The sequence below is a fragment of the Mytilus trossulus genome, unplaced genomic scaffold, assembly GCF_036588685.1.
Source record: "Mytilus trossulus isolate FHL-02 unplaced genomic scaffold, PNRI_Mtr1.1.1.hap1 h1tg000024l__unscaffolded, whole genome shotgun sequence".
Classification (NCBI taxonomy): domain Eukaryota; kingdom Metazoa; phylum Mollusca; class Bivalvia; order Mytilida; family Mytilidae; genus Mytilus; species Mytilus trossulus.
The window spans coordinates 4,047,034-4,164,897 of record NW_026963290.1 but is presented as its reverse complement, the minus strand read 5'-3'; the positions used below and the strand labels follow the sequence as shown (position 1 = coordinate 4,164,897).

Here is a 117,864-nt window from a genome sequence, read left to right as displayed (position 1 = left end):
TAAGAAATGATAAAATCGGATTATATAAAAAATTCTGTAATAGTTGGCCATCTTGAAAAAATACTGTTTATTTATCTGCTATTCAGAGGACTTCTTATTAATACTACTTAAATTATTCTAAGAAAGGCTATTGGTCCAAGGACAAAGTTATCATCCTTTGATTTTTTGTTGTCTATTAATATAGTCCCTAGTGTAAACAGTGTATAACTTGCATGTTTTATTTGATACAATTTCCCAATTTATTTCTTGATATCAACAGCATGAAATATATAGTAGGTGGATGTTATTGCATGTCAAAAAAATTTGGGTGTTGAATCTTTATGTTTAGTGGTGAATTGGTCCAGTTCTAAAAGGTCAAATTTTATCACGTCTGAAGCTGTCAAACTGACTTGTACACCCCCTTAACACAGAATTGTCAATATTTTGAGTTAGAGCTGGTAGAAGTTTCTATAATTTTGATATTATTTGTCTCACTGGTAGTACACTACACTGTAAAAATCTTTTTGAGAAAGAGCAGGTGCGATATTTTTAATTTGAATTTATTGTTTTAAGGAAATGCACTACGAAATAACTGTGTTCTCGGGCCTATTGATGTTCTATTTGAAGGCATGTTAGTCAAGTGCTAATCTTTATGTCAACTTTCCAATCATAAAAATAATATAAAAAGACTTCCCATTCATTGATGATCCACGCTCATTTCGATTTTAGAATATATCAATGTATGTTATCTCTCAGCCAAATCTTAGGAATTTTAATGAAGTTTTGTTATTACTTTCATCATCAAATTTTTTCCCCTGAATTGTCAATTTCTGAAAAGCAATTATACCTTATATGGTCTATAAATATGAAATATAAGATTTAACAACAACAGAAAACTCAAATATCTAAACACTGTCTACTGGATCCACTATTTTGATTTATCAATTATCTTTTTTAATAATTCAAGGCATACAAAATGTTCAAGTCACAACCAATCATTAAAGATGAATGAATTTAAATAGTAATACTCAAAACTTTACATACAAAATGAACATGTCTATAAAATATAGTAAAAGTACACAGTACATCAAATTTTTAACATTTTGAAAAAAAATTCAGTGGCAACTTTTTCAATGATAAACATAAATACTCTTCATGAAAATACGATAAATTCAATAAATACTACAATGACTGAACAAATACAAGTTTCATTTGAGCAATTTACTGCTGATCAGTTATTAGTCACTTCATTGTCAATGAGGCTAGTCTCCACTTCATCTTCAGATTCTGAGTCAGACATTGTAGGAGCTACTTTCTTCACATCTTTAAACCACTGATTTGTCAGATAGTTCATCTGTGTTTGTCCTTCTCTTACTTCCTGTGACAATAGAAAAAAAAGATTCATAAACATTCTAAAATAATTATAACTTTTTGTCAAGGTTTTTAATTTTCATTCCAAATGCTTTTTATTAACACAGAACATCCCCTTTGGAGGCACACTTATTACTGTTTAATATTCTTTAATTCTGGTAAATTCTTTGAAATATCCATGACCATGTTGAAATTTAACACTATGTCAACTTTTCAATGTCTTCATTCTGTATGCTTGAATAGTTTTATAAAATCTCTTTGGAACACACTTCTACTTTTTCTAAATTCTCTGCAATTACTAGTTCGTTTCTACATTTTATTGAATGAATTAAATAAAACAAGAAAAGTCCTTAAAATGTATATATATAACACCTTTAGTTCTTAAATTTTAACCCAATGTTAGATGGACAGACAGATGCCCCTGTATTTTAAAAAGAAGAGAAACTACAAAATCCAAATACATTCCCTAATGTTAATCCTATTACCTTGAAGGAATTTTGTGGAACAATTAAGTGTTTTTGAGCAATGACATAAAAAATTGTAAGGGTTCTGTGGAACCCAGTGTCTCGCCTGCTTTTGCTGAAAATCGCAGACTCAATAAAAATATTCCTCTTGATACTATCTTTTGATTGTAAGAAGCTTCTGACCAAGTTTGGTAAAAAAAAAATAACCACAGAGGAAATGTAATGTTTCCCTGCAGAAAAAAAAGGAAATGTAATGTTTCCCTGCAGAAACCCCCTTTATAAGTAAAATAGGGAAAAAATGGAATTTTATATTTACAAAACTTACTTCTAGATACTATCTTATGATCATAAACAAGCTTCTGTCCATGTTTGGTAGTATATTATCCAGTATAGTTTAAGAAAGTTATTAAAATTCAAAAACTTTAACCACAGAGTTTATATTTGTGGACGCCGTGGCCGACAACGACGGAATGTAGGATTGCTTAGTCCCGCCATTTTGACAAAAGTTGAAGGCTTGACAAAAATGATCTTGAAAATTTTATACAATAAAGCTGTTTAAACCATTCCAAATTGTATCCATACTTTTTACCATTCCAGTCTTAAGATATTTTTTTAAACCTCTTAGACCATTTAAATTGTACCTTTATTACTCTGAACATTGTAAAATTAATCACTTTACCGGTCTGACTAAAAGGAGGTATGTATTTTATGAAATTATCTAATTAGAATTACAATGCCTGAATAACGTTTAAAAATATAGTGTTAACAAACCTGTTTAGTAAATCTCCTTGTAAAAAATGGCACAAGATATTTAGCATCAAACTTTAGAAAGCCTTTCTGGTTTGGTTTTAAATAATGGATTTCATATTCCTCTTCTGTTAACTCTGATAAATGGTCAGTATCTACTGTTTCTCCCTGTCAAATATAATAAAAAGTAAAATCACAAAAATACTGAACTTGGAGGAAAATCAATTCGGAAAGTCAATAATCACATGGCAAAATCAAATAAAAAAACACATAAAAAACGAATGGACAAGAACTGTCATATTCCTGACTTGGTACAGGCATTTTCAAATGTAGAAAATGGTGGAATAAACCTGGTTCTTTAACGCTAACCCTCAATTATCAACAGGTAAAAACCCCACCAAAATTTGCCTACATGTCCTTATTGAGGAGACTTCAATTCAGTGCTTGAAGGTTGTTGTTGTAAATCATATTTGTAAATTTTCTCATTCATTGTTTAATACTAGTACATAAAACAGGCTGTTAATTTCTTGTTTGAATTGTTTTACATTTATCATATTAGGACCTTTTATTGCTTGATATGCTGTTTGGGTTTTGCTCTTTATTGAAGGTTGTGCTGTGACCTATATTTGCCAACTGGTATATCATTTGGTAAATGGTGGAGAGTTGTCTCATTGGCAGTCAAAGCAAATCCCATCTTCATACCTTGCTTTTACATGAAAATACACATAGGTTTTACTTCTTATTAAAAGTTTAAAGTGAACAAAAATGAAACATATCTTTTGACAGTTTAAATGAAAAAAATTTGATGCAGCTGAATCAAATGAATGTGAAGAAAGAGCTAAACAAAAGTTTCCTGCATGCTGTATACACATTATTAGCTTTATTAGGAAATTTGGTAAATAAAAGAAACAAGGAAATATTAGAACTTTCACAAAATAACATGTAACAAAATTTCTATATACATAATTCAATAAAGCCCAGGGGGTCGTGTGGTCTAGTGGGACGGCTACAGTGCAGGCGAATTAGTGTCACAATATCTAAGTAGAATAGGTTTAAATCCTGGCGAGGGAAGAACAAACACAATGTGGAAGCAAATTTACAGATCTAACATTGTTGGGTTGATGTTTAGACAAGTTGCTTAATTTAAATATGACATATGAGCATATTCATAATATCGTAAACAATTATATCTCCTCACCATTTCCTTAGTTTTACTGAGAGAAACCTCTTTGCCAGATTTCTTCTTCTTCTTTGTTTTTGCTGTGGCATCTAAAAGCTACAAAATAAACAATATTTTAATATCTTCTTTTGTTTCAGATATTTCATCATAATACACATTCTTCTGAAATTATAAAAAGACACATTATAATACATGTACAATGTATAACTAATTCTGTAAAAACTGAACACCACTACAAAATGCAACATTGACGGTAAATTTCCTCATAGTTTTAGCTAGAGGCTTAAATAGATTTTTGCATCTTAATAGTCTTTAAGATAATATTATAGGTAAAACAAAAACAAATCAAAGTGCATGTAAGCACTGAGGGTAAAGATTGCTTTAATTTATCAGTGGGAAGTAAAATTATTATTGCAATGGTTGTAGTTGATTTTACAGCAATTCTAGACAAATGAAGATAACTCCAAATTTTAATCACACATGACTTTAATAATGACATCATTTATATTTTTAGAACAGATATTAGATTCCTGCACCTTGCAAAAATTATGCAATTTTCTTAGAAATGTTCTGTGATAGGATGTATAAAATGTTATGATCAATGCAATACATTTTGTGTATCAAAAAGGTAGTGATAAGACTTGGACGATTTAGATATCAAGTCAGTCCGATAAGGTTTTGATTGTATTTCATGCAATCATTACCTAAAAATTGGTAAAAATTTATTAAAAAAATGTTATTCTAATTTCATATTTCAAAATATTTTGGTTTCAGTCTACTTTTATTTTCATTTTTTTCTGAGAAGTTATATAATAAACTTACCTTCATTAAAGGCATTGTAGCTCCACCAAGAAACATAGTGGTAAATAAAACTATGATTAAAGTGGTTGTCACTAAAATGTATCTTTTCTCTTTATCTTCCTTAGAAAATTCTAAATGTAAACATAAGGCAAATGCAACAGCACCTCGTAAACCTGGAAAAAGAGATGTTCATTTCAGTATTATAATATCTAAATCAACTATTCCAATTCCCTCATGAGCCTGAATAGCTCACCTTCTTAAAATATGCCATTTTGATATTCCTTTTTACCTTTTGGTAATTGCTTTATCTGTAAATCTGATTTAGTGGCAATTTTTGCTGAACCATTAAAAGATACAAATGCATTATATTTCTGGTCACTCTTAGCTGTTCCAAAGTTGCTACAAGGCTTTGACAACAAGAATGCACACATTGTATGACTAGGCATACCCACCATTGCATTTTAAAGTATTAGAAAAGTGCACACATGCTACATCTCATTAGCTGCTGATCAAATATGAAGTCATTCTGTTTCCATAGTAATTTCTGAGTGTGACAGAGATTTTTGTTGAATGAAAAGATTGAAGTGAACAAATAATGGAAAGTACAAACAGACAGACTGATAAGGTGTCTTCCTCCTATTCCCACTTTTTAAAAATACTATTCCTTCTATTCCCACTTGCAAATAACAATAGATGTTTTGATAAATAATTTGTTTTTATAACAATCAGGGTTAATTAGAATTTCACCTAAGATTTACCTGTCTTATTTTAAAGCATAACATTTTTGGTACACTGTTTAGGTATAATACCTTGTTTATTTGAAATATGTTTCTTTTTTCATCAAAGAAATACTTGATAATAAGGGAAAATTATGATAAATAGATTGGAGTTAGACTTATTTAAAATTTTGAATTTGTACTTGAAAATAAAGAAAAATTTGAACTTGAAAGTAATGAAAAATTGTGAATAGATTGGAGTTAGACTTATTTAAACATTTTTGAATCTGTACTTACCAATAAAGGAAAATTTGAACTTAAAAGTAATGAAAAATTATGATAAATAGATTGGAATTTGATTTATTTTAAAAATTTTGAATTTGAACTTAGAAATAGAGAAAAATTTGAACTTAAAAAAATAAAAAAAAAATATAATAAATAGATTGGAGTCAGGCCCCAAGAAGTATGTAGAAATCAACAATGGATTCGACGAACTTCAAATCATTAAAAATTCCCTACTGCAAAACTTTTGTCCACACTAGGTACAAATGATAGGCAATCACAGACGGGATTTTTTTTTACAGGACGTATTATGGTATACCACTGACCATCTGTCTGTCCATTGTCCACATGTCGGACATTAACTCAAAACACCGTACCAATATGCATGAAACTTTGGTGAATTGTTTATAATATCACCTTGATTAAACAATGTATTAGAGATTTTTTTACAAGTATATTAAAAATGTTTCTACTTTTGTAGCGTTTAGAAAAACAACAACATTGGCCTGCTTCTTCAAGTAAATCTCCCCAGGGATGGAGCACACTCAGATGCTGTGCTTCATTAACGGATCAGGTTTTAAAATGATGATTATATTCAAAAACAGGTTATTCCAAAGTTAAAATGTTGAAAGGAAACCCCAATGGAACAAAATTAAATTACAGGAACATACATTTTTGTACTTATCCATATATTCAAGAAGCACTCAAAGCCTGTTATTTAAGTTTTTGGTACAGTATATTGTGGTCACGGTACACCACAGTTTGACACAGAAGGCTGTAGGAGTTTATGTCAGAAAACACTATCAAACACTATGAACGGTGGGCACCGATCTGAATTAGTGTCTCCTCCATGGCAGTCTTGAACATGAAATAAAAGACACTGCTATTCAAGTGTTTGGTACAGTTTTAATGTCACTGTGCACCACATGTATAGTTCAACATAGAACCCTATAGGAGATAACCAAAGACTTCTTTATGTCAGAAAAAACTATCAAACATCCAAACATATTATCCACTTGGATTTGTGTCCACACTTGTAAAAGTAATAAAGTAATTTACTTGTATTTGTTCTAATTTCTTTCATATTCATTTTGTTTAAAAAAAAAACAGAAGTTTTCCTCCTATTCCCACATGGAATTTAACCTTTTCTTACCAGATTTATAAAAAGTGGGAATAGAGGGAATGAACCACTGATAAGATGTTTGCAATATAAATATCTCTCATAGAGCAGAGGTGAAATAATCTAAAGAGCTTTACCTTACAAGGAATCAAAGCGCGAAAGCGCTGTAAAGGCAGTTAATTACAGGTTGTGTGTATTTCTAGTCCAGTTATATCATTATCTTCCATAGAACAGAGGTGGTATGTAGAATTTAAGATTTAGAGTTCTTTTGTACCTTAGTTCACCTATATCTATAGTCTACTGTTTACAGTATATTTTCTGTGCCTCGCCATGAAATGCATTTTTAGCCATGGCCTTGTCAGTTTGCTTTAAATTTATGAGTTTGACTGTCCCTTTGGTGACTTTCGTCCCTCTTCTTTAGACATATAAGAACTTTTCCTTTTCAATATAAATAGACTATTTTTAATTATTGATTGTATAGGCATATTCTATGACTCCCATAAAAAATAGTTCACAAAGATTGACTAGTCTCTGTACTGTGTGTATAGCAAGAACATCAAGTAACATAATGGTAAATGTACATAGTAACATGTCAACTTTTTTGATGACCATACCTGCCAACTGTCAGTATTTGCAGAGTATTTCCCCCATCGAGCTTGAGGCTCCCAAATGGAAATTTTGTAAGAGCAATTTTGTCGACTATTTAAAGAAAACAATTTATTCAACAATGGCTATAAGCTTGTTAATGCAAGAAGAAGCCAAAAACCACATTAGAATATATTTGAAGGGAATCCATGACAATCGCCCCATTAATAAATAGCCCCACTTTTTCACTAACTCGCCCCACTTTAAAAAAAACCCTGCCCCAACCTGGATTACCAAATCGCCCCACTTGTGAACTGTGTTAAATCCCTTAAATATTACTCCTGCCAACTCGCCCCACCTAATAGAAAACGATACTATCTAGATAAATATATTATTAACCAGGAAGAATTTAGTAATGCCAACTCGCCCCACTTATGTAAAAAGTTGTTCTCCCGTTGTATCATGTGTATATAAGTTAAATTCTGTTAATATTACTCCTGCCAACTGGTCCCACCTAATGGAAATCGGTGAAATCTAGATAAATATATTATTAACCAGGATGAATTTAGTAATGCCAACTCGCCCCACGTATGGAAAAAGATGTTATCCCATTGAATATAAGTTCAATTCCTTATATTGCATTATGATACAATTAACAGGTTTCTTTTCAATTGTTATGCAAATAAACTAAGCTTCAAAACTTACATTTATTCTTCAGTATATATCAATAATAGTAATTAAATTAATTTTCGGTTTGTTTGTATTCTGTCAGTCTGTGTAGATTAGTTTTCATTAAAGTGGTGCGAGTTTTTATTTTTAATTATATATATATATATATTAATCTAAAAATTACCGTTTTTTTATAAGTAGGGCGAGTTGGCAGGAGTAATATTAAACAGGGTTCTCGCTAAGGCGAGTCCATGAGTCCTGGACTCAACAAAATCTGTCTGGACTCACCATTTTCAAATATTTTCTATAAAAACTGAACACAGTTACCATGACTCACCGTGGCCAAAAATGACGAGTCCCTGGACTCGCCTTCAAAAATCCTTAGCGAGAACCCTGATTTAAAATGATTTAACCAATTTCACATGTGGGGCGAGTTGGCAGGAGTAATATTAAACATGATTTAACCAATTTCACATGTGGGGTGATTTGATAAATCAGTTTGTGGTGTTTTTTTAAAAAGTGGGCCGATTAGCCAGTGGGGCGACTTGTCCTGCTTCGATTTGAAGCCCCCCTTGGAGGTTTTGTATGACTATATGAACCATCTTTCACATAAAACCCCCATGTGCATTTTGAAAAGTTGGCAGATATGTTTCTAACTCCAGGCAAAATCTACCGGTATGAATGAAAAAGAAGTTTTCAATTAAGGCTCTGTGGCCATAACAGCTGTCTCATTAGCATTTTAACCACTTCCCATATTTGCAATTAAAACAATAGAAGAAAATTATTCAACGCAAAAACAAAACTTACTTGTAAATATGAAATTCTCTTTACGGTATGAGTTTTTCTCCTTGTTTTAGATTGTACAGTAGTACCTGTAACTGCTTATACCTATTTCGTATTCACTTTTGCTTGATAAACTCACTAAATATCATATACATTGTACCACATCTCCTTATTTTTATATGCATTCCAATAACATGAACAATTGTAATTCAATTCTATATACCAAAGCAAAATGAACTGCACCACTTTCATTCACTAGTATGCATCTTTTGGCAAAATACAAGACTTTGTTCTTAGATGACACAATTAATATAATATATCTTTATTGATAAAAAAATAAAATTTAGTATACAACTCTTTAACAGTATAAAAAAAAGCACAGCTGTGTCATAAATTGTGAAATCTGTGCTGAAAACATAGACATTGATGGTATTTGAGTAATTCCATATGTGAAGCTCAACATTAGCTCATCAGTTGGTGGTGGACAGTTATAGTTCCTTTCTGCAGGCTAGGATGAATGACTTTTCAGGAAAACCAATTTCACAAATCAAAACTTTCCTCTAGCATGTCTAGATTTCTCCTACAATATTCATCCAGTTTAGTTCTTTTGTTTTAATTGGACACCGTCCTGATTTTTAATTTTGCAAACCATTCAGTCTCTCGCTTGCAAATGGTGCATGAAAATAGGATGGGTATGGCAGTAGACAAGTCTCTTTAAAGTGGGTTTGTGCCCTGAAAAAAAGTTTTATAACTTAAGTTTAATTGAAACTTGTGCAACACATATACCTAAATAACTATATAACACTAGAACACACCCGTGATATTGCGGGTCCGTGACTGAATCAAAGTATATAACTATGCGTATGCCTTATTTTAGTATTGGTATTGTCATCTGATCAAGTCATGCCGATTATAAGATGCACAGTTTTCTCTGTTTTCAAAACTTTCTGTTTGAACATGTTGAACCCGTCGACCTGGAACCTATCAATTATTGGTAATATTATTAATTTGCAAAACAAAAGGGCCGTGGAGTACTTTTTAACAGTATACAGCAAAATTCTAAATACACCGTTTGGTGGTGCGCCTGTCAAATGCGGAACATACAGATCATGTAGGAATAGGTAACAGTTGAATATACTATTGGTATCGGTGTCGGACTCGACTCGGAACTTCTTATTTATTGGCAGTATTAATTACGTGGAAAACAAATGGGCCTGGAGTGGTGTAATTTTTAATCAACACTATTGTACTATATTAGTTAAATATAAGGTTGAATTCTTTGATTCATCGTTTTTACGTGATGACGGCTGACAAATTGGACCTCGTAATTTTAGTATTATAGATAGAAGAGAGCATCATTCGTGTCAATGTTTTGTTCCTGTTTACATTGTCATTGATATTTTTTCAGAAAGCCTGAGGCATAGCTCATGAATTCCTGTCATTAGACATTACATCCTAAACTAACATAATTACTGCTAGAATGATTATCAGTATGATATACGTATACTATCATTGTACAGCCCAAGTCTTCAGTATATATAATTGTTGCATTCATTCACTCCTGTGTTCAGTCGTTCAAAAATTTCTAAACATCAACAAATGAACTTTAATAACACGAAAACACTAGAAAAGATACGTACATACAACCCGTGTTTAAGTGTATTTGAAAGAGAAATAAATCCGGTTAAACGATGTAAAAAGGAGAAATATATCTGGTTAAACGATGTATAAAGGAGGAAAAATTGTAGATATTGCATTACGATGCGTTCTACCTAATAGCACGTGGATATGTTTACATATTTAGACTTGACCCAGTATGTCACCGCCGTCGTTTAAACACTTGACTACAGTCGTGTATAAGCTAGACAATAAAAAGCTTAAGCCTGTACTATTTGTGTGAAGTAAATGTGTTTGTTCTGTACATTTAAATTGTTTTACCTGATAGCAAGAACGTATATCTATCCGTTTCCTTCTCAATTCACTTTGTCAAATTCGTCGAGCTTCTTCAAAACATACGTATTACTGCGCCCCGAAGTGAAAAAAATATGAGAAATCCTCGTAAAATAATGCTATTTTCAATTTTGTGGAATCCATTTTGTTATATTAATTATACAAAGATAAAAAAAAGTTACGATTAATTATGAATTTGCATATCATTATACGGAACGTTTATGGACTATTTTTTAAGTCGGTCATTTTGGCGGTAAATCATGTACACATACACACGTAGATTGGCTGGTACCCGATTGTAATGTTACACATCAAATATATCAAATAGCTAATACCCGGAACGTAGTACCGGGAACCAGGATAATACGTAGATAACATACATAACTAATACCGAAATATACGGTTTCTCGTTCATAAACCGAATTCCGCTTTGAATTATAGAAGATGCAATATTAATCATGTTCAGTCGACTTTTCATTGTTATATCAACGTCTGAACTAATTAAAGAATCTTTAGATGTCAGATAACACTTGGAAATTGACCCGACCTCTTTCCACACGGAATATACAAATAATGATAGTTTGTAGTCAGGTTGACTGCTTATAATGCAAAATACACACTTTTAACAAGTTCTATAAAACGAACAATACACACTGATCGTTTCTTTAGTCCCCAATGTAAATGAAAGAAACAAAAACCATATCATACCATAAAAAGAAGAGGAGAAATTCGAACATTTCCGGATCTATATCTGGCCAAAAGACCCCCAGCATGGATTGCGTATGAAAAGATGAACCTCATGACTTAAAAGTCAGGCCTTAAAGCACTGCCTTTAAAAACAAGGACAGAATGTTGAACATGAGTTCAATAATATGCCAATGCCACCTAGGGGCAAAATAAAGGCAACAGTGGTATACCGCTGTTCGAAATTCATAAATCGATAGAGAAAAAAAAGAATACGAGTTACAAACTTAAACTGAGGGAAATGCATCAAATATAAGAAAACTACGACACAATAGAAACACAACATTTAAATGTAACACACACAGGAATCAACTATAATATCAAAGCGAAATGATGCGTGTAATAAATCAATGAGCTCAGAACTAAAGATTTGTTAGAAACTGAGTTTTGAACTTTGAAGATTGTTTTTTTAAAATTTTAATCTCAATCAATGTCTTATAATTGTTTGCCTAATGTCCATGTCATATATGTCATACATTTTCAAAACAATCTAAAACCAAAAGAAATAATGGTCTTTAAAAATGTCCAAAAGTTTAAGAAAAAGATTGATAATTTTGAACACCAAAATAAAATATTACAAAGTGGCAAATATATATACCTGTACTGAAGATACACAAACATGACATTTAATCTTGATTAACTTACCACTAAACCACATTATAAATTGATTTTTACGAGTAATCTTATGTTCTCTGAAGAAGTTAGCTAGAAATGTTAATGGAAATATGTTGAAAGCTCTTCCTATTAGTACAAGTGCCTGAAAAGAAAAAAAAGGAAAATATAAAAACTTCCATTTTAAAGTTGAAATTCATATATCTTCAAATCAACACTTATCAAGCTTATATGGAATACACCATTATAACTGTATACCTGTAGCCAGGGGGTGGGGTGGGGGTAGAGGGGTTCGGACACCCCCTCCCCCCTTGAAAACAAATAAGCATTGTTAAAGTCAATGTTCTGTTCGAATTGTGACTGTTAAAGTCGCGTTTGTGAGTCCAGCGAACCCCCCTTGGAAATTCCTGGCTATGGGCCTGAACTAACAAAGACTTATTTCAGATAATCACCCTTATATAGTAAATGGTGGATCAAATTAACAATCTAATATGAAGAAGATGCCCTTGATCTTATGGTATGCGGTCGAGTTCTAAGAAACTCATCAATTACCATTGTCCGATTATCTCCCTTCAATATTTTTATACACATATATTATATCAAAGGGCAGAAGTTCATCAACTCTTCTTTTATAATCAATCAAATTAAAGAATTCATTTCTTTTCAATAAATATCAAAACACTGTTTATCAAATGGCAAAGTTTAATTGATTTTCAAAGCCTTTTAAGTTTCTGCATACAATAAGCATTACCATAGTTATATATCAACTCCTTCTGATAGAAATTCCCTTATCAAGATGAATATCAAAACATTTGTTAACTAATTTATGGGTTGAAAAAATTTATATGAAAGTCTGTTACTTTTTACGTATTTTTAAAGAATTAAGATGGCATCAGAACCCCATAGCTATACAAAACAGACAAAAAATTATCATTTATTTTGTTTTTTAATGTTCCAAAATCAACCAGTTTCATACATATACATGTACATGTTTTTTGGTGTTTCATATTGCTGGGTAGCTGTCTAATAAATGTAAATTTGAAATCTGCTTTCATTAATGTCAATACTACTTACAATACCCCATATGACTAGAGCTGGTTTGACTATTAAACCATTAAAACTAAATATGGCTAATCCAAGATAGGCAAATACACAGGTTTCTGAAAGAAAAAAAAACAATATTCAAATTGTAATGATAGGTTATTTTATGTATTACGAAAAAAAATCCCAAAACACTTTGGAAAATTTATATTATGTTTAATCATGTTTACCTCTGTCTAAATTTTTATTAAATATCATATGGTATAAAATACAACAACTTTGGCCTCATATTCATATAATAATGTGTATTAGATATCAACAAGTTATTTCATACAACAAATTTGACTTCATGCTCATATAAAACAGTAACTCTTTCTGTAATTTTTTCTTTCATGAATACTTTTAAAATCAATAAATATTGCTTATAATTATTACAAACAAATTTATAAATTCATTCTTAAAGGTTACCAGTTTAACATTAATCGATTGTTTAATTGATAAGGTTAGCCACCACTTCAGCACTTTTGTGCTAATTTGTGGTGGAAATTTTTTACTGGCCATGAAAGCAGGAGTGCCAAGTAGAAACCACAGACATTGTCTAGGAAAACTGACAATCCTAGTCAAATAAGATTGGAGTTAGGCACAACTTTCATGTGTAACTCACAACCCCAGTGTTGGCAGGATAGTGATACATCTCATTGTTTTATATGAGGTGTATGTAGGTTTGTCTAAATGCATTGTTTACATACCTTATATCAGAGAAATAGCTCTAAATGTCATCTGTGTAGCCATTTCTATGATATCATGTTTGTGTATGTAAATGTGTATGTGTGTTCTTTTACATACCTGCTATAAATGAAATAGTTAGAAATGTCATATGTCTAGTGATCTGTGTGACTGGTGATGTATGTGTATTTAAGTGTGTCTGTGTGTATTGTTCACTTAGCTGCTATACATAAAATAGTTCTAAATGTCATCTGTGTAGTGATCTGTGTGACTGGTGATGTATGTGTATTTAAATGTGTTTGTGTGTATTGTTCACTTAGCTGCTATAAATAAAATAGTTCTAAATGTCATCTGTGTAGTGATCTGTGTGACTGGTGGTGTATGTGTATTTAAATGTGTCTGTGTGTATTGTTCACTTACCTGCTATAAATGAAATAGTTCTAAATGTCATCTGTGTAGTAATCTGTGTGACTGGTGATGTATGTGTATTTAAGTGTGTCTGTGTGTATTGTTCACTTAGCTGCTATAAATAAAATAGTTCTAAATGTCATCTGTGTAGTGATCTGTGTGACTGGTGATGTATGTGTATTTAAATGTGTCTGTGTGTATTGTTCACTTACCTGCTATAAATGAAATAGTTCTAAATGTCATCTGTGTAGTGATCTGTGTGACTGGTGACAGATTTGAATGAGTATAATGAGACATCACAATACCACAAAATAAAATGGCCATGATACCTGTAAATAAAACAATAGAATATAAATAATAAAATAAAGGAAAATTCAAATATGCCATATAACACTAATTCTGGAAATACATGTAGCAATCTGTTCAGGAACAATCATATGCTTTATAGCTTTCTTTTCAGTGTGAGTCAAGGCTCTGTGTATGGGATATAATGGTTTACTTTTACATATTGTAACTGGGATGGAGAGTTGTCACATGAACACTCATACCACATCTTCTTATCTCTAAAAACTATAATCATTGTCTGTGAAAAATATATTCTACCTTTATACATCTTTAAAATCACAAATTCAATTTTGAAAGAGAATAAAGTTAATGCCATTTTAAGTGATCATGCATCATGTGCATGTGTACTAAAATATTTTTTTTCACAAGGGCCAAAATTAGTCCAACATTCAGTAGTAAGAAAACTTTATACATCATGTATTGAACTGTCATACTGCAAATAAAAGGGAACCTATAACTCACTCTTCAATTATTTCAAGGAAAAACAGAATTTGAGTGGTTTTTGCTTTTGTTAGTGTAATTTTTTTAATTTTTGTTTGTGTATTTTGACTGATGTTATATCCTTTTTTTCGACTTGTCAAAGGCAAATATTTAATGAACATTTAGGACAGTTTCAAGAGCTGAACAATAAACATGTATAAAATACATTTAAAGATCCTATAAATGTTATATTTTACCTGATAAATGTAATCCCTCTGCTAACCCATATGGGAGATATGAAAATGTGAGCATTAAACCAAACTCTAATGAAGGTGTTTTTCTCAGATCAAAATGTTTCAATAACTGAAAAAGAACAAAATATACTTTGCTAAGTAAGTATAACCTATAGGCACTGCTACATGTAGCAAGTTAACCTTCCCGTTAAGTAAAGTCCATGATTTGCTGTGGGAAACTCCCAAATAATCAATTTAAAGGACAACAAAAACATTCACAGTAGCATATTGCATAGTAAAGTTTCTGAGAAAGTTTCTCTCAAATGAAATTAAAGAAGTAGATTCAAAAGGTTGTGTACCGATATGATAAGGTCAATGCCATGTGACAGTAAACACAAGGTCAATGCCATGGGACAGGCAACACCAATATCATTTAGACAACAAATGACAGTGGAGGAGGAAAAGAAATTTATGTATATGTTTGGTTCTTTCTTAAATGACTGCTAGGTATGTTACCTTTATCATTTAGTGTCAAATAAAAAAAGATTGTAAGTATAAATCATGGTCCAGTAAATTTTGCAATTTATATATAGGGGGAGGGGGAGATCTCCTAAACATGTTTAACCCCGCCACATTTTTGCGCCTGTCCCAAGTCAGGAGCCTCTGGCCTTTGTTAGTCTTGTTTTATTTTAATTTTAGTTTCTTGTGTACAATTTGGAAATTAGTATGGCGTTCATTATCACTAAACTAGTATATATTTTTGTTTAGGGGCCAGCTGAAGGACACCTTTGTGTGCCAAAATATTCGCTACATTGAAGACCTGTTGGTGACCTTCTGCTGTTTTTTCTATGGTCGGGTTGTTGTCTCTTTGACACATTCCCCATTTCCATACTCAATTTTATTATGGACTGTAAAATTTACTAGAAGTTTGTATATCCATGACTTATATCTAATTAACTGTTATTCTATTGATTAACTGTATCAGAATCAGTATCCGGTAAAACAAAGTGTTTAATGATAACAAAAGACATTTGTTTGTCAATTTGTACACCTAATTAAATGCAATTTCAGTATCCACCATAATAAAAACCACCAACATTTTTAGTATACTTTGTTGCCCCTAAATCATAAAACTTTCTTAATGAATATTTTTTTTTCATTTCATAACCTTTTGTCTATGTTTTATAACATTTTTTTTATGTTATTGGTGTCTAAATATTTTAATTCCAGACTGTTTCTAAATATTAAGTACCAAAAAAATGTCCAATAAAACAGTTAATCACGTAAATAAGAACAAATTGTTTTCAAAATTAATAATGACATTTTTTATTCCTCATAAAAAAGCTTATATCAAAGTCTATACAATGTCATAAAGTTTTTGACAAAGTTGTTTTTAAAAAAAAAACTTTTACCATAGAATGAACCTTAACAATAAATTCTACAACATAAACAAAGAAATGTAGGATTTTTTTGTATAGAGTCTGCAACAAGAGGTTGCACACACGGCAATCAAAATAAGTTGCAGAACTATATCATGTCGCTTATATCTAAATATTGTTAGACTAAAACTAATTTAGGTAGATTTAATGTTGATTTTTTACTTATAATAAAATGTCAAACAAACTTGCTAATATAATGATTTCTTAAACTTCTAATACAAAAAATATTGATCTGAACTAACTATACTTGTTGAAAAAGAAGAATTCAATTTCAGTGTTCTCAATTTATGTGTGTTTTAACAGACTTAAAAAAGAATTCTGTGTGTAGAGGATATATGTGTTCTTTCAAAGTAAGGAGCCTGTAATTCAGTGGTAGTTGGTTTTTTGCTGTATATAATATTTTTTTTTCTTCAGTTTGTTGTACTTTAATCTGGACATTTGTCTTTTGTATTTGAACTGTCTTACATTTTGTTATATTGGGGGCCTTTTAAGCTTGCTTTGCAGTAAGGTATTTTCTCATTGTGGAAAGTTGTAAAGTAATAGTTTTTTTTAGGTCTTTGTATTTTTATCCCATTCATATCTCCATAATTTTTAATATGTTTAATCACAATTTATTTTGGGGACATCAAAATATTCGCATATTCTTAAATCATCAAATGATACATCTGGTGAATTAAGCATATGCAAATATTTTGATGTCCTCAAAATAAATTGTGATTAAACATATGCTAGTGATTGTCACTTTATTAACTTGATTACCTACCAGGGCACTTATTAAACCAAGTAAAACTCCTATGGCAGATGATGCAAAAAACATAACACAAAACCTTCCAACTGCTCCAAAAAATGCTGAAGCTCCACTGGTGATGACAACATCTGGTTTATTATACTCCAAAATCGTCCTGAAATAAACATAAGTATTAGATACACCCCAGATGTTATTAGGCTTGATGTTTTTTTCTACTTAACACATACTATCATGGTCTATCATGGTTAACTGATAATAGTTTTCCATAATTCAGTATGTATGTGGAAATTTTAATGCTTTTAGCAATGTGACCTTATTTCATGCTTAAGCAGGATATACAATTGGGTTTAATTGCATCACTGTGTAAATATAGAATCTTACATTTATACCAGTGGATTATCGGATTTATCCAATCCCAATACTGTGGATTCGTTAATATTCGTTGGATACCAATTTTCGTAGATTTCGTGGGTACAGTGGAACCACAAATTTAAATATTCAACGAATTGCCAATTTTCTGAAGGAATGTAAGCAGACTTTGCCAAAACCACGAAATTAAATATCCACGAATATGCAAGTTTTACTCATTCCATGAAAATTTGTACCCACGAAAATAAATGAATCCACAGTAGTTAAATTGACAATTTTAAAGTCTGCACCTATTTCAGAGCTTTGACAAATGAATGAAAATACAACAAGGTATTTGTTATTTGCCGTTCATCTATCTCTATACATTAACTATTACTAACGTGGTCAATACAATGGCTACAGCATCATTCAGGACACTCTCTCCAAATACCAACATGTATAATATCTGGTCAACATTTAAAGCTTTGAAGATGGCTAAAGTGGCAACAGGGTCAACCGCTGAGATCAGAGATCCAAAGGCAAAACTTTCTACTATATCAAACTCATACACAAGACCAGCCTACAATGAAAAAACATTTCTGGTGTTACAAATTATTCATTTTTGAAAACAGATTAGAAAAAGTATTCTTAAAAGAACTTGCATATCTCCAAATACTTGAATGTGAATGGTTCATTTAAATTTTTTCCTTGGATTATATTTTGAAAGACAATGTTGCAAAAACTACTTTTGTAACTTAATTTACACTATATCAATGAAAAAAACATGTTTTGAATCCTATAAAATTGAGAATTGAAACGTTGTATCAAACTAGCCATTACACTTGTAATATTTGAGGCCCTTTATAGCTAGCTGTTTGGTGTGAGTCAAGTCACAATGTTGAAGGCTATACTTTGACCTATAATGGTTTACTTTTACAAATTGTGACTTTGCTATAGAGTGTGTCATTGTCACTGATACCACATATTCTAATATCAATATAGTTTCAACTTGTAGAATTATGAACCTGTACCTAAAAGTAATTTTAGATTAATGCTCCACAAGGGTTTTGAAATATAATGTTTCTAGTATGAACTGTGTACATATAGTGCAGAACTTTTATAATAATATACTGAAATGTAAATTACCTTCCCTAGTAAGTATAGTCCACCTCCAACAATCAAGGCTGAGATAACAGTACCAAATATAGCAAACAATAATATAGATCCTATATTCTGGAAAAAGTTACCCTGCAAAAAAAATCATTTGTGTAAAGGAGAGACAATTCATTATTAGAAAAATTCTGTATATATTTGCATAAAAATAATTAACTAATGAAGAATTGATTTAAATGATTTGTTTATATGATTGAGTAATACTTTACAATGATGTGTCCCTGTGGCTATCTTACTTTAAGTTTCAATATGTCCTGTAAAAAGACTTGCACTTGCTAAAACAGTTTGATATAAATGGAAATAGAATTTAATATAAGATTGACTGTTTGTAAATACATAAATAATTGTAATGAAATATTTTGATTTTTGCTCTTAAGCTGCAATTGTTACAATTTTGACAATTAAAGAACCTTTGTGAGCACGCTCACATACCCCATGTCTTCATATTGTCACTGGAGAAACAAAATCTCACTTTGCAAGTAAAATGAACACAATCAAAGGTTTAACTACTGTTCAGTATTTTTGGGGAATTTAAATTCCAAGCGAGAGGAGTCAACAGTATAGTGAGGCAAATAAGTTCAAAGGGGCGTAACTCCTAGAAAAAAATTGAATCGCAATTTCCCGTCGATATGCACAACTACATAGTATGTCCTTATTATCAGAAAAGGTTTCTTGAAATTCTGTTGTGTGGTTTTAGGAGTTGCGATGACAAACTGTTGCAGTAGTACATTAAAGTAAATAAGTTCAAAGAGGCGTAACTCCTAGAAAAAAAATTGAATCGCAATTTCCCTTCGATATGCACAACTACATAGTATGTCCTTATTATCTAAAAAGGTTTCGTGAAATTCTGTTGTTTGGTTTGAGAGGAGTTGCGATGACAAACTGTTGCAGTAGTACATTAAAGTAAATAAGTTCAAAGGGGCATAACTCCTGATATAAAATTGAATCGCAATTTCCCGTCGATATGCACAACTACATAGTATGTCCTTATTATCTGAAAAGGTTTTGTGAAATTCTGTTATGTGGTTTGAGAGGAGTTGCGATGATAAGAAACAGGACTGACAGACGGACTGACGGACGGGTCAAAAACATTATACCAATTGTGTGGGGTATAATTAAGGGGGCTCTCGTATCTAAATCAATTTTTTTGTATGACAGATTTTGCTGTATTTTTCTATAAATGAACTTTATCTTATACTAAATAGAAAAATAAAATTAAAATAATTGGGTCACCGTTCATTTAAGCTCACAATCTGCCTCCGAAAGAAGCATACATTCTTGTAAAGGTACTTTTTTCTGTTGAACTAACAGGAGAAATAGAGGTAATATCAAAATAAAAAAAGAACTAAACTACAGAAATCTCTCAAATTTTACATTAGTTTAGTTTAAGTACAGCTTATTTGAAAATAATAATAAATAAGAATGTGTTCACAGTACACGGATGCCCCACTCAAACTATCATTTTTTCTATGTTCAGTGGACCATGAAATTGGGGTGAAAAATCTAATTTGGCATTAAAATTAGACAGATCATATCATAAGGAACATGTGTACTAAGTTTGAAGTTGATGTTCATCAAAAACTACCTTGACCAAAAATTTTAACCTAAAACGGGATGAATGAACAGATGAAAGAACTAAGGGACGAACATACGAACGAACGAATGGATGCACAGACCAGAAAACATAATGCCCCTCTACTATTGTAGGTGGAGCATAAAAATATATGTCACCAATGAGTTAAAAAAGATATTTCAATTTGAATGCCAAAAAAAGCCAAGACAATTTTTTTTTTTTTTTTGAATTATTTTTTGTACTACATGATAAAGTAACAACTAATACAGTTATGAATAAAATATAATTTATAATCAATAATATTTTTCTTTTTTGAAATTTGTATACCCTCTTGTATCAAACATTTTCAAATATCAAATGTTCAATAATTTCTTATTAGAATTCATTTTGGTAAACCCAAAAACTTTGCTCTTAGGTTTAGAAGACAAAGCCAAATAACAACATTAAAATGTATTTGCAGGCCCCCTTGAAGGTTTTTTAGGACTATGACAGCCATCTTGCACGCAAAACCCCCATGGGTGTTTTGAAAAGTTGGCAGGTATGCTCAGTGAAGAGTTTTATCGAACAAGTGTTCTCTTATTCTGTTATCAATTGAAACTAAGAAGTCAGGATTAATCACAATTTTGGTCAACTGTTTGGAATAGCAAGAAAATAAATGGTTTACAGGATACCAGTATAAAAGCTGTTGCACAATAATGTGTTGCCCATGATCTGGGATAAACAATGATAAAATAGAACCAGAAAAATACATCTACATGTATCTATATAGCCTTTTTCTTAAAGTCCGCTTGGTGGGTTCATATTTTTTTTAATATTCTTGGCGTATCAATATAAAAAGAAGTCTCAAGTTTAACATGTTGACTTTATTTTCTATTCATATGAACCAAGAAAATAGGTTGCTTGGGACAATTAGTTGGTTTACAGTATATCAGAGCGTATATCTTCAGTTACCTTATGTAAATTATAACCAGACTCAAATATGATTGGTGGGAGTAAAACAATGAAGAATACTGTAGGAGGAAAGGCTTCTTCATTCTGAAATAAAAATAGAAAATTAAGTATACATTAACTTGTTCTGAAATATCAATGTGTTCTACTAGCTCTGCGATGCTTTCACTGTATAATCTGTTGATACTATACTCTGCAAAGAGTATGGTACATATTGACCACCTTTCTATTTCTAGCCCATTAATTAATCTTGCATTAAATTTTTTTTTTTTATAATCCTTATATTTCCTCTATTTCGTTATATTTTTTTGATATTGTTTTTTTGTTTTTTTTATTATTGACATGATTTACTTGGATTGTCAGTGTTTCCCTCTGAAGATTATTGTTCTCTGACTAGGTGCTCTGACATCCTCTATCAATAAACAAAAATGATTGGCTGCCTTTAGTAGAAAGTGCTTCTATAAACAATGATAAATAAGTCAAATCTTTAAAAAAAAAACAAAAAAAAAAACCACCTTTTTTTCAATTGAACCAATACCTGAACAGCATCTTGATGTCCCATGTTCAGCAACATTTGCAGCATGAGAGAGAATGAAAAAAAACTGTTGACCTAAAGCTTGTACCTCTGCATCGAATGTGATACGATAATTATCCACTTGAGACAATTAAATTTTCAAATTTAGATGTGAGGTTTGCTGAGTGTTTTAAATATTTAATATTTAATTGAAGAGATTGGAAAATATCTTATTGCACAAGATTTGGTGGTGGAACCTGTTTCTTTGATGTTTTTAGAAAATATGAATACAATCATTATCTTTCTTTTCGAACAATTGGCAAAAAGGTGTGTTCTTTCTATGTGAGGTATTGCTCCACTTTTCATTATGTCACCATAGAAAAGCAAGAAGATTTTACCATTGACAAACTGTTATCAAACCAACCACATCTTAACTAAATATAAATTCTACCAATGCATTGAGTGTGATACAATATTTATCCACTCAAGACAGTTACCTTTTCAAATTAAGATGTGAGGCTCGCTGAGTGTTTTAAATACTTAAAATTTAACTGTCCAGAGTGGATAAATATCTTATTGCACAAGATTTGGTGGTGGAATCTGTTTCTCTTATGATTTTTAGTTGATTTACAGACAATCTTAATTAGCTATTCAAAAGACCTGCAAAATGATGTGTTCTTTCAACTTTTTATCACTTTATGGATATGAGATAATAAACTGTTATCACAGAGATATGTCTCCCCTTTTTGTAATTTTTATTATCAAATGTTAAAATTAAAATAAACAATACTTTAACATCTTCCACAAGTTTTGAAAATATTCAAAGTCAAATAATAACATGACTGAGTTACATGACTTAACAATCTCCATGTAAATGAGATGTGCCAATGCTTATACAACTGCATACAAAATACCATCATGACCATTGACTTATTATAAGTCGTTCCCAGACCTAAATACAAACATTAACTAGTAAACTATAGAAAAGTTTCAAAGTCAAAAAGAGGGGTGGGACTAAATAATGCTTTCAAGAGCCAATAAGTTTGCATATCAAATATCATTGACTTAACATTAGCATTTCATCTCAAACTGATCTAATCACAAAATAATACATGTAAACTAAGATAAGTTTCAAAGTCATTAGACTGTCACTGAGGGGTGAGGCCAAGTATTCTCCATGGAAATGAGATGTGCCAAATTGCGTATACCATTGAATACCAATCAACAGTGGCCTACCACAAATGGTTCCCTAATGGAACTAATCACAAACTAATGCATGATAACTCAGAAAAAATTTCAAAGTCAATAGACCCTGACTAAGGGTGGGAGCCAAAATATCTCCACGGAAATGAGGTATGCCAATTCTTACACAAATACATACCAAATATCATAGACCTACCACTTGTGGTTCCCCATAAACTGACCTAATCACAAATTAATACATGTAAAATAAGCAAAACTTTCAAAGTCAATAGACCATGACTAAGGAGGCAGAGCTAAATTATCTCCATGGAAATGAAATGTGCAGGTGCTTACACAACTGCATACCCAATATCATTGACCTACTACTTGTGGTTTCCCATAAACTGACCTAATCACAAACTAACACATGTATTTAAGCAAAAGTTTTGAAGTCAGTAGACCATGACTGAGGGGGCAGGGCCAAATAATCTCCATGGAAATGAGATGTGCCAATGCTTATACAACTGCAAACCAAATATGATTGACCTACCACTTGTGGTTCACCATAAACTAGACCTAATCACAAACTAGTACATTGCTGATACCGCCGCCGCTACCGATGTTGGAAACAGCATACCTATGTCTTACATTTTGACTCTGTCAAGGCGAGATAAAAACTAACCTGCCAATTTCCAATCTTCAATATTTTTATACCAACACCAATTAATGCACCTGAAAAATGAATAAAAATTCAAATTATATATCTGCTATAAATGATTTTAAAGGGCCACTTCCTGTCAAAATCATGTTGTCACTGATTTGGGTCATATTTTCATATTTGATTTATAACATACTAAAACACATATCAGAATTACAATAAGTCTGAAATAAACAGTTATCAATGCATATTTATTATTCTAGTTAATATACATTAGAATTTGGTGTGTGTTTTTGTCTAGACGCCATTAAATTAACTATCGAGATGACCTCTGTAACTACTGATGTTCACATAACACCATACATAAAACATAAACATAAATATAAGTATATAGTGATATCCTGCAATCAGATTTTACTAAGTCTGTTTGACTTTGACTGTATAAGAATGTTTGTTTGTGGATCAATTTAGTCAATGAATGTTTTACTCTTGTTTCAGTTTCAATGTTGACATTCTTGACTTATACATGCATAAACAATATTCTGTAGATAATGGGTTAAATTGTCAGTCACATGAATACTGATTCAATGAGGTTGAATTTTCACTTGCATGTACATGTAAATAGCTCATCAGTGATGTTTCTTTGCTGATTTTGACAAGGTAAAACCACACTGACTTCTAAAACCAAATTATTATTTCACTATTTTACTTTCATCAACATGATCAAAGATTGAACAAATAAATTATATTTTAAATTTTTATCTTGAACATATATATATTATGTCTGTTAGTAGTTTCTAGATCTCAGAACCCTTATTTTTTAAGAGAAAATGTAAAAAAATAATAATAAATAATAAAAGAAATCTTGCAAAGTCACATATCATTGCTTGAATTTATCATTGCAATATTTGATAACATTTAAATACATTGAAATGAGTAGGGGGTTCGACATCAACCAGATAAAACAATTACAAAAAAAACCACATCTAGTATTCAGCTATTTGATGAAATGAGACTGCTCTTAGTTCACATGGCACCAAATGACACAGTAATTAACAACTGTAAGTCACAGAATGACCTTCAACAAAGATCTCCAATCATTCATAAAAATGTAAAACAGCAATAAAAGTTCTGTTCCTTTGAACATTTTGTATTTTTTTTTTAATGTTATGTGAATTTTATGTTAATCCATATCCTGTCTATCTAATAACAATATCGTGCATGTCTAAACTAATGAAGTAGGAGTCGAATCTTCTAAGAATTATGTATATTGTTTTTTTCAGTGTTTTCACTCCAATAACATCAATATATGAACAACCAACTTGCAAAAACATACATTATAAAAATAATATTTTTTAGCAATGCTTTTATGTTTGAAAATAAATTGTTCAGTCTAGAATATTTTTTAAACAACGAAATTCATTAGTAATGAGTTATTAGAAAATCTACTTCTATTGTTGTACTTTTTACTGTAAACATGGTAAATGATTCATGCTCAGTTTGATTTTTAGAATACAGAATAAAAAGCAAAACAGATCAAAAAAAGAAAAATGGACAAAATGAAGAAGATTGTGTCCATTGGACACAGATGTCCCATAAATCTGAAGACTTTTAATACAAACATGATGAAACAACCAACTAGAACTCCTATGAAAACAACACTACTACACCCCAATAATGACACCACCAACGGCACCCAAATGATGACACCACCAACTGCACCCAAATGATGACACCACCAATGGCACCCAAATGATGACACCACCAACTGCACCCCAATGATGACACCACCAACTACATTCCAATAATGACACAATCAACAACATCCAAATGCTGACACAACCAACAACAATTAAAGATCACAAACACCAACTACTCAATGATGATGACACTAGCAACTCCATCCCAATAATGACACCACCAGCTACGCCTCTAATAATGACACCATCAACTTCATCCCAAATGATGACACCACAAACTACATTCCAATGATGACACTAAAACCTACAATTCAAATGATGACATCACCAGTTTAACCTCCGATGATGTCGCCATCAACATCACCGACAATATAGACACAACCAATTTCAACCCCAATAATGATATGACTTACTTTACCCCAATGGTGACACCATCAACTACATTCTAAAGATGACACCATCAACTACGCCTCTAATGATAGATATAGGAAGATGTGGTGTGAGTACAAATGAGACAACTCTCCATCCAAATAACAATTTAAAAATTAGACCATTATAGGTTAAAGTACGGTCTTCAACACGGAGCCTTGGCTCACACCGAACAACAAGCTATAAAGGGCCCCAAAATAACTAGTGTAAAACCATTCAAACGGGAACATCACAAACTACACCCCAATGATGACACATGCAACTTCACCTCAAATGATGATCCCAACTACACCCACAATGTTGAAACCACAATTTGTACTCCAATGATGACATCACTAACTACACCACCAAAGATGCCACCACTAACTTCACCTCTTAAGTTGACACCACCAACTACGCCTCAAATTAAGACACCACCAACTACCACCTAGGTAATGATACCACCAATTACATCTTAAATGATGACACCACTTTTAACATCATAATGATGACATCACCTAGATAATAAGACTACCAACTACGCCTCCAATTAAGATACCACCAACTAAAACTTAAATGATGACACCATTAACTACATCTTAATAATGACAACTCGTAGTTGATGAAACTACCAACTACAACCTAAATAATGACTCCACCAACTTCACTAACTACACGTTCAAAGATGACTACGCATCCAATTGAGACATCGCTAACCACACCCTAGACGATGACACCAGCAACTTCACCTAATGATGACCCCAGCAACTTCACCTTATGATGACCCCAGCAACTTCACCTTATGATGACACCACCAACTCCACCCTAATGATGACTCTACAAACTATACCACATTAATGATACCACCAACTAAACCTCAAAGTATGACAACACCACATACATCCTAAATATGAAACCACATACTACACCAATGTGGTTAGGAAAAGTTTTTTATCTGTATACAAATAATGAGATGTGGTATGATTGTCAATGAAACAACTTTCCACCAAAGTTAAAATGAAGTTGATAAAACAATTATTGAGATAGATACAATGATTTACCATTATAACACCATTCATGGTGAATGTAATATCTCTGTGTTGATAAATCATTGTATCGAATAAAATTAAAAGTTAACAATAATTTTATTGTATTACTCAAAAAAGATACTTTTAAAATTGCCCAGTTTTAATACTAAATATAGTATGTGTTTGCAGTTGCTAACTTACACAAGTTAAATTATACAATAAATTTTAATTTCCTAAAATAAATACACTAATATAAAGAAGAAAAGGGGAAAGGAACACTTTGCATGACGTCATAAACCTAGTCATTAACATTGCCTTGGGATATCTATATTTAGATACATTGACACTGTTCTAAATCTTATATTAACCTCTTGTGACCTTTTTACGAGGCACATATCATGTTTCATCAAAGAGAATTCCCTCTGCATTTATTCAATGTGAAAACACAAAAATTATAGTCATATAATGATATGATATGAAATATTTACTGTCAATTCAGAAATTATTGCGATGATTCATTATGGCAACACATACGACAGGGTTATAATCGCAATAATTCAAATTCGCATTTAGATTTTTTTTATATATGAATTAAAACAATCTTTTTCTCATCATCGCAAAAAAATAAAATTGCGTTTTGGTCTAGGATCTTCAGTAACAAAATCGCAAGAATAAATCCAAATAATACTTTCTGAATTTGCAATATACAGTCTTCAACTTTGTATTAGTAAATCTGTTACCTTTGGTGGTAAAAAAGGTTTAAACAAAAAACGAAGTTTTACTGCTGACAATGCAATGAGGTTAGGATTATTTTAATGTTGTGTTGTATTTTTTCATCTAGAACACCACTTGAAATAAAGTACACCTGAAAATGAAGTTTGTAACCCTATAATTATTGTGATGTCATATCGTTTGTTTGTCTCCGAAAAAAAGAAGCCCCCTTAAGAATTAGCTTTAGTTTATAGACAATAATTATATAATTGTAATGATTTTGGTAAAAACAGTCTGGCCTACATGAATAGTTCATATCCACAATTGTTAAATTTTGAAAAGGTTATTGTCCCTGTCCTATTGGGATCATAGGGAAAATAACCATTCCTCTATTCAATCATTTGAATATTAACTTTTCCTGAGGGCCATATAATTGTATACATATTCCTTTTTTCAAATAATGAAATTCGTTTACTAGTTGTTAATGCACATCAATTGCCTGAGAACTGAACGATGATTACAAGTTTGCAACAATTAAAACATTTTCAATAGATTTTGACATTCATTCTTTTGAATTCATTTTAAGTACCACAAGAAATAAAGCCATTACAAACGAACTGGATAAGAAATTAATTAACGTTTATGTGAACCTATCAAATTGCACCGGTATATAAATCATATATCATCCTGTTCATGTTAAATTGCGTTTTCATTTGTTTGAAAATTATCGATCACATGCCTATATATAATGGCTCAAAGTTATACAACATAGATCTTCTAGCTTGAACTCGATCACAACAGCTCGTCAATCATGACATATTACATTGTAATACTGGTTTTACTGTACTATTTCTTCCAACACTGTTTTGTTCTCGGATTGGACATTGGAATAAGATCAACGGAACCCAATCTTACTGAATTAAACCATTTGAAAACAAGTTATGTGACTGACCAAACAAGAATTTCGGACAATCAACAGTATATCTACTCGACAAGTATATCACCATATGAATCTTTAGTCTTATCAGATCCATGCTATGAGTACGGGACGTGTGAGTTTACACAAACTTTAATGGAAGAACAATATTGTAATTGTGACGTACAATGTCATCAATTCAAAGACTGTTGCCATGACATTAAATATAATGAAAAGTTAAATTCAGTATACACACCATATTATCAATGCTACCAATCATCCAATAATATATTCAAAGGCCTGTTTGCAGTGGCTGAATGTCCACCCATGGAGGATAATACAACTATACTACGTCTTTGCCAAAGTGATGATTTTCTGCAGGTGGGACCATGCGTTGTTAGTAATGACATTATATTCAAAAACAAGTACTGTGCATTTTGTCATAATATTACTTTATATAAAACATTTGATTTAACTTTACTACTTACTGCAGTAGACACAACAAATATCCATGAAAACATGTCAAACTCAGACAAAATGAATCATATTTTCCGCATGAGCAACGGCTATCAACTTATACCTCCAAAAGGTACAGCAGTTCGTCCATGTATGTTACAACTAGCTACCAACAATGATACACTTTGTCAAATGTTCATCAATCCAGTATATCTATTTGCGAAGAGAATGATACATTTATACAGAAACTATTATTGTGCTCCTGCCTCTACTCGTCACTTATTTAAATGCACGAGTACAGCATATGACAAAATAAGTCGGGACATAATTTACCCAATGACTATCCTATTTTCTTTCACGGAAAGGGAAACAAAGAAAGAAGATTGCAGCAAGATGACTTATCAGGTAAAAACATTTACTTTGGATTCATTTATTTTCAGGGGTACCAATTTTCACAGATTGAGGAAAATTCTACCGTTATCCCAAAGTCTTCATATATGCTAGTAGCGAATTGTAATACGTTGAATATTTGAATTAATTGTTTACCTGTATCCCAAAAATACACGAAAATTTGCATCCCAGAAGTATTAAAAAAAATGTTATCACAGAGATATGTCTCGCTTTTTGGTAGTTTATATAATGCATTAGTTGAAATCAAAATAGCAACAATGTATCTCGTAAGTTTTATAAATATTCAAAGTCAATGAACCATGACTAAAGGTACAGAGCTAAACTATCTCCATAGAAAATGAGATGTGCCAATGCTTATACAACTGCATACCAATTACCATTGACTTATCAGGAGTAGTTCCCTTTAAAAAAACCTAAACACAATTTTATACATGTAAACTAAGCAAATTTTCAAAGTCAATAAACCATAACTGAGGGCGCGGGGCCAATTAACCTCGATGGAAATGAGATATATCAATGTTTATACAACTGCATACAGTCATGGCCATTTGTGATATACTCGTATGTTCTGACCATGCAAGAATGTTAGGGTAATTGACACGATGAACGATGAAAATGTGTCACTATAATTAAGAGGTTCTAAATATGAAACTTTGACTTTTTCAATCATATGGTAGACATGTTTAAATGATTAACGAGAGACGATTGATGTCATAAAGTGAATATTACTCACAATTAAGAATTATTACCAGGCTAATTTGTCGATTTGAAATAATTTTTAATAATGGAATTTGCTTAATTTCTTGTGTTTGAAATTTTAATAAATTCCATGTTTGTTCGGTATTTTAATGTTCTGTGGCCCGCACAACACTTTTATTACAAAGAAGATATCAACTTTTCAAAAGAATGCCCTATGAGGCGCACAACACTATCTACAAAAAATACATTGTATGATAAGTGTTATACACCTCTGAAAACATTATGATACAGAATAGGCATGGAATTTCTCAAAAATTTTTAATCACAAGAAACTATGCAAATTCGATAATTAAAATTAATTCCAAGTTAAAATAATAGCCTGTTCATTTTAAAATATGTTTACATGGTCATGCTATCTATGTGTCCGTACCTTGAATCCCAAATGTCGAGTTTGAATAATTACTTCAGTGAAGAAAAATCCTAATGAACTGTTCAACAATTACCAGATAACTAAATTGCCTACATCACAGACACTTAGGTCATTGAATCTTTTTTCTTTTACTTTTAAATATGATTTGGTGTTTACATTTTATTTTGTTAACACAATTTCTTATTGTGTTTAGTAAATTTGTTCATCTGTTCATTTTCCTATTTATATGATTTTACATTCGAAGTGCATATAAAAAAGAAGATGTGGTATGATTGCCAATGAAACAACTGTCCACAAGAGACCACACTGACACAAACATTACCAACTATAGGTCACAGTACGGCCTTCAACAATAAGCATAGCCCATACCGCAAAGTCTATATAGGCTATAAAAGGTCCCGATATGTCAATGTAAAACAAATCAAACGAGAAAACAACGGCATTATTTGTATAAAAAATTAACGAAGAACATATGCATGAATACGAACATTTTAGTACACATCAATCTAATGAAAATAAGTAGAAACTAAAAGAAATTTGCTTCTAAAATTAAAGTTGAAACACTGAGAAAACAAATGCATGCCCCAAACGCATGTGGTTTCACTTATCGGCAGTATAAAGGCAATTTGAATTGACTCTTAGTGAATGCAAGATAACAGATACATTAAGACTTAGACACTATGTAAAAGATAAAAGAATACAGAAAGTTACTTGTGTGCTTTTGTTTTTGTTTGTTCAGAGAACGAACTGTGTGTTCCTACAAGGAATATATAATTATTATCCAAAAATATATATATATATATAGTCTAAATACTCCTATGGTCAGGCCCGTTAATTCCCAAGCAAGTATAATACTCATTCCTGAGAAATGTAACGGTTAATATATACCTATGAAATGTTTAGACACATTAGAACTTATAATCAAGTTCAAAAAAATAAGTGATCAAATAAGATTCGCTTGTAAATATATTCAAGGTACTCAATGTTTTACTTTCAGGTGAATGCGAGTAACCAATGTGATTTAGAAGTTTACACAAACTATATCAGCCATCCAGATCCTTTCTATCTTGTATCCAATATGTCACTGACAAGACAACAGATAATCACAGTTGCTGCTGCCTACTGCTGGACTTTGACCAAGGTCATTGAAACAGAAAAAGTATCCTTAAAGGATTTTTTTCTCCCCAACGAAGAAAAATATGTAGCTGCAAAAATACACTTAAAGATTATTTTCACCAAACCATCGTTCCTCCATGAAATAGAACAAAACGAGCATCAACTAAACAACTTAATGTGGAATATGTTTTGGTCTGGTGAAAACAACACTATTAAAATTAGCAAAGAACAAAATTTACCGCTTACACTGCAAAATACATCCCTCTATATCACAAAAAATGCTATTGCACTTGATATGGTTAAGTATCTTGACAGAAATAACGCAAATATTTCGAGAACTGAACACCTTGGCTGTAAGAAGATGTCAGTGTTTGCTGATGAGAATGGAATGTTCCAGATACAAGTAACAGATGTAATCTGCCACGAATATTATGTAAACCTAGATTTGAAGGATAACCAAGAACTAACCTACTCTATCAAAGCTATCTTGACATACATATGCTTTTCAGTGTCTGTTGTGGCTTTAGTTTTCTCCATAACAATGAACAGAAAGTTTAACCTATCTTCAAGTATTGCAGGTTCAAACATGGAAAACATATCTATTTCATTGATTGCTTCCAATATTTTGTTCATGATTGGTAGTTATGCCTCTAAAATAGCATTCCTCTGTTACATTATTGGGGTCTTTCTTCATTATTTGTGGCTGACTGTGTTTTCTTTCGTGATGATATCGGTTCTTTATATAGCTAAGAATCTTACTTCAATGAAATCAGGTAACAAAACAATAGGACGAACAGGAAATTTCACTAAGCATGTTTTTACCATAACTGGCTTGTTGATTCCAGTTATTTTTGTTGGCCCAGCTGTCATACTAGATCAATTTGACGTTGCTTATTTATCAGCAGGATATGGAAATTCAGTTTGCTTTCCAAACAGGTATCCAGCAAATATAATTTTCTTTAGTGGACCAGTAGTCTTTTCTACGTTGATCAATTTTGTTGTCCTGTTGCGAGTTATAGTACAGATTTGCATATTGCGCGTGGAAATGAGACTTCTTATTAAATCTTCATACTTTCAAGATGCAAAATTGTTTTTACGCCTTCTTCTTTTATCGGGTATCTTTTGGGTCACAGGCTTTTTATCTGGTATTTTACAATCAGAATGGCTGGAATACATATTCATATTACTGTGTGGTCTACAAGGTTTAACTGTTTGCGTTTCTAACATGACAACAAGACATATGTATGGTAATGTAAAAGGCACATTCAGCAAAAAATCTTTCAGCACTACTGCAATCTCTGTGACCTAATTTATTTTCCTCTAATATTATCAGTGTTTATTGAAATATTTATTTACTAGTAAATATCAAATATGGTCTCACTGTAATGATATTCTAATTGTGTCATAAACAACACTTGGCTAAAATAGATTTCAGGGAACTCTTTTAGATTCGGAATTTGATAGTCTAAATTGTATCTAGTCCATGTGTGGTTGAAAATTGCCTGTTTGTTAAAAATCTAGAAATATTATTCAATGAACGAATAAACTGACCAGATAGGTAAATGTTAGGATGTCCTTTCATGTTAGTAAAGATAAAATTAAAAACTGAGTGATTGAATTGGTGTTGACAATATTCCAATAAGTATCTGATCTGCACTGTTAAATTGGTGTCAATGGTGTTAGTTTAATTCAATGGGTAGATTTGTTAGTGGTTTTTTTTTGTAATTGTATTGTTATCTGCATAGTTGGGTTTGTGTCAGTTGTCAGATCTCTGCATTGTTGAATTGTCGTTTACAAAATTCTATTAGGTATCTGATCTGCATTGTTAAATCGTTGTTTATATTATTACAGTAGGTATCTATATTGTTAAATTGGTGTTTACATTATTCCAATAGGCATCTGCATGTTCAATTGGTGTTTTAAATACAGTATTCCAAAAGATATCTGCATGGTTTAATTGTTGTATCTGATCTGCATTGTTAAATTGGTGTTTACATTATTCCAAAGGATACTTCCATTGTCAAATTAGTGTATACAATATTCCAACATATAATTGTTGTTTTAACAGTATTCGAAAGATATCTGTATTATTAAATGGTTGTTTACAGTTTTCCAGTATATATCTGCATTGTTGAATTGGTGTTTTCTGTATTCATACATGTATCTATATTGTATTAACTGTTATCTGCTTAAAGTCCATTAGTGTCTACATTACTGAATATTTATGTTTTAAAATGATGTTTTAAATGTTATGGAATATTTTGTAAATTATTAAGGAATATTTTGTTTTTATCTGTTTATATTACCAGTAACCTTTCAATACAAGACCATGTTGATTAGTGCTGTAGAAGTATAAACAACTGTTATTATTTATATCAAAAAAGGGGAAAATACACAAAGATAATATTTGTTATTCATTGCAGATTTTATTTTACTCAAGACATTATAAAAAAATTCTCTGTAATGACAAAAACAAAATCTACAATTTCAAAACAAAAGAAGTATTCTAGAATAATATGTGTGTATTTAATGAAATAACATGACTTATTAGATATAAGAAGAGGTTGTAGTATTAGTGCCAATGAGACACCTCTCCTTCCAAGTCGTCATAAATGATAAAAGTTAACTATCATAATCTGGGTTTTAGTCTGTCATACGAGTTAAAGATCAAATAAAAATACATGTTTGCTCTGATGTTCAGCTTTTAGGTTCTGATATATGTGTCACCGAGGGCCAGTGTGGCATGCTTGACCCAAGGGACAGGGGGTCAGTCCATAAATAGACTTACGACAGACAAGTGGCAAAGTTAATACTCTAAAACGTTTAACAATTTAATAAATAACAATATATGCCAAAGATAATTCCAAATAATTAAAACAAATGCACTAAAGAATTTAAATGTCACTGTTCGTAAGAATTGTCTAATCACTGTTGTATAATCACTAGCTGGAATTGTTCGAAATGCACTTGTAAGATGAAATTGTCCAAATAGTTATATTCCTAAGTTAGAACTTGCTCCAGGGTTGAAGGTCTTGATCCGATGAGTTGTTGGTCTTTCCTTTGTTGTCGGGTTGATGGCATTCCAATGTTTCAGATGATCGCTAGGCAATCTGTTGTTACTGATAGTTGAATAACCGAGAATGGAACAAGACGGTACTCTGCAGGATCACTCCAACTCCTTCGCGCTTCTAACTGTTTTAACGGTGACTGTGACTTAGTTGTTGTATAGTTAAGTTTGAGTCTTTTCTAGTTGTTGGGTTTGAAACCACATCCTTGATAGCTAATGAATATCCTGAGTTGCCGCGCCGGTTGGATACTGAAGAGCGAACTGTTTGGTTACAGTTGTGAAGCTGACTTCTTTTCTCCTACTTGACTTTTAGGTACTCTGTTCCTGGAACTCACTTACTGTCGTTACTGGATGGTCACCTAAGTGACTATGGTGTTACGGTCTCTACATGATGTTTCCCTACTGTGACTGTGACTAATAGTAAAGTATCAAAATTTCTATGAACTATTTATACCAAAACTGAAAAGAACTCAAGCTGAGACATAAATTTCAAATTAATCCAAGTACTAATGATTTTGTATACAAAATGTCAAATGTAAAAATATGAATAGTGAAATTATGATCAAATGCAATTAAAGGATTAAACTCTAATTATCAAATGACATGTGTCTGCCTAATTAACAAGATTTACAATTACTATGAAAAAGATACTCAAAGACATTTGTGACATATACAAATGTTTCTAATAAGCCGTATGTGATTTAATTAAATTACAATTTAATTAGAAAACTGAAAAATAAACTTAATTCCTCAATAAAGCCAACTTTTGACAATAAACATATAATTCTAACATTATCTAACATATAGAAAAATAGATATGAAACACTGAAAAATACTAAAAATTATGTTAAATACACGGGGATGGAAAATGCACCTATGACATATTTCCCCCCGCTGAAAAATGTTTGTCCTCAAACATGACATAAATAAATATTTTATAAATGACCTAAAAAGATATGGAGACAAAATAAAAAATATATACAGTCATAAAATGTAAAACCAAAGTCTTTAATTATGTGAAACGCAATTTTGAAAGGAGGTTTATGAAACCTAATTTGTAAGTACATTGTACTAAAGTAAGTTCATCAGGCTTACTTAATACATGACATAGACATTTTTGAAGTACTGAAATAAGTTCATCACACTTACTTAGTACAGGATCATTTACAAAGTCTGGGTGATGAGACCCTACTTTATATCTGATCAACCCAAAAGTCAAACAACAAATTGACCAATACAAAATATAGACTTGGTGATACATGTATATTATAATGATTATCAATCTAAGTACTATTTACATGGACGTCTATTAATAAATTTATTGTATACCTGAAATGCATATATATATGACATTTGACAAAATACAAAACATAATAATATATTCTCTAAGATAAAAAGAACAAAGAGGAGAGGTCATCTCCACAAATAAGACAATGAGGAGCTGATCTCCGGTACTAATAAAACAATGAGGAGCTGATCTCCGGTACTAATAACACAATGAGGAGCTGAACTCCGGTACTAATAAAACAATGAGGAGCTGATCTCCGGTACTAATAAAACAATGAGGAGCTGATCTCCGGTACTAATAACACAATGAGGAGCTGAACTCCGGTACTAATAAAACAATGAGGAGCTGATCTCAGGTACTAATAAAACAATGAGGAGCTGATCTCCGGTACTAATAAAACAATGAGGAGCTGATCTCCGGTACTAATAACACAATGATGGTCTTTGAATGTTAGCATTATGATTAACTTGCTTGAGCACATGTTTGCTGATGCAGCCGAAAGCAGTGCCACTGTCTTTTAAACACTTTTCTGATTGATAAGATTTCTTTCCAATGAGGCTCTTGATCTGTGATAGGCGATAAGGCAGCACATCTTGGTTTTCAACAGCACCATCCTTTCTTTAATTTTCAATGGAGCCATTGTTTCACCATGTACATTACAGATCTGAAACTAAATGAATATTTGATAAGCCTTATGCTTCAATAATACACTTGATAGCCATTCTTTACAAATAAGAAATAAAAATTATGATTCAAAATGAGCTCTGAAAGCTGACTCTAATAAATAGCAGTTCTTGAATGTCTGCTTTTAAACTAACAAAAATCTGACTAAGAAAATAAGACAAATGTACTTATCTTATGACAATTCTGTTGTAGAATTTGATCTTTTCCATTAGACTGGTCCGTATGTTGAAGCTGGTTCACACAATTTGTTGAATTTTGGTTAGATTAAAAAATTTTGAATTTTGTTTTAAAACATAACTATGCCACTGTCATAAAAGTCAATAGAACGTGCCCGAGTCACCGAGGGCCAGTGTGGCATGCGTTTTTGTTAGGGGGGGGACTAACTATGCATGCTTGACCCAAGGGACAGGGGGTCAGTCCATAAATAGACTTACGACAGACAAGTGGCAAAGTTAATACTCTAAAACGTTTAACAATTTAATAAATAACAATATATGCCAAAGATAATTCCAAATAATTAAAACAAATGCACTAAAGAATTTAAATGTCACTGTTCGTAAGAATTGTCTAATCACTGTTGTATAATCACTAGCTGGAATTGTTCGAAATGCACTTGTAAGATGAAATTGTCCAAATAGTTATATTCCTAAGTTAGAACTTGCTCCAGGGTTGAAGGTCTTGATCCGATGAGTTGTTGGTCTTTCCTTTGTTGTCGGGTTGATGGCATTCCAATGTTTCAGATGATCGCTAGGCAATCTGTTGTTACTGATAGTTGAATAACCGAGAATGAAACAAGACGGTACTCTGCAGGATCACTCCAACTCCTTCGCGCTTCTAACTGTTTTAACGGTGACTGTGACTTAGTTGTTGTATAGTTAAGTTTGAGTCTTTTCTAGTTGTTGGGTTTGAAACCACATCCTTGATAGCTAATGAATATCCTGAGTTGCCGCGCCGGTTGGATACTGAAGAGCGAACTGTTTGGTTACAGTTGTGAAGCTGACTTCTTTTCTCCTACTTGACTTTTAGGTACTCTGTTCCTGGAACTCACTTACTGTCGTTACTGGATGGTCACCTAAGTGACTATGGTGTTACGGTCTCTACATGATGTTTCCCTACTGTGACTGTGACTAATAGTAAAGTATCAAAATTTCTATGAACTATTTATACCAAAACTGAAAAGAACTCAAGCTGAGACATAAATTTCAAATTAATCCAAGTACTAATGATTTTGTATACAAAATGTCAAATGTAAAAATATGAATAGTGAAATTATGATCAAATGCAATTAAAGGATTAAACTCTAATTATCAAATGACATGTGTCTGCCTAATTAACAAGATTTACAATTACTATGAAAAAGATACTCAAAGACATTTGTGACATATACAAATGTTTCTAATTAGCCGTATGTGATTTAATTAAATTACAATTTAATTAGAAAACTGAAAAATAAACTTAATTCCTCAATAAAGCCAACTTTTGACAATAAACATATAATTCTAACATTATCTAACATATAGAAAAATAGATATGAAACACTGAAAAATACTAAAAATTATGTTAAATACACGGGGATGGAAAATGCACCTATGACATATGTAATAAATTATCAAAATATTGTAAACAAAGGAATGTGGACTATTAGTTCATGAATTAAAATTCCTCCATGCTTGACAAAATTCAAAGAAATGGAAACACAGTTTATAACTGTTTGTCATCTCAAAGTCATAGAGCAGCATACCTCAAGAACCAGAAGCTTATACTTTACTTTTTAAGTTTAACAATGGCTCCTAGCCCTCGGTTGAGGTGCATTTATATTTGCTTAGAGGTCAATAATATAACAATCGTCCATCGAATAATAGCCATGATAACTTTCAATTCAAAAATTGTTGCGAGTTTTTTTTTATTTCTGTTAATAATGTGACTGGCCGGGTATCGCAAATATAAAAACTCGGATATTTAATACATATTACTCTATTCTCATCTTCCAGTATAAATCATATATAAACTAGTTGTTTCTGTGAACTTAGATGGGCATACAATTATAACATGGAAAACAACCATGCATTTACGCATGTGCTGTCATTAGACCACCCCACTTGCACGTGAAAGTATTTGAAAATAGAAAGTGGGTGTCCAACAAAATAACTAGAGACTCTAAAGAGCCTGTGTCGCTCACCTTGGTCTATGTTTATATTAAATAAAGGATACAGATGGATTCAATTTAAGTTAACATTCAATAATCAGTTTTGCAGTCGAGTGGATTATCCTGCTAGAAATATTTTATACTACCAGTATAAATCATATATAAACTAGTTGTTTCTTTGAACTTAGATGGGCATACAATTATAACATGGAAAACAACCATGCATTTACGCATGTGTTGTCAGTAGACCACTGACCACCCCACCTGCGTGTGAAAGTATTTGAAAATAGAAAGTGGGTGTCCAACAGAATAACTAGAGGCTCTAAAGAGCCTGTGTCGCTCACCTTGGTCTATGTTTATATTAAATAAAGGATACAGATGGATTCATGACAAGATTGTGTTTTTGACAGCCAAGGTTCCTAAAGATGACGTTCAACAAAACTACGGGGAGGCCGAGCTAGGTTTGCTGTTAATGTAAATCTCAAGTTGAGCAAAATGTCATTTATTCAAAATTTATAATTATTTGAGAATGACATATTAACAATATCAATAGTAGCAAATAAATGACAAAGAAATTAAATGGCAAAGGTGGGGTTAAGAAAATGTTCAAACCAGTATATATATACATTACAGTAACAAATAGTAAAATACTACTATAAATACAATAAAAACATCTTGTGAAGCATTACACATCCGTATCTTAAGATGATAAAATAATAACATTAAAAAATAATGATTATAACTGTCATTAAAAATGGGTTGAAGATTGTTTTTTGGTTTTGGTGATGTGTTTGTGGATCTTACTTTACTGAAAATCTTGCTGCTTGCAATCATCTCTATCCATAATGAAATTGGCCAAAAAGTGACAGTGGGAAATATTTTGTAAAAATTTAAAAAATATATTAAAATTGTTTAAAAAATTTACTATAAAGGGCTGTAACTTCTTAAGGGATCAAAAATTTACCACTTTGGGCATGTTGACTTATTTGTAGATCTTACTTTGCTGAACATTATTGCCGTTTACCGTTTATCTCTTTTTATAATAACATATAAGATAAAAACCAAAAGCTGCAAAATTTTCTTCAAATTACCAATTCAAGAGCAGCAACCCAAAAACAAGTTGCCCTATTGGTCTGAAAATTTCAGGGCAGATAGATCTTGACCTGATGAACAATTTTATCCACAGCTGATTTCTCTAAATGCTTTGAATTCAGATATATAAGCCAAAAACTGCATTTTAGCCTATATACTATGTTTATCACGTCGGCAATCTTGATTCACGGGCAGGGTCATCGGACAAGTTTTTTTAAACTAGATACCCTAATGTTAATGGTGGAAAAGTTTGGTTTAATGTATCTTAGTAGTTTCAGAGAAGAAGATTTTTGTATTAAAATTGACTATAAAGGGCAATACTCCTTAAGGGATCAATTGACCATTTTGGTCATGTTGACTTATTTGTAGGTCTTACTTTGCTGAACATAATTGCTGTTTACAATTTACCTCTTTCTATAATACTATTCAAGATAATAACAAAAAATGGCAAAATGTCCTTAAAATTACCAATTTAGAGGAAGCAACCCCACAACGGGTTATCCAATTCATCTGAATATTTCAGGGCAGATAGATCTTGACCTGGTAAACAATTTCACCCATTCCACATTTACTCTCAATGCTTTGATTTCAGAGATATTAGCCAAAATCTACATTTTCCAATGTTCTGTTTTTAGCCACGGCTACCAACTTGGCCCGTTGGCCGGGTCACCGGACACATTTTTAAACTAGATACCCCAACGATGGTCTTGGCCAAGTTTGGTTTAATTTGGCCAGTAGTATCAGAGGAGAAGATTTATGTAAAAGTTAACGACGACGACGGATGCCAAGTCATGAGAAAAGCTCGCTTGGTCCTTCGGGCCAGGTGAGCTAAAATGGAACTCCCTCATTACAGTTCATCAATGTTAGGCTGCTGATCAAATTAAAAATCATTCTATTCTGTATTAGTAGAACAAATTTAAAGTTCATACATCTTACTGAAAAAAATGAAATACCATAAAAAAGAATTTGCTGTCAATCAAATCTTAAGAGTGTTCATTTACTACAACTCACAACTATTGATGAGCTGACCGGCAACAAGGTCACTCTACTCATTTGAACATAAAGATTTCAGGTGTTTCCAAATAATGAAAAATTCAAATAGGTACTTGCTGTCCAACAAATACTGATATAATCACACTCAACAATATACAAATCACACTACAAGCTACTGAGAAAATATAAAGCCTGCTGTGCAAATATAAAGCCATACTGTTTAGTAGCACCTGAGAAAAGAGTCAAGAAAATATTTTATCGGCAAAATGCCAGACAAACAGACCGATGCTTCACATGGTACATCGTGGATGCAATCTAGCCCCCACTTTTAGAATGGTGGTATACTATACAATCTTTCATACTTCTTTCTGTTATTTAAGGTTGATCGGGACTATTCGACTGTGCATAATCTCACGCATGAATTACAATGCACATGAAAAGTATTTGTCGTAAATTCGATTTTTTCTAAAAAATATTTTGATTGATTAGAAGTGTTTAATCATTGTAGGTATGTCACTAAAAGAATATTTCCGTCCGTTCTGTGAATATGTGACAGGCTTAAAATGACATTTCGCTCATTTTAATCATTTTCTCGTAAAATATTTGGGTTTTAAGGCAAAATAATTTTGTTTCCTTATCGGTGACCAATGTTTTTTATTTGCTCATTCTTTGAAGGTATATTTCAGCATTTTACAGAGTCAAGGAACAAATATACCGACGTGGATATTACTGCCATGCTCGACTTTTTAAGTGACTACATATTTGTTGAATTTGGTGGTTTGGACTTCCAACAGACTATTGGAATCACAATGGGTACCAATTGCGCTCCTCTACTTTCAGATTTGTTTTTATATTGCTATGAAGCAGAATTTATCCAAGGGCTTGTACAGAAAGGAGAAAAGAAATGAGCCCAGTCTTTTTATTTCACCTTTCGGTATATTGATGATATATTGTCTATTAATAATAATAGATTCAGTGATCACTTACATTTAATATATCCAAGCGAACTTGAAATTAAAGATACTATCGACACAGATAAATCTGCTTCATATTTAGACATTTTTTCTCGAAATGACTACTGATGGTATGTTGAATATTAAAATTTATGACAATCGCGATACTTTTAACTTTTCTATAGTCAACGTTCCATTTCTGTGTAGCAACATCCCAGTGGCACCAGCATATGGAGTATATGTGTCTCAATTGAAACGTTACTCAAAGTACGTAGCTAAAAGAACGTTGATTTTGTTGAACGAGGAATACTGCTTTCTCAAAGTTGCAAAGAGTTAACATCAAATGTACCAGGATTATTATGTAAGACGCCAGACGCGCGTTTCGTCTCCATAAGACTCATTAGTGACGCTCAGATCAAAATAAATATAAAGCCAAACAAGTACAAAGTTGAAGAGCAAAGACAGGGCTATGAATCAATCAAATTAAGGTCATCATTTAAGAAATTTTACCTTGGCCATCATGAGCTGATTGGCCATTATGACAAAAGTGTGTCAGAAATCATTTCTGATATTCTTCCTCAGTCATAATAACCTTCCATCATTTCCGAACTGAACAAAGAAATAACACGACGGGTGCCGTATACGGTACATGAAATGCTTACCCTTCCGGACCACTAAATTTCACTCCAGATTTTGAGTGGAGTTCGTGTTGTTTCTTAATTATTTTGTATAACTGGTGATGTAAACGTCCTTTGGTTTTGTGAGTCTTTGTTTACTTCTTGGTTCTGATTATATTGTCTTTATATTACAGTTTTGGACCAAGTGTAATATTTAACGATTTTTTGGTTTATCGATAAAAATATATCAACACCAGTATTTTCCCTATCATTTCATTGAAAAAGGTCCCTTTTACATACCTGTTTAAAAGTAAAATTCTGAGCTTTTAAAAATAGTCCGTAACCCCTATTTTTTTCGACCAATAACAAAAAAAGCGGCACTTCTGATAGAAACTTCGAATAGGCCTGAGCCACCTTCAGAACTTTAAACTTTGAAAAAATAATTTTAAATGTTTCATTCATGTACCAAGTCAGGACTATGACAGTTGTTATCCATTCATTTGATGTGTTTGAGCTTTTGATTTTGCCATTTGATTAAAGAATTTTCGTAAGCAAAAGACAGGAATAGAATGAGTACAAATTCATGAATTATTTCTTTTATTACAGGACAAAGATAATAATCCTTTTAGATTGAAATACTTTAGGTTAAAGCATATAGACCTGTTTTTTCGTTACTAAAATTTAAACACACATATATTAACTAGTATTGACCTACAGGTGGTTTGCATGCTGTTTAAAGATTATGACATTGAAGAGGCTGTTAGATTGACATCAAACTGTATTTTTCCTGCATGGATTGAAATTCGCAAATCTCAAACCCAATGAATTTATGCAAAGACCCTGTTTGGCAGCGCCCGACCTTCCGACCTCTCGCCCACAGCACATCATCAAATGCATAACAGATATATATTTTCCTCAGAAAAAGTGGTTAAACATGATATTTTTATTAAAAAAGAGGAAGATGTGGTATGATTGCAAATGAGACAACTCTGCAAAAGAGACCAACATGACAAAGCATTTACAACTAAAGGTTACAGTAAGGCCTGTAACAATGAGATAAGCCCATACCGCAAATGCAGCTATAAAAGGCCCTGAAATGACAAGTGTAAAACAATACAAACGAGAAAACTAACGGCCTTGTTTAAGTACAAAAAAGAACGACAAGAGTGCATACACTGAAATGTCTCGCCTTCTTTACTAATCATTGATATTATGTTGATAGTCCTAAGTATAAAGCTTTATTAAAACTGTCACATAAACTTAAAAATAACCAAGATAGCTAAACAAAGATCAATGAACCATGAAAATGAAGTCAAGGTCAGATGAACCATGCCAGGCTAACAATGCTTCCATACAACAAATTAAGTTTACCTATTACTTATAGTTTAAGAAAAATATACCAAAAACACAAAAACTTAACACTGTGCAATGAACCGTGAAATTGAGGTCATGGTCAAATAAAATCTGCAGGACTGACATATAGATCATTATATATTTCCTGACACCAAATATAGTTGACCTTTGGCATATAATATTAGATAAAAAGACCAAAACTTAAAAACTTAACTTTGACCACTGAACCATGAAAATGAGGTCAAGGTCAGATGATATCTGCCAGCTAGACATGAACACCTTACAATCATTCCATACAACAAATATAGTAGACCTATTGCATAAAGAATGAGAAAAACAGACCAAAACACAAAAACTTTACTATAACCACTGAACCATGAAAATGAGATCAAGGTCAGATGACACCTGCCAGTTGGACATGTACACCTTACAGTCTTTCCATACACCAAATATACTAGCCCTATTGCTTATAGTATCTAAGATATGGACTTGACCACCAAAACTTCACCTTGTTCACAGATCCATGAAACGAGGTCGAGGTTAAGTGAAAACTGTCTGACGGGCATGAGGACCTAGAAAGGTACGCACATACCAAATATATTTATCCTTTTACTAATAATAAGAGAGAATTTAACATAACAAAAAATCTTAACTTTTTTTTAAGTAGTCACCACCATGAAAATGAGGTCAAGGACATTGGACATGTGACTGACAGAAACTTCGTAACATGAGGCATCTATATACAAAGTATTGAGCATCCAGGTCTTTCACCTTCTAAAATATAAACTTTTAAGAAGTTAGCTAACGCCGCCGCCGCCGTAGACGCCGCCGGATGACTATCCCTATGTCGAGCTTTCTGTAACAAACGTTGCAGGCTCGACAAAAAACAAAAAGGTAACATAAAGAAACGACAACCACTGAATTACAGACTCCTGACTTGGGACAGGCACATACATACATAATGTGGCGGGGTAATACATGTAAGCGAGATCCCAACCCTCACCCTAACCTGGGAGTGGTATAACAGTACACCATGAGAACGAACTATAAAAATCAGTTGAAAAAGGCTTAACTCATCAGATGGACATAAAATACAAGTGGACATGGTCGGGTACTTGACATCCCAACAACAAAAAGACACTCGGTAGAGGTCTGAGAGTTCTCGCAGTTAACTGACAGATAGTTCAAAGCCACTAACAACTAATAAAAAAGACATGCAGCTAGGACTAAATTGTCAATCCGTACACATCCAACATCCAATAGGTTTATTTAACAGTCAAGAGAGAAAACATGCCCTTGTACTATGTATGTACCTGTCCTCAATAAAGAAACACATTCTTCCTTGTTTGATCCAGTAATCAATTTTCAAAATGGCAACACGAAGACTTTCTCTATTGTCTATTTTCATTTCATAAAGCCTCTAAATTTACAAATAATATACTATTATGTTACCATGGTATCATATTTAAAACTTGTATCATTTTCATTTGTACATACTTTTTACAATTGAATAGATGTAATAAATCTGACTTTTATTTAAGATCATTTGATTTAAAAAAAATACTCATTGCTGTTTTATGTTCCTGTGTTTATCAATATCTGCCTAAAAAGTGGCAGTAAATCGGAACAGAACAAACAAACCACGAAGTTGCTGATCAGCTTAAATAAAATATATACATGTATACTCACAGCGCGTGAAGAGCATCACACTCAAAGTTTATCAGAAATATTGAGTGTCAAATAAGCAAGAGCAATTCCTTGCTCTTAGTCATTCGTCTGAAGTCTACAAAGACGATGGTCATGATATGTATATGCATGATTATTACAGAATGAATATTTGAGATCGTTACCTCTTGATATATGATACTATTAATTCAAATGTAATAAGTATAGATTATAACATGCCTTTTTCCATATTGGCCCTGGTAACATCCCGAGACTCCCATATCGGCATCGAGACCCGGGCCAATATGGAAAAGACATGTTATAATCTTTTTATCACATATTTAAGTTCTGCAGAAAAGAGAAAAAAGGTCAATTATAACAATTTAATGATACATAAAAGGTAAAATCTTAAATAATTTATTACAAACGTGTCGTTCAGGATGCAATGACGTCACGTCATTAGGTACAGGGCACAATATGGATATCTCTTTTTTGCCCCGGGCAATTTTGAGGTTATTGCATATGCAAAACCTAAGATATTCATAACAAATATGTCATAAAGAACAGTATCGTGCATGTTAGTATTATCTAATATGGATATTATCATGATTGTAAAGCAATAAAAGACAAGGTTAATTGGTGCCTGTTCTTAAAAACTTGTACAACTTGTAGTAGGTCAAGTATGAATTTTACAGTACAAGATAAGTGTGTTCGCTTGTAGGATACCACAATGTTCTATTAGGACAAGTTGTAGCCTGAAATGTATCACAATGTACCATTAGGACAAATCGTTGCTTGAAAGGCACCACAATGTACCTTTAGGACATGTCTTAGATTGTAGGGGTACCACTATGTACCAGTGTGACAAGTCGTAGCTTGCACGGTAGCACAATGTACCAATAGAACAAGTCGTAGATTGAAGAGTACCAATATGTACCATTAGATTAGAATAAGTATGTCAACTTGTAGGGTGCATAATTGTACCAAGATTTCAAGTTTGTTCCTTACCGAGGTCAAAGTACCAGTGGTATACATTTAAATAGTATAGCTAGTTCAATTAATAACGCAAAGAGCAGTTGTATATATTTAAGTTTCATTGATGTCATTTTATGAATACAGTTTACCTGTTCGATATTTTGTAAATATATCATTATGGATCCAGAATTAAACTGGTAACACACCTATTCTAAAATAGATATAGACACGCTTATCAAGTGTACACATTTTACAATAAATTAAAAATCTCAAAATCTCCCAAAAAAAAAAAAAGGAAAAGGAAAAAAAGTTCATGACCTCATTAACCCACGTCATTGAAATTGCTTTGGGATATCTGTATTTAGACACTGTGATTTTTTTCTGAGCGAGCATCACTGAAGAGACATGTATTGTCGAAATGCGCATCTGGTGCAACAAATTTGGAACCGTTGATTTTATTACTACCACTGGGTCGATGCCTCTGCTAGTGGACTCTTAGTCCACGAGAGTATCACCAGCCCAGTAGCCAGTACTTCGGTACTGGCATGAAAATACGGATTTTTTTGTGTTATGAAAATTTGCTGTTGCAAAATATTAGAAATTATTATAAATTAAGGAATGTATCTCCCTCATGCAAAGCTCCGATTCCTTACACGAATTTGGCTATACTTTTTGGACCTTTTGGATAATAGCTCTTCATCTTTTATATAAGCTTTGGATTTCAAATATTTTGGCCACGAGCATCACTGAAGAGACATGTATTGTCGAAATGCGCATCTGGTGCAACAAATTTGGAACCGTTGATTTTATTATGTTACATCAAAGAGAATTCCCTTTGCCTTAAGCCAATGACAAAATAGGAAAAGTATGGTCATACAATATTACGAAACAATAATATGGTCTCCGACATCGTATTTTGCTACATCACTTTGGAATAAGTTAACATTTGCGGAACCCAGCAGTATCTCGCCTACTTTAGCTGTTAATTGCAAGCTCAACAAAAACGAAAGTGAGGAAAAAAAATCAATAAAAATATTCCTCTTCATAATATATTTTGATTGTAAGAAGTTTCTTTCCAAGTTTGGTAAAAATCCAAGAAAGTTTATGAATCTAATAAATATTTTAAATGTTAAATGGAAAACAAAATAAGTCCATATAAAAGTAAAATACAGATTCACAGGTACAAATTGTAAAACATTTCCTTCTAGATACATGTACTTGCTTTAACCATAACAAGCTTTTGTACAAATCTAAAATAGTAGTAGAAAGTTTTTAAAATCTTAAAAACTTTAACCACAGAGTGAATGTGTTGTCTCCTGGCAAAAAATCTAAGTCCATTTGAAAGTACAATACAGAAAAATGGTTTTATTTTTTTACAAAATTTACTTCAGTCTGGATACTATTTTATGATCATAAACAAGCTTCTGTACAAGTTTGTTACAAACCCAGGATAGTTAAGAAAAGTTATAAACATTTCAAAAACTTTAACCACAGAGTGAATATTTGTGGACGCCATCGACGCCGCCGCCGCCGACGACGACACCGACGGATTGTAGGATCGCTATGTCTCGCTTTTTCGACTAAAGTCGAACCTGCAACCCTTTTACCATTGTGATGTGATATCGTTTGTTTTCGTCCGTAAAATATGACAGCCCCTTTAAGATTTGGCTCTAGATAAAAGACCATTATTATATCGTTATATTAAGTAATGTATAATAATAGTATGGCCTGAGACAGTAACAATCAAAACCAAGGAGTAAACGAAGACTCACAAAAACCAAAGGACATTTACATCAACAGTTAAAAATAATAATTAGGAAACAACACGAATTGCACTAAAAATCGGGAGTGAAATCATGTGCTCCGGAAGGGTTATTATGACTGAGGAAGAATATCAGATATGATTTTTGACACATTTTTGTCATAATGGTCAATCAGCTCATGATGGCGACAGTAAAATTTCTTGAGTGATGACCTTAAGTTGATTAGTTCATAGCCCTGTCTTAGCAACTTTTGAGAAAGCAGTATTCCTCGTTAAACAAAATCAACGTACTTTGAGGTAGCTCTAGAATAACGTATCAATATATTACTTTCGAGTTCATCTGTAACCGGAAAAAAATCGTAAATTATACGCGCCTTTATGACGTCATTTACCAGATAGAAGGGACCGCCTGTATCCCTTCACCCATAACGTTTATTAAGCGTTTTAGTGATCGTCATTATGCAGGATAAACTAGAAATAATGGTTGTTCTGTAGGTACTTAATCACATTTCCCCAATGACAGCTGTGCTGATTGTCAATTTTGATAATTCAATTTGCCGAATAATTCGTACAATATAGGAATTATAGTTGTCCAACATCTCGTTTAACATTGGAATGGAAGTGACAACGCCACTAAACGCACAAATGACGTTCACTAAAACAAGATTTTTGGACGGAAATGCATCGAACTCAAAAGTTGTCGATTGGGATACATATACTCCATATGCTGAAGCCGCTGGGATGTTGCTACACAGAAATGGAAAGTTGACTATAGGAAAATTAAAATCATCGCGATTGTCATTACTTTTGGTATTCACCCTACCATCAGTAGTCATTTCGAGAAAAAGGTCTTGGAGATATTAAATGTAAGTGATCACTGAATCTATTATTATTAAGAGACAGTACATCATCAATATACCGAAAGGTGAAATTAAAAGACTGGGCTTATTTTTTTCCTCTTTTCTGTACAAGCCCTTGGATAAATTCTGCTTCTTAGGAATATAAAAACAAATCTGCAAGTAGAGGAGCGCAATTGGTACCCATTGTGATTCCAATAGTCTGTTGGAAGACCAAACCTCCAAATTCAACAAATATGTTTGCAATTAAAAAGTCCAGCATGGCAGTGATATCCACGTCGGTATATTTGTTCCTTGACTCTGTATGATTTTTAACAAAGTAAGCTGTATTCTAGCCCAAAACTAGATATTTAAAACGTCTAGTGCTCTTTTTGTTAAAAAAAAACATAAGCTGGCGAGTTCTTCCAGTCGAACTTTAAGTTAAGTATTTGGAATAGTGGTTCATATCCATTTTTTTCAATTTTAAAAGGTTATTTTCTTTTTGTCCTATGGACCACGTACCGCGGGAAAAATAACCTCTCCTCGATTTGATCATTTAGAAAATATAAAATCTTGATGGAGGCCATATAATTGTATAACATATTTGTCTTTTTTTTTAATAATGAAATTCTTTCTATTTATGCACTAAAAAACTAAACGATGATTACTAATTAAAATGTTTTCAACAGATTTTGACATTCATTCTTTGGAATTCATACTTTATTACCATCGGATATAAAGAACTGGAAAAGAACTTAATTAATGTTTATTTCAACCTATCAAATTGCACCAGAAAATAATTAATGTGTCATCCGGTTTTCGTGGTTATGTTAAAATTTCATCTGCTTTTTTACCAATCACAAATGCCTATATATATGATGGCTGATAAAAAATACACGAGAAATCTTTTAGCTTAAAATCAAAGCTCATCCATAATGACTTATTACACTGTAATAATATTTTTACTATACTACTTCTTCCAACACTGGTTTGTTGTCGGAATGGACATTGTATCAAGTACGGAACCCAATCTTGTGAGCCTTGGAAATAATGCAAGTCAGTCTTTCAATTGTACTGAACTACCAAACGTAGAAGAAAGTTATGTGACTGACCAAACAAGGATTTCGGACAATCAGCAATTTAGCAACTCAACCAGTGTTTCACCATATGAATCTATGGTCTTATCAGATCCATGCTATCAGGATGGGACTTGCGAGTTTACACAAACTATAATGAAAGAACAGTATTGTCATTGTGATACACAATGTCATCAATTCAAAGACTGTTGCTTAGAAATCAAGTACAACGAAGAGTTAAATTCAGTATACACGCCATATTATCAATGCTTCAAATCATCCACGAACCAATACAAAGGCCTGTTTGCAGTAGCTGAATGCCCACCCATGGAGGACAATTCAACTGTTTTAAGTCTTTGCCAAAGTGATGATTTTCTGCAGGCGGGACCATGCGTTGTTAGTAATGACATTATATTCAAAAATAAGTACTGTGCATTATGTCATAATATTACTTGGTATAAAACATTTGATCTGAATTTACAACTTACTGGAGTAAGCACATCAAATATCCCTGAAAACATGTCTAGCTCAGACAGAATGTATCATTTATTTCGCATGAGCAAAGGCTATCAACTTCTACCTCCAAAAGGTACAGTCGTTCGCCCATGTATGCTACAACTCGATAGCAATAATAACACATTATGTCAAATGTTCATCAATCCAGTATATCGACTGGTGGGAAGATTAACTATACATTTCTACAGAAACCATTTCTGTGTTCCTGTCTCTAATCGTCACTTATATGATTGTACGGGTGGATATTATGACAGATTTGGTCGAGATAAAATTTACCCATTGACTATCCTTTTTATCACAGAAAAGGAAACAAAGGCAGAAGATTGCACGAAGATGATTTATCAGGTAAAATAATTACGTATACTTTTGATATATTTATTTTCATGGTTATCAATTTCCATGGCTCGAGGAAAACACGTATTTTCGTTGATATTGAATTTTATGGTAATGTCAAAGTTTGCATACATGCCTGTACCAAGTTTTACTCAGTTGAATATTTATATAAATTCATGGTACACCTTTACCAACAAAATCCATGCAAATTGGTCTCCCACACATAATAATAAATGAATTCATTGTACATGTATGGAGAATTTATATTTTAGTAGTATTGCCTCTATAAAAAAATAAGACAGGAACTTTAATACCTTACGATACAGTATCGGTTTTGCTTATTGTTAAAGGTTTTACGGTGACCTATAGAAGTTTGCTAATTTTGTCTATGAATAACTCTAAAACTCTTAAACAAGTTTTACAGGTGATCCCTGATGTTAATCTGTATTGAAATATAACAACTCAAAGTTCATTGTTTAAGAGTGCACACACCTATAACTAATGTCTTCCCTGCTCTTCTAATCACGATTGAATTTATGTTAGGAGTCTTCAAGATCTGCTCTTTTAATCATGATTGAATTTATGTTAGGAGTCTTCAAGATCTGCTCTCTTAATCATGATTGAATTTATGTTAGTAGTCTTCAAGATCTGCTCTTGTAATCATGATTGAATTTATGTTAGGAGTCTTCAAGATCTGCTCTTATAATCATGATTGAATATATGTTAGGAGTCTTCAAGATCTGCTCTCTTAATCATGATTGAATTTATGTTAGTAGTCTTCAAGATCTGCTCTTGTAATCATGATTGAATTTATGTTAGGAGTCTTCAAGATCTGCTCTTATAATCATGATTGAATATATGTTAGGAGTCTTCAAGATCTGCTCTCTTAATCATGATTGAATTTATGTTAGTAGTCTTCAAGATCTGCTCTTGTAATCATGATTGAATTTATGTTAGGAGTCTTCAAGATCTGCTCTTATAATCATGATTGAATATATGTTAGGAGTCTTCAAGATAAAGGTTTTACTACTGACTATCACTTACATTAGTTTTACCCATAAAAACAAAGACCGCATGTATAATGAAATGAACACTCCCAAACAGACATTAAAGATCATTAAACCAATAACACTCTTCAATACACAACATATAGATGACCTATTGCTTATAGTATCTGCAAAACTGTTTTACCAAGGAACAAAATTAATATTGACAAATGACCCATGAAAATGCGGTGGATTATGCACCTCACGGAGGTTTTTTTAGGTGCTGAAACCAAATGCATTGTTTAATTAAAAAAAGCAGATGTGGTATTGCGACAACTCTCCACAAAAGTCCAAATGACACAAAAATTAACAACTATAAGTCAACGTACGGCTTTCAACAATGCGCAAAGCGCCTTTCGCATAGTCAGCTAAGTTATTTTTACATAAAGGGACAAATATTGTCTGTTAATCATCCTCCACTTCGCTTTTATCACCCAGCTCAGTCACGAGGTCATTTTCTGATCGCTATATCGAGATATAAGCAGAACTTATCAGAATAAACAAATAATTTACCTGAAAAATGTTACTGTTAACACATAACAATCAAATGTTTAGACAGCTAAGGTAAAATTCCATTTGTCCTGAACAAGTACAAGAAAATAAGTGATCAAATGGGATTGGTTAGTAATAAAATTGTAAAAATGGAAATGGGAATATGTCAGAACCAACAACCCGACCAAAGAGCAGACAGCAGCCGAAGGTCACCAATGGGTCTTCAACGCAGCGATAAAATACCACACCCGGAATTGTCCCTAAAAAAACTTGGGACAGACGTAAAAATGCAGCGGGGTTAAATATTTTTGTTAGACTTGTAAATATATTAGTTAAAGGTGCTCAATGTTTTACTTTCAGGTGAATGGGAGTAACCCATGTAATTTAGAAATTTACAAAAATTTCGCTTTCCAACCAGAACCTTTCTACCTTGTAGCCAATGTATCTCTAACAATACAACAGATGTTCAGAGTTGCTTCTGCCTATAGCTGGACATTGACCAAGGTTACAGATACAGCAGTAGTAACCGTTAAGAAAATGTATCTCAAAAACAGTGAAAAAAATGAAGCTGCCAAAATAAACTTGAATGTTATTATCACCAAACCATCCTTCCTTCATGAAATAAAACAAAACCAACATCAACTAAACAACTTTATGTGGAATTTGTTTTGGACTCATGAAAACAACACTATAGAAATAAGAAAAGAACAAAGTTTACCCCAGACACTGCAAAATGAAACTCTCCACAATATAGTAAATCAAATGACACGTTATATAGTTGAGGATCTTGAAAGGAATGGTGCAAATATATCTAAATCTGAGACCATTGGCTGTAAGAAGATGACAGTGTTTGCTGATCAGAATGGAATGTTCCAGATACAACCAACAGATGCAGTCTGCCACAAATATTATATAAACCAAGATTTCAAGGATAGCCAAGAACTGTCCTACTCTATCAAAGCTACCCTGACATACGTATGCTTTTCAGTGTCTGTTGTGGCTTTAGTTTTCTCCATTTCAATGAATAGAAAATTTAACCTTTCTTCAAGTATAGCAGGTTCAAACATGGAAAACATATCCATTTCATTGATTGCTTCAAATATTTTGTTCATGATTGGTAGTTATGCCTCTAAAATAGCATTCCTCTGTTACGTTATTGGGGTCTGTCTTCATTACTTGTGGCTGACTGTGTTTTCTTTCGTGATGATATCAGTTCTTTATATAGCGAAGAATCTTACGTCAATGAAATCAGGTAACAAAACAATAAGACGAACAGGAAATTTCACTAAGCATGTTTTTACCATAACTGGCTTGTTGATTCCAGTTTTATTTGTTGGCCCAGCTGTCATACTAGATCAATTTGACGTTGCTTATTTATCAGCAGGATATGGAAATTCATTTTGCTTTCCAACCAGGTATCCAGCAAATATCATTTTCTTTAGTGGACCAGTAGTCTTTTCTACGTTGATCAATTTTGTTGTTCTGTTGCGAGTTATAGTAAAGATTTGCATATTGCGAGTGGAAATGAGAAATCTTATTAAATCTTCATACTTCCAAGATGCAAAACTGTTTTTTCGCCTTCTCCTTTTATCTGGTATCTTTTGGGTTACAGGCTTTTTATCTGGTATTTTACAATCAGAATGGCTGGAATACATATTCATATTACTGTGTGGTCTACAAGGTTTAACTGTTTGCGTTGCTAACATGACAACAAAACATATGTATAATAATGTAAAAGGCACATTCAGCAAAAAATCTTTCAGTACTAAGGCAGCATCTGTGACATAATGATTTTGGTCTAAAATTATCAGTGTTAATCTATACATTTATTTACCGGTAAATATCCAATATGGTCTAACTTTTATGATATTCTAATTAGGTCATCAACACTTGGCCATAATAAACTTTAGGAAAATCTCTAAACCTGGGGGTTTGATATTTTAAATTCAATTTAAAGTCTATGTTTATGGCTATACTTTTTGGACCTTTTAAATTATGGCTCTTCATCTTTTATATAAGCTTTGGATTTCAAATATTTTGGCAACGAGCATCACTGAAGAGACATGTATTGTCGAAATGCACATCTGGTGCAAGAAAATTGGTACTGTTAATTTTATTGGTAGAAATAGCCTGTTTGTTAATTTTTTTTAAATATTTTCCAATGAACAGATAAACAAGCAACTGCAAAAAGGGAAATATTAGGATGTACTTTCAGGTTAGTTGATCAAAAATAAGAAACTTCAGCCCACTACTGTGGATTCATTATTATTCGTTGGATACCATTTTCGTGGGTTTCGTGGAAACAGGTGACTCACAAATATAAATGGTCAACTAATTACAAATTTATTATCGGATAAGTTTGCACAGATTAGCAAAACCACATAATCAAATATCCACGAAAATGCAAATGTTAATCAATCCACGAAAACTGATACAGACGAAAAATAAATATCCTCAGTATTTATCATATTATATTATCTATAAAAGTTTAGTGAATTATTGCTTGCTGATGAACATTGTGACTCAAATATCTTTCTTTCATATGACATTATCACATTAAGTATGAAAATGAGGAGGTGGAATGACAAAAGATATGTTAATGGTATAAGTTTACTCTTTAGGGTAATTGCATTGTTAATATGGTGTTTGTTGTAAGTGAATAGGTATCTGCATTGTTGCATTGTTGTTTGTTGTAAGTAAATAGGTATCTGCATTGTTGCATTGGTGTTTGTTGTAAGTAAATAGGTATCTGCATTGTTGCATTGGTGTTTGTTGTAAGTAAATATGTATCTGCATTGTTGCATTGGTGTTTGTTGTAAGTAAACAGGTATCTGCATTGTTGCATTGGTGTTTGTTGTAAGTAAATAGATATCTGCATTGTTGCATTGGTGTTTGTTGTAAGTAAATAGGTATCTGCATTGTTGAATTTGTCTGTGCTGTTAACCATAAGGTCTCTGCATGGTTGAACTGGTGTTTGCTGTATTCAAATAGAACTCTGAATGGTTGAATTAGGTGTTTGCTGTAAACCAGTTGCTCTCTGCATAATTGAATTGGTGATTGTTGTATTCCAATAGGCATGATAGGTATCTGCTTTGTTGAATTGTTGTTGACAGTACTCAAATAGGTACATGCATTGATAAATTGTTGTTTACATAATTTCAATAGGTGTCTACATTGTTAAATTATTGTTGACAGTATTCCAAAAGGTATCTGCATTGTTAAATAATTGCTTACAGTACTAATATTTCAAAAGGTATCTGCATTGTTAAATTTTGTAAACAGTATTCCAAAAGGTTTCTGCATTGTTAAATTATTGCATACAGTTTTCAAATGGGTGTCTGCATTGTTAAATTGGTGTTTTCATTATAACAAAAGGTATCTGCATTGCAGAATTGTTTAACAGTATTTCAATAGGTTTCTGGATTGTTAAATTATTGCTTATTGGTACCAAATGGGTGTCTGCATTGTTAAATTGTTGTTTACAGTATTCCTTTAGCTACCTGCATTGATTAAATTATTGTTTTCATTATAACAAAAGGTATCTGCATTGATGTATAGGTGTTTGTTGTAAACATTAGGTATCTATATTGTATTAATTGTTGTCTGCATAATGTTTATAATAGATGTCATCATGTTTCATTGTTATGGATTTTTTCATAAAAGAATAAAATAGATTTTGTCTTCATCATATTCTCTTTTTGTATTTACCAGTAGCCTAAACATGAAAGACCATGTTGATCAATGCCATAGAAGTATAAACAACTTTTATCATTTATATTAGAAAATTCTGTAAATTCATATAGATAATATGTTGTATTAATTGCAGATTTTTTTAAGTCAAGAGTTTATAAAGAGTTCTCTGTAATGACAATCAAAATTTCAAAATTACAACACAAATTGAAGTATTCTGGAATCATTAAGATATAATTAGAATATGTAAGAAGAGGTGGTATGAGTGCCAAAGAAACCATTATAGTTCAAAGTATACCCTTCAACATGCAGCCTTGTCTCACATTCAACTATTTAACTATTCAATCTATAAAAATAGTCTGCTAGTATATATAATTAAAGGAGAAACACGAAACACTCATGAACCACATCAACAAACGACAACCACTGAACAACAGGTTCCTGATGTAAGACAAGTGCAAACAAATGACAACATATTATAAGATCTGTATATCATTTTTATTTGTACATTTACATACCTCATTTTCAATTGATCAAAGGAGAATGTTCACGCAGAGTTAAAAATTGGCCCTAAATTTTTTTTATGTTTTTTAAATTACAAATGGGGCAATATGCGCAATTGTTTCTCCATAGACAGTAATGGTAACATTTTCTTCTATAACTCAGTCCTATTGTAAACTTGGATATGTGTGATAGCTTGTTTTGAAGCTGAAAATTTTTCACATATCTGGTTATATTTTCGGGGTGCAAGGCTAGATTACTCTTTCTGTAAATTAACATACAATGAATATCCTTTCCTGATATAGCTCTTCATCATGTTCATGGTAAAAAATCCTGTTTTTCACACAATAAGTTCTTTGAAAATATAATACTTTGAATACATTTAATAACTATTGTTTTTACAAATTTATTCTATGCATGGTCCTCTCCTTTCCCAATCAACAGAAATGACAAAAAAGCTCAGTTACTTGTAAAACATAGAAACATATCAAATATATATCTACACTGAGATGTTTTGCTTACAGTTACTTTACACACAACTTTTGTGTTCATTCTTCAATTGAAGGTACATATTGATCCAAATTCCACAAAGATATAATTGCAACATATATAACTGTAAATCACATTAAAAATCATAAAGTATGGACCATTTCAATTAAAACATCAGTTTTGGTCAAATTTTCAATAATTGTAAACAGTTTTTTGCATTATTAACTTTGGCTGCCACCCACTATTCAGAAAGTGTTTGTGTCTAGGGATTCAATTATCATCATTGGCAAATTCAGAATATTTTAGATCCTGGGTTACAGCCAAGGGTTACCTCAAGGTGTCATAGCTTTTAAGTACAAAAAACACACAAAATCATCACATTTCAACAATTTACCAAACATGTCATGTATGTGCTGATTCTGAAGCTAAGAATATCAATTATAAATGGATCTTTTCTAAAAACTAAGTTTTTTTAAAAAGATCCATTTAAGGACCAAATTATAGCAATTTTTAATTTCAAAGCCATATTTGATCCTGAGTGACAAATCTGACTTTTATTTAAGATAATGATGATTTAACAAATTTATACCATTGCATGTTTATGTTTTCAAGTTCGTTGATATCAGCCTGTAGGAACAGACTTAACAAACCATGACATTGCTGATTAGCTAACATATAATTTATGCATGTTTACTCCAGGCATGGGGCGAATTGCATTTAAATGTAATGCATTATATTAAAATTATTAAATAAACCATGACATTGCTGACCAGCAAACATACAATTTATACATGTATACTGCAGGCATGGGACAAATTGCATTGAAACGTAATGCATTATATTACAATTACTAAATAAACCATGACATTGCTGATCAGCTAATACACAATTTGTGCATGTATACTCCAGACATGGAGCAAATTACATTGAAATGAAATGCATTATATTACAATTACAAAACAAATCATGACATTGCTGATCAGCTAACACACAATTTATGTATGTATACTACCAGTGTTTAAAGGACATCACATTGTCAAACCTGATTAAGGGACCACCTGCATTAAGCAAAACCCTACATGTTATAGGCACCCTCTGTAGAACATGTCATAAAAATCCAACCTTTATCAAAAGACCACATGTCCTAAACATGCAAGACATAAGACAATGTTTTTGCTTAAGTGGTTTGTTAAAATAAGTTTCACTGTATTTCAATGGAGTCTATTACATGTACCTACCTATGAAAAGAGTCTATTACATGTACCTACCTATGAGAACTACAGCTATACTTTCTGGTAGATAGTGGAACTTTGTCTGAATCAGTCCATGTGTAACCATAATACAAATTGCTGAAAAATGTAGGAACACTTGTTCATTTTATGAATTAAAGGAAACACATGTCAAAAGAAAACACAATTGGCATATTTTATTTGTAGTACTGTGAATTAATTTATTTTTGTTGGTACCAATTTTTGTGGATGAAGGTTAACTTATCTTAGATATTTAATTTTGTAGTTTTGCTGAACTCTTCATACAAACCTATAGAAAATGTGTCATTTGTTGAACATTTGATTTCGTGGTTCACTGGTACTAATGAAATCCACGAAAAAGTGGTTTCCAACAAATAATATTGAATCCACAGTATATTGTACATGTCATTATTCTTTTGCCAAAATAGATAATTAATGGATGTCAAAAGAAACACAGGGAAAGTACTGGTTACCCTGGCTTTTTTTATTTTCTATGTTTGCCAACACTATATCATGAACTTCACAATGTCTGTACATGTCTTATTAGTAAAAGAGTGAGAGAAAATCATAATCACACTGTTAAAGCTAAACCAAATCATTCAATACAATATATTTTTAAGGTCATCAACAAAACAAGCAAATTATAATAATATAAGTAAATTATTCTGAATTAGAAAATTTTACTGTTATGAACTATAAAAAGTGTTGTATGTTTGTATTGATAATTTATAATAATTTATAATTGATAAATATGGAAAATTTTGTGTCATTTGCTTATAAAAGGTCAATATGAACATGATGAACAACTGGTCTCAAACTAATATGTGACAATGACACAGATGGTTTACATATACAGTAAATTCAGAATTTAATCATATAAAATGCAAGTTATATAAAACAAAAACAATGCAATTAACTGCAAATAATTATATGGTCATGGAAAATTACTGAACAATTCAGATTTAAATAAAATAACATGAATAACACTGCATTTTTTTTTCAGAAATAAAAATCTAAAACTTATTATTGAATTTATAGCAGTATATAGATTAGAATTTCACATAAACTGACTTGAATTCAGATAATGTGTACATGTACAAATGTATTGTTATAAAATGACCTTCATTTCATTTCAATTATCAATCCCAAATGAAAATAAACTGTTATCACCGTGATAGATATGTCGATCTCGCTTATATTCAAAGTCAATGAACAATGACTGAGGTACATGGCTAAACAATCTCCTTGTAGATGAGATGTGCCATTGCTAATACAACTGCATACCAAATATCATAGACTTGTTAATACAGGTATAGGAGAAGGATTGAGAGTCAGAAAGAAATTTGTTTGGTGGGTTTGAGATTTTGATATTGCTGTTTGTTAAGTGACTGTTTAATTTGAATTTTCCTTAACGTTCAGTATTTTTTGTTATTTTACTTTTATATGTAGAAGTCAGAAAATTTCTTGTCTTTAAAAACTATTTCACTGATTTGAAAATTACCAGTAGAACCTACCTACAACCAAAAGGATGAAAAATATGGTCATACTACTATGGTGCTCTTGTTCAGCAGCCCCTTTTTCTGGTAGTTCTGGTCCCACTGGTTTGGTGGGAGCCTTGGTTGGTGTAAGAGTTGTAGAGGTGCTGGTGGTGTTGGTCTCGGTGTCATTTGGAAAGGTACTACAAAAAATATATATAGTATAATAACATTATATCAATGAAATTGGACAACGACTAGGGTATTTTTTTCATTTTTCAAAGCTTTCAAAGTTTTCATGGAATGTTCTGTAAATTTTTATAAGTATTGAAAAATAAAGAAATGAAACCTTGATAGCAAATGCAATGCAGTGCAATTTTAAAGGGGCATTAATCTTTTTAAAATATTTTTCAGCTCTGATTTTTCAAAAGGGATATAACTCCTTTAGAAATTGTTAATCTGAGCACTGATTTTCAAACTTGTAAGAGACCATGCTAATATAAACCTATAATGTACAGTATTGTTGAATGTTTATGTAATATATACATGTTTCTCATTTTTCGTTTTTTATATAGATTACACCGTTGGTTTTCCTGTTTGAATGGTTTTACACTAGTAATTTTGGAGCCCTTTATAGCTTGTTGTTGGGTGTGAGCCAAGGCTCTTTGTTGAAGGCCGTACATTGAACTATAATGGTTTACTTTTATAAATTGTTATTTGGATGGAGAGTTGTCTCATTGACACTCATGCCACATCTTCCTATATCTATGATGTAAGTTTATTTTAATCTGGCAAGAATTGGACTACAAGTTAGAGACTTCACAAGCCTGGGCTTTTCTTATGTCCCCAGCAATGTGTTGCACAGGGACAAAAATTAAAAAGAGATGTTCAGAATGTATGTTGATTAGAATAACAACCAGAAATCCGTAATATGAATATTTAGGGTAATGATTTGGTCCAGTTTTAAATTATAGTATATTAGTATTTCTGAAGCTGTCAAACTGAATTATAGACCCCCTTAACCATTGTTAATATAAAGTTGTCTATATTTTGAAAGCCAGGAGACTTTTCTATATCATTTGTCCCAAAAGAAGTACACTACACTGTAAAAATATCTTTTTGAATAGGGCAGGTGCAATTGTTTGAATTTGTATTTTTTGTCTAAAAGAAATGCCCTATGAAACTACTGACTTGAAAATTTCAACCAATAAATAAACATTATAAATTTCCAGGTTTATTAAAGTGAGTGGAGTCATAAGAAATTGATGATCCATACTTTTGTTTCAATTATTACCAATGTTATTTCAACTGATCGGGCGGAGCTTACGTTTTAATTTGCATAAGGACAGTCTATTCGAAGATGTGTGTGATAAGGATGATTGCCGTTACACCTATAACTGATTTCTAATCACCTATCAGTGTCATCAAAGAATTTACAAAAGAATGACTGGACACTTCATTGATGAGTTTATTCTAAAATACCTATCTATAGATGGACTGGTTTATTATGAGCGAACTGGTTAAACTCTGCCCAGTCAAGTGAAATAAATTGAGTAATATGTATGTATCAAAAATATTAATACAAAAAGTCTTTAAACATTAATCCTCACATTAAAGTTTATGTTGAAGTAATAACATATGTTACAAGCAAATAAATGTGCCTGTTTTTTGTGCCCTTAACTATTAAATTTTTGTTTATGTATCAGTAAGTTTTTAAAAATTGAACACTTGTTTAAACTCCTGTACATTTTTATCATGTTTATGTAAGAATAATTATCAAATATCTTAACATATCTTAGCATATATTAACATCATCATTTATACGCATCCCAAAACAGGGGGAGATAATTTATAAAATAGAGGACATTATTATAAACTTTTGAACTTTTGAACTTTTTCCATAGTAAGAAAAGCATTAAAACATTTTAAATTCAAAATTTACCAAAAAATCTAGTTCTTACCATAGAAGTAACATACCAATCCAAAAATATTTGATAAATCCTGAATTTAACATTTTGCAGGACATCTTATAACATCAAAATACATGTAAAGCTGGTTTTTATTACCTGATTATTATGGATATTACAAATAGATAATAATCATTGTTACTGGTACAATTTTCCTTAACATTTCATGAACATCATTTGTCAAGAAGTTAAAAATTGTTCAAGTGTCTTGCAGTGTGACAATTTGTTTGAAGTATATGTAACTTTATTCATTCTCTAAAGATTTAATCAGAAGAATCTTAAAGTACCTTAATGTAACATCAAACATGTTTTATGTATTACAGTTGTCTTCATGAATAATTATAATTATCATCATTTCCTATGCAAAGTGACTTATTTATTAGGTAAAATTGGTTTTGATCTTAAGCTTTCAGTAACTGTGAGTTCTCATAGATCAGTACTTTCAATGTGTCGTTAGTCTTTTTGATACTTGTTTTTTATCAAGGCTGCTGAGGCCCATCTCAAGGTGTGGGAAAATCTCTCTGCATTGACCCCTTTGCAGGTTATCCAGTCAAACTAAGTTTGAACATCAAACTAATTGCAACAGAAGATGTGTTAGTTCTTATCTATAACTTTTAGCCCCAAATACTTACTTTACTTACTTACTTAGTCCTTGTTATGCCTTTTGGCACATAGGGCAAGGACAAGTTGCCGCCACTCCTCTCTGTTTTCTGCTTTTTTCTCAATAGTTCCCCAGGTGTAACCTCTCTCTTTTTTTTTTTTTTAGCCCCAAATATACACAGAAAAAAATTTCTTATTTCATATTGAAATTAGCTTGGGAAGGGAGATAACTCCGCAAAAATTAGTCTTTTTTTGTCATTTTTTTATAGATTTTCTTAAAATTCATGTAGTATGATACATGTACGTATTTGACTCAGTATAATCTTCTACTCAAAGTCATGACATGTACAAAACTGAAGTGTAATGGGTATTTTTGTTTATTTGTTTATTAGGTCTTTCAACTTTTTGTGGAAAGACCTTTTATTTTTCTTCTGATTATTTTTTTTTTTTTGCCCTCTGAGATGCTTTTTTGTTTTACAACATATCGAATGGATGTTTGGCCAATGATGTTGTACAGTAATGGGGATTTCAAAACTCACCCTGTGTGACCGAACACTTATTCTTATAGGAGTAATCTCCCTGCGTCCCCTTTTTCTTGTTATTGCTATATCTCTAAAACCGTAAAAGATTTTTACAAACTGTTTTTCACCAAATTGTTCGTCTACTCTTAAGAATAATTTGTTTTATTTTGACTGAAGTGATCGGAAGACATCTTATGGGAGTTGTTTCCCTTTGAAAATTTAAGATAGACAATATGTTGGATAAATTCATACGGTATAAGTGGGACCTAAATTAATATATTGTTTGTTTCCCCAATCCCTACCCTGCCAAGCAAGGTGTGGGAAGGTAGGTAGGGAAATCATTTAATTTTTTTCAAAAAGCCTGAATAGTATCATAGTATTGAACGATGCTGCAAGCCAAAAAAGTCTGAAATGAATAAAATAATTTTCGACTTAGTTTTGACAATAAAATTTTATGAGTAGCACTGTTTTTGCAGGGTCGGTCGGGATTGGGGAAACAAACAATATTTTATTTTAGGCCTGATAGAGGCCTACAGTCTTTTGATATAAAGTCCTTGGCCCTATTTAAGGAAATTGAGGTCAAGGTCAAAGGCCAAGGTCATGTTATAAATTTTGAATTTTGCTTGTTATCGTTATTCAAAAGAAACTGTTACAGTTAATGGTATGATATAATTGCAAAATTACTGTTTACAATTAAGGCGCAATTTCAACCTATTCAGTCGAAGTGTTTTGGTTAAACCTTATAGTAGTTTTCTCCCCTTATGTATTTGAAATAATTATTTCTCCACAACCATACAAGTGATTGACCTTGGACCTTCTATTTTGAGTTCACTGACCCATGACCTTAAAATGTAGGTCAAAGGTCAAGGTCAAAGGTCAAGGTCATGTTATATTTTTTTTATTTTGCTAGATATCGTTATTCAAAAGAAACTTTTACAGTTAATGATATGATATAATTGCAAAATTACTGTTTACAATTAAGGCGCAATTTCAACCTATTCAGTCGAAGTGTTTTGGTTAAACCTTATAGTAGTTTTCTCCCCTTATGTATTTGAAATAATTATTTCTCCACAACCATACAAGTGATTGACCTTGGACCTTCTATTTTGAGTTCACTGACCCATGACCTTAAAATTTAGGTCAAAGGTTAAGGTCAAAGGTCAAGGTCATGTTATATTTTTTTTATTTTGCTAGATATCGTTATTCAAAAGAAACTGTTACAGTTAATGATATAATGTGTTTGCCAAATTACTGTTTATAATAAGGCTCAACTTCAACCTATATTTCAGTCGAAGTGTTTTGGTTAACCCTTAAAGGAGTTTTCTCCCCTTATGTATTTGAAATCATTATTTCTTCACAACCATACAAATGATTGACCTTGGGCCTGCCTATTTGAGTTCACTGACCTATGACCTTGAAATTAAGGTCAAGGTCAACTTGACATTCTAGATTTTGACCTTTGCTTTCAATTTTTTCTTGTTCATTATAAAACAATTGAGTCTTCTGCATATACCTATTAATCTTATTTTTTTATATCAGTTTGTGGTACCAAATTACATCAACAAGGAGTAACCTTTTCTAACATCTTTTTTTAAATTTCATTCTTATTATAGAGGTGGAAAGACCTTCAATTGTTCTCTGAAGATTTGGTTTTTAATTTTTTATATTTTTCTTAACATGTTTAAGAAATTGCAAATTTTTGGCTTTGTGACCATCTTGTTAATATATGTAAATTATATTTGCTTAGCATCTACCTTGTTTCAAGATACTACAAACCACAAAAAGAAGAAAAGATGTTTAATTATTTTTATTAAATTTGAGAGTCTTTACCTTAACGTGTTGAAAAATGTAATAAATGGTCAACTAATGAATTATGAAATCTAGGTTGTAGCTTGATAAAAGATATGAAAACACCTTTAGAGTTGTTTGTTATCATCTAAAGGCTGCTAAACTATCAAGAATCAATACATTCTGTTGAAAAGAAGCCGAAAAATATATAATTTTGAATCAATTTTTATGGAGATTTCTGCCCTTTTTGAAGAGTTATCTCCCATTTCAATGCAAATCTCCAAAGAAATTTTCCTCATTTTAGATTTTGATGGAATTTTTTTCTGTGTATATTTGAGATACAAAAATCTTCTGTTCCAATTACTTTCAGGATTTACGTTAGGGTCAAATTTATGCTAAATTGATTGGACTATGGTGGCCTTTGGCTGATGTCCATCAAAATACAGCACTAAATGAGTAAAAGATTTAATCAAATGTCAAGAGAATGTACATAATGGATTAACTCCCTGTACAATACTGTTGAATTGCCTAAGAAACTGTTCTTTCTCTGTATCTCGTCTAGATTTTGGCACACATTCGTCTTTACTTCATATTTTTATTAATTTATATATGTTAATTGTTGTTTGCAATTTGATAATTGTATCAAGAAAAATGCAAATAGCTGGGTGACAACTTATGGCATATACATGTAATATTGCTAATTATGATGGGCAATGAACGACTCTGGACCATTATATATTTGCTTTGAATTACACTGAACTTCTGCCCAAAGCTAAGTGAGTATTATTAAACCAGGTAAGTTTTCGCTAAAACAGGCTAGCAAAAAAACATGTGAACAGATTAATCCGCCGCTAAAATTGTCCCTAATATCGGCACTCAAATGTCCCCTAGTAGTTCAAATTGTTTTGCTAAAATGTCCTGCGCCCAAAGTTACAATACTTGTAAAAGTGTAGAAGCATTGGAAGTACAAATCTGTACAATGTACTTCATGACAGTTTTACACATGAAAAAGAGGCAGACAAATACATGTGATAAAAAACATATATATATATTTTAATGATGAAAAAAATTGAATAGAATAAAATAAAATAAAACAACCAGTCAATTGGTAATGTTTTATGTACAAAAAAGAAATTAATGTGTTTTCTTAAAAAATATAATGTTTGTATTTATCTTTTTTATTTAATTTGTTAGCCAATATTACTTTTTGTAAGACAAATTAGAAATGAATTTTTATTTTATTTGATTTTTGTATGCCAATAAAAGTTCCATATGACGTTTTGTAAAAGAAAAGACATGAAATACTATTAAACCTTTTTATGAAATCCTATTTAAGACCTTTAAAAGAAAAACATATTGAAAAATTTACCAATATAAGTTTCATATAAGTTTAAAAAAGAAAAAAAAAGAAATGAAATACTGTTAAACATGTAAATGAAATCCTAAAAAAAAAACTTAATAAAAAAAATAAAATACATTTTAAAATGTTTTTTACCAAATTTATAATTTCATTGTTCTCCTTACTGTGAATTTATTTCTTATGCCATTCTATTCTTGACTTTTTTCTACACTCTTTCACCTTCATCAAAATAAGAACAATTATGAAATGTTTAATATCATGGTTATAATTATTTTAAAAAAATCATGCCTTATGACAAACATATATTTTACCAGTATATTCCAGATAAATTAAATTCTATTGCCCCACTTTTTAAAATTTGGAGTTCTGATTGTCCCACATTTTTTTAAGAAGTAAAATGTTCTTAGATAAACAAGGTAACTGTTGTTTGTCCCACATTTAAACTTCCCAATTGTCCCACAAAATATTCCAGTTGTTGCACAAAGTTTCATTACTTTTTTACCTGTAAATTCAAAAAGTGGGACGATCAGGAAGACACCATTTTACCACATACATTTGTACAAGTATTTTGAATTCCAAAGGGATTCTAAACAGTAAACATTGAACATTGTTGAATGTAATATTGCTCTAGATCTTGATAAAAAATTAAAACATATATGGCTTGGTTTAAAATACTTGAATTCAGTTAAACTTGGAAGTCTTATGATGACATATGTACACATGTACTTCATCAAGTTGAACTTTAAACTTCATGAAGACGCACACACATGTTTATGGAGTTTAACTTTAAGCCTTTTTGGTTTGGGATGGAATTCCATCAAGTACCATATAATTTCCATCAATTGTCCATCAAGTGTTGATGCAAAATGAAGAAATTGATGGAAGATCTAGGAGGGGAATGATTATATACATGTAAAGTATGAATATATAGGGGGACAGCTGCAGTGCAGGCGATTTGATGTCACGATATCACAAAAGCATTGGTTCGAATCCCGGCGAGGGAAGAACCAAAAATTTGCGAAAGCAAATTTACAGATCTAACATTGTTGGGTTGATGTTTAGACTAGTTGTATATACATTATGTACTCAGCCATGTATCACCATCATTGATGGCGATCCGATGGATACATCTGTTGAAGGGTTGTCACTGACTCAGACGTACTTATGAATATAATTATTTTCTGTGACTGTATCTTACATTAATTTGTAGGATCCTTTACTATAGATAATTTAGCTGATCTGTAACAATAACATCTTCATGCCTTATATATCATGTACTGTAGTACGCCGCTAGATTAAAACTGACGTGGAAAGGTAACACATGCCCACCAAAAGCTCTTTTTTTGAGAGCCCAGGTGGTTGTGTGGTCTAGCGGGACGGCTGCAGTGCAGGCGATTTGGTGTCACGATATCACAGTAGCATGGGTTCGAATCCCGGCGAGGGAAGAACCAAAAATTTGCGAAAGCAAATTTACAGATCTAACATTGTTGGGTTGATGTTTAGACGAGTTGTATATATATATTTCTCTAATTCTATGGAAATTTATCCCTTTCGGAACCCATTGTATAGAAACTAGAGGCTCTAAAGAGCCTGTGTTGCTCACCTTGGTCTATGTGCATATTAAACAAAGGACACAAATGGATTCATGACAAAATTGTATTTTGGTGATGGTGATGTGTTTGAAGTTCTTACTTTACTGAATGTTCTTGCTTCTTACAATTATATCTATAATGAACCTTGCCCATTAGTAACAGAGAAAAATATTTGGTAAAAATTTACATAAATTTACCGAATTAATGAAAATTGTTAAAAATTGACTATAAAGGGCAATAACTCCTTCAGGGGTCAATTGACCATTTAGGTCATGTTGACTTATTTGTAGATCTTACTTTGCTGAACATTATTGCTGTTTACAGTTTATCTCTATCTATAATAGTATTCAAGATAATAACCAAAAACGGCAAAATTTCTTTAAAAATTACCAATTGGAGGGCAGCAAGCCAACAACCGATTGTCCAATTCATCTGAAAATTTCAGGGCAGATAGATATTGACCTGATAAATTTTTTTATCCCTTGTCAAATTTCCTCAAAATGCTTTGGTTTTTGAGTTATAAGCCAAAAACTGCATTTTACCCCTATGTTCTATTTTTAGCCGTGGCGGCCATCTTGGTTGGTTGACCGGGTCACGCCACACATTTTTAAACTAGATACCCCAAAGATGATTGTGGCCAAGTTTGGATTAATTTGGCTCAGTAGTTTCAGAGGAGAAGATTTTTGTAAAAGATTACTTAGATTTATAAACTAGAGGCTCTAAAGAGCCTGTGTCGCTCACCTTGGTCTATGTGAATATTAAACAAAGGAAGCAGATGGATTCATGACAAAATTGTGTTTTGGTGATGGTGATGTGTTTGTAAATCTTACTTTACCAAACAGTCTTGCTGCTTACATTTATCTCTATCTATAATGAACTTGGCCCAGCACGGCAGTAGTTTCAGTGGAAAATGACTATAAAGGACAATAACTCCTTAGGGGGTCAATTGACCATTTCGGTCATGTTGACTTATTTGTAAATCTTACTTTGCTGAACATAATTGCTATTTACAGTTTATCTCTATCTATAATAATATTCAAGATGATAACCAAAAACAGCAAAATTTCCTTAAAATTAGCGATTCAGGGGCAGCAACCCAACAATGGGTTGTCAGATTCATCTGAAAATTACAGGGCAGATAGATCTTGACCTTATAAACATTTTTACCCCATGTCAGATTTCCTCTAAATGCTTTGGTTTTTGAGTTATAAGGCAAAAACTGCATTTTACCCCTATGTTCTATTTTTAGCCGTAGCGGCCATCTTGGTTGGTTGACCGGGTCAAGCCACACATTTTTTAAACTAGATACCCCAATGATGATTGTGGCCAAGTTTGGTTCAATTTGGCCCAGTAGTTTCAGAGGAGAAGATTTTTGTAAAAGTTAACAACGACGACGGACGACAGCACCGGACGACGCCGGACGCAAAGTGATGGGAAAAGCTCAATTGGCCCTTCGGGCCAGGTGAGCTAAAAATGGTTAAAAATTGGCTATAAAGGGCAATAACTCCTAAAGAGGTCAACTGACCATTTCGGTCATGTTGAATTATTTGTAAATCTAACTTTGCTGAACATTATTACTGTTTACAGTTTATCTCTATCTATAATAATATTCAAGATAATAACCAAAAACAGCAAAATTTCCTCAAAATTACCAATTCAGGGGCAGCAACCCAACAACGGGTTAACCGATTCATCTGAAAATTTTAGAGCAGATAGATCTTGACCTGATAAACATTTTTTACCCCATGTCAGATTTCCTCTAAATGCTTTGGTTTTTGAGTTATAAGCCAAAAACAGCATTTTACCCCTATGTTCTATTTTTAGCCGTGGCGGCCATCTTGGTTGGATGACCGGGTCACGCCACACAAACTTAAACTAGATACCCCAATGATGATTGTGGCCAAGTTTGGTTTGATTTGGCCCAGTAGTTTCAGAGGAGAAGATTTTTGTAAAAGTTAACGACGACGGACGACGACGGACGACGGACGCCAAGTGATGAGAAAAGCTCACTTGGCCCTTCGGGCCAGGTGAGCTAAAAATTAATCAACGTGTGACTGCTAGTGATCTCAAAAGATCATAGGATGATTTTAAGGGTCATGACCTTTTTAGCTAACTGGATGAATCAAAATTTGATAACAGGTGGTAATGAAATTGACACTTTCGTGCAATGTGAAAGGCACTCGAAGGGGGTTTTCGGTTAACAAAAAAAAGAAAATGTCTTTTTGATCATCAGAGAAACAGATTCTTACATAGTTACTCTAGGAGGCGGCTCGGACTTTTAAATTGATAATTTAACTATCTCGATTGGATAAATCCGATAATCCACTGGTATCAATGTAAGAATCTATATGTATTTAGTTTAACTTTGAGTCTGATGATGGCAATAACAATCTAACAAAACTGTTTTTTAATGAAATACAATCATGAAAATTGTATATACCACCAGGATACAAAATGTATTTCTCTTCATTAATTTTATGAAACAGGATGCTGCAAATGATGACATTATTCATGTTATTGTCTGTAAACAAATAATTGTATCACTTTCCAGGAAGGTGTTTAAATTTCCTGAACTGAAAAAAATTTAAATATAAAAATTAACAGATAACAGGGTATTATTTGAACTTGGAATTATTTTTAATTATGGAATTTGCTTGATTTCTTGTTATTGAAATTCCATGTTTATTCTGTACTGAAATGTTCTGTGCTGCGCACAACACTTTCAGTTATAAACATGATAAAGAAAATATTATATTTTCAATAGAATGTACTGTGCCGCGCACAACACTATTTAACCAAAATACATTGTTTTGAAAATGTTATGAACTGCTCAAATGATCATAATACCGAATACACATGGAATTTATTAAAAAATTTAAACACAAGAAATTATGCAAATTCCATAATTAAAAATAATTCCAAGTTCAAATAATATCCTGTTAGATATGTAGAACTAAGAAAACAACAACAACATTTGTACCTATAGAGTTAAAATTATAAATCATAGCTTAACAAGTAGTATTTGGTCCAAGGGCACAGTTATTGTCCTTTGGTTTTCGTTGTCTATAGTCCCTTATAATAGTGTGAACAGGGTATAACTTGCATGTTTTATTTGATACACTTTTCCAATTTATTTCTTGATATTTAATGCATGAAATATTAAGTAGGGGGATGTAATTACATGTACATGTTAAAAATGTTTGGGTGCTAAATCTTTATGTTAAGTAGTGATTTGGTCCAGCTCAAAAAGGTCAAATTTTATCATGTCTATCAAGCTGTCAAACTGAATTTTACACCCCTTAACACAGAATTGTCAATATTTTGAGTTAGCCCTGGTAGAAGTTTCTATAATTTTGATATTATTTGTCTTAATAAGTAGTTCATTACACTGTAGAAATCTTTTGGAGAAAGAGCAGGTGCGATTTTTTTAATTTGAATTTATTGTCTAATTGAAATTCACTATGACATACAATAACATAATAAAACTTGTGTTCTCAGGCCATTTGACAATGTTTGATGGATGTTTCATCCTTCAATTCAGTACCCATTAACTACATGTACTAGATACAGGTAGCCTGATAGCATTTATTATTATATGAGTATGATTATAATATGCCATGTACGTATACGTATGCTGGGACAAATGTGAAACTACAAAAGTAATTTCTACTAAGTAATGACCATATTAGTCATTGTTAGTTCTGGCATTTATCATGTGAAACAAATCATTTCCTAAAATTAAACCCAGATGACCATTGGGTAATTTGTTAAATAAATGAAGAAATAATTGCAGTTATACATGTAATTTCAACATAATTCTCAGTTGGTATATTTTATGCAAATTTCTGTAAAGCATCACAAGGTCAATTTAAAGTCAAATTCATCTAAATATACTTGAAGTTGATACATGTACAATGTAGAGGCTAAAATCACTTGGAAGCACCTGTTGTATATAGTTTTTGTTATACATTAGAACTTATAGTCTAGATTGTACAAATTTTATAAAACTAAAAGCTAATTCATAAATCATAATAAAAAAATATTTGAAATTAATGGCATTTTTTTTCTACTCAATGAGCTATTTGAGACTTTTACTGAGGGACAACATCAAAAGTTCAATGTAGGATAAAAAAAACTTAATTCACATAGTTTTTTCACTGACCCCTCCCCCCTCTTAACTTAATTTGGGAAAAAATGATTTACCTCATATGGATATATGTAAAATCAATTTTAAATTAACAAAACTTGCAGCAATGTTACCCCCCCCCCCCCTCATGGTATTTTTACAAGGGCATAATGGACATGATGGATAGGGATATAAATCTTGCCTTGGTAATGAATTGTGATATTGAGTTGCAAATGACATGAATAGACATACAAATAATACAATTGCATCATCATCTCTGGTCTCATGCCACAGTTACAGATTAAAACATTTTTAGTTTTATAATTCCTTCAAGTTTGTTATCTGAACATACTGGAGTAGCTAGGAAACCTTTAATCATTCTTACTTCAGACTTAAAATAAAATATTGTTTGTTATCCCGACCGACCCTGCAAAATTGGTCCAACTCACAAAAATTTATTGTCAAAACTAAGTCAAATATTATTTTATTCATTTCTGATTTTCAGGCTTGCCGAATCAATTGATATAGTTTCAGCTTTTTGGAAAAAATAAAATAATTTCCCTACCTACCTTCCCACACCTGGCTTAGCAGGGTTGGGATTGGGGAAACAAACAATATATTAAGTTAGGCCTCACTTTAATTTGTTTTATAAAGAGCATGGAGAAGGTAACCTTTAAATGTGTTAATCATGTTTAACACAGTTACACACTTTTTTGTTTGGCCTAATAGTACAAATATTTATAATCAGATTACAGCATGTGAAGACACATCTGTTAGTTTAACAGGTTATAAGTACACTGTATAAATATTGGTCAATATATCTCCAAATCAAATATATATTTTGCTTATTATTTTTAATAGAAGTATTTTAGATACCTAATTAATGATAGAAACTGTCACATGTTTTCATTTTGAACACATGATTCTTTCAAATCACCTTTTTTGTTCTACCTGTATCATATGTGTAATTATATACAAATAATAAATTTTCAAATTTAAATCTTATCATCATAATCATGCTTAAATTGTCTTCAACCTATATATATTCATGATATATTATACATCTTGCATGTGACAAAGCATAAAACAAAATATCGATATACACGTATTTTGTAAATATTTGAAGAAACCTAAAAAAAAAATGAAATACAAGGACTGAAAATAAAATGTAGCAAATTAACAGATCTAACATTGTTGGGTTGATGTTGTAAATTTGCTTTTGCAAATTTTTTGTTCTCCCCTCGCCAGGATTCAAACTCATGCTACTGAGATATTGTGACACCAAATTGCCTGCACTGTAGCCGACTCGCTCGACCACACGACCACTCGGCTATATATATATATATATAAATGTGTGTGTAGACTATTAATGGATTAATATTAACCATCAAGCTTAAATATATGTATTTACTTTAACAGGGGATTCAAATATCAAAATCTAGAGAACAAAAATAATGTAAAACATGAACATGATTAAGACAAATCACCATCAGATACAAAGAAAACCTATATATATATATATATATATGTAAATATGTACATGATGTATACAGACTATATGTATGTATTTAAAATAAAAAAATACTTGAGGTGACATGACTCTAAACAAACAAGAATATCAAGAGTCCTTTTGATTTTTAGGAAAGGAGGGCATTCTTTGTTTGTATGCAACCTCTGTTCTGTTGCCCAATATTCAAATTCATGTTTCTGGATAAACCTTCATCAGGTTAACTCGATCTGACCAAAAGATTTTGAAATTAAATTCAAAAAATCACTTAGACCACCAAAACAGTTATAGCCCTAAAAACAAAACCACAAGCATTTTACTAAATACACCTGTCAAATGATTTATCAGGTTATAAAACTAGAGGCTCCAAAGAGCCTGTGTCGCTCACCTTGGTCTATGTGAATACATGTATTAAACAAAGGACACAGATGGAATTATGACAACATTGTATTTTGGTGATGGGGACGTGTTTGTAGATCTTACTTTTCTAAACATTTTTGCTACTTACAATTATCTCTAACTATAATGAACTTGGCCCAATAGCTTAAGGTGGCTCGGGTGTCTTCCTCCATCTTGGATTTTAAATAAGCAGATATCTTTGGTCTATATATTTGATGAAATGTGCAAATTTTGAGAGTTGTATGTAAATTATGTAAAAGACTTTTGATATAAATATAGAAAATTGTGTGTTTTAACATAACTTCAGTTGTAATTTTGTAAAAACGCCTTGTTTGTGTTTGATTAGATTTTTTTCAAACTTTGCCAAATAAGGGGAGATAACTCCGATAAAGTAAATTTTACAATAGAAAGTGTTATGAATTTACCTATTTTGATATGTAGCAAGAAAACAAGTTCGGTGACCCCATTTTTTCTTTTGTTTATTTGAAAGCATGTTATAAGAGCAATATTCTCACATTTTATCTTAAAGTTCTTATAGTATGTTTTCGTATTATCACACAAAATTTAATTTTCCATGAATAATCTATACAAAATCTGACAATTTTGCGCAACCTGTAGCGTGAAAAAAAGTCCGGTGACCCATACTTTTTAATACAGTTTTGAAAAAAGCATGATAAAAGCTTTATCTTGACAAGTTATCAAAAAATTCTGTCAGTTTTAATTAAGACGCCCTAGCCACGTTAAGTGGAAAATGTTAGTGAAAATTTACAAATTTTACGAAAATTGTTAAAAATTGACTAAAAAGGGCAATAACTCCGTAGTGGATCAATTGACCATTTTGGTCATTTTGACTTATTTGTGGATCCTACTTTGCTGAACATTTTTGCTGTTTACAGGTTATCTCTATCTATAATAATATTCAAGATAATAACCAAAAACAGCAAAATTTCCTTAAAATTACCAATTCAGGGGCAGCTACCTAACAACAGGTTGTCCAATTCATCTGAAAATTTCAGGGCAGATAGATCTTGGCCTGATTAACAATTAACCTCATGTCAGATTTGCTCCAAATGCTTTGGTTTTTGAGTTGTAAGCCAAAAACTGCATTTTACCCCTATGTATATTGGTTATTTCATATCGGTTTCGAATAATTAGCTTCTCTTATCATGCTTATTGGATAAAAAACGGACCACATTACATTCATTATTCTTTAGTAATAAATTCCATCGTTTATTAACAGAACAAAATTAAACAGACAAGAAAACCGGTTGTTAAAGAATTTTTACATGATAATGACCATGATGACCTGTGAGTGATGACCATGATGACAATGATACTGCAAATTTCTCTGATCATGTATATCATGTATATTATTTTCCCCAATCATTTTGGACACTAACATAACTACCGGTAATAGGCTTGTCCAAAAAAAAATCAAATATTATTCAAACAAAATTAAACATGATAAAGCTGCCATCAAAATGACATTATCATGATTATGTGTTATCATGGTTATGCCAAACATGCCAAATTGTACATTTATTTATCAATTTAAAGTTCTGAACCAACACCTGAGGTAGTAATTCTGCAGTTGGGTAATAGCGGGTGGATACCATGCGGTATTCACAGTTGTCTTTCACTATAAAAGCTAATAAACAATATTAAAGACAACAACACCCATCAATTACTGCATGGTGATTAATTTATCATGATTAATCATAAATTAATCACCATGCGGTAATTGATGGGTGTTGTTGTCTTTAATATCGTTTATTTATTTATCAAGTTTAACTTTATATGGATATATCATATATATATATTTATCATATTATTAACAACATTAATGTCCTGTACCTGGTGAAATTTTTCTTGAAAAAGAGCTTGATATGGAACTCTGAGCTAAGGGTGAACAATTAAATCAATGCAAATAAGAAAATCTGGTATCAGGTCCGTTACCCCCAATACACTTTCGCACCCTACATGGTCGCACCTCAAATGTTCGCCTTCGAAGTCCGTTCGCACCGTTCACATTCGCGCCCGATTTGTATAAGAAATAGGGAGGTCTGTACATGTATATATATACAGTTTACAAGTTGTATAGCGTTAACATACACACAAATAACAAACGTCAGAAATATCAGTATTTCAGTAATAAGCAATTCACTTTCAAAACTCATTAACAAATTATTAAATACACAACCAATTTTGACTGGATCATTATTATTTTTTACAAAAAAATGATACATGAGATATGAAGATACAATGTGCGATTTGTATAATTCATAGTAATTTTAATATATTTAGAAGCGAACGTGTAGTATGTGAATGAACTTTGAGTGCAAACGTGTAGGGTGCGAACGCGAAAGGGGGCGAATGTGAGTGGGCTTGAACATGATTGGGCGCAAACGGACCCGGATTCAGAAAATCCAGACACAGAATCATATCAGGAATTATTGGTTTGTTTATTTACTTAGTCCTAGTTGACTTCAGCGTCCAATGGCTGTTTTGCCAGACAAGGTACATGTTAGGTCCCTGCCTCCGCCACAGGTTGTCCAGAAAAAGCAAAAAAATACGTTTGACGACATAGTTATCTGGGACTATTGTTTACTTAGCTACAGTTCCGAGTATCTATTCTTTCATTTTTATGTGTTACCTGTTTTGCCAAAGAAGTTTAATATCATTTATTTCATCATGGTCCTGCTGGTCAGCTTTTGGTTGGGGAGTTTTTAGTGGTGTTGAAGCTGCATCAACAACTTCGTGTAAACATGTTAATCCCAAAAATAAAACTGCCAAAACTAATGTCACTTGAAATTTCATATTTCCTGATAATTCTGTTCGTCTAATTGATGGAAATTAGGTCCATCACAGCAACATAAATCAGTAAACACTTAAAATCTGCCTTTCTCAATATTGTTTTTCAACTGACAAACTGGCCGGAAGTTAGAAATTTACTCGGAAAAGATGAAACATCTAATAACCATAAACAATATTTTTCTTCAAAAACAATGTAGTCAAGAAAACCTGTATTCAAATATTATAGACCTAAAATAAGAAATTCATTTATAATCACTCATACAAATGTGTGCTGTATATTTGTTGTTATATTAAACCGCATAATAAATAATTCCATTGTGATTGTGTGTGGTATTTAGACATATTATCTAATATCCTCTAGAGTTTTCCTTATCGACTGTTGACAAAACAGCTGCATTTTTTTATTTCAATGCATATATATATACATGTGCAGGGTAAAAGTTATAAACATAATGTTAATTCAAATTATGAATAAAGTGGACGTGTAATACAGAGAGCAAAACAACTTAGAATAAAATATTGACCTCTCCATGAAGTTGAACTCTTCCCTTTTTAAAACTTGAGGCTTTTTGGAGGCTTTTTGCTGTCTAAATTATACCTGTAAATATTAGAGTTAAAATAATTATCACACATGTATTTTATTATGTATGTAATCTATATATTCTTATGAAATTGAGTACTTTTTATGTGGCCAAGGGGAGAGGTAAAGGTTTATCCTTGTTACTGCAGTAGGGGGTCTGTCCCATCTGATCCCAGATCCCGCTTATTGTTTAGTGAGAATCCTGTATCCTGCTTCTCTTGCCATAATAGCTCATGGAATTTCCAGTGTCCAGCCAGACTTTGGTTCCAGTTATCAGGCTTAATTATTCGACTTTCATAAGTCAAGCAGATGCTATAAAAAAAATCTGACAATCCTGCGTCACACTTACTGACTTAGACCCCAATGAGACCCAGCCACTGTACCAATAATTTTTGCAGTACGGCTTGCCATACCTAAATTTTTTATAATTTATTTTAAAAAAACAAGGTTTTTGCACGGGAATAAGAAAGCAAGGTCTTCACAAAAAAATAAACAAAGACAGTAAATCCCGTTTATGAGTCATAAGCAATATAAACAGTATGGTTCAATAGAAATAAGGAGATGTGGTAGACTATTAGCCTAGTTGAACTCTCAATCCAGGTCTCACAATGTGTAAACAGTAAATAATTATTCTAGGAAAAAATTGAGTGCGGCCTTCAGCATGGAGCCTAGGCTCACACAGATAATCAAGCTAAATAAAAAGGAACCAACAATGACTGTAAAAATAAATTGTTTAAATGCCCAAAAAGGTGCAAGGTAGGGCTGATCGTGCAAGAGCTGTATAGCCAGTCAAGGTCGTTAAAAATGTGCTTAAATTTGTTAATTCTTAATCAAAAGAGTGTTATATATATATATTACAAGAGAAATTGTTATCGCACTCTGTTTTCATATGTTTAGTTCAAATATGCAAACGTTCTGTGAGGCACTTCGTTCTGTGTATATTATTTTCCGTAATATCAGAGTTTCAACCGCTTCAAATTTACAATCTACTGTCATGATTGTGCAATGTCGAATAAGAGGTTGAAAGTGAACATTCTAAATATAATATAATACATTTGTAATATGATGCTAAAATATGAAACCACATGTACAGGATAAATTATGAATGTACGCCCTGCATGTCAAGATGAGTTAAGTAATGACATAGTCATATTGCACCCTTACCCTGATCCTTAGAATGGTACATAACTAAAGCTAGACAAACTCTTGCCTCTGTAACCATGGTAACTCATTTTAATCTAATTTTTCATTTTTTGTTTTGCTTTTTCAAAAATTCAAAAAAAATATATTATCAAAACCATATCCATATCCCATATATCAATGCAAGTTTGCGACAATTCGTAAAGATATTATTCACTCGTATTGATTGTAATATATTAATATTAACTATGTCAAAGTTGACGTGATTGGTGGAGTTGACCAGTACGTTGAAAAAACATCATTTGGTCATTTTAAAATTCAAATTACAGTAACGCATTGCTATGACTGAGGATGACAAGCCACGTGATGTTTCCTAGAAAGCAACTAAAACATGTTTAACCCCACAAGCCCCAGCCCATTAATTAAACTGCTGAATAAGGATCCACAGTCAGTAAACTCTAGCTAGAGGAAAAAAAATGAAGGTACAGACCATTTGATTTTTTGGGGGAGGGGATCACTGATATTTAGAAGAAAAAAACTGGCCCCACATGATTTTGCCATCGTACATGGGTTGAAAAATTAATCTTGCCCATTCATTTGCGAATAGAATACAAAATCTTCCAACAAAATTTTTTAGCAACAAATGTATTAAAAACAGGAGTAATTTTTAACGCTTAAATATCCTTTTACTTTTGTATGTCCATGAACACATTGAACTTGAATGACAGAATCAATAAAGATTTTCTTGGTGAAAGCAGAGGAATATATGCTTCTGGTGAAGTTTAACCCTATTTCTTTGACGAAAGATTTGAACAGAAGCCATCATTAGAAAACTCTCAATAAATGTTAATAAGAAATTCGCAATGCATTCTTCAGTTACTAGTTATGACCTCTATTTCAGTGACTGACTTAGACAAATCCCACATGATATATTGGTACATATAGCTTTGGGTCCATCCAATCAATTCATAATAGAAATTTACTGGGGGAGAATACGGCATCACAAATGTTTAACCCTTACAATTTATACATGCCCATGTTAGGAAATGTTTAATTAGTGCATTTTGCACTTATTTTATGTTTTTGGGCACAAAAAGGTCCAAAATAAATTCTCCTCGCTACGCTCTGCCACGAAATTTATTTGATGCCCACACTTTGAAAAATCCTGGATCCACCCCTATACTCAAAGACACTGGCCTGGGGTCGACACAAACAGAAAGTATTAATTTTAGCCAAGATATTCCACTTTCTTTTATCAATTTGGATTGTTGACTTTTTGACCATTCCAGGTTTCAAATTCTTTTTTTTCTTCTATATTTTAAAATATCATGTATGTTAAAAAAAAAAGTGTCATAAGTCAAATTGTTGCTAAAAAATTGATGTTTTCACAAGTGAAATTTAAGTGTTAGGAGAGGGTCAGAATGCAGGATTTTGCACCATTTATCCCAAAATTTCTCAGGGGATTAAGCAGCCCCCAACTTCTGCCAAATATCCGCCTCGTTGAGGTGGAATGAGTCGCTTCGCGACCAATATAATTGCCTGCCGTACCAATATAAATTTGAGTGCTACACCTCTGTGTGAAAGTTTATGTCTCAAGTTGAACCATGAATTTGTACCGGTACATGTCTTACAATTGTCTTGTACAAAATTTGTTAAAACTTTTGAATCAAGTATCCCTAAAGATCACAGGAAAAAAAAAAACTTTTATTTTTATTTATTAGATATAAACTTCTTAATTCACATAAAATTTGTACTCACAAAAAACAAATGAAAAACAAATTATATTTCCTGTTTGTTACTTTTCTTATGTGTGTCTGAACACATCTACCATGCCTACAGAATGAACATGATCATGATGATGATGAATTGCATTTTTTTTTTCAGTTTTTTTCCCCCAGAAATGGTATAGATAAGTGATTTTGAATAAAGTTCACAACTTTGATGCAATAAAGTTCACAACTTTGATGCAATAAAGTTCACAACTTTGATGCAATAAAGTTCACAACTTTGATGCAGAATAAAATATTATCCGTGCTTTTTGTTGCTGAGAAATCAAAGCACCAGTATGCCGTTACATCGAACAATGATGGTTTATGCAACTTTATGGACCGCAGCAGACATTGTGGAACAAAAATACATATCTAAGAAAGAACAACATAATGTACAAAAAACTGTCAGGATTGCTACTGTTGGAACCTTTGTGATAGCACCATTAGTATTTAACTGGATAAAACTGGCAGAGAGATTGTTTCCTGGAAAAAGTGTCAGAACAGTGTTGACAAAAGTTCTTATTGAGCAGTTTACATTTGCACCTGTATCAATAACAAGCTTCTATGCAGGTAAGGTAGATTGTCCATGAATAATTACAAATGAACTAATACTTATATAATTAATAATAAATGTAAGGATAATGAAATAACCAAACATTTTATTACAGCCTCCACCGAATACTGAATTCCCTGAGATGATATATTTGTAGATGATATAAAAATAATACTAATGAAGAATATGGTCCTGGTGGCCTCTTTTGTCAAAGTCACAAAATGTGGGGGTTATCCCTGTTTAACTAAGCCCTTAATCCCCCCATGCAATACACCTAGTTTTGTGTAAAAGTTTCCTCCTTAACTTAGTCAAAATAGTTATGACATGTAGGTGACTTACTTGACTAAACCTCAGATTCAATTGAATCTTAAATAATTTTAACTTTAAAAGGTAACACTTATATAATTAACATAACCAAAAACGTCTGAAAAATGTGTTACAGTAAGAAGGGAGGTACGTCTGATACAGTTCCATGCATACATTTACATTGCATTTACAAAGAAAATTATTTTTAAATTGAAATAACATTAAGTCTTTGGTTAGATTATAATGTAATGTTTCAATTTATAATTTTGTATCAATTTATTTGTTTTTCAGCTACAAGCTTATTAGAACGTAAAAATTTCATAGAAGAACTAAAGGACAAATTTCCAGTTACATGGAAGGTAAATCTAAGATTCAAACATATTTCTATATGATAGATAAGAATGTTAAAGATATTTTAAGCTTCTATTCTATTAAATTGATTAATATGCTTTGCTACATCAAAATTATCTGATTTTACTAGAGATTTTTTTTTATCAACACATCATTCAAGTATAATAACAAAGTATAAAAAAAGAAGGATAAAAGTTTGTATTACCATAGTGATTCTTAATGATGCAGCAAATTATCTCAATTATTGTTTGACAGGATTTATAAGAATTGAAAGTAAAAAAAAATGACTGATTCAGCTTTTACAACTTATATGTGAAAAGCGTAAGAAAGATAACTTTTTTAGTTTGAATTTGTTTCATTTTGAATATTTAAACTTGTTTCAAAACGAGGCTGTACTTTTGCTAATAATTGTTTACATCCTCTTCATTTAAACTCTGATGGATCATTGGCAATCATACCATATCTCCTCATTTTTATATCAAAGATTATTTACTAACATCTATATATATTATATTTGAAAATGGCTGGATATTGAAACAAAATGTTATAAATCACCATACTTTGTTTTGATAATATAAGGATATAGTCTCATGCAAAAGAAAACTATTGTTGATTAAATATGTAAATTTTTGTTTGTTTTATTTCAGACTGGAATAACATTCTGGCCTTTCCTTCAAGTGATCAACTTTGGACTTGTACCATTGAATTACCGTCCTTTTGTGGTGGCTGGAGGGTCATTTGTATGGTCAATATTTCTATGTTTTATGAAGGAAGATGTAAGTTACACAGTTTACATTAAAATTAAAAATAAAGATATACAGTCAAGCATATATAAAAATATAAAAAACATACATAACATGAAGGTAAATTAAAAAAAAGGCAAGTCCTTGAAACCTGACAAAGTCAAAGTTTAACTATATGAACCAATAGTTGAAATTTGGAAAACAAATGATTATATAAACCAACAAAATAAATTGAAAGCAACTGTCAAAAAACTGACTTGGTCAAGACCTTTTCCAAAGAAAATGGTGCCTTTTTTGTCAGTCCAAGTTTCCCAAAAGAAATTATGAGTTTGCCATACATGTTTTTTCAATCGTGTTTCATTTAGTTTTTTAAACTTACAAAAGTCATGGCAGTCAAACAGGTCAAGGAATTTCAATAATAGTCCATTTACCAATTACCAATTTGATTCTGTTATTACACACTTTTCAAACAAATGACTTCCCTTTGTCAATCGTAGACTGGTTCCATACCGGACAAAATTGGCTTTAGCCAATGCAAAGCATGATGAATTGAAAGTGATATATCGGCGCACAGTTTAACTATTTTTTTCACGAAAAATAATTTCTGATGTCAAAAGTTTTTAGTTAAACAACAAATTAATGTTATCAAAAGATTTGAAAACCTTATAAATTACTCACATTACGCACAGGTAGCTCTCCATTGTAAATAAAAATTAATGTCCTTCATAAGGGAGACAACTTTTTTAGGGATCTCTAATAAAAGGGTCAATTACGGGAATTGGCAAATAGTCTATTGATATGTGTTTTCTTTTACTTAAAATAACTGCTACAATTATATTAGTTGAAGTTCCATTAACTCACAGGGCATTCTTTGAATTGTAGAATGTCACTAACCATAAGCTTCTATGACCAAGGCAATAATACTATGATAGTTAGCAAGAGTAAGGTAACCTACCAACTAATTTAAAAAGTGAATTATTTACACAACTGTTTTAGTAGAAAAAGTTTACAATATATAAAAACAGACCTCCTACAAGATTAGTACATCAAATATATTAGAAAATCATGAAAATGAAAAACATCTGCTGTAATAATAATTTGATTATATATATTTTTAGAAAAAGAATGGAGGAGCAATAGAATTAGAGATAGTTCCACCAATAACTCAAAAGAAGGAAACCAAAAATACAAGTTAATGAATGTTAAGCTTAGGCACCTATCAAATCTGTGATTAATTTTAATTATTGTGAATATTCAGGATTTTATAAATTAGTTAAGATTTTCAAATTTTATACCACTGTGGATTCATTTGTATTTGCTGGTATCAATTTTCATGTTTTGGGGAAGATAGCTATTTTGATGGTAAAATGTACTTTAGTTTGGTGACTTTTATGGTTTACCTTTATTAATCTATTTGTAACTTAATGTTTTGTTAAGAATTCAAATTTTTTTTTTCTTGTTAAGAAAAATCAAAGAAAAATGGTATCCAACAAATACAAATGAATCTATGGCTGATTTTATTTATTAAATCTAATATTTATTATTAGCTGGTTACTTTGTTTAATTAACTTACATCTTTCAACTCCTGTAAGCGCCATGTGTCGCATAGGATGCAAAGTGATTAATTAAAGTTAATCTATTGCAAAAATTGTTTTTTTTTATATTTTATTATTTGATTCTGATACTGTTGAAAACATTGTGTGAACCTGATGTACAAATGTCTGTTTTTGATTTGTTAATTTGATTATTGTACAGTTGTCCACCTCTTATACCTATAAGACAGTCCTTTCTGGGCAATGAATATGGTCTCATATCTTATTGGATTTTGTTTATATTTCTGAATTATGATACGCTGTATCAGTTGAAATTTGATAATAATTCAATAAAACGTGTTGTTTACTTATATATATATATATATATATATACATTATGTACACAGCCATGTATCACCATCATTGATGGCGATCCGATGGATACATCTGTTGTAGGGTTGTCACTGACTCAGACATACTTATATATATATATATATATATATACAACTCGTCTAAACATCAACCCAACAATGTTAGATCTGTAAATTTGCTTTCGCAAATTTTTGGTTCTTCTCTCGCGGGATTCGAACCCATGCTACTGTGATATCGTGACACCAAATCACCTGCACTGCAGCCTTCCCGCTAGAACATACGACCACCTGGGCTCTCAAAAAAAAGAGCTTTCGGTGGGCATGTGTTACCTTTCATATTTATAATCCTAAATATAAGCTTTTATTCAAATAGTGCTTGTTATACTCCCTTATACATTCATAATTGTGTTTGTGCATGTAGGAAAAAAATTAAGTTTTTGTTCTGTGGAAAATTTTGATTCTTTCATGTACTATCATGTCATGGTGACTTGTCAAGTATGGCATGTATGGTTCATTACACCTATTTCAATCTTAGTACTTGTAAGATCCTAATTTGCATATATGCCTGTATGTGTGATGTACATGCAGTGGAGACCACATTGAATAAAACTCAAGAAAAAAATTACATTTTTATTGACCTATTTTTATTCAAATTACAAGCCAATTTCAGAGGTGAACCTTTTTGAGAGGGAAATTGATTACATTAAACAAATAATTTTGATTTTTTTTTGTCATTTTAAAATGGATGGTTGTTTGTGAATTGACAATATAAGAGGGGACAACTGTTCTTTTTAGATTGTTAAAATAGTGAGCACATTGTGATTACTTTCTATAACTTTATTGCACATGTTTGTTTTGATTTTTAAGTACCTTTAAGTAGATCTTATGTACCGGTGATTAGATTGTTAATTATATTGTTTTAATCTATTTGAATATTTGTTATGGGTTTTTGAAGTTGATTTTGTTATTTTATTGTATGCACAAAATGTACTAACTTTTTCATTTAGTTTGGCATTAACTGCAATTTTTTGCCTTTGTTTTGTGTTACCTCATATTTTCTGTATAACAAAACCGCAAGATATCATCCCCCCACCCCCCCAAAAAAAGCACAAATTTTAACACCTCAGCATTACCAATAGTAATAAAACCTAAGATAGATTATTAATACACCAAAACCAAATTAAGAGAGGTCTCATTATAATATGTAAAATGCCACACTTTTCTGATATAAACACACCTAAATCTGTTTAATCAATAAAAAAGAATAAAAGTTGAATCTCCATAAAAAGTATCAACAAAAGTAGAGTTTACAGAATGCAATACAATTTCAGTTCTTATAAAATACAATTCATTTTCTCAATTGATAATATTTTTTAATTGATTGTTCCAATTTTTTTTAATTTGTTATAGGTACTTTATAATCAACTGATGTATTGCTTATTGGTAAAAATGAGCCTTATGCTATAGTGTTTTGCAATTTTGTGTTGTTTGCTTTAATAGGATAACCAGGGTTTTAATATATATATATCATATGTTTAAAATATGTAATAATGATATTATTTGATACATATAACCTTTTATTCTTAAAATAGTTTCAAGAAATTTTAACCAAAATTTTGTGTATGTTTTATATACGCTTCAGTTTCCTCCCCAGATATTTCATTTAGCATCCTGGTAAACAGTGGAAATTGAAATACCATCCTGTTTCTAAATATGATAGCATCAGGTCCATAACACAAGCTATCAGAGAACCACTTCTGATAAGACTAAGATAGCATCACATTTAAGATTATGGCATCAGATTATCATGATGCTAAATTAAGGCCCTGGGGAAAACACTGCACTTGACAAGTTTAATTTGATTGATACTTTTATGATTTTTGAATTTTGGTTTTAAAACACACCCATTTATTATCAGATTCACTTCTGTTGTTCTAACATGGTGTTAAAGAAGTTAATTTGCATGTTAAAAAAAATAGTTTCAAAACCAATTTAAAGTTTTATTCATTTGATTGAGGCTGATTATCTTGTTTTCCAAATGTAAAGTTATTTATACATGAACTAGGTATTAAATATTATTATTTTTGGTAAGATTGTTTGTTTTTATTTGTTGTCATATATACTGCATTCAGAAATATATTGTGTGTTATATTTAGATTTCTTAAAAACAAGATATATTTTACTAGTTACTGTTATTAGATACACATAATGTGTTGTTGACAACATGTTTTACACATTTTTATAGTGTATACAAACTATTTATCAGAAAACCTTGTGTATTTTTATACATCTTACAATGTCAAATGTTTCAGGGTATAGTATAGACAAAGGAGTAGGTCCAGTAAGGACAGATTTTGGCCTCAAATTTCAGGTTCATAAGCCAAAAGATTTTGACCACTTTTTAAACACTTAAGGGTCTATTTCATTTAGATCAATTAGTTTATGTGAAAGATTTTAAATGATTTAGTCATTAAAAACGATCAGATTCAAGCTCACATATGAAAAATCTATCAAATATGCCAAAAATTGTCACTTTTCAGATGTTTTTTTGTCAAAAATGATAGTGGCTGCATCCGTGTTCATCCTCAACCTTTATATATGTAGGACTCAAATCTATGGCGGGTTCCAAATCTATGGCAGATTCCTAATCTATGGCAAATGTGACGTTACAAAAGTCAAACAACTCAAATCTATGGCAGATTTTTGTTTTCTCCAAATCTATGGCAGATCTAACATATAACAGCACAATTCAATAACGCCATATTCATTACATCGTCGACTCGCCGCTGCAAACGATGGTGGAACCCATAGATTTGAATACCATTCTAGATGACAACAATTTGACGATGGTTTACATAAAGATGTGACCCATTATCCAGAAAAGGGACACAATGACTGTGCTGTACTGGTCGAAGTCTGCGATGAACAAAGACTGCTTTTTTCAGTAACAGATATTTCAGAAAAGGAGTTATTAATATAGTATACATTTTACTGTCTACGGTTGGCAAGGCGTATAAAGTGAAACATGAAATTAACGGATACCAATTTTATTTAGATCGTCATAAAATAAAAAAGATGCCATAACGATGAATAACAAATTATTTGAACATTCAAATTTTTATTTATCCCCCTTTTTTTATTTATTAAAAATCAACCTTTTTGTTTTTAAGGGACTTAACGTTAATTACTAGTTGGTTAAATGAGTGCACAGATTAGAGAATGTTTATTTTTACGAGGCACATCATTTCAAACTTGAAGTCTGTATTTATGTTATGAATTCATCATTTACGGGGGTTTTTTTCCGCCATGATTTTGTTGACCAGAATTTACTGTTTATTTCCCAAATGTTTATAGACATGCTTCCGTTGTCGTACATGTTCACTTGTTTAAATAATGCAAGTTAATGGTCGTATGTGTACTGCATTATTTTCCATTTGCAATTCATTTTTCCGTAGACTTGGACACACCAAAAATCCGCCAAAGATTAGGAAATTACAAAACTTGCCATAGATTAGGATTGTAAAATATCTGCCATAGATTTGAAATGGCATGACGTCACATTTACCATAGATTATAAATCTGCCATAGATTTGGAACCCACCATAGATTTGAGTCCTACATATATATTATGTATTATCATCAAATACAACTTACATTTCAATATTAAGGATGAACATGAATGAGGCCACTTTTGTTTTACACGGAAACCGTCTAAAATTTAACTAAAATGCTAGAATTGTGAAGATTTCAGTAATTTAGCATGACTTAATGGTGCTAGCACCCGATATATGTGCATTGTATTGTCAAAAATAAACCATATGTATGTAGCAATAGCATTCTTCTGTCCAATAAATAACTAAAAGTTTACATTTTAACAATTTTGTAAAACTGCTATATTTGGGGTCCAAAAAGGGGTCTTACTGGACCTACTCCTGTTGATCTAATTCAGGTGTTGTTATCTATCAATAAACATCAAATGTTCTATGGTTTACCCATTGGTAACTATATTATAATCTAACTCAGGAACAATTTGTTGGATGTCTATGAAATTTTGACAGATGATTTGGTATGTTGTAATTTACTTTTTAACAAGTTTTAATAATGTTGTTTTAGAGTAACTGGTTTTAACTTAGCAAAACTTTATATTCAGATTTTCACTAATGTTAACTAATTCACTTGCAACTGATCCTTTTAATTTGTCTTTAAATTAGAGACATGTACTTGAAAATTTGTTAAGTATTGAAATTAATATTGATCTGATCCTGTTGAAACAGGTTGTGTCTAAAACCTTGATTTAACAGAGTTTCACCTGAATGATTTTGGTTTCCATTTTTTTTTTAAACAACTGCTTATCAAGTTAAAAAGATGAAGACTTTTAATGTCTTTACTCTAAGATGATATTCAAGATTGAATACATAAAACTATATACAGAAAATCTGATTAAAGACTTTAAGATCATTATAGAAATTTATGAAATTCCCATTTAGAACTTTATTTTGTTTGAGAAATATATGCAGTTTTAGAGATCTGTTCATCTTGTGTTTTAGGTTGCATGACAATTAAAATGTTATTGTTATCTCATTATGCAGAATTCAGAAGTATATTATATACATCAGATTTCTTAGAATATATTTATTAGTTGAATTTTAATCAATACAATTTATGTATAAGAAGTGTTTTTATTTCTTTCTTTATTCTGATCACATCAACTTCTAGCTTGATCTTATTTATTTTTATGTCACATCAATGATTTGTTTAGTGGGCCTTACTATATGGTGTGGTCTACTGTTTATTATATTCATGGTACTCAGCTCCCTCCTCCTCTTTAATCTGCCATAGCAATTTAAAGCTTTCGTTTTGCTCTTCATTTAATCAGTCACTTCTCAGTCATTACAATTGAAAGGCTGTGCTGGGTCAGCTTCTCTTTACCTGCTATTAGTATATCTACGATGTTGGTTTACTGATAGATTAATCAACGACTTTCTACTTTCACAAGAAAGAAACAATCAGGCCAATGCTATACAGTCTACATTGTTGTCTATGTAAAGTCATGTCAGCATACACTCCAAAACCCATTATGGATGGGGTAATGTTATGCCAAGTGACATCTAAGGGCCTGTATCTTAGGTTTTAGATAATTGACCGCCATTTTACTGCCTTACAACTTGATAATGATTCCTGTCATTGTTTATATTATGTCTGAGACTCATTGACCAGTACTCTAATTTTTCATCATTACGCATCAAAATATTTTCAAATCGCTCACCAAACACCTTGGGTCACTGACCAGACTATACAACTACATACCAAATATCATTGACCTACCATAAGCTGTTCACCATAAACTAGACACAATCAAAAACTAATACAATTGTCGAATCTGCCACTGCTGTAAATATGCCTATGTGTCGCTTTTTACTCCTTCTAGGGCGAGACCAAAACTTAATTATATGGAGTCCTGAAACCAAAACCACGTACCAAGTGGTATTTGGACAAACCTAAAGGTAAAATCTACCAAATGTTAAGGTAGACTAGTTTCAAGTAAAATGGTAAACCCATGTATTATGACTGTTAAATCAAGCTCACGATGAAGACCAAAGAAGAATCCATATTTTATGTGTAGTCTTTAAGCATATGATGAAACAAGAATTTTTGTCCTCAGAAAACCATAGCCATCTTACACTTTCATGTGTCTGATTGGTGACCTGTAAAATTGGATGAATTAAAATTGAAGAGTTTTACAATAGACTTCAACCTGAAAAGTGACTTATTTTGCACCATTAATTTCTATGTTCAGTGAACCATTAAATCAATGTGTCAGGAACCTGTTGTTCAGTGGTTGTTGATGTCGTTCATAAGTGCTTCTAGGTTCTTATAGATTAGACCGTTGGTTTTCCTTTTTGAATGTATTTACACAAGTCATTTTTGGGGCCACTTATAGCTTTCTGTTTGGTAGGAGTCAAGGCTATGTGTTGAAGACTACTTATTACTAAACAATTTAGTTTATTTTTTACTAATAGTGACTTGGATGGACAGCTGTTTCATAGGCACTCATATCACAATTTCTTTATAAATCTGTAATTTGGTATATTATTTCAAATCTTCACATCTTAATGCACATGAAAGCCATATGTGTATCTATAGCTACTATATTTGATGTCTTTTTGTGTCTGGTGCCTAGTTCTCCAATTCTGTTTCTCCCTAGGTGGTCCTTGAAGAAAATTTGTTGGTTCTCATTATATACCAAAATCATGTTGGTCATACATGTGGTGGTAAAAACCTTGGAACTGCTACTATTATGGAAGTATACTAGTATAGTACGGTAATGAATTATCTTGTGGCCAAATTTACTACATTCTATTTTTACAGTGTGTGTACAAAGTTTCACGATGATTAGATCTAGAGTTAAAGTTCAAAGTAAACTTTCTTAAAACAAAACCATTAACCTGTAACAATACAGACTTGCATGCATATCATCAGATACTTAGAGGCACAAACCAAAAAACATGAAGCTAACTTATAACCAGAGACATGGCATAAAAATATGCAGTTTATTAAAAAGTGCTTTTCACAGAGGACTACATGGATTTGAGAAGAATCCTAGAAAAGACTGTAAAAAAATTGGCACACAAGATATAAATCTGACATTAATTCATTAGAGCAATTTCTAGTAATTAAATTGGACCAGGGCCAACTATCAAACATAAGTCCACACAGATGATTAATGAATTGAATGTACAGTTTATTTTCAAACATATCAAGCAAAAAGTGAAATAAGGAATGCATATGATGTTCAGACATTCAACCTACATTCCCTACAAAGAGTTTACAAAGCTAGACAAATTAATGGAGTGATCTCCCCTTATATAATACTGATACAGAACTACAGGTATCTCTATACAGGTGTTATGAATTACATGTTAAGGATGTACTTAGGTGATTTTAAATAAATCTGGATTTTAAAACTGATACTATAAGTCAGAAAAGCATTAGTTAAGGAACAAAGTCAGATAAATATATTAATAGGTAATGAAACTTTTTTTACAAGATATTGAAAAATGTTGGGACGGGTATGATTCTTTATCTTATATTTGCACTGGTATTATTTGGGTCTCAAATAAAAAAATAAATAAATCAAGATTCTGCTTAAATTTTGGTAAATGACCTTTGACATGTAATAAAAGTTACTTATTCTGACCTAAATACATCCTTAATGATATTTTATTAAAGATTCAATCATATCAACTCAAGTGTTAAAGATTCTAGCAATGTCTGATCTAAAGATATTATGATAAAACTTGCAGCATTAAGTATTAGGAAAAGGAAATACTTCAATTAATAAGAGTACAATTTTCTTTCATAGTTTTCATGGTTAGTCAAAAATACAAATTTTAATACCAAAAAATGCATATTTTCCATTGGTTTATTATAAATAATCAGTCTGAAACAAAGAATTCAAAAGCAATATTTTTTTAACAAACAATGAAAATCTAAATCAACAAATAAAAGTTCTTCCAAAATACAATGTAGGCTAATTAATAGCCGTTGTTTAATTTACTGTAGGGTGATTTTTACACTAGATTTATTTAGTTTCAGAAATAAAATATCTGAAGTAAGTTTAAGCATTTACATTGCAAAGTTTAAGTACAATCATAGCAGAAAAAAATCTTACTTCAAACATTCCTTATTCTGATAAGTTTACAGATGTCTTTCCGAAATAATAAGAAAATTAATGACAATATAATTATTCAAAAATGTATTTAATGAGACTATAAATTTATCATGCTTATTATCAAATAGAATCAATTGTTCAAGTTATGCTCTTTCCTAAAGGATACTTATCTATGTGCATGTGTTTCTAATTCTAAAAAAAAAATCAACTCAAATTAAAAAGACAAATGGAGACCAAGAATAAATGATTTGAAAATATACTTGATAATTTTGTTGCCAAACTATTTTATTTAAGCAAAATCAGAAAAAATAAAAACCAATTTTCCCAATCCTTTAAACTTTTTACGTTAAAAAAAAATGAAATTTTGTTGTCCATTTATCCTATAAATGACAATGTAAGCTTTTATTGAAGATTGCTAGAGAAATACTTTTGTGATGCTTTTTACAACAGTGGCACATAAAACATATGTACTGGAAATTAAATATTACATGTACATACAAAATATCAGTAATCTCAAATACATACTCATTTTAAAGCAAGAAATATGTCATAAAAAGTCACTAATAAGTAAACATCATTTGTAGTTTATTAAGACCCTGAATATTTATGCAAAATAAATTAAAAATACTGATCTTTTTATGCATTAACACATAAATTATTCTGACCTTACTTTTAACAAGAAATTGGAAAATTTACTTAAAGTCAAATTTTAACCAGCATTGAATTTCATCAGGTTAAAAAACAATGTAAAAATTTGTGTTGAAGGCTATCCAAAATCAAAATGCTGAAGTGGCATAAGTAAATAACTTGCAAGTGAAACGGTCGACAACAAAGGGACAGAACTACATGGAGGTTAATATATTTTTTTCTAATTTTTTATATCTTGAGATATGTTTAATAAGAAACATTCTTTAGTACAGCTAGGAAAATATATCTTAGCATCAATAATAGAAGTTGTCCTTCTTCATTGTCAGCAATAATTATGATTCGTACAATTTTTGTTATGATTTTCCTTTATTTCTACCGCAATATACATACAACTACATTAAAGAAAGACTATATTTAGGAAGTTCATCTACATATGATCATGTAATTGGTTTGAAAAGGAACAAAAGTTCAATTACAGCAAACGTCTAAAAAAAACTATATTTTTTATCATTATATTACTGTAATTATGGATTTACATGAAAATCAATGTTATCCTTTCTTTTTCTTAGTTGTTTTACAGTTTCAATGTAGGTGAGCTTCCAAAAATATTCATCATAGCACTTAATTGATCCTTCTCTGTAACTATTTGGAAGAAAGATTTTTGCCATGAGGTATATACTCTTAACTTGTAAAGCTTTCACTAACTTAGCAAATAATGGGGAGACAATCTGTTAGTTAAGCCATGGTTACCCATCTTCCAAATAGTTGCCATGACTAGATCAGACCTTGGCATTAATTACACACCCCATCAGTATCTAGGAAAACCAAACAAGAAAAGATTTCATTTAACTAAAACTAGTTCCTTCTGGTGGTTGAGAAAATTTAAAATTTTCTTTAAGTGTCATTTGTTTTCTGATATCCATTAAAATCTGTTTAATTGAGCATTCATGTGTCCAGTTTCTTAATGCATCTACCTTCCTGGAATCAACCTGAAAATAAAAATAAAATAAAGCCATATATATATAAACTGAAAGACTTCATTCATTAAATTAAAAAAAAAATAGAACATATTCTATCTTTAGCTTAAAAATGAATGTGCTCAATTGATACAATAGTTAACCATCTTTAAAAAATGCAACTTGGCCAAATTGGACTCACAAGTTTTGGAAATAACCATTTCCAAAGAGATTCCATGAGTCTAGGACTTGCGTTCTAGCCATAGTCAGAACCCTGCTTTATCAATATAATCAGTATACTTTTAGGTTGGTTTTTTTTAAATGCCAGCTGTTGTTTGCAAAATTTATGCATTAGACATAAATGACAAAACCTCATAATTTGTACAGTATACTTATATAATGAAAATTTGTGATTTTTTTAGCAGTGTTTTTACCAGGTTACAAATGTGATTTCAATGGTGTTTAACTTTTACTCATTATTTCATGTTAATTCTAATTTATATATATAAACTGTGTATTCATTATCAATTGTTGGATACCAATTTTCGTGGAGTTAGTGATTAAAGGTCAATCACAAGTTCAAATGTCTAACCCAGCAGAGATTGCCAAAATCATGAAATCAAAAATCCATGAAAATGCAAGTTTTCACCCCAATTCACAAAAATTGTTACCAATGTAAAAAAATGAATCAACAGTACACGTCTTGTAAGATTGATCTTTATTCATTTGTTCAATTTCATATTCCCTGTTGCACTGATTAAGTAACTTACCAAACCTGTCTGAGGGCCAGAATCAAGTACACACGTCATTTTTAACTTGGATACAAATCTAGCTATTGGAGGTTTGTCTGGATAGTATTCACCACAGGTTAGTTTTAATGTGTATATTTTACTTTCAAATGGTGTCTGAAAAATATAAAATCAATATCAAAAAGCAGTGTAAAACAAGTCATAGATAACAAAGTTTACTGAATAGACCAAATGATGTCTCATCAGTGGTACCCATAACTTAACAAGAATGCAGGGTTTTTCATGCTAAGCATATATTATACTGGCATGAAAATACGGATTTTTTGTGTTATTAAATAAGCGGTTACAAAATGTTAAGGTGATGCTCGCAGGGCACAGCTTTATACGACCGCAGAGGTTGAACCCTGAACGGTTGGGGAAAGTATGGACACAACATTCAAGCTAGATTCAGCTCTAAATTTGGATTGTGATTAAATAGTTGACACAGCATAGGTTTCTGACACAGAATGAATGTGGTCTAATGAACTTTAAAAAAAAAAATTGCCTTTGAGCAATTCACCATGCTGTTAAATATTAATCCTCTCAAAAAAATGTTTGAAGAAATTTTCTTTTTATTTATGAAAAACTCCAATTGAAAATTGATTGCTACTGCACAATATTGTGCAATTAGATATTTCTTGCTATTGCGCAATACTGTCAATTGAAGATTTCTTGCTATTGAACAATACTGTGCAATTGAAAATTTCTTGCTATTGCACAATACTGTGCAATTGAAAATTTCTTGCTATTGCACAATACTTAATATAATAATTTTGAATCCTGATTTGGACCAACATGAAAACTTTACCCATAATCAAAAATCTAAGTACATGTTTAGATTCAGCATATCAAGAAGCCCAAAACTTTAATTTTTGTTAAAATCAAACTTAGTTTAATTGTGGACCCTTTGGACCTTAATAAAGACCAATTTGAAAACGGGACCAAAAATTAAGAATCTACTAACACAATTAGATTTGGCATATCAAAGAACCCCAATTATCCAATTTTTGATGAAATCAAACAAAGTTTAATTTTGGACCCCGATCTGGACCAACTTGAAAACTGAGCCAATAATCAAAAATCTAAGTACATTTTTAGATTCAGCAAAACAAAGAACCCCAAGGATTCAATTTTTTTCAAAATCAAACTAAGTTTAATTTTGGACCCTTTGGACCTTAATAAAGACCAATTTGAAAACGGGACCAAAAATTAAGAATCTACTAACACAATTAGATTTGGCATATCAAAGAACCCCAATTATCCAATTTTTGATGAAATCAAACAAAGTTTAATTTTGGACCCCGATCTGGACCAACTTGAAAACTGGGCCAATAATCAAAAATCTAAGTACATTTTTAGATTCAGCAAAACAAAGAACCCCAAGGATTCAATTTTTTTCAAAATCAAACTAAGTTTAATTTTGGACCCTTTGGACCTTAATGTAGACCAATTTGAAAACGGGACCAAAAATTAAGAATCTAAATACACAGTAAGATTTGGCATATCAAAGAACCCCAATTATTCAATTTTTGATGAAATCAAACAAAGTTTAGTTTTGGCCCTTTGACCCTTTGGGCCCCATTTTCCCAAACTGTTGGGACCAAAACTCCCAAAATCAAACCCAACCTTCCTTTTGTGGTCATAAACCTTGTGTCAAAATTTCATAGATTTCTATTTACTTAAACTAAAGTTATAGTGCAAAAACCAAGAAAATGCTAATTTGGGCCCTTTTTGGCCCCTGATTCCTAAAATGTTGGGACCAAAACTCCCAAAATCAATCCCAACCTTCCTTTTGTGGTCATAAACCTGGAGTTTAAATTTCATAGATTTCTATTCACTTTTTCTAAAGTTAGAGTGCGAAAACTAAAAGTATTCGGACTAAGTGTGAAATAAAACTAAAGAATTATGACAAGATTGGACCCTATGAAAACTTGAAAATTGTTGTAGAATGGCTTCGGGAAAAAAATATTTGCACATTTCTTTATTTCTGTGAAAATAATTTAAGTTCTTGGATAATCCAGAAATGCCAAAGATTTTATTTCACTGCTATTAACAAAAATGTTCAAGTTCACATACAACATTTTGGAAGCATGCATTTTGCCAAAATTTTCAAAGCCTGTTTGTGAGATATTTTTTTCTTGAAAAAATTGTAATATACAACATTTTAGAAGCCCAGCGAGGATGTGTAGTTTTACAGATAATGCAGACTTGTACATGTACTAGATGAATGTCTGCAGGAGTTAATTAAATTGGGCAGTTGTTGAGTGTTTTTCCTATCTTACCCTTGGTGGTCCTATAATTGTTCCTGTCCAGTGTGTTAATGTATTATCATCATCATTCTCTAAACCCCAGCTTATTGTGCCGTCACTAACACCCTTTTGTCCAGTCTCTAACTCATCTAATAATTTAAAATTTCTTGGTACTTTCACTGCAAAATAAAACATAAAAAATTAAGTTTATGGAGTACTAACATACATGTACATGTATACAAATGTATATAACAATTTAACAAAGATGTGAAAATGTGCAACTGTTTAGTGATCTATGGTGGAAACGCAGACTATGAATTCACAACTATGCAGGTTCTTATCTAGGATATTTGGAGATGGAGATGTGACTCTACATGCAGAGAAATTGGAGAAATTGTCAATTTTTAGAGAAGTGAATTAGTTGCTTAGTATTGTCATATTACACCTGGGGCCTCAATTATTTAATTTATGATTATATATAACAGGCTATTATTTAAACTTGGAATTATTTTTAACTATGAAATTTGCATAATTTCTTGTATTTAAAATTTTTAATAAATTCCATGTATATTTGTTATTATGATGTTTTGAGCGGTTTATAACATTTTCTATACAACATGTACATTGTATTTTGGTTAGATAGTGTTGTGCGCAACACAGTACATTCTACTGAAAATATACATTTTTCTTTTTAATAGAAAGTGTTGTGCACAGCACAGAACATTATATTATAGTACAGAATAAACATGGAATTTATTTTAAAATTTCAATAACAAGAAATTAAGCAAATTCCATAATTAAAAATAATTCCAAGTTCAAATAATAGCCTGTTTTATATTATTGTATATATATATCATGTATATACCCTTTTAGTCTTGTATATAAATATACAGACTATTCTGACAATAAACACATATATATGCTAACATCTAATTCATTTGATTGTAGTTGATAATTGTCTCATTGACAAACACAAAGATATTTTACAACAACCCATCCAAACTCCATTCAAAGTGATTTTATATAAGACTTGATTCCAAATTACATGTACTTTGCTAATGATTATAATAGACTACTTAAAAGTTTGTAAAGCTAACAATAATTGTCAAACAGGGAAGAGTTTCAGATCTGTTTTAATGAATACATTGTATCAGTGATGTTTCCCATTTATGGTACATTTTGTACTGGGTTTGTTACCAGCAAAGTTTTTAAAGTATGAAGTAATGGTACTAACTATACACAGGGTATTAATTATAACAATTGGTCAATATTACAATCTCATTGACAAGATAATGAAAGGAATTGTCTTCCACTTATATGTATTGATTGGAAGTCTAGGTATTGTTTTGAATGGTTGCCAATAAAAAAAAATAAAGTCTTTTAGATATTTTGTCATTAATTTGTGATGGAAATTCAGGCTCACCCTTGTGACCAAAAAGAAATGAACCAGTGTTTGCCCCCAGGGTGCTATATTTTCAACCATGCTTCTATCTTGGATTTATAATAATGTAATGGGTTGGGGTCATGGTGCATTATTTTATTTTTTTTTAAACCAGTGCTGCAATGATAATTTTAATGGTGCTTTTTTTAAATTCTAGGGAGAACAAAGGAACTGATGGATTTATTTTAATCTTCATGTGCAGTAGTTTAGGTGGCAAACATATTTTTAGTAAACCCTAGTTTTGAGTTCAGAGCCAAATTTTTTATCAATATTTCTTCAAAATCTGTTCACCTCTGAACATGGATTAGTCTAGTTTTAATCGATCATACATTTTCATTGAACTTGTACACATTTTTGTTTGATGGCAGCTGAAGCCGGTCTCATGGTGGAGGATTTTCTCACTGTGTTGAAGACCCGTGAATAGGTGACCTTCAGCTGTTTTCTGCTCATTGGTCTGGTTGTTTTCTCTTAAACTTCCCTGTTTTTATTTTCAATTTCATAATACATACATTTGTTTTGTAAATGAAATTTTATTATAATCATTGCATTTTTGTCTTCCTTCATGTGCGATATTAAATGGATTACCTTTTGTTAATTAACATGATTAATGTTTGATTCAAGAAAACTATTTTTCAGTCTTTTTCATAACACTCCCCTTTTCTTGAATGATATTATTCCTAATGAAATATATCTTTTTGTATAAAATGCAGCTGCTGTGAATTTAAATATTTAGAAGGCTATATGGTTGCATATACATTGTATTTGATTACATGTCATGCACTTCATTTCAACTTTGGTGGATAGTTGTTCCATATATAGGCAATCATACCACATCTCCTTATTTTATATGTAACATGATTTCCAATAATTCAATCATGAAAAAAAGTTGTTCTAAATAATTAATTTCTTTGTCATAGATTGTGTATGTACTTTAAAATATCCATGTCTTAATCCTAAGCTACAGCTACATGTACTTCTTTTTGTCATAGATCTAGAGGTTTCTGGTGCCACAAAATAAATTTGATACATATATTTATTTCACAGTACTTCACTACTTGTATCAATAAATTGAAAGTTTCTACCAAAACATTATTTCTGAATATTGTTCAGGAATCAACTGCCATGTCTGTTGCAAGAGAAACACTATACTGAAGGATCAAAAAATATAAGCAGTGACAGTGACTAAGCAGTTTACAATGGCTAGTTTTGGCAAACTAAAAAAAACAATAATTGGGTAAGTAGTGGGTTGTCATCCTGCAATACTGACAAATAAATGATTTATTCCGGAGTCCTGATAAAGTTTTATCCTATTACCTAAAATCCTGCAAAAGTAAAGGCCATATCCCAAATTCACACTAAAATATCTTACTCCTGACAAAAATAAGATTGAGAATAGAAATGGGGAATGTGCCAAAGAGACAACAACCCGACCATTGAACAGACAACAGCAGAAGGTCACCAACAGGTCTCAATGCAGCGAGAAATTCCCAAACCCAGAGGCGTCCTTCAGCTGGCCCCTTAACAAATATATTACTAGTTCAGTGATAATGAACGCAATACTAGACTCCAAATTGTACTCAAGAAACTAAAATTCAAAAAAATACAAGAGTTAGACTAACAAGGGCTAGAGGCCCCTAACTTGGGACAGGCGCAAAAATGCGGCGGGGTAAACATGTTTATGAGATCTCAACACTCCCCCTATACCTCTAGTCAATGTAGAAAAGTAAACACATTTTATATAAAAGGTCTTTTTAGCCCCTCAAGTTCAACTGTATATCATTCATGAACTGATGAGAAAAAATATTGTTCAGAAAGATTTGAACATGGTCCAACATATGATTTGAAAGAAATGAAACAATTCATGCTTGAGGTATTAGTGCGGCATCATCTTGCTGGGTGTGTGTCTGGTTATACTATAGAGTAAAACAAGATCCTGTATCACTACCACCGAGGCTAAAACAGGAAATTCTTAGTGTAAACTATGTTACCATTGAATTGTTTATTGAGAAAACAGTGTATTTAAAGGCAGACTATCCATTTTATCATTAGAACAACATTTAAAATTTGTCCTAAAATCAAAATTTGGTTCAATTCTTTATGAAAGAAATACCATGATGTTGTGAAAATGGGAGACACCAAACCGGCGTGAAATTCCAAAGTGTTTAACGAACAAGATTTACAAAGAGGGCTCTCGTTCAAGATGTCAAGTATTAGAATGTGTGTAGTAGAAGTCATTTGACATGTTATTTTAAATCAAATTTCTGAAAAACTGTTAGAAAAATAGATATTTTGATCTCGACCTGTATCTGTGGAACCCGCCATGATGGTTGCTATCTGTAATATCAGGACCGAGTTAGGAATGGAGCGAATCCGGATGAGTGTTATTCGTCACAGGTGTAAAATATTATTTGTGTTTGGGAGAGTCGACAAAAGTTTAAACCTGCATGCACTAGAGTTATCTTTAACATGTCACTATCTAAACCGACATTCCCCCCCCCCCCCCCCCAAATGAATGAATTACATTATCAAAAAGTTTTAAAAATTGTACAAAAAAATAATTATCGACCACTATGATTAGTTTTATACTTTGTAAAAACCGTATTGGACATATTGATTTATGATGAAGAGATTTTCCTAATCGATTGTTCCGTCTTCTTTCAGAATATTTTATTGTCCTTTGTTGCAAACCTGGATTCCCAATACTTTCTGTCATTAAATTACACGTGTAAAATGTTCTTCCCGTTAATGAATGATAATAATTCGACGAATAATAAAATTTTAAAACATGAAAATATAAAAAACAAAATTTTAATAAAATAAGAAAAATTAAGATGAAATACTTTTCAAAATACTACCGTCAAAAATAAATTAAAAAAAACCGTTTAATACAATTTAATGGAAAGATTTTTTTATTATTAAAACTCTATATTTAGTCTATTAAACTTACAATTTAATTCAGTATCAGTCAGTATTACATGTCTCTGGTCTAAGGTTTTTGGGGCTTTAAAACACTGTAGAGCTATATCAGTAACTGCAAGTACTCTCAGATCTGTACTTACTGTCCGCTTTTTGTTGTTGTTGTTTGGATGAGGGATGAATAAATACCCTGCCACTATTTTTCTTTAATTTTGTATTCCAACTTTAACGTACAAAGAAATGCAAAAAAAATGAAATATACTGGATTAAATTGAACGTTATGTATAACGTAAGGGTACCCAAATTGCACCGAGTACCCAAATTGCACCTGTCACGTAGAAAAATAGCCACGGAAATCTTGCAAGATTTCCTAGAGACTAAACAATTTGTATTTTTATGATTTGATACTATGCACCTCTTTCAACATAGGTAAACATATTTAGATATACACAAAACGTTCACAGTATTTATTAATAAAAAGTAAGACGTTACGCGCGATGTTCGTACCGTTTACGTTTTTTGCATGTTTTGTGGGTAAAACTGCGCTGCAGGTGCAGAAAAACCCGTTTTCTAATTAAAACAAAGATATCAATGTGCTGGATATAAATGTCCTTGTCCATTTATAATCATTAAAACATAATAAAACGCATTTGTTTGAGTTGTTATGCATTTGATTATGGATTTCGGAAAAATAATGGGCTGTCCCGGGTAACATTTGGCGACGAAATCTGAAGTATAAGTCTTCTTTTCAACTTTCTATTTGCCGATTTTTCATAATTTTTTTGCCGCGAATTGCCAGGAAATGATAACCAATTATGATATATTTATTTGACGGCTAATGACGACTTATTCTGTTACGCCAGGTAAATCTGCTAAGTTTCATTGTGTCCCATCACCATTTTCGAAACTACTTTAACGAAAACAGTTTAAAAATACGAATACATGATGTCATCAGGTGAGAAAATGATATAGCTAGTATAATGTTATTTTTCTGTAAAGAATTAATTTCAAACGCAAAATCGGTCAAACACAAAAACAAAAAAGATTCTAAATTTTAAAAATTGGTGAATAAAATGTCACACGTTCATTTTTTGCAAAAACGTTGTGTACAGTCGTAATTAAAGTAAACTATGTTTAGTTTTGCACTTGATTATCGACAATGGCATTCTAATATAGGCATGTTATTTTTCTAATATTTTAAAAATATCTCCGTAGCATTTGTACTTTCCGAGAAAAAAATGTTTGAATGTTAGTGAAGAAGATGTCGCACGCATTAAATTTCTAATGGCGTCAACCAGCTGACGTCGATTCGAATAGCCAAAAACAGCAAAAACCGCAGTGCCATAAAAACACACAGAACAAGCCCACAACTTAGTCAATTGTCGGAGCATGTATTATTCAACTACATATATAGAGAGAAACTTTTTAACTACGATTTGATTTATCTATATGTTACTGATTTTTTGGATTCTTTTTGTTATTCCGTGATATTGATAAGGGTTGCCCTCAACCCGGAACAGGTTTTATGTTTTATTTTTACTCGCAAATTTTAAATTAAGGATAAGGAACAGTAAATGGGCTATGTCGCAGATTTTGCTAAAAAAAAAAAGGGATACAACTTTGGCTCGTTGAACTACAACTGAAAATCGAAAAAATAATACATTTATCTCTTTTATTATCTGAAAAATTGCAGATCATAGTGATTTCTTTTAATATGGGTGAATATTTGTATAGAAAGCACATAAAATCGGCGAAAAACCTTCTAAAATTTGTCTTAAAATCGCCAAATCTCTAATTCTACTCCATAGATTTTTCTTAAAAAACTATAAATTGTTGACACATAAATTTCTGTTTTAATGATATAAAATAATCATAGAGTCACCGACTTCGTTTTTTGTCTAATAATCAATTTGCTACCTTTTTAGTAGTGAAAAACGTCAAAAATCAACGTTTTACGGCCTGCAACGCGATAACGTTACGATTATTTCGACGTTTTGTTGGATTTTTTCACAAAGAACGCAACTTTGAATGATGTATACTGTAAAAACGAAGTCGGTGACCCTATCTTTATTTTGCATCATTTCAACGGAAATTTTATAAGTATCCATTTCGAAAAATTTGAAGAGTAAGCATAGACTAATATCCAATTGTTCAAAAATATTTGAAGAAATTAAACAAAAGCTCGGTTATTAGACTTTTGACGATGCAATTTGGGTACTCCTCATTACAGAATCATGGATAGTTTGGAGGTTGATTCAAACCCATTTTTTTATAACTCAATATGGATTGATAATTAAATTGGTGTACCTATACAATAAAGAAGGATAGGGCTACACAATAAACACAGTACAAACATTTTTTTCTTGATCATAAAAAAACGTAGGTGAAAAAAACTGTCAAAATAGGTGCAATTTGGGTACCGTCACGTTATATTCTGAAATATCACTGTTTCGCTTAGCCCTGGGTTGAAGGCTTTTTAGGTGTATATGATATGTTTTGCCGGCAGTCTTTATGGGTTAAAAGACCGACTCATGAATTGTACCAAATAGTCCTTATAGTTGTAATGGCCTTCTAATAATACCAGATATATATATATACGGTGTTACGTCTATGATTATACTCAATACATCTGTAAGGTAACAACAGCTTTGGGTTTTTATGCTTATCATGCTTATAGAACAAAACATCAATTGTTCATTTTTTTGCCGGAAGATTCCCCATAAAACAACCGGATAAAATAAAATCGGTTTGGCAAATGATATGGTTGCTGGAAATTATATTATCCAATAATTACATTATATGTAAGTTTCATTATAATACATTATTCTGATAGGCTAACTGCACATCACATGTTATTCCGTACACAATTGCATTAGACAATAAAATTTATCATGCATGATGACACGAAGTCCCACAATAAAGTGCACAGGTGAGTTAAATAAAACTGGATAAAAATCGTGTTTTCATGATCCTAGCAAAAAAATTTAGTAATTAGCTTTCGCGCTTCATACAAAATGTACTTCGGTCAACGCTTTTACACCCCAATAAAGGAGTAGGTCCGGTAAGACTCCTTTTTGGCCCCAAAAAATAACAGTTTTTCAAAATTGTTGAAATATTATATTATCAAAAAATTACTTGTTAAATGTAAACTTTTAGTTTTTTATTGGACAGTTGAATGCTTCTGCTACATAAGTATGGGCTGTTTTTGACAATACGATGCACATATATCGGGTTGTAGCACCATAAATTCATGCTTAATTACTGAAATCTTCAAAATTCTATCATTTTAGTTATATTTTAGACGGTTTCCGTGTGAAACGAAAGTGGCCGCATTCGTGTTCATCCTTGATATTGAAATGTAAGTTGTATTTTATGATAATACATAACATATTTAAAGGTTGTGGATGAACACCGATGCGGCCACTTTCATTTTTGACAAAAATCATCTGAAAAGTGACGTTTTTTGTAGTGTTGTCAAATTGTACACTTTTGCCTAACCGGTTACTCGGATAATCGTTCGACCGATTAACCGGTTAACCGATAATTTAAATTGGTGTTTGAAAGCCTTATCAATAGAACCCTACACATAGATATAAGATGTGGTATGAGTGTCAATTTGACAACCTTTCATCCAAGTCATATTTACGCTTTTAGAATTGAAGTTTTTCCTTTAGCATTATAAGGCTAGTCTCTGGTGATTCCTGGCGAAGTTTGACTTTTAATAATCAAATACACCGTATCAACTATAGCGTGTGTACCAACTTCAGATTAAAGAATCAAAACAAAATCTTAATCTGGTATAATTGAATATGTCTTATGTCTGAGACCTATTATTCTTTCCTTTTCTCTTGTTGTCTCCAAAATTAATGGGATGTGTTTCAATTTGAAATGATTAATTATAAAAAAAGAAGATGTGGTATGACTGTCAATGAGACAATTCTTCACAAGAGACCAAAATGACACAGAAATTAACAACTATAGGTCATTGTACATACTGTACCACCTGATTCTTCACTGTGTTTGCTTTTTTCTTCAAGCATGTTACTCGTACTTTCACGTATACATTGAGTACATTCACATTGGTTTGCGTTTCACAATTTTTGAAGTAAGACTAACCCTTGCACTACGGAGGTTGCACACTTAAATGTAGGTTTACACAATATTAGATCGAAAACGAAATAATGAAGTAATTAATAAAATTAAATCTCATTACTGATTTAAAGTTACTGTTAAAAAAAAATGTTTACTAATTATGTTTCTTAAAGATCCTGCCCCGAACTCTTAATTAATTTTATGTTTTAGGATTAACAATAGCAATCAATATACTGGACAATTGATCTGTCAAACAATTTTTAAATAAAACATAACTATTTAATTATTTAATTTTCAACACAAATTTTTATCAAATCTATCGAAATTGAAAAAATTTGGTTAACCGGTTAGCGTTTTTGGTATTCGGTATTCGGTCGTTCGACCGATTAACCGGTTAACCGGTTAACCGTTGACAACACTAGTTTTTTGGCATATTTGAGAGCTTTTTCATATTTGAGCTTGAATCGGATCGTTTTTAATGACAAAATTAGTTCACATCTTAAGTGTTTAAAAGGTGGTCAAAATCTTTCGTCAGATGAAACTGAAATCTGAGGCCAAAATGAGTCCTTACCGGACAACATTCAATTCTTAATTAAACACAAAAGAAATAATTAAAGTTCACATCATGACCTTTTTTTTAAAATACTGATGCCGGTATACATGCATGTAAAATTTATGATAAACGAGACGATCGACTTTGTCTTTCATAAATTTTGTTAAATTTCCTTGGCTAATTGTGTTAATGATCCGTTATATTCTTTGATGATAGATTTGATATTTTTTTGAGTATTCTATTAGCTTGAAGAAATAGATGTGCATGTGCTTATAAAGTAGTTCAGTGCTTTGTTAGTTTGTGCAGATGTTTTTATATGAACATTTTGCTATTGCAATATAGCTATCTTACTTTGTATGTCTAATGTGCATGTTTTATATGTCTTTAATGTCGAAAAAAAGCTCTACAGTGCTTATCCCATGTTTGTATGGTTCTTGTTAACACAATGTGACTAAGAATACGAAGTCCTATTCTATTTCTTAAAATTTCCTGTACCAAGTCAGGAATTTAGCAGTTGTTATCAAATAGTCCGTTTCTATATGCAATGTATGCTGGCCCTTGTTTTTGTAGCAGTTCATTGTTTCTGTTTTTCCGTTGTTTTCCTCTTATATAGTTGATGTGTTTCACACGGTTTTTGGTTTGTGAACCAGATCTGTTTTAGATAAATAGATTTGTGGCTATTAGTTTAAACATATTTTATTTGCTGAATTTAAGCAAAATGGATTAGACACAAGTAAATCATACTTATGAATTCTTCTCCATAATACAATATAAATTTACAATAATAGTATAATATAATGGAGTAAATGGACATGCATATAAAACAAACAGTTTATACAATATAATACTAGCTTTCATAGGTAAACAAAGAGGAGAGAAAGTAAAAAGAGAAAAAGAAAGTTTGAAAAATCTTATAATTCTGTGACGATGATTTGTGAATTGATGTTCGTTCGAAAGTTCCAAGTGTCCGCAAATTAATAGTTTTGTATCTAAGACAAAGTTTTCAGATAGCCATTTAAGGTTATGGAATAAGGTTTTTCTACATAGTGTGTAATTTGGGCAACCGAAGAAGTAATGGTAGACATCCTCAATATCGGATGAAGGATCATTTATAATGTTTGCTCTAAATAGGTCATTGTTTAAGAATGAAGCGGAACATCGCAATTGCATTAAGATCATATTTAATTTCCTTGGGCCGTACAAATAAAACGTTTCAATTTAACATAATAGACTATCGTTTTTTTTTATTCTTTCTTAAATTTAGAAATAGAGTCGACACTGCGAATTTTTGGATCAAGTTTATTCCATTCACGTATAGTAGAGGGAATAAACGATTCAGTAGTAAGGGAAAGTCTACAAAATGGAACAATAATATCATGACCATTTCTCAACGGGTAGTTGGTTGTACTTTGTACACAAGGAGGTACACGATTACATAGATATTCTGGTGCATGCTTTTGGTTCATGTTATAAAACATCTGTAATTTTCTTCTCCTTCTTCTTTCAAAAAGAGATTCCCAGCCAACCTCAGAATATAAAGTTTCAGTTTTTGTAAAAATTGGTAGACCTGTTACTATTCTTGCGGCCTCTAATTGCAAATTTTCTAATTTATGTGAGTAGCCTGTTCCAAAAAATTTGTGGCTATTGAACAGCAGTATACTTCTATTGTCTATCTATTATTTTCTTGCAGTAAATGCAAAAGACCTTTTATTTGATGCTATTTTTATTGTATACTTATTGTGGTAAAAAAATGTTAAACCGGGAAACAACTACTTTTACGAGTTTCATACAGGAAAACAACTACTTTCATAAAACTTGATACATGTCAACAAAAGAAACGATACACAAGTTTGAAATTCTAGATATCATATAATATAATAGGTAGGAAAATCTGTTAAATTATCCAATGGAAATCATTCATTAACAAGGCAAATGCATATGACCAAAATAATCTGACCAAATTGGAAAGTTAGAATCTACCGAGTGTGATTAAGGAATAACGTGAGATAGCAGTTAGCCAATCAGAAAAGCGTATTATAATAAAACATACATGTAATCTAATTACATTATACGGAAAATGCATTGCCTTGTAATTATTTCTTTTGTTGCCTTGTATATGTTAGCGGCAATAAGTAAAATTAGGCATTAAGCTTAAATCCTAGGCAATAAGCTAACGCCTAGGCATTAAGTTATTGCCTGAAATTTTCAGGCATTAAGCTTATTGCCTGAAATCTGATGATGATTATTCATCCTATTGCCGAATATAATTTTAGGCAATAAGTAAACTCTGGAATTATGCATAGTGGGTGATTCATTCTTCATATAGAGTCGTTATTTAATTATATTTCTAATTCTACATTTATAAATATACATTCATTTGACAGATCTTCCAATTTAGTAAGTTTATTTAGTAACTTTAGCAGTTGAAAAACAAAATTAACTCATACTTTTTTCATGTTTGTGTGGTATTACTAAGCATCAAAAAGACTTAAAAAACAGTAATTGTATCCAAATGAAAAAGGGGGAGATTCTATAGAATAATTGTAATTATATTTATTTGAAAATTTCTATCAAGTTTTTATATTTCTAAATTATTATTCAATGCATTTTAAAATATATTATTAGTGAATTTATTTCTGGTCTCCTGTGGAGATTTGTCATATTGGCAATCATGCCACATCTTCTTTTTTATATTGAGGATGCCACTGGGCCCTGTACTTTTGCATCGTTAAAATCAGTGAAATTCGATTTTTTCTTCTCATTTTTAAACGCCAATACTTCGGACCATTGTTTTAACGAATTTCAAGGAGTAGGAATAAATATGTTTTACGTAGTGGAATATACCAATTCGAAAAAAAAATGCATAGGGCATTTTTTAAAAGATTAAAAAATTCGTTACATCGATAAACCTAATAAATATTTGCGCAACATTGGGTGATCATGAAGCCTTAGGGTAAGGAATTCCCAAAATTTTAATGCCTAAGTAGCTACGACATGTTCTAAGGGAGCAATCCCGTCACACTTGTATGCTTTCTTTCAATTTTTCATCTGAAATCTAAATACTTTATTGTGTTACTTTTAATCATCTTCCAAAAATTGTATTATCCATTTCACATAAAACTGTTTTTGAATATCCCATCAACTACTTTTAAAATATGAAGGGAATATACCTGCAACTTACGCTATGAAAATCATAGTAGTGAAGGCATAAACAATCAATTGCTGCAGTGGAGAAAAAAAAAACAGAATGGGACGTACTCTCTTTAAATGATTGATTTATTGATTGTTGTTTAACGCCACTTTTAGAACTATTGTGCTATTTCGTGGCGGTCTTTTTTTGTTTTGTTTCTGGAGGAAACACGAGTGCCAATTAAGAGAGAACCACCCATCTTTGGTATAGGAAATCTGATAATCCTCAGTGATCAATTAAGATTGGAGTCAAGCGGGATTCCAAATCGAAACCCATGTTTACATGTTGGTGTTACAGTAACTCGACTTCTTCAATCCCTCGTTCAATGAGGCACTTTCTAAAACGAGACCTTGTGTATCAGCTTAGTAAGCATCTCATTTCAAGAATTCAAAATAAAATACCGAAAGAGAGATGAGTAATGGATTTAATGTTATAAAATTATTTTTCTACAAATGCATCTATAACCCTAGATTTATTCTTCATTAACCAAACTCCTGCTCCAATTGCTAGACCTATTACAACTACATATGGTACGGATGCTTTCGCAGCATTCCACATTATCATTGTAAAAGCCGTTTTCACATCGGCTCTCAACATTTGAACTGATTTTCTCTGTCCAATTCTCTGTAGGTAATCATACAACAATGGCCTCTTTGTTTTACAGAAATATCTATCTTCAAGTCCCAACAATACAATTCTGTCCATGAACACAGCCAGTAAAATATCAGCTGCATTGAACTGTGTTCCTGTCAACCAGTACTCTTTTCCAGCCGAAGACTCTGTTTAAAAGAAGACTGAGATGATCATAGTGGATTGATTAATTTCAAGTAGACATATGTTCATATCAATATTCATGACGTCATGTATCGTTTTAAACTAGACAGGCCTTTTTAGCGTTTAGCCGCTTGAAAACATGTCTGCTGCTAGGATGAAATTTGAAAAAAATAGGCAGGACAGGAGTTTTGAGTAAAAAAAAAGTCAGGATGAGACACTTGCAAAAAAAAAAGTCAGGATGACAATTTATGTAAAAAAAGTCAGGATAAACTAAAAGAAAAAGCAGGACCGGATAGAGTGAAAAATAAAAAGGCAGGACAGAGATTACAACTAAAAAAAAATGCAGGACAAAATTTTTCATCCTAGCCCCCCATAAAAATCAAATGATAGCTCCCTTAGGCCCCAATGAGACCCACTTTTTGATGGTTGAATTCCTATGTTAAAATAATCTACTAAAGTTCAATCTATCACGACATTTTAGTTATAGACAGGATATAAACAATACCAACAGGAAGTTCAATACAATTTCAGTAGTAACGACAATTAGATGAGGGTCTGGATGGCGGTCCTTCATTTTCATTTTCTAATTTTGGGGAATTTTTATTTTTTTCATATTTAAAAAAAAAGATGCATATATATTTCTTCTATTTTCAGTTATATATATAGATTCTTACATTGATACCAGTGGATTATCGGATTTATCCAATCGAGATAGTTAAATTATCAATTTTAAAGTTCGAGCCGCCTCGGCGAGTACTTTAAAATTTATAATTTAACTATCGAGATTGGATAAATCCGATAATCCACGAGTAACTATGTAAGAATCTGTTTCTCTAATGATTAAAAAGACATTTTCTTTTTTTGTTTACCGAAAATCCCCTTCGAGTGCCTTTCACATTGCACGAAGTTGTCAATTTCATTAACACCTGTTATCATATTTTGGTTCATCCAGTCAGCCAAAAAGGTCATGACCCTTAAAATCATCCAATGATCTTCTGAGATCACCAGCAACCACACGTTGATTAAATTTTTTTATACAATGGGTTCGAAAAGGGATAAATTTCCATAGAATTAGAGAAATATAGATTCTTACATTGATACCAGTGGATTATCGGATTTATCCAATCGAGATAGTTAAATTATCAATTCGCCTCGGCGAGGACTTTAAAATTTATAATTTAACTATCGAGATTGGATAAATCCGATAATTTACGAGTAAATATGTAAGAATCTGTTTCTCTAATGATTAAAAAGACATTTTCTTTTTTGTTAACCGAAAACCCCCTTCGAGTGCCTTTCACATTGCACGAAGTTGTCAATTTCATTAACACCTGTTATCATATTTTGATTCATTCAGTTAGCTAAAAAGGTCATGACCCTTAAAATCATCCAATGATCTTTTGAGATCACCAGCAACCACACGTTGATTAAATTTTTTTATACAATGGGTTCAGAAAGGGATAAATTTCCATAGAATTAGAGAAATATATATATATATATAATAACAAGTCAAAAAGGGTACAACATCACCATTAAATAACTATAAAATATACAAATTATTTAATGGTGATGTTGTACCCTTTTTGACTTGTTATATATTATATTTTGTAGTGTACAGAATCATATTACATGATCCATCACCCTGGAAGATTGATCGTTGACTATTTATTCAGTCATTTTATATATATACTAGAACACACCCGTGATATCGCGGGTCCGTGACTGAATTAAGGTATATAACTATGCGCAAGCCTTATTTTAGTATTAGTATTGTCATCTGATAAAGTCATGCCGATTATAAGATACACATTTTTTCTCTGCTTTCAAATCTTTCTGTTTGAACCCGTCGAACTGGAACTTATCAATTATTGGTAATATTAATTATTTGGAAAACAAAAGGTCCTGGAATGGAGTATTTATTAATCAACAACATTGTCCTACATTAGTTATAAATAAAGATGAATTCTTTGATTCGCTGTTTTACGTCATGTATGCCCACTAACAAATTGAAAACTGTTCCTCATTTTTAGTCTTGTTATCTTAGAAAGTCTTACTGATTAAAATACTACAATAGGTAGCTATTGGACAATTGAGTAGTGTCAACCCTGTGATTATGACCCGTGTATATAGCATATTAACCCTGAATACACCGTTTGGTGGTGCGCCTGTCAGATGCGGAACGTACAGATTAGGTAATAGGTAACAGGTGAATATACTATTGGTATCGGTATCGGACTCGACCCGGAACTTCTTAATTATTGGCAATATTAATTACGTGGAAAACAAAAGGGCCTGGAGTGGTGTAATTTTCAATCTACACCTTTGTACTATATTAGTGATATATAAAGTTGAATTCTTTGATTCGTCGTTTTTACGTGATGACGGCTGAAAAATTGGACTTCGTAATTTTAGTATTATAGATATATATCTTTTATTTTTCGGTACCGTATTATTCTGTATATTTTTTGCTCATTTTTTTTTTTGGGGGGGGGAGGGATGCCTTATTCTCTGTTCTGGTAACCCCATTCAGACCCTCATTGATTCAGATTCTTTATTTCTTATAAACTGACCCTTACCTTTACTTCTTCTCAAACATTCCTCTAAATATTCACACCTATGCTCAGTGTCTTCTAGATGTTCTATGACATTCTCTTTGTTGATAGTGTCTTCATAAAACTTTTTCGTCTTTTGGTATTTTGCAATATAAGAATCGTGTAAATCTGGATATTTCTGTGCATCTTCTTCCAAGCTAGCAATATTTTTCTGCATTTTTTCTAAAAAGATTTAAGACAATGACTTATTTTATTTGTTTAATGACTGTCCTCTTTCAAAAACAATGCTTCATCTCGATTTGACGAGTCAGTTCATTTCCAACTGATTTTACAGGTTTTTCTAGGTGTTGTAATGATATAAACCAGTGTCCAAGTTTAATTAGTACGCGTATATCCAAACCTGAATGTAATATTATAAGTTCCTAAAATACAGCAACACAACCAAGCAATCTTGTTATGCGATTTTCGTATATTTCGTATGCTCATAAACGAAAAACATACGAGTATCTGCGCATAAGTACACTGTAGATCACGTAAGTTCAACCATTAGCAATAGTTTTGCTGAAAATTGCGAAGAACATTTATTTGGAAATGTTTTGCTGTAAATTGTATTTCTTTACAATTGTTTTGATGATAATTTTGCTGATTATTAAATTTCTATTAGATTTTGAACACACACAATTTATAATTAAACACTAGAGACATAATATACCTTTGATCCTTTTGACGTTGCTCAACATTTTTGGAAGTTTAAGTCCACTGGTAGACAACTCTTGATTGAACAACAATCCATAGGTAACTATTTCGATTCGGATTGCATCAATGAACTCGCGTAATCGTTTGACCTCCTTTCCAACTGATGTGCTAGGATCAGGTACCAATATAGGACCTGAAAACAAAAATGTACCAAATTCAAGTATATTTTGACGATTTGGAAAGCAAATATTGTACAAATATACAAAGAACTAAAAGAAATACATCTTACCCTCTCCATAAAACCCAGAGGAATAGATGCATAGGGATAGGGGAAAATAACTAGAGGCTCTAAAGAGCCTGTGTTGCTCACCTTGGTCTATGTGAATATTAAACAAAGGAAGCACATGGATTCATGGCAAAATTGTGTTTTAGTGATGGTGATGTGTTTGTACATCTTACTTTACTGAACATTCTTGCTGCTTAAAATTATCCCTATCCATAATGAACTTGGCCCTTTAGTTACAGAAGAAAATATTTTCTAAAAATTTACAAAAATTTACCAAATTAATAAAAATGGTAAAAAAATGACTATAAAGGGCAATAACTCCTTGAGGGATCAACTGACCATTTTGATCATGTTGACTTATTTGTAGATCTTACTTTGCTGAACATTGTTGCTGTTTACAGTTAATCTTTATCTGTAATATTATTTAAGATAATAACCAAAAACGGCAAGATTTCCTTAAAATTACTAATTCAGGGGCAGCAACCCAACAACCAGATGTCCGATTCATCTGAAAATTTCAGGACAGATAGATCTAGACCTGATAAACAATTTTACCCTGACAGATTTGCATTTTACCCCTATGTTATATTTTTAGCCATGGCGGTCATCTTGGTCGGTTGGCTGTGTCACCGGACACAATTTTAAAACTATATACCCTAGTAATGATTGTGGCCAAGTTTGGTTAAGTTAGGCCTAGTAGTTTCAGAGGAGAAGATTTTTGTAAAAGTTAAGGTCGACGGACGACGGACGCCAAGTGATGGGAAAAGCTCACTTGGCCCTTTGGGCCAGGTCAGCTTAAAACCTCCCTGCAAGTTGAAGAAAGCAAAAGTGCACACTCTGAAATGTTTCGCCTTCTTTACTTATCATTGATAGTATGTTGATAGTCCTAAATATAAAGCTTTACTACAACTATTATTACTATAACATGAACTTAACATGATCCACGAAAATAGGTCAAAGTCATATAAACCAAATAAGAAATAGATGTACACCTTACAAACATTCAATACATTAAATAAAGTTGACCTATTGCTTATAGTTTCTAAGAAACAGACTTAAAAAAGAAAACTAAAAGTTGAGCAATGAACCATGAAAATGAGGTCAGGGTCAGATGAACTATACCAGGCAGACATGTACAAATTACCGATACAATTCTGCCATACACCACATATAGTTGACCTATTGCTTATAGTTTAAAAAATCAGACCAAAAATCAAAAACTTACCACTGCGCAATGCACAGTGAAAATGAGGTCAAGGTCAAATAAAACCTGCAAGACTGACATAAGGGTCTGGAAATGGGGGGGGGGGGTTGGTGTCTGTTATTCTGTAAACATTTAATTTTCACCCCTTTTTTTCTAATCTTCAGAAAATTAACCCCTTTTCTCTAAACTATACCCTCATTTTCCAGTGGCAGTCCAAATTTCCCCCGATCATCATCCCAGATGGCCTCTTTCATACCAAACCTACCTATTGTATTTATTGTGAACTTGTTCTCGTCCTGAATATGCATGACATATTTGCCACTGGACGTTAAGCAACCAACAATCAATCAATCTAAACTCAAAAAAATTAGACCACGCATTTCTCTAATCTTTATCTTTTTGCCTGTTATTCTCTAATCTTCATTTTTAAGGGCATTATTCTTTAATCATTTAACCCCATCCAAACCCTCTGATATGTACATCATAAAAAGATTTCCATACACCAAAGTTGACCTATTGCATATTGTAAGGGAAACAAACCACTGAAAACACAAAAACTAAACTATTACAAACGAACCGTGAAATGAGATCAAGGTCAGATGACACCTGCCAGTTGGACATGTACACTTTACAATCCTTTCATACACCTAATATACTAGACCTATTGCTTTTAGTATCTGAGATATGGACTTGACCACCAAAACTTAACCTTGTTCACTGATCCATGACATAAGGTCGATTGCAAGAGAAAGCTGTCTGGCGGACACGAGGACCTTGCAAGGTATACACATACCAAATAGAGTTATCATATTCATAATAAGAGAGAAATTAACAATAACATTACAAAATATTATTTTTACACGAAGTCACTGAACCATGAAAATGAGGTCAAGGATAATGGACATAAGACCGACGGAAACTTAGTAACATGAGACATCCATATACTAAGTATGAAGCATCCAGTTCTTACACCTTCTAAAATATAAAGCTTTTAAGAAGATTTATAACGCCACCGGTTCACTATCCCTATGTCGAGCTTTCTGCAAAAAAAGTCGCAGACTCGACAACACCGAAAAAGATCAACAACAGTCAACAAAACGCTACAAAAAAAAATCAAGAAAAAAACGAATAAGCAGCTCTTGTTCCACTAGTAACACACGCTGCGTTACTCCTGCTAGATAATATTGATGAGTCATATACGGTGATTGGGCATCAAAACTTTTCCATGGTCATATGCACCCATTTTCTATTTCCATAGTGTAAATAACTACATGACAGACTTGGTTTATTGCTTTATCATGATGTGACCATATATGTGACACTTCCCTTCATAAAATAGAAAAGAACCGAAATAATGAAATGAAAGAGATTTTCCTTGCAGGCATAATTTTTTTCGGAAGCCTATAATTGCTTCGATAGTGTAAATAAATATATTTTTACCAGATTTAACTTGACCATCAACGTAGTCAATTATTTTCTCTGACTCTACTACAATTTTCTCTCCATCTTTTAATAGAGGAACAAGACCTTGTGGGTTCATTTTCATGTATTCTGGTGTTCTTTGTTCTCCATTTTGAATATTTATTATCTTTCGGTTGAATGGACATCCTTTCTCGAACAAAGCTAATACTGCCTGGAACAAAAACAAAGTAAAATAACATGGCACAAAGCAAAAAATAAGATAACATGGCAACATGCACAAAATGAGACAATATTGCAGCATGCATAAAAAAGATGACATGACAACATTAACAAAATAAGAGAACATGACAACATGAACAAAATAAGATAACATGACAACATGCACAAAATAAGATAACATGACAACATGCACAAAATAAGATAACATGACAACATAAACAAAATCAGATAACATGACAACATGCACAAAATAAGATAACATGACAACATGAACAAAATCAGATAACATGACATAACATGACAACATGCACAAAATCAGATAACATGACAACATAAACAAAATCAGATAACATGATATAACATGACAACATGAACAAAATCAGATAACATGACCAAAATCAGATAACATGACAACATGAACAAAATCAGATAACATGACATAACATGAACAAAATCAGATAACATGACATAACATGAACAAAATCAGATAACATGACATAACATGAACAAAATCAGATAACATGACAACATGCACAAAATCAGATAACATGACAACATAAACAAAATCAGATAACATGACAACATGAACAAAATAAGATAACATGACAACATGAACAAAATCAGAAAACATGACAACATGAACAAAATCAGATAACATGACATAACATGACAACATGAACAAAATCAGATAACATGACATAGCATGAACAAAATCAGATAACATGACATAACATGAACAAAATCAGATAACATGACAACATGCACAAAATCAGATAACATGACAACATAAACAAAATCAGATAACATGACAACATGAACAAAATAAGATAACATGACAACATGAACAAAATCAGATAACATGACAACATGAACAAAATCAGATAACATGACAACATAAACAAAATCAGAAAACATGACAACATAAACAAAATCAGATAACATGACATAACATGAACAAAATCAGATAACATGACATAACATGACAACATGCACAAAATCAGATAACATGACAACATGAACAAAATCAGATAACATGACAACATAAACAAAATCAGATAACATGACAACATGCACAAAATCAGATAACATGACATAACATGACAACATGCACAAAATCTCATAACATGACAACATTAACAAAATCAGATAACATGACAACATGAACAAAATCAGATAACATGACAACATGAACAAAATAAGATAACATGGCAACATGCACAAAATCAGATAACTTGACAACATGAACAAAATAAGATAACATGGCAACATGAACAAAATAAGATAACATGACAACATGAACAAAATCAGATAAGAGTTATCTTAAATGTTAACTGCTTATTTTTCTAGAGCAATTTATTTTGGAGTAGAAAATCAGCGGACATTTGTGTAACTTGGGATCTATTCGTGTAGCATTGGAAAAACAACAGAATTCGTGAAAATAAGTTTTATTTTACAGTATTCTGGTTGATGTTTAATGCATGTTTATATTTATCTAATTTTCTTTCATATACGATATGAATCATAGAACTGAACAATATCGAACATGAACTAAACCATGACACAACCGAACCAAACCAGGACATTAAATTGTCAATAACTTGACTTATGTCCAAAAGCAACCATTTTTTTATTGGAAAACTTGACGGTAATTGTATATTTTAACGAAATATGTGATTAACAAATATATTTTATAGTTGCCACTTGGTAAGTGTATTTTAGGAATAGTTTTTCCATTTGGAACTTATATTATAAAGGAACTTCTATTCCGTGACAATATATAGCTGTACTACAACTTAGTCAATTTTCACACCTTTTGCATGAAGGGAATAAAATGCCCATCAAACTACAAAAGAGATTTTATCCTTCTGAAACACAAAATGCATTTAATTTGATTAAATCTAGTCGATGCTAGTCATTAAAACTTTTCCAACTTTACCGGTAAGTCTATATTCAGGGGCGGATCCAGGATTTCCAGTTAGGGGGGGCGCAAAATTTATTTTCGCCGAGCTGAGCGAGGCGAAAAATTTTTGAAGTTATTTTTAGGTAAATTTATTGAAATATTCTTCCAAAGGGGTGAAATGTAGATATCTCGAACTATTGTGTGGTAAAATGATCGAAAAATTAAAGTTTCAAGTTGAAACCGCCTTAATCCACACCCGACAACAATCTACAGATAGACGGGCGGACAGACGGACGCAAAGTGAGACGAGAAATATCACAATTGCTAACCTGACATATATATTTTGCAAACGAA

General features: G+C 31.7%; 4 protein-coding genes across 5 annotated transcripts in view; 1 reads left to right on the top strand and 3 right to left on the bottom strand.

Moving 5' to 3' along the window:
- Positions 1 to 1,147: 1,147 nt before the first annotated feature.
- On the bottom strand, positions 1,148 to 76,731 carry LOC134698850 (sodium/hydrogen exchanger 8-like). The gene is made up of 16 exons (XM_063560518.1): positions 76,447 to 76,731; positions 59,973 to 60,136; positions 58,477 to 58,557; positions 23,784 to 23,833; positions 21,409 to 21,492; positions 18,858 to 18,959; positions 18,113 to 18,291; positions 17,379 to 17,517; positions 15,201 to 15,306; positions 14,391 to 14,507; positions 13,078 to 13,163; positions 12,037 to 12,148; positions 4,564 to 4,715; positions 3,760 to 3,837; positions 2,586 to 2,729; positions 1,148 to 1,357 (listed from the first exon to the last, which is right to left on the bottom strand). Exons 1-16 carry the CDS (start codon positions 76,608 to 76,610, stop codon positions 1,211 to 1,213), a joined length of 1,905 nt encoding a protein of 634 aa, XP_063416588.1. The 5' UTR covers positions 76,611 to 76,731; the 3' UTR covers positions 1,148 to 1,210.
- A 3,498-nt stretch (positions 76,732 to 80,229) lies between these two features.
- On the top strand, positions 80,230 to 83,428 carry LOC134698945 (mpv17-like protein). The gene is made up of 4 exons (XM_063560628.1): positions 80,230 to 80,666; positions 81,247 to 81,314; positions 81,954 to 82,082; positions 83,168 to 83,428. Exons 1-4 carry the CDS (start codon positions 80,393 to 80,395, stop codon positions 83,243 to 83,245), a joined length of 549 nt encoding a protein of 182 aa, XP_063416698.1. The 5' UTR covers positions 80,230 to 80,392; the 3' UTR covers positions 83,246 to 83,428.
- A 7,245-nt stretch (positions 83,429 to 90,673) lies between these two features.
- LOC134699095 (ubiquitin-conjugating enzyme E2 variant 2-like) lies at positions 90,674 to 100,092 on the bottom strand. Its single transcript, XM_063560785.1, has 4 exons — positions 100,007 to 100,092; positions 96,299 to 96,444; positions 93,999 to 94,133; positions 90,674 to 93,261 (listed from the first exon to the last, which is right to left on the bottom strand). Exons 1-4 carry the CDS (start codon positions 100,026 to 100,028, stop codon positions 93,118 to 93,120), a joined length of 447 nt encoding a protein of 148 aa, XP_063416855.1. The 5' UTR covers positions 100,029 to 100,092; the 3' UTR covers positions 90,674 to 93,117.
- An 8,772-nt stretch (positions 100,093 to 108,864) lies between these two features.
- Positions 108,865 to 117,864, bottom strand: part of LOC134698904 (ganglioside-induced differentiation-associated protein 1-like) — a 9,894-nt gene continuing 894 nt past the window's right edge. The window contains exons 2-5 of one of the 2 annotated variants that reach the window (XM_063560582.1): positions 115,410 to 115,602; positions 112,496 to 112,672; positions 111,808 to 112,005; positions 108,865 to 109,236 (exon numbers count right to left, since the gene is read on the bottom strand). In XM_063560582.1, coding sequence (XP_063416652.1) covers positions 108,896 to 109,236; positions 111,808 to 112,005; positions 112,496 to 112,672; positions 115,410 to 115,602 — 909 coding nt within the window. In that variant the 3' untranslated portion in view covers positions 108,865 to 108,895. The remainder of the gene's footprint in view (positions 109,237 to 111,807; positions 112,006 to 112,495; positions 112,673 to 115,409; positions 115,603 to 117,864) is intronic. The other variant, XM_063560583.1, reaches the window with a different exon arrangement.

Bases quoted from the DNA above. Each gene is read 5' to 3' on its own strand.
- LOC134698850 (XM_063560518.1), bottom strand. From the start codon at position 76,610: ATGAAATTTCAAGTGACATTAGTTTTGGCAGTTTTATTTTTGGGATTA. The intron at 23,834-58,476 runs GTAGGTACATGT...TTCATTTTTCAG, and splicing joins TATAGCTGTAGTTCTCATAG to GTGCATTAATTGGTGTTGGT. The intron at 15,307-17,378 runs GTAGGTAATCAA...GTTCTTTTTCAG, and splicing joins TTGGTTTAATAAGTGCCCTG to TTATTGAAACATTTTGATCT.
- LOC134698945 (XM_063560628.1), top strand. From the start codon at position 80,393: ATGCCGTTACATCGAACAATGATGGTTTATGCAACTTTATGGACCGCA. The intron at 81,315-81,953 runs GTAAATCTAAGA...GTTTTATTTCAG, and splicing joins AATTTCCAGTTACATGGAAG to ACTGGAATAACATTCTGGCC. The intron at 82,083-83,167 runs GTAAGTTACACA...ATATATTTTTAG, and splicing joins TATGTTTTATGAAGGAAGAT to AAAAAGAATGGAGGAGCAAT.
- LOC134699095 (XM_063560785.1), bottom strand. From the start codon at position 100,028: ATGGCGGGTTCCACAGATACAG. The intron at 96,445-100,006 runs GTCGAGATCAAA...TTTATTTTGCAG, and splicing joins GGCGGGTTCCACAGATACAG to TGAAAGTACCAAGAAATTTT. The intron at 93,262-93,998 runs GTAAGTTACTTA...TTTTATTTTCAG, and splicing joins CTGGCCCTCAGACAGGTTTG to GTTGATTCCAGGAAGGTAGA.